Source organism: Schistocerca americana, chromosome 11 (assembly GCF_021461395.2).
Source record: "Schistocerca americana isolate TAMUIC-IGC-003095 chromosome 11, iqSchAmer2.1, whole genome shotgun sequence".
NCBI lineage: Eukaryota > Metazoa > Arthropoda > Insecta > Orthoptera > Acrididae > Schistocerca > Schistocerca americana.
The window spans coordinates 144,171,448-144,293,343 of NC_060129.1; the positions used below are offsets into that span (position 1 = coordinate 144,171,448).

Below are 121,896 nucleotides of genomic sequence, written 5' to 3' on the forward strand. Positions count from 1 at the left end.
ATTGGTTTTTTGAAAAAAGGAAAAATTACGGACATGGAACTGTAACTTTAGAATTTTTGAAGGGCTTTTTTACGGACTGTATTGACCGGCTTGAATGCGGACAAATTCAGTGCTGCGTGAAATATGCCTGTAATATAATTTACCATTCCGATTAATTACATTTTTGAATTCTACGTCATTCTTGGTTTATTCAGAGTTCTCACCTTAGACGTAAAATTCGTCTTTCTGCCACAGTATTAGTTCATTAGTCGCCATCGGTGTTCTTCTCTTTGTTGACCGTGTGTATCTTCCTGAGTCGGCATCGGTTCACTTCACGAAGACGGTGGAAATCAAGGAATACAATGCTACGTCGCTTTAAATAATTTTCGTAACACTTCGATACTTCTCACTATTTTTTATTCACAACACAATAAGACTTGCTGTGCTCGTCGCACAAACCATAATTACTAACTATATGGCTGCCTTTCCGCACAGTCCAAAAATCACGTCCATCCTCCACAAGGCAACAATCGAAAGTGTCCCTTAGCTCCTTGGAGTATGAAACAAAAGAGAATCCAATGTGAACATTACAAAGATTATAATCTACATGCCTCTCAATTTAATCTTTGGCGCAGCTTTTAAGGTATTGTATGTCTCTGCGTCGGAATGTGTCATTACATTTACTACCCCAGTTACCGCTATTTTTATTGATTTCTGATTCAGAGCACTGCTTGAGTAAATAAAACTGGTCGATCAATAAACTTTCATTTACTGACAATCCTCTTCCCTGTACAAATGTTACTGTGCTTGTCACATTGCTCCACTCAGGTTCTGCGTCCACCAATATCTATTTCTTGATCATTTTTCTAAATAAGTTGTACACGATTCATAAAGCTCTTCTACATCAAAATGAAGTTTTTGAATTTCACTAGTTAATTCAACATTGATGTTCTGCAAGAGAGATGTCACTTTGAGTGGAATAAAACTTTTTTCTTTACGATGTTGTATGATTCTGCTAGTATTTTCCAAAATTGCAACTACTTCTTTAACACTGCTGTCTGCTTTCTCAAGTTTAAGTATTTATCTTGAAACACGCCCAACTGACGATGCAGGAATCACGGACATGCTTCCGTTAACGGATTCTGAGAGAGGGTTGTCAGAAATTTAGGTGCCTTTTCTTCTAAGAGGAAGAATGATTTAAGGGCATCATAGAACTTCAGTGCTCTCTCTACAGAAAGAAAAATTAACCACCTTGTTTTTGTATGTAACAACAATGCAATCTATGCGACTCACAAAACTCCTTTATACGCCCCGTTCGCACTGTGTATGTGGAGAAGTAATAGAAAAGTTTAATTATAGAGGTTTGTGCGTCAACACTAATCACGCCAGCCACTGTCTTGGCAGCACTGTGCAGTATGCGAACAGGGCAGCCAACTCCTAAAAGATTTTCGTTTACTTCAGTTATCAGTCTAGCAAATACATTGTTTGTACCTGCTCGTCGCACTCATCCAAGCATTGTCACTGCGAAATGCAATACACTCGCTCTTATCAATTTTATTTTCTTCTGGTTCAGTATTGTAGTAGTTATTGTAGCGGCTGTTTCATTTGGTAGCGAAACAAATTTAAGCAATTTTGCTTGAATGCCATTCTGAGATGTAAAATATTGAACTATTAATTGAAATATTTTTTCGGCCTTGCGATTACTCGCATCTGTAGCTATTGAATTACAGCGGACCACTGAAAGATCGTCGCATATTTGTTTGACCGTGTCAGGTGCCATAACTGCTCTCAAAAGTGCTGTTGTTTTGGTTCTGCCCGATGTCACACTCCTCGCTGTGACAGAATAGTTAAAAAGATTGCAGCTTAGCCTAGAAGTACAATCTACACATTTCAAAGACATATGATGTGTAACGGTATGATAACACATTATTAATTGCGCTGCTGCTACTCATTGGCTCTGTTTTGATAATTTTCAAATAAAAAAAGTTGTCTTTTTTTAAAGTCCTATCGGAGGACATGTCTAATTTATGCTTTTGGCTGCCTAAATGATCTGTAATATCCGCCCTTCCTCCATGTGGAATGGAAAAATACGACTTAAATATTCCACATTCCACTTCATAGTCATGTCTTTCTCGTTTGACGGAAAGACCATTCCTCTGTATATTTGTGTTGATAGGAAAACTTTCGGAGCTCACTCCACACACACAAAAATATGAACTTAGCCTCCGACAGAGAACCGCGTACCTGTAACGCCTCAACTGAAGAGAATCGCAAGATAAGAGTTAATAACAGAAAGAAGCGTTACGCGCAATAAACGCCCCTGATAGACACTGGCAGGTGCAACAATGAAACAAAAATCATTATTTTGCCTAAAAGTGACAGTTAAAATACAAATAGACGCTTCCATTTGGGAAGAAATAGACTGTTGTTGTTTTTGTTGTGGTCTTCAGTCCTGAGACCGGTTTGATGCAGCTCTCCATGCTACTCTATCCTGTGCAAACTTCTTCATCTCCCAGTACCTACTGCAGCCTACATACTTCTGAATCTGCTTAGTGTGTTCATCTCTTGGTCACCCTCTACGATTTTTACACTCCACGCTGCCATCCAATGCTAAATTTGTGATCCCTTGATGCCTCAGAACATGTCCTACCAACCGATCCCTTCTTCTAGTCAAGTTGTGCCACAAACTCCTCTTCTCCCCAATTCTATTCCTCATTAGTTATGTGTTCAACCCATCTAATCTTCAGCATTCTTCTGTAGCACCACATTTTGAAAGCTTCTATTCTCTTCTTGTCTAAACTATTTATCGTCCATGTTTCACTTCCATACATGGCTACACTCCATACAAATGCTTTCAGAAACGACTTCCTGACACTTAAATCAATACTCGATGTTAACAAATTTCTCTTCTTCAGAAACGCTTTCCTTGCCATTGCCAGTATACATTTTATATCCTCTCTACTTCGACCATCATCAGTTATTTTGCTCCCCAAATAGCAAAACTCCTTTACTACTTTAAGAGTCTCATTCCCATTTAATTCGACTACTTTCCATTATCCTCGTTTTGCTTTTGTTGATGTTCATCTTATACCCTCCTTTGAAGACACTGTCCATTGCATTCAGCTGTATGAGAGTATTTCTGTAGCATCACAAAACCGGGCTGAACTGGCGTCCCGAAAGCAATTTTCGGGACGCTCATTTTTTAAATCCGAAACTGGGACTGTCCCGGAAAACCGGGACGTCTGGCAATCGTCTTCCTTATCAAAGATTGAAGACTGACAGTATTAATGTTAATTAAACTTAAATTTGTGTAAGCAGCGATTATAGTTTTCGGAATGCATTTCCACTCTGCAGTGGAATTTGAGCTGAGCTAACACGCTCAACGTATCTGTCTTGCAAGCTAAGCCCTTAATCAAATCATCATTGGAATCATATTTCTCATCAGTTTATTGGTGCGTAATTCCTCAGCATTAGATAACAGAGCAATTGAAACCACGTGCAGTTCATCAAGTGCCGCGGAAACAGCTGTGCGCCGTTACAAGTGAGATCGCGACCAGATTGTTGCGCCAGGCGCTCTCGAACATTCTCAACATTTTAAGGATCTGAATAAAAATTCAACACGAGGACAAGAATGTACACCATCTTTATCGGGACCAACTGACTAACGTCGTGCTGCCAGACAAGGTGTCGACGTCTGCGATGCTGCTTCCAAGCTTATTTCACATGTTCTCGTTTATTGCCGTGAAAATTAAATTACAAAGGGAGGGAGATTGTTCATCTTTCCCTGAGTGAACGTGATGTATAGCTCCTGTGTTAAATGGCGCAGCATGAGACGCTCTGGCCGCGTGGCGGCCCGTTGCACGCTAGAGGTGGCACAAAAATAACGTAACTGATAGAAATAACCGGTTACTGAGAAGTAGCGGTTACTGCGATAACCGTTCCTCTGATTCTGGCAGTTATTTCAATAACTCTCTAGTGTCAACAGTGCCTCGCGCCATCTGTTGACCGAAGATCGTACTGCGCACTTGGAAGGCGTTCTATAGGCCATGGGAATAACTGTGAGACTGCGCGCCATCTGTTGATAAGAACTGTGTACTATTTCGTGGGCCTTCGTTACTTTTAGCACAAACAATTAAATAAAGTTTGTCCGAGCGGTGGATGATAGGAGCTGCAGTACAGACATTAACAAGTACAGTCGATCCCTTGAGCCACCGCCTTATGTGTTAATTTAGCTTGGACGGATAGTACAAGGAGAGTTACCATAAGGAATTCGAGCGACTATAGAAATAAGTGTCAGTCATCGGTATTCCTGACACAGTGACTCCAGTCTGGACCCCGGTGATATTACCAGAAAGGACAGCAACTGGTGCGAACAAGTATTTTCATACTTCTTCGGAAATAGCCGCTCGCCATCGCGAATGATGTCAGAAAGTATAACATAATACATTTGAATATAATAATTATTATCCTCATCATTTGTCAGGAGATTGTCAAAATATCTGAATATATTACAGTAACTGCTAATATTTACGGAATTGATAAACTTCCAGAACAAAACACAGTTACGCACTTTTAATAAATTTATCGTTCACAGAATACCCGATCATGACTGTTGCGACCAAGTGCAGCTGGTCTATCAGTCTCTGTTAAGATATTCATCTAAAGAGTAAAAGGAGGGGTCAATGGAAGCGTCAGATTCCACTCGTCTGCTTTGACGTAAAGATGTTGTGGTGTGTGAATGTCAATACGGCACGGTGCTTACGAGTTGTTTTTGTGTGTGTGTGTGTGGGGGGGGGGTTTGCCGATCTAGTATACAGTGCCGGAATTTGCTGGTGGTAATTATTTTATTTTTTAGTTGTGATGTTTTGTGTATTTATGGAGTATTGGATGTGTTTTAATTTATGTAGGGATGTTTGATTTGTGGATTTTTGGGGTTGTGGTTTTGGTTTTATTTTTCGCAGTTGTAGGTAGTTGGCTTTTTGGCATCAGTAGTTGCGGTGCACCACCAGAAATGACCGATTCCCATTTTCATAGTTGTAGGTGTTGATGTTTTGGTATCGCCATCTGAGGTTGACTTACGTACATCAAGGAAAATGTCTGATTCCAATTTTCGTACTTTTAGTTGTGGGTACTGGTGTTTTGGTATATGGTTGACCTATACTGTTCAAGGGAAGTGTCCGATTCCTGCAGATTTTGTTGGTGTAGCGGAATGCTTTTCTATATTTATGTCTCCTACATCTTTGTCACTGTAGCCGGCCGGAGTGACCGAGCGGGTCTAGGCACTACAGTCTGGAACCGCGCTGCTGCAACGGTCACAGGTTCGAATCCTGCCTTGGGCATGGATGTGTGTGATGTCCTTAGGTTAGTTAGGTTTAAGTAGTTCTAAGTTCTAGGGGACTGATGACCTCAGACGTTAAGTCCCATACTGCTCAGAGCTATTTGATCCATTTTTTTCTCACTGTAAATACAGACTTGTTTAGGCGCTTCATCAATTCTGTGGTATGCCCTTCCCAACCGAATTTATTATCGAGTTGTAGTCCCAGAAATGTAACACTGTCAACCTTTTCGATCTGCATGTCTTCATATGTTGTAAACATGCGGTAGCTGGAGAAATCGAGCAATTTCCAAATCTCACATAAAACTTGGATTAGCGTACTCACACTTTCCCCAATAGGACTATCTTGTACAGGACAGGAGTAAACAAATCCGTCACATTACGTATATTTTCTGTTGTATTACAAGGCTGTACACGTATTCTATTAAGTGAGCAGCACAGGAAATTAAGCTTCGAATTTAACCTACAGTATTCAGTTTACACATTACTTCATACTTAAAAACGCACGTTGTTAACATTTTACTTAAACAGTGCTGTGGCGAAGTTCCGCTTACTTTCTGTTGCAGCTGCGAAGATATTTCTAATAGCGACCGATAACCTACATACGTATGATATGAAACACTAATAATCGTTCTAACGCCGGCCGGAGTGGCCGAGCGGTTCTAGGCGCTACAGTCTGGAACCGCGCGACCGTACGGTCGCAGGTTCGAATCCTGCCTCGGGCATGGATGTTTGTGATGTCCTTAGGTTAGTTAGGTTTAAGTAGTTCTAAGTTCTAGGGGACTAATGACCACAGCAGTTAAGTCCCATAGTGCTCAGAGCTATTTGAGCCAATCGTTCTAACATCAAACTAAAATGTACCCAGAGTTAATTAGGTAAACACGATTCATACGACATTCCTGCCATTTCACACTACTCGCAGTTATACTGATGACTAAACTGATGGATTCCAACTATGTCGTTATTTAACTGTAGCCCCGTCGGAGCATTCAGTATTCGCTAGCGAAAAATAACTTGACAGTTATTAATAACCATTAAAAATAACGGTTAACAAAGAATAACTGGAACTGTGATAACGGTTAGTCCAGAATAACCGTTTGGCCCACCTCTACAATATTCGCTAGCGAAAAATAACTTGACAGTTATTAATAACCGTTAAAAATAACGGTTATCAAAGAATTACTGGAACTGTGATAACGGTTACTCCAGAATAACCGTTTGGCCCACCTCTATTGCACGCGAACGCTACGTGCCGAATCTGCCCTTTATCGCGCACGCTGTGAGCCGAGCTGGCAACGCCGCCTCATGACGTCAGGGCTACGGGCTCGGTGGGGCGGGGGGTTACGGGCTCGGCGGGGCGGGGGGGGAGGGGGCAGCGTGGCTGCGTGCGTCAGCTGTTTGTGTGGCGCGGAGAAGCTGGGCTGTCGACAGCGCTAAACCTAGCCGCGTACTAGCTTCCCGTGGGATACTACACGAAGGTAAGACGAACGGCTGGCCCGCACTGCAATTTCGAGCGCTGCGAATATTGCCGCGTTGTTCTGGACCCATCTGTGAAGTTCGCTGCTCCGTAGATGTGCCGCAGTCGCTTTCTGCGGACCTCTCGTACGACCTTCGACTATAGATACTAGTAGACTGGCCTTGCTGTGCAGAATCAATGGGGCTGGTGTGGCGCCAACATAAACCACGTGACTGTTGGCAAAACGTGGCGGGATTTCAAATCAGCGGTCTGCCATCCTATGTTTGTATCGTATTTTCCCCACATTTCTCAATTGACTGCCAAACGCTTTGTGATGTAACAAAATAAAAGTGATGTTGTTATTCAATTGAAACGTTGGAGTTTGAGATTTCGCTTACTGTTTTATCAATCACAATTGGCGTAAGAATGATGGGTTGACCATTGTCATAAAATATTGCGTTATGAGATGTGAATAGTTTTTTACTTGCAGTTTCGCGTGGCTTGAGGCAGTCACAACTAGCGTGCTATTGATTAAGAAATTGCATTATCGTCTTTCTAATTACTTCATGATCGTAGATACGATCCTACCCGGTTGTGAAGTTATTGTTATGACAAAACAATTTCCTAAGGGACCAGAAAGTTCTTAAGGGCGCAAAACAACTGTAACATCACACAAAAGGGAAATTCAATATTAAAGCAGATGCAAGAAGACAATAAAACAGTTTTCTTTTTATCAATGTGACACGCACATTGGACTGCTGATCTTGGTGCCTGTAATATTAGCATAATGAATAATTAAAATGAAAATAATACTGAGGAGATGATAGGAATGAGCACTGCTAAATGATTCAGTATTCCCAGGACAAATATTTATTATAACTAAAACATATATCGTACCTTAAGCTTAGTACTACAATGACGATAGATTTTTATGTCCGTTTCATGTCCATTGAGCGCTCTTTTATTTAGATAGCCATTGTCCTCTTTGGTTGCTCGTGCGTCATCACGTTAAGTTATAACGGTTATTTTTTTTACACTTCACTCAAACTTAGACGTAACACGTTTTTATACATTTAGTAAAAGTTAGATCAGACTGCCACAAATCTGCGTCCGTCTTACTTAAGAAAAACAGTACAAGTGTTTTGCGCTCAAGGCTTCATTTGTTCTCCAGCGAACAAAATAGTGAAGGATCGCATATCTATCCGTATTTTTCTGTTTATATTGCCGCCCAAAGAGAACGAATTACAGTATTTAGGAAATTCCACCGTCACTATGCGACGCCTTGTTATACATTAATCATTCTTTATAAACAAGTATTTGCCTTCTGGCTGAAAGTATTAACTATTTGCTGTTTTAATGAAGCCAAAAATAGCGAATATCACAGCTTCCAACAAAAATTACTTTTTTGTTTGCGAAAAATTATGCCAGAACCACATTTGACCTGGATTTGTTCATGTACTTGAGAACAGTCCGACAGTAATTACGGAAATACGGAGTTCATTACTTTGTTGAAGAATGGAAATCTAACGAATACATCGAACGCCACTCTGGTGGGCAGCGGGACGAAATTACTATAAACTATCAATTAAAGTAAAGTGTCGTTAAAATTCTTTTAAACAGTAAGAGTGGGCTCGTGTCAAAACTCTAAACATTGGATTCGCCACGTTTTGAGCTCTAGTCACTTATAAAAGGAAATGGGATATGGGAATAATGTCAACTATATGTGCCAAAATTGTCGACTTTAGGAGCAGGTCCATTTTAGAGTATCAGTTTTAGGTGCACTTCAAAGGTTCAGTTCCCACTATTTTTACAAAAGTTTGAACTATCAGTTTAAAAAAATGATATTTTAGATGCAAGGTGAGACTTTGAAGCCGGCCGGTGTGGCCAAGCGGTTAAAGGCGCTTCAGTCTGGAACTGCGTGACCGCTACGGTTGCAGGTTCGAATCCTGCCTCGGGCATGGATGTGTGTGATGTCCTTAGGTTAGTTAGGTTTAAGTAGTTCTAAGTTCTAGGGGACTGATGACCTTAGATGTTAAGTCCCATAGTGCTCAGAGCCATTTGAACAATTTTTTTTTTTTTTTTGAGACTTTGAAGTTTCAGAAAATAATTTTGGAGTCTACATTTATTTAATAGAATTAGAAGGTAGAAAAAAATGGCACTTAACGTAACGTGCTACAGTTCTATTCTAATACAATATTTTACTAACTCGCAGTTATCACACACATTCTAACAACATTCAGACTTACAGGCATTGGAAGCACAGATTTCAGAAGACGAGGCATCATCTAACGAACGCCTTCTAGTGTGTGATTTACGGAGCTTAGGCCTCTTCGATTTCATATGCTCTGGAAAATAAAAAAGTGTCGGGATAGCATCACTACTTAAGCCAATTCCCTCCAGTCTTAGCACTATGAAAACATCAGGTTTAAAAATGACAGACACTGTAAATATAAATTATAAATATACATTGTAAATAATAACTAACCTGAATGAGATTTTCACTCTGCAGCGGAGTGTGCGCTGATATGAAACTTCCTGGCAGATTAAAACTGTGTGCCCGACCGAGGCTCGAACTCGGGACCTTTGCCTTTGCCTTTCGCGAAAGGCAAAGGTCCCGAGTTCGAGTCTCGGTCGGGCACACAGTTTTAATCTGCCAGGAAGTTTCAATAACTAACCTATCAAAACACTTCTCCTCGAAGTGCTTCAAGCAAAGGCGCGTATGTGCAGATGGCTTAAAGTTTTTCCGTTTCAGGGCCTTATTACGGCCAGAGGTGGTTGTTCTGGGTACTGATTTCTCGGGATCTATGCACCCAAATTGCGTGAAAATGTAATCACATGTCAGTTCTAGTATAATATATTTGTCCAATGAATACCCGTTTATCATCTGCATTTCTTCTTGGTGTAGCAATATTAATGGCCAATAGTGTAGATAAATGTTCAAGCTGTAAACTGGTGTAAACCATTGTAGAAATAAACAGGTCTATGAACTTATAAAAAAAATAGGAGACCTTACTTTTGGAATTAGCCTCGTAATAGTGCCTTCATGCATTATCTCATGCACTCTCCTTAAAAATTAGGTTTTGCGACTATCTTTTCTATCCATCAAAAATCTCCGTCCGTCATTAGCTTTTCGATATCTAAATCCAAGTTTTCTTGAAGTTTTATACAAAGAAATAATACCTCCTGCATAGTCTATTGTAGGTTTTGAAACAGCTTTTAAGTTTTTTAAATATTGAGTATTCACAATAACTAACAAATTTTTGAACTGAGTGACGGATTACGTCTTTCTGGGCATCGTCTAACGCTTGACAGGTTTTTGGCGTGTAATGTTTTTTTTTTCCTTGTTTTGGAGAGAAAAAGCTTGGCCGTAGGGCATCTTTATTTTCGATTACACTTTTATTAGCTTCGTCAGAGATGCGTTGCACTGTTCTTACCGAGAATTGATTCTGCCGTTGATTTTTGCGCCTATCTCAAAAAAATCACACACCTTTTCCTGACAGTTTTCTTGCGCTTTTAGAAAATTATACACTTTATACAGAGTGTCCTTAGAGTGTAACCTAACACCACTCATAATCGACATCACGCACAATTCGAACGTCAACGCACAGATTCACTCCCGCACTTATGCCGTTGAGTCGCCGGGCCAGCGTGAAAAAGAGTATGATATACCGGGTGACTGAAAGTCGGTATTGGGATTTTAAGGATTGTGGTATTTATTACATTCACCTAACAATTGTAATTAATGTATAAAGAGCAACTCAGTTTTGCTTAACCCTGAACTTGAAAAATTGCTCAAATGTAACAAGTATAAAATATGTAGTTATCAGACCACGTAAAACTTTTAATCATGTAAGTCCACATTAGCTGTCGAAAATTAAGTAAATAATCATCTTATTCGTATTACAAGTAAATTATTCTGTAAATGAACGCGAAACATCATGGATATGTGCAGTCTTCAAATGTCTGATAACATTGTTACAACATTCTCGAAAATAAATGAAAAATTATAGAAAATGAAAACGGAAACAGTGACCAAATGAACTGAAAATATTAAATCACAATACTTTCGCGTAATCTAAGCATATCTTTCTATGATACTGCAGGTAAATTGGTTGACGCGTTTTGGTGCATTTGTACGCCGTTTTTCTTTTCTTGGACCCGGGACACTTAATACACCTTTTCATCTTCTCCATTCCATCACGTGGTATGCTCTTAATATTTCTGCATGAAATAAGTTCCAGAAATATTTGAGATTTAGAACGCCTTTGTCCCAAAATTCGAATCGTGGCTTTTAGTCCTGGCATTATCCTTATCAGAATGTCTATGCTGCGGTGGATTTCTTACTGTAACAGCCTCAGAACAACCCCACTTGAAATCATTTTTTCCATAAAAGTAGTGAGTTTGCTCTGAGGAATTGTCTGTAGTACAGATCACACCAGGCCTTTCTCTCAACAGCTTATTTTCTTCACCAGTATTACTCTCTGTTTCATGGCGATCATCAGCTACCACAAAACCAGGATCAGCATCAGAACTATATAAGGTATCGCAATCGTTCCCGTTTACCTCTTCGCCTATATCATATAGCAGCTCTTAGACCCATGCATCAAAATTTAGACCAGCTGCAGACAGCTTACTCCTCTTAGAAAAAAGCCATTCCATGCGATAGCCGAAAAATAAGAAATTCACTCTTACAGTAAAATTCTATAAAATAAAAAATCCGAGAAAGGAGCCGTGAACAAAACGTGCAGTAATTAGAAACGCGTGGTCTGTTTGTCCCCTGCGCAGAGAACAGTACATGGGTCCTGAATCCCATATCTTGAGGCTGTAAGAAATTCTTAGCGAGGAACTGATATGTTAGAAACAAAAAAAAAAAAAAAAAAAAAAAAATGGTTCAAATGGCTCTGAGCACTATGGGACTCAACATCTTAGGTCATAAGTCCCCTAGAACTTAGATCTACTTAAACCTAACTAACCTAAGGACATCACACACACCCATGCCCGAGGCAGGATTCGAACCTGCGACCGGAGCAGTCCCGCGGTATGTTAGAAACAATTAAATTTCCAATTAGTGTGTTTATACGGGATGCCACTCGGATTTTACTAGCAGAACATGAAAAACTGCACTATTAGATTCCACTTCAGAGTCACAAATAATTTCCATTCTTCAACAAAGTAATGAACTCCGTATTTCCGTAATTACTGTCGGACTGTTCTCAAGTACATGTCCAAATAATCACACATTGCTAATAAAGGCTTAACTGACACCGACAACGGCAGACAAGACGACTCTTCCCCGACACCGCGGAACCAGATCTGATCCTACAGCCGAACCACTTCACCGGCCCTCCAAGTTAGTCGCGATCCGAAGATCACCGACTTGCATCGTCTGCCTTTTCGTTTAGCAGTTGTTTATTTTTATGCTGGTTATTAATACCTGTGAAATAATGGAGTGATAGCACGCTATTGAGAGATGCTTTAACGTGAAATGTAAGCAAATATGCTGTTTAGTTTGGTTAATATTAACCCTAGGTCACCCAAGCCTTTTTTTCTAACTTGGATGCATAAGGGGGAGGGGGGGGGGGGAGGGGTTCGGCGAGCCCACAGGTATTAAATAAATTTACTGACGAAAAATTACAACTTTCAAAATGGTTTATGTATTTTAACTAAGGCATCGGTTTAACCATGTTGTGAATTGTTATAAATATTGGATTGAGTGAATAAAAAATTGACATGTTACAATACGAAATACAGATGTGTTCATATACAATAGACTACTCTTGAGTCCTCAACTTCAAGGCAAGAGACACACTTCACAATTTTTTCTGAATGTGTGTTACACACATGTTTATGACACTGTCCACAATTCTGTTTTGGTTTACTTAGATTGTTGTACTTCTGCTTCTTTGTTTCAGCTTTTCTTACACAAATATGGCACTGACCTTTCCCTGCAGGAGGCTGACGTGCTTTTGTTGTCACTGCTTTGATTTTCTTTTGTAGAACAGTCTCCATTGATTGAACAATTTGGTTAGATAACCTTCTTGCATTGGCACTTCTTTCTTCTACTTGCAATTTCACTAGTTGGTTGGTTGGTTTTGAGGAAGGAGACCAGACAGCGTGGTCATCGGTCTCATCGGATTAGGGAAGGATGGGGAAGGAAGTCGGCCGTGCCCTTTCAGAGGAACCATCCCGGCATTTGCCTGGAGTGATTTAGGGAAATCACGGAAAACCTAAATCAAGATGGCCGGACGCGGGATTGAACCGTCGTCCTCCCGAATGCGAGTCCAGTGTCTAACTACTGCGCCACCTCGCTCGAATTTCACTAGTTCCATCCCAGCTTGTAGAAGATAAAGTTTCTGTTTGTTGTGTTTCTTTTCATTCCATCTTCGATGTTGCTGGATGAATATGGTGGTTTCATTGATAGCATAAATGTCGATGAGAGAGTAAAATAGAGGCCATCTCTAAGTTCCCCTCTTGCATGTGTACATACGCGCCATTTGATCAATGGTGTCAATTCCACCTTTAGTGGAATTATAATATGCATTTATCTCGGTTTTATTCTTCACTCCTCCAACAGTGCCTTTATCTTGGTGCATTGTTGACAACATCAGTAAGTTTTTACTTCGTTTTGCTTTTGCTGTGTAGGACACCAAAGTTACTGGAGGCCTACGTGTTGGGAGGTGCACTAACTCACTGCAAGTTTACAAGATAAATAAAAGCTGACTGACATCAACAATCACTTCCTCTGAAAGTACCGAGCGAGGTGGCGCAGTGGTTAGCATACTGGACTCGCATTCGGGAGGACGACGGTTCAATCCCGTCTCCAGCCATCCTGATTTAGGTTTTCCGTGATTTCCCTAAATCGTTTCAGGCAAATGCCGGGATGGTTCCTTTGAAAGGGCACGGCCGACTTCCTTCCCCGTCCTTCCCTCAGCCGAGCTTGCGCTCCGTCTCTAATGACCTCGCTGTCGACGGGACGTTAAACAACACTAACCAACCCTAAACCTCCTCTGAAAGTAAAGCGATTTTTGTAAATATCAAGAATACCAACCAACAAGAAACTAAATTGCATTGTTGTAGAAATGAGAAATACGAAATCCTACTAAGGGAAATTTTCTATAACATGGAAGCCTAGGTGTGGGGGGGGGGGGGGGGGGGAGGGTTGTTGGACCCTCTAGCGTTAAAAGGGTTTTTTTTTTTTTTTGCTTTTCACATTTAACCAAATATAACATTGATGATGATAATTTATGGCAATGTTTGCCGACAAGATAAGGAATGCAACCTTTAACACTAGATTGCGTACTCACGGCAGTTCTCCTTGGCCGTTTTTTGGTACAACTTGGAAAGAAAGAAAAATTAATGAATGATCGCCGATGCGTCGGTTCTCGATTGTGTTCAGGAGACGTACAGATTGATTGCGCGAAAATAGTTTTTCAAATGACCTCTTAACCTGGATTGCTTTCACGCAATCAGACTCTTCAATGAAATTACCTAAGGGACCTATTTGAATAATAATAAAAAAATTGGAAAGGAATGCAAAACAGTGAAATGTTGTAAAAAAAAGTTGTCAGATCGGAAATTGAACACATTAATGGTCTCCCAAATACAATCGAGACACCGCGATAAAGAGCGAACCTGTAACAAAGTTCATTTAAACATAAACATTATTTGTGGTTAATTTAAAGAAAAGAATAAGCATAGATTTTCTGTACAGTGAAGCATCAATATATTCTCAAAGAACAAAGGCGTTAAACTATAAACATTAACAAATTTACAATGAATACAGAACTTACATTTTTATGTTTTTCTCATACATGGAGCAGTCCAACAATCGCTGCTTTTCTATGTGTGATATTTTGTAAAAATTAAATGTCCTGGCGTGCGCGTAAGTATTTTTTATCGTCACGAGGATTACAAAAGCGGTTTTTTTTTTCTTGGTGATAACGTGGTTTTTCACACTAAATGAAATATAACTTGTAGCGGTGCTACACAACACGTCTTAACAAGTTGACGACCAGACATCAAAGGTAATGAAGTACATGTTAACATATCGGCGACCAGAAGTACAACCAACTATAAAGACTCTATAGAATTTTCCTAACAAATGATAAATTGTTCTTTCTTCTGTTTCGCAGCTTCTTGCTATCAAGCGCTGCGGCAATGATTTTAAATATCTGCGCCCAGCGACTCATAGTGTTTAAAAGTACCTTTTAAACGCTGGCCGCGCGTCTTGGTATAGGCGCACGTTATAAACAGATTTCGTTTCTTTACTCTCGCGTTGTCATGCTTAGTATCATTACAAACTACAGCTCGATGGCTGTCCTTTTCTCATATGCAAAATGTGTGAAATCCAATAATATGACATTGCTTCCCGCGTGAGGAGCGATGACTCCGTCAGGATCATCGCGACTCACGCGTAGTCGTGATATTATTGCAATCGTGAAACAAGTTAGTATTACTTGCAAAAATTCTTTACAATAGATTTTACACACTACATCAGGCAAAGTGGTTAACGTACAGAGTATCAGGTAAGTATATTCGTACGACTGAAATTGATAGTAATTTGTCCATAGGGTAACTACATGACAATTGAACTGTGCTCTTTGTAGTGTATTGCACAAGGGTAACAAATGTTCATTTCTATGTAAAAGATAATTAAATTAAGACAAAGATACACATACATAGATACATTATATATGGCATAATAAATATTAAAAAATAACAAAGAAATAAATTACTTGACTTCGCAGGAAGTCTGGGTGCTGTGTGCACTCGTGGAAAAAATTTGTTACAAAAAAATTGACATTCTTGTTTTACAATGACATATTACAGGAATATTTTTGTCGTTGTTTCGTCGAAGATTTCTTGCAGTAAATACGTAGCACTTTACTTATTTGTGGCTTTCATGACCTGCAAAAAAAATGTTTCACTACACTTGGGTAGGTATGAGCTGCACTGGGAGTGGTAGAACTTCGAGTATAAATGATAGCACTGTACTTGAGTGGGGAAATTGATTACACTTTCATAGCGGAGGAAAAGTAGGGCATCGCTTTCACTATGGAAGTTGGAGTAGTTGTCGGGGTGTGATGTTGCGTTGGAAATTCGTCGTGGGTCAGGAGCTGGAAGACTGGTTCTGCAACATGTTGAGCCGTATGGTGACGGTCTCTATTTCACTTGACACATGTCCGTGCTTCCATTTATGTTTTCGTACATGAAAAATACAGAAAAAAAATCTGTATTAGAATGTGCTTACTTACTAATAACTTACAAGGGGAGGCCGCCAATTGTGAAATTCAGATTCGATTCATACTGCGCATAATAAAAGCTCATGGCCAGAAGTGTAATGTGGCATATAAACTATTAATGAATTGCTTATGCATGTTGCTGAAGGCGGATCGCTCTCCAATTGTACCGCCTCCATTTTTCCGTTTTTTTAACAGGGTGTACCAAAGCTCTCCCGTCCGCACTCATTTTCGACGATGTTATACATCTACATCTACTCCGCAAGCCACCCAACGGTGTGTGGCGGAGGGTACTTTACGTTGCGCTAGGGACCGCATCTACCTTCTTTCGAAGTTAGCAGGCAACTACGCTGTTATGCGGCGGCTCGTTTCGGCCCATTCAACATCTGTCCTTCAAGTGTAACGAGCGAGTAACGGAGTTTATATTTCATACTTGCCGCAGCAAATTTGTGTTCGTGGGGTCTCTATTGTAATTCGAACGTTTGACTTACGCTATACGTATTCGTTTCGGAATACCGTTTCTACGTCTTCCGTTAACTATACGTGGTTAACATTATGAAGACAATTAATAACATTTATGAAATACAACTTTGTTTGCGGAAAACATAATGATGTTCGAAGTCGCCAGTTTTTCCAAGACAAACGACTTTCAAGAACTTATTATATGCATAATTGTTGCAACTGACTGCCGGGAAATATATATATATATATATATATATATATATATATATATATATATGAATTACAAAAGACAAACATTAAAAAAAAGGGTTGCATGGCGCGAGATTCGATCCGGCAACTTTAGGATTACGAGCCCGAGCGCTTACCGCTGCGCCACGACGGTGTAGAAAACTATTAATCGTAGAGAGTATTTCACCGCAACGGTTTCTTTTAACTGTCGATTTTCTCGACAACGGCTGAGAAGTGCGTCTTGGTGCTTTGCCACATTACACCTCTGGCCATGAGCTTTTATTATGCGCAGTATGAATTGAATCTGAATTTCACAATTGGCGGCCTCCCGTTGTTAGTCTAAAAGAAAATTGGATTAGGTAAGGATAACAATTGTTTATGTACATAAGGTCTCATTCTCTTAGGAATGCTTAGTTCTCATATTTATCTATTTTTCTGGTTTTATTTGGTTCGACACGTTTTCGTCATTACTCGGCCTGGTCAGTAAATTCGGTAGCAATTGTCAAAATCGAGCTTAAGACTCTTCCGATTAGTGTCTTTATAATTTCACAAGGTACATGAGTGCTTAATTCATTGCTTTATCATATTTTATTTTGAATGCATTTGAAACACATTTGGCATCCGCGCTCGTTGTGCAAAGAACAATTTATTGTTGAGCGCTCAGCGTACACAGTGTTACGTCCGTTGGTCACAATCACGTGATAATAACTTGACAGTTCCACAACGCTAGCAGCAGTATTCTGCGAGAAGCAGAGCGTTTGGTGTCTACTAGTCGTGGTGTGAGTTTTTACACAGTTTTTCATCGACTCTGGATTACGGAAGCAGCCAGATGCGGCGACTCCCGCAGCTGTTTCGAAGAATGTGTCCGTGGAAAGGCGTACAGTACCGTTTGTGGTAAGTACAACAGTTATTCACTTTCACTCTTCGGCTTTCTACATCGTGGTTTCGTGGTACAAGTACTTATAACATTACTTCACACGCGGTATTTCACACGTGTCCTTGGAGTTATCACCTTTTCAGTTCACACGTTATTATTAATTCGTGTTCACATTTATTTTATCGTCATGTTAAGGTTTACACGTACCACTTTTATACGTGTCCATTAATTACTTGTCTACGGTCGGTTCACACGCAGCAGCATATACGTGTCCATTTATTACTGACTGCATTATTACTACAAAGTACAGTTAACATTTAGTATACATATCATGTCTAAAAATTATTTACAAAAAAATATTTAGTCTCTGTGACTACAAGGCCTGACGAAAAGCGTGTCTCTTGTTCGTAGTTTGTGCGTCCAAGGCACTTTAGGTTTACACTTTGTTCGAAATCTTGTTATTCTTTTCTTTTTACAATAGTTACTCTTTTCTCAAGTTCAGCTCTTTTATTTTCTCTCTATTACGTCGTTAGTTTGAAGACATAGTCAATGTGGCTTCGTTTACGTGATGAACAGTTCGTGTTCAAACTACTATTAGGGAAATTGGTAAGCTTATTGTTCCCTGTCGTGCAATTGCACGTAACAAATCTTAATTGAACTCGCAATTTGCGGAGAATAAGCATAGCCCGTCGACAACCAATGTGTCACGACTATCCATTCGTATAGCCTGTATGTATCAATCGTGCAACCAGTTCGTAAAATTCATTTCTCTACTGGATAAGGTAGGATGGTAAGGATACTGGTTAGAGGAAAACACAAAAGACTTTTATGGAGTGAAGAGATTTGAAGACACAGCGTTAGTGACGTATGATATGATGGGCTTAACATAAATTATTATCACCTTAGTTTTTCATGAGAAACAGTATAATTAAATCGATACAGTAGTTTCAATGTCGTCTGATCCAGCTCTCTAAAGAATTTTCTATGCATATCTAAAATTACTTAAACCATGCATTAGCAGTGAACTGTGTCTGTTAACTATCTTCTGTTCCATGTATCGTAAAATTGGTTTTCTAAAAAAAAAATCATCGTATCTCGAGGACCTGAAATAGATATTTCTAGTACTAAATTAGTTTATTTATAAATGATCTTTGTAAGTATTTCAGCTGCACTGTGCCGTAAAATTGTTATGAGCGTATACGGTTTTCTCCGTATTATAATAAAATAATTGACTTGCGCACTTCTTTCCTGCTACCTGGATCGTTATTGACTTACTTGATTCTTATATACTAAGCTGCTGCCTTTTGTCTGCTGCGTTTCATAGGTGGTCTCATAAAATTTGTTGTCACACACTCCTTATGCATAACGTAACATTTACCTCATTAGAGTAGGCGACCTTAATAAATATTTTTTTTTATACCTACGAGCAATCATTCTGGTCTGAATGATCATTTTAATTTATTTCATTCAAGAGGAGAGAGCTTTGCTATACTTAAAACTAGTGGTAGCAGGTGGCACTTAGCACGTCCCTACTATAATATTTATTTGTCAGCTCTTTCGGCTGTGGCCGTTCATGGCTCAATTAACTTAAAACTAACTTACATCTAAGGCAAATCTTGCTCTCCTACAATAAATGTGTTTTACTTCAGGTGCTCGTATAAATTACTTATCTTGTTGTGGCAGGTCGACAGGATGTTAGTCCTGTGCATTGCTCTTACATACGTTGGTACTTCACACATAGTATGACAACTTATAGTGTGTGTATATTTTATTTTAGCAGCTTAACTTAACAGATATTTTCAATGGTTGACTCGGTATTTCTTCATGTCTGCGTGATGAAACAACCCTTTTATTCGTCCAGATACAGGGTCAGCTAATAGATTGCAACCAATGTGCGGCTTTCTTAAGGTAATATATGGTCCTTCATACTAGTGCTGCCACTTGCGATTCTTATGATGAATCAAAGATGGTTTGAAGTGGGTCTTTAATAGCACTCGTTCATTTATACGATACGATAAGACTTTGCTAATGTGTTTGTCATTCGCCTTTTTTCTTAGGTTGGCATGAGTGGTTAAAGATATGAGAGCTTATTGGTTCCGCAGCTTCACCGTGGAGGCCTAAAGAAGCTGCTAATGGTTTTCCGACTGGGATGGAGCTGAAATGTCAGTTATTTTTACTTCACTAGTATTTTGCGACATACCAGGTCGAAAATTTGCGTTCGTATCCCATACGACTTGTGCATCTCTTGATTGCGTGTTATTTGACATCGCGTTTGGTGCTTGGTTCGCCTGTGTGTAGAAAATGGTCGGATTTCCTTGGCTATTATGACCGGCGGGGTCAGGAAAAGCATGCGACGAATTGTCTTGACTATTGTTCCTGAACTGTTGGTTGGGTTGGTGAGAAAATGTCGCATTTTTCGGCTGTGCAAAATTCCTTTGGTGAGAGGGAGTGAAGTGACTCGGCTGACTGTACTGTTGTGGTCTGTTATAATTGTTCCATTTCTTTCCCTTGTGACGATTTCCATTATTCGTCTTGTTGTTCTGGTACTGGTAATTACCGTTGTGATTTATCGGTGAATTACCGTATTGTTGCTGTGTGTTTTGATAAATCGGATTGTATCTATTCTGGTGTGGATATTTGTTATATTGTTTTCCATTACGGCGGTTGAAACTGTTATGATTGCCGTAAGGCTGAGCATTTGGTTGTCCCGTGTTATGTTGGTACGACATTCCATTGACCCAATTTGTTATGTGCTGCTGCGGAGCGGGCGGCCCGTTATTATAATTATTCCGCGCACTCGCACGCGCATCCTCATAGATCATATCCAAATTGTCAAGAACAGAAAGAAAGGCTTCTAGGTCTTCTTCACTCACATTAACTAGTTTCTCTCTTATTGACACAGGAAGTTTTGACTTTAAGATCATGATTACATCTTTGGTTGAAATGGGCGTGTCCCAATACTGAATTTTACGTAGATATTTTTCAAAATAACGTCTCAAACCACCTCCTTTGGTGTTGAAAGGTTCGGCGTTGTAAACCTCCTTTCGGAGTCTTTGTTGTATACCTGAACTCCAGAATTTATTCAAAAAACGCTTTTCAAAATCTGCATAGGTGTGACATTTGTCTATTATTTCTGTACCCCAAATTGATCCTTCACCGCGTACATAGCCTAAGATGAACTGTATCCGCTGCCTGTCGTTCCATGATTCCGGAAAAGCACCTGTGAATGATTTTAGAAATACTATGGGTTGTATATTTCGTTTTTCAGGTATAAAAGGCTGAAAAACTCTGTGTTTTAGCACACTCTCGTCTCGCATTAGTTCAACGAGAGTTATTTGATCGGCATGACTACGTGACGTAGAAGTTTCGTCACGCGTATTATTTACTGTTGGTGAGAATTGTACCTGACTCGCGGGATATTGACGATTATCGTGTTCTGGCGGTAGCGAGTACTCACTTTGATTGTCACCTTGCAATTCCGTAACTTGTCGTCTCAGTTGATCTATATCATTGCTTAGCTGACTTTTCCATTCCGGAAGATCGTGGCTAAATGCTCGTCTGATTTCACCTAATTCACTGGTTAAAGTGTCACCAGAAGTACCGGGAGCGGTTAAGATTTCTGCTGTAGCAGATTTAACCGTACCCTTTAGTTCAGCGTGTACCTTGCTGACACTGTACCGTTCTTTAGATTGCATCCACTCTTCAAATTCCCTATTAAGTGTATTTCTTATACCGGTGTTGACATCTGCGATCTTTTTGTCAATATTGACATCGGATATTTGCTGAGCAAGGTCTTCAACTCGCTCGCCAACGTGGTTGACACCTTCTGTCAGTTGGCGTACTGTCTTTGAAACATCACTGTAATGTTTCAAAGAGTCACTCGCAGTTGATTTACACACATCTATTTGGGCCTGCATATCTATGAACTTGCTACCAATATTGGTCTCGGCGGATTCCACCATCGAAAGAACACTATCAATTTTTGCATGTACGCTTGCGTTCAGCTCGCTTGCGTAAGCAGTGGTAATGGCTTTAATTTTTTCCTTCATGGTGTCATTCGAATTTCTGATTTGTGCTTGGATGTCCTCTATCCTTGATTCTAAACTGTTGAACCTGCTGTCACTTTGATTTGCTAACTGACTGATTTGCGTTCCAAGATTGTCACTTTGGTTTGTAAGCTGTGCCATGTTTGCTTCAAAACTGGTTTTCATATCAGCAAACAATTTTAGTATATCTGACAGCGAGCATTCACGTGACTGCGATGCGGTCTGTGGCGCCGACAGCTCACGTGTCGCTTCGTCGTCTGTTGTTCCCTCACTACGAGATTCAGGTTTGTCTACACCCGCGCGCGGTCTAAGTTGCCTTGGTTGCTCATCAGCCATTGTAAATTTAAAGTAGTTACACTGCACGAGCTAGAAAAGATAATTTTTTTAATTATGATTTTCACTTGTCAGGTGCGCCAAGGATTTCGCGTCCTGATTTCTCAGATATTGCTTGCGCGTTATAAACAATTGAAACTCTGACACACGAAAATGCCAATATGGCAACGGGAGTGATAAAATAAATGAAAAACACTTATAGAGCACTGAAACTGGCACAGATAACGGCCATTGTGATTCACTAAAATGCACAACAATGGAAATTCTGGCTAACTATTTCTAACTGTTGTAAGCGAAATGATGTGATAGAGGCGGATCTAATAGCAAAAGGAAACAGAAACTTGGAAATTAAATTGCTTGAAGAAAAGGAAAAAAGCGTAGAGAGTGAATGTCACGAGCCGACAGAATGCTCGGTACGCAAAGCGTCAAACGTAATGAAAAATCGTACTCACATTAGTTGTCTTGCGCACTGCTATTTATTGCTGTTGTGGATTCTTACTGCGATTTTCTGCATATGCGTCTTTTTTTTTATCACTGGTTTTGGCTTCCAATTTTCTCCAGATGGTAGCATGAAAATAAAAAGAACAAATTAGTTTTTTAGTTAGGTCCCTGTTCGGGCGCCACATCTAACGTTAAAAGGTTTTTTTTTTTTGCTTTTCACATTTAACCAAATATAACATTGATGATGATAATTTATGGCAATGTTTGCCGACAAGATAAGGAATGCAACCTTTAACACGAGATTGCGTACTCACGGCAGTTCTCCTTGGCCGTTTTTTGGTACGACTTGGAAAGAAAGAAAAATTAATGAATGATCGCCGATGCGTCGGTTCTCGATTGTGTTCAGGAGACAAAATAGTTTTTCAAATGACCTCTTAACCCGGATTGCTTTCACGCAATCAGACTCTTCAATGAAATTACCTAAGGGACCTATTTGAATAATAATAAAAAATTGGAAAGGAATGCAAAACAGTGAAATGTTGTAAAAAAAGTTGTCAGATCGGAAATTGAACACATTAATGGTCTCCCAAATACAATCGAGACACCGCAATAAAGAGCGAACCTGTAACAAAGTTCATTTAAAGATAAACATTGTTTGTGGTTAATTCAAAGAAAAGAATAAGCGTAGATTCTCTGTACAGTGAAGCATCAATATATTCTCAAAGAACAAAGGCGTTAAACTATAAACATTAACAAATTTACAATGAATACGAAACTTACATTTTTATGTTTATCTCATACATGGAGCAGTCCAACAATCGCTGCTTTTGTATGTGTGATACTTTGTAAAAATTAAATGTCCTGGCGTGCGCGTAAGTATTTTTTATCGTCACGAGGATTACAAAAGCGGTTTTTTTTTCTTGGTGATAACGTGGTTTTTCACACAAAATGAAATATAACTTGTAGCGGTGCTACACAACACGTCTTAACAAGTCGACGACCAGACATCAAAGGTAATGAAGTACATGTTAACATACCGGCGACCAGAAGTACAACCAACTATAAAGACTCTATAGAATTTTCCTAACAAATGATAAATTGTTCTTTCTTCTGTTTCGCAGCTTCTTGCTATCAAGCGCTGCGGCAATGATTTTAAATATCTGCGCCCAGCGACTCATAGTGTTTAAAAGTACCTTTTAAACGCTGGCTGCGCGTCTTGGTATAGGCGCACGTTATAAACAGATTTCGTTTCTTTACTCTCGCGTTGTCATGCTTAGTATCATTACGAACTACAGCTCGATGGCTGTCCTTTTCTCATATGCAAAATGTCTGAAATCCAGTAATATCGCCCGCATCTCGTGGTCGTGCGGTAGCGTTCTCGCTTCCCACGCCCGGGTTCCCGGGTTCGATTCCCGGCGGGGTCAGGGATTTTCTCTGCCTCGTGATGGCTGGGTGTTGTGTGATGTCCTTAGGTTAGTTAGGTTTAAGTAGTTCCAAGTTCTCGGGGACTGATGACCTAAGATGTTAAGTCCCATAGTGCTCAGAGCCATTTGACCCATTTTTGAACCAATAATATCACAACCCATAATAAGTTTATTTATTTTTTCTTTCAAAGCAGGAATTTTCTATAAAATATACTGAGACTAACGTTTCATAAAATAGCCAACAAACAATAACTCAAAGGGAATATGTAGAATGAAAGTTACTTGGGCAAATGCAGGGGACATAAAAAAACTATGGGTTCAACGAACGCCCCCCCCCCTCCCCCCTTCGGCGTCCTAGGGTTAATAACTGGAGATTATCATTCAGGCGCGCAAATTCCGAACAAGCAATTGCTGAAAAGGACCAGAATTTAGGCGGTCTTCCTCACGATGCCGAGCAGACCATCTGACATCGGTACCTCTCACCACATTATGTCGTCTTCCTACTGCTGGCTTCTCAACTGCTCTAAGAGAGCTTCTAGCAGCTGAATATGATGGCTGCAAAGCCAGAAATATTACGGCGCAATTCGTCACACGGCACGCATCGATCGAGTTCTTCCCACCCTCAGAGGTGAACATCGCCTGACGTCAACTCGGCCGAAGTTGCAGGACATGCGAAACACTATAACATTCGGCCTGTTTCGGCCAGTCCAGCGGTCTGCTACAACGTCCTTTAACCAGTCGGAAGACACAGGAAACCGTGCATGCCCATGCTCCTCGATATACAGGCAAAACTATTTGTGCTGCCATTTCATTTGATGTATTGTTTATACTGAAGACCCAAAGAAACTTGTACACCTGCCTAATATTGTGTCGGGTCGCCGCAAGCATGCAGGAGTTCCACAACACGACTTGGCTTGAAATCGACTAATGTCTGAAGTAGTGCTCGAGGGAACAGATACCGTGAATCCCGCAGGGCTGGTGTAGTGTAACGACGTAAGTTTTGTATGAATGATTTTCTTTTGACATATGACCATGTGCAGACTTCGTCACCTAGCAGTTACAAAACACTTCAAATTATTTAAATTCTTTTTGAAGTTGCCTCTGAATGGTTCTTGAACGAAACTGTAATTAAAACATCATAACTTGAATCGTATGCGCAGAATTACGTCACTCAGCCCAGTTGGTTTGCGCAAACTTTTTTCAATTTAGATGTCGTTTGCTTCTTCTCAGAAATTATATTAATGCAAGTTATCTGCTTTAATAAATATTAAAACCACATTGAATAAACTTTCAAGACTCAAACTCGCGATGAACGTTGTCAAAAATTAATAATCTTGTCACATAAATCAGTAATACTTCTTCCTTAACATAATTCTTCATAAATAAATTCTCGAAACACGTATTTAAACTTTTGTAGTATACACTAGTTTATTATCTTCATATATACTACATATAGCCGTGAACATGAGCCTTGACAAGATAGGACTGAACATCTACAACATGATTAAACTTTCTATGACGTCATTGTTGTAGAAACATTACAAATTCTTATTTTTTCAGTTTTTAGAAGCACGACGCAACAACTCGGTTTCAGGATCTTCTGTTGCTCTTGGCTGTCGACCCGCGACGTATAGTGGACAGCAATTTTCTCTCTGGTCCCGGCATTGAAGATGCTGTCTCCGTTCGTTGCGCCGCTCTCTCCGTACATGAAACATAAAAATAAATACAAAACTTTAGATAATTCACAAACATTACAAATATTACAAAATACATAAACAAAACACTAAATTAAACTTATATTCACCTGGAAACTGGGCTGACACTGGCGGATGGGTGACGCTTCAATTTCGCGTCCCACTACAGGACTGTCCATAATTCTGTAAGAGTACGAAGGGGTGCAGATCTCTTCTGAACAGCACGTTGCAAGGCAGGCCAGATATGCTCAATAATGTTCATGTCAGGGAGTTTGGTGGCCAGCGGAAGTGTTTAAACTCAGGAGAGTGTTCCTGCAGCCACTCTGTAGCTATTCTGGACGTGTGGGGTGTCGCATTGTTCTGCTGGAACTGCCAAAGTCCGTCGGAATGCTCAGTGGACATGAATGGATGCAGGTGATCAGGCAGGATGCTTAGGTACGTGTCACCTGCCAGAGTCGCATCTAGATGTACCAGGGTACCCATATCACTCCAACTGCAAACACCCCACACCACTACAGAGGCTCCGCTAGCTTGAACAGTTCCCGGCTGGCATGTCCATGGATTCATGACGTTGTCCCCTTACCCGTACGCGTCCATAACCTCGATACAATTTAAAACGCGACTCGACCGACCATGCGACATGTTTCCAGGCATCAAAGGTCCAATGTCGGTGTTGACGGGCCCAGGCGAGGCGTAAAGTTTTGTGTCGTGCAGTCATCAAGGGTACACGAGTGGGTCTTCGGCTCCGACAGCCAATATCGGTGATGTTTCGTTGAATGGTTCGCACGCTAACACTTGTTGATGGCCGAGCATCAAAATCTGAAGCAATTTGCGGAAGAGTTGCACTTCTGTCACGCTGAACGTTTCTCTTCAGTCGTCGTTGGCCCCGTTCTTGCATGATCTTTTTCGGGCCACAGCGACGTCAGTGATTTTGATGTTTTCTCAGATTCGCGGTATTCACAGTACACCCGTCAAATGGTCGTACGGGAAAATCCCAACTATCTTGGAGATGCTGTGTCCAGTCTCTCGTGGGCCGACTATAACAGCACTTTCAAACTCACTTAAATTTTGGTAACTTCCCACTGTAGCAGCAGTGACCGATTTAACAACTGCACCAGACACTTGTCTTATACAGGGTGTTACAAAAAGGTACGGCCAAACTTTCAGGAAACATTCCTCACACACAAATAAAGAGAAGATATTACATGGACATGTGTCCGGAAACGCTTAATTTCCATGTCAGAGCTCATTTTACTTTCGTCAGTATGTATTGTACTTCCTCGATTCACCGCCAGTTGGCCCAATTGAAGGAAGGTAATGTTGACTTCGGTGCTTGTGTTGACATGCGACTCATTGCCGGTGATGTCTTGATTGGGCCCCATGTTCTTCCACCTACGCTCAATGGAGCACGTTATCATGATTTCATACGGGATACTCTACCTGTGCTGCTAGAACATGTGCCTTTACAAGTACGACACAACATGTGGTTCGTGCACGATGGAGCTCCTGCACATTTCAGTCCAAGTGTTCGTACGCTTCTCAACAACAGATTCGGTGACCGATGGATTGGTAGAGGCGGACCAGTTCCGTGGCCTCCACGCTCTCCTGACCTCAACCCTCTCGACTTTCATTTATGGGGGCATTTGAAAGCTCTTGTCTACGCAACCCCGGTACCAAATGTAGAGACTCTTCGTGCTCGTATTGTGGACGGCTGTGATACAATACGCCATTCTCCAGGGCTGCATCAGCGCATCAGGGATTCCGTGCGACGGAGGGTGGATGCATGTATGTATCCTTGCTAACGGAGGACATTTTGAACATTTCCTGTAACAAAGTGTTTGAAGTCACGCTGGTACGTTCTGTTGCTGTGTGTTTCCATTCAATGATTAATGTGATTCGAAGAGAAGTAATAAAACGAACTCCAACATGGAAAGTAAGCGTTTCCGGACACATGTCCACATAACATATTTTCTTTCTTTGTGTGTGAGGAATGTTTCCTGAAAGTTTGGCCGTACCTGTTTGTAACACCCTGTATAGACGTTGCCGACCGCAGCGATATACTCTGTCTGTTTGCATCTCTCTGTATTTGAATACGTTTGCCTATACCAGTTTCTTTGGCGCTTTAGTGTATAATTGCTAGTTAAATGTAATAAACGCTGTAAAGGCTTAAAACTTCGACATTCGTTTGGAAACACCTGGTAGTACTAATTTTCTCCAATCAGCCTTTAATTAGTGAGGATAGTACTCTTCTCTGTCTGAAAGCCAGAACTCATCTTATCTAGCCCGTGGAAGGATTTCTCTACGATCAAATACATTTCCCTGGGAGTGGGAATGGAACACCAGTGCGGAAGCCACAGAAATAATCTCTCGGATGTTCTCTCCCTATGCGATGTCTGGGACAGAGTGGGTCCACACAACGCGAACATCACAACTTGCGCCGTTTGCCTGTCCCTGTCTGACTGATAAGGACCCCTACACACTGTGGCAGTAGGATTGCTCGCACCAACAAGACGGTTTGCAGATAGGCCGTACTTTGCCAGAACCCTTCTAACAAAACTCAAGTTTTCCTTGCGCCTTCCCTAATACTGGTCTTACGTGACCAGAACATTTCACATCATCTCTTAGTTATACCTGTCGATACTTACGAATTGTGATCTTCTAAAAGTGAAGTTGTGATGGTTTACAGCTGTTCTTTTCTTCTTTTTAGAGGCTTTTTCTTACATTTACTCACATTTAAAAAGGGCTACCAGTATTATGAGAAGTAAAAATTTTCCTCACATCTTAGTCGGCCGGAGTGGCCGAGCGGTTCTAGGCGCTACAGTCTGGAACCGCGCGACCGCTGCGGTCGCAGGTTCGAATCCTGCCTCGGGCATGGATGTGTGTGATGTCCTTAAGTTAGTTAGGTTTAAGTAGTTCTAAGTTCTAGGGGACTGATGACCTCAGAAGTTAAGTCCCATAGTGCTCAGAGCCATTTTTCTTCCACATCATACTGATTTTCCTTTTGATCGTCCAATGACGTACTTCTGTAGACGATATGCAATTTTAGTGTTGCTGACATTAACTGATAAATCGTCATTCACTGTAATGTACTGTGTAATTTTCAGTGCGATAGGGTCTGCAGCTCTGATGAATTTTTTGTAAGATTTCATGATGCCTTCATCTGCCATTCTCTTTATTTCATGTACGATTTTACAATTTAGGCGTAAGGCCGCTTTCAGGTATCTGAAACGGAAGCGTTATACATTGGATACATTAGTGACACCTGTGATTTTGATGTAGGAACAAGTCATATCTGTATATATACCTTATAACTTACTTTATGGGTGATTTTTTTTAGTAGTACATTATGCCATGCACGTCGTTCCTCCTATGATTCGATGTTATGCTCATAAAATAAATCAGAGATGTTTTAGACTATTTTAGAAGCACGTTACTTTCGAGCAGTTGTTGCAAAGCTCTTATATATAAGACTCGTGTTTTAACGTACTTAACACTACGAAGGTTACAATTATTTTGCAGAAATTAGTTAACCAACCCGCATATGCTTTTGTTCTCAATTATATTCAATTATCATTCGTCATTGGTGTAAATATCACTGTAACTTCTTTGAAATAACTTATAAATATTTGTTCTTTTATTGTCGGAGCACGTCACTTTAACCAGAGACAAAAACGAAACACACAAAAATAAAGTCCTTGTATGGCCATTATTTCCGATTAAATTCACCAATACAAACTCATGCACTAGTTGCAGAACCACTAACAATCTACAGCGATTATTCAGACACATACCACATAAACCAGAACCGTTTTCACAATCAGGAATCTACAAAGTTAACTATGTAGAGTTCTGGGAACTGGGGTGATGCAAAACTTCTGTTGTTGTGTGTATTTCGAATATAATTCATAAAAGTGAGCAGAGTGTGGGGAATAGACTCCAAAAGCTCTTTTCACAGTGGAGACGTACGATTGCCACCTTAGTCGATAGTCTGCAGCATACTTTATGCTATGGCTTGTGTACATTAGATTCTTATATGTCTGTTCCTGGAGATGTACACACTCACTGACGTAAAATATTTTAATTGTTCCAGGGAAGTCTCGTACTGTGAATGTGTGATCCCCCAGAATTACAGACGGCGAATGAACATTGCCGTGGAACGGCATAGGAATATGTATTGACGTAATGGATAGTTCATACCATTCATCAGTCGATAATATCACTTTAACGTTGCAAAATTAAGGGTTTTCAAGGACGACCACCAGATAGAACTCTCGATGAGAAATCATACCAATGCTGACATGTTTACAGCCTTTGTTGTTTAAACTGTAGTTAACTTTAGACAACATTATTACTACATCATGTGACACCTTCATTTCGTCTGCTGTTGCTGCTACGTGCTGTGACACCTTACCCATTTGTCCGTTGTCTAGCGATTGGGTGAGCTGTTCATTTGAGAGTTGGCAACACTCTCTTAGGATTTGAAGGTTGGCTACAGCGCGCATACACAAGCTCTGGAATCTAAGATATTGTTGTCGCGCTTCGTAGCGCACGGATTAACCAGTGGCAGTTTGGAGGCCCGTGTAGGAGCCCGCCTGCTGTGGTGCGCACGTGACCGCCGGCAGCGACACAGGATTTGGTACCGAGTTGATATTTTTTTATAATTTGCAGCGCTCTTATTAATTTAAAGAAAAGGGTTTGTGTATGTGCGTAGCAGCAGACGGTAATTTTGATAATGGTAGGAGTTGAATTCTTAAGGAAAACCATTGTTAGGTGAACAGATTAAGTATTGATTTTTGTCATTGATTTCTTTTGAAACTGTCAGGGAATTGTTTCACTATGTATTTAATTGAGAAGTATTTCAGACTGTCTCAAGAGTTTGATTAATTTGTAATGCCACTGGAGGCAGATTTACACACGAAGCAATTGCTGAAAGAGCTTATAGCGTTTTATTGATTGAATGAGAAAGAATCGCTTTCAGAATATAGTTTTTGAAAAATGGAATTACGTGTTTGGGTTATAATTTAGCAATTTAAGATTTGAGCAAACCCTTTCTCTTGAATTACATGTAGTTGTGGTAAGAAGCAGCAGCCGCAGCAACAGCAGGAACCGCCATACAGAACATGCATTTCACTCAGCATGAATAATAGGTTCCTTTATGTTTCTGTTAAATAATGGAAAGCAGCAGATCAGGCAGTGGCAGCAGAAAGACCAAGTAAGTTATTTGTTGTGCACAGGGCCAATTAAAAAAAATAATAAAGTTTAGGCGATCTCTGTAATAGTAAAGTTAACGAGAGTACAAGCACGAGATTTTCAGTAGAAAACGCGAGATAAGAAGATAGAGCTCGCGACTTTCACATTATTTGTTATTTATATAATTCTTTGCAACTTTAAAAAGTATATAAGTGGCACAAAAAAAATGGTTCAAATGGCTCTGAGCACTATGGGACTCAACTGCTGAGGTCATTAGTCCCCTACAAAGAACTAGTTAAACCTAACTATCCTAAGGACATCACAAACATCCATGCCCGAGGCAGGATTCGAACCTGCGACCGTAGCGGTCTTGCGGTTCCAGACTGCAGCGCCTTTAACCGCACGGCCACTTCGGCCGGCTATAAGTGGCACACACTGGCCTTTTCTGCCAGTTCATCACAAGAATGAACAAGATGATGATAATTTGTGGCCGGCCCCGGTGGTCTAGCGGTTCTAGGCGCTCAGTCAGGAACCGCGCGACTACTACGGTCGCAGGTTCGAATCCTGCCTCGGGCATGAATGTGTGTGATGTCCTTAGGTTAGTTAGGTTTAAGTAGTTCTAAATTCTAGGGGACTTCTGACCGCAGATGTTTAGTCCCATAGTGCTCAGAGCCATTTTTGATAATTTGTGGAATTACTGTGTCTGTTGTTAACTCTAGAGAGGGCAGTGCGTGTGTACTATAAGTCAGGTTCGCTGATGTGCCTGCTATTAATTTCTGTTTAGTGAGTACACAACTTCGGTGTATTCAAGAAGATGACAACATAACTTAGACATTCGTTATTTTGTTATGTCCGGCCCCGGTAGCTGAGTGATATTCGCTGCTCGGCCGCCGAGCCGGACGGACGTGTGGCGGCAGCGCTGGGAGGGTTGGCGTAAACAGCGGCTGTGTGGCTGTTACGAAGGTCAGTAGAGCGCTTTGTTTACTTTGCATCTTTCAGTGATTTAAAATGACAAAATGAACGAAATTAGCTGTGAAAGAAGAGATACGGTTAGATTCACTTTTGATTGGACCTGTAAAAGACCAAAGGCTTTTGAGATCAAAAGATGGCTTTCAGAAACAGTTAAGATCACAGGAGACGAAATTATTGGCGTTCATCTATCTTTTGTTTCAAATTCTGCCTTTTTGAAATTGATTACCTCTGATTTGTGCTAGTCGATAGTTGACAAGTGTGGTGGCAAATTGAAATTTAATCATGCAGACGGAACCGTTAGTGACGTTCTTGTTTCCCATGCTGGGCTAGGCATTCGAACAGTGAGAGTTTTCGAACTGCCGTTCGAGGTCCCTGCCGGAGCAATCAATGCTGCTCTTCAGCCCTATGGTAGGGTTATATCTAATATTGCAGAAAAATGGCCGGAGCAATACATGTTTCCGGTTTTGAATGGAGTTAGACAGATTAAGACTGAGCTCTTACGGCATATCCCTTCTTACTTGAATATCTGTGGCCATCGCGCTCTCATATTTTATGATGGGCAGCCACGGACTTGTGCGTTATGTAACGCAACAGGGCACGTCAGAAGTGAGTGCAGTAGGAGGCGTGTTCCTCAGTTACTGACTAACGAGGCGGCTGTCCCAGGACAAGTTGTTGGCGCCGGCCGCGGTGGTCTCGCGGTTCTAGGCGCGCAGTCCGCAACCGTGCGACTGCTACGGTCGCAGGTTCGAATCCTGCCACGGGCATGGATGTGTGTGATGTCTTTTTTTTTTTTTTTTTACTTTATTGTTATTTTGACACCTGAACAATCAGGTAGGCTGGCAGCAGCACAATACGCCGCTCTTCAGCCGAAGAGAGTACAAGGAAGTAAACAGACAAGAGACATCACTTAGAAAAACGGCGGGAAAAAACAGTAGACACAAGAACATAAAGGCACAAGAAGCCGTTCACACTCGATGACAATCCACACTACGAACTGTTGACACGACGCACAAACACTGAAGAATACGATGGCACTGGTGAACAATGGAGTGTGACGGTGAGCACTGAACACTAAACATGACGGCACACACGATACACTGATGGCGGTGATCTCCGGCGCGCGAATGTCCACTGAGCGTGTGCGAGTCCGGGGACCTGCCAAGAGGGGAACAGGGGTGAGGTGGGGTAGAGGGGAGGAAAAAAGGATGCCATTGGCTTAGGAGATGGGGGCAGGAGGAGAGGGGCAGGGGAGGGGAGGCCCGGGGGAGGAGGGGGGAGAAAAGGAGGAGGGAGGGAAAAGGAAGAGAAGGGAGGGAGGGTGCCCAGAGGAGTAAGTGCAGGAGGAGGGCGGGAGGATCAAAGTTGGTAGGAGGGGTAGATGGAGGGGAGGAGGGCATCATCAGGGAGAGGGAGCTGGCGGAAGCCACCTTGGGAGAGGGTAAGGAGGGTGGAGAGATGGAGACCGGGTGGGACGTGCGAATACAGGCGCGGCAGCGGCCGGGGGTGGGAGAGGATCGGGGAGACGAGCGGGTGAGGTGAGGGAAGGGGAGGTGTACAGGATCTGTATCCTTTCAAGGAAAAGGAGGAGGTGAGGGAAGGGGATGAGATCATACAGGATCCGCGTGGGGGAGGGGAGACGGATGCGATAGGCGAGGCGGAGAGCATGGCGTTCAAGGATTTGGAGGGATTTATAAAAGGTAGGGGGGGCGGAGATCCAAGCCGGATGGGCATAACAAAGGATAGGGCGGATGAGGGATTTATAGGTGTGGAGGATGGTGGAGGGGTCCAGACCCCACGTACGGCCAGAGAGGAGCTTGAGGAGACTGAGGCGGGAGCGTGCCTTGGCTTGGATTGTCCGGAGGTGGGGAGTCCAGGAGAGGCGACGGTCGAGGGTGACGCCAAGGTACTTAAGAGTGGGAGTGAGGGCGATAGGACGGCCATAGATGGTGAGATAGAAATCAAGGAGGCGGAAGGAAGGGGTGGTTTTGCCTACAATGATCGCCTGGGTTTTGGAGGGATTGACCTTGAGCAACCACTGGTTGCACCAAGTGGTGAACCGGTCAAGATGGGATTGGAGAAGGTGTTGGGAGCGCTGCAGGGTGGGGGCAAGGGCAAGGAACGTGGTGTCATCGGCAAACTGGAGGAGGTGGACGGGGGGTGACGGCGGCGGCATGTCCGCCGTGTACAAAAGGTACAGAAGGGGGGAGAGGACGGAGCCTTGGGGCACACCGGCAGAGGGGAAAAAGGTGTGATGTCCTTAGGTTAGTTAGGTTTAAGTAGTTCTAAGTTCTAGGGGACTGATGACCACAGCAGTTGAGTCCCATAGTGCTCAGGGCCATTTGAACCAAGTTGTTAGCATGCAGGTGACGTACGCTGCCGCGGCAGCTAGCCGGGCCCCCTATCAACAGAATATGGCCGAGCAGGCGGGACCTTCCGACGCGCGCACGGAAACGGGAGGCACCGCGGAGTTCACTAACGAGGACAATCAGAATCTGGCCAGTAATGATGTCACTGAGGACGCACCGCTCTTGCCCTCTGACAAGGGGAGGCCGCCAATTGTGAAATTCAGATTCAATTCATACTGCGCATAATAAAAGCTCATGGCCAGAGGTGTAATGTGGCAAAGCACCAAGATGCACTTCTCAGCCGTTGTCGAGAAAATCGAGTTAAAAGAAACCGTTGCGGTGAAATACTGTCAACGATTAATAATTTCCTACAGCGTCGTGGCGCCGCGGTAAGCGCACGGCTTCGTAATCCGAAGGTCGCCGGATCGAAACTCGCGCCAAGCAACCTTTTTTTTCCTAGTATTTGTTTTTTTGTAATTCAAATGTATACACACACACACACACACACATATTATATATATATATATATATATATATATATATATATATATATATATAATTCCCGGCAATCAGTTGCAACAATTATGCATATAATAAGTTGCTGAAAGTCGTTTGTCGTGGAAAAACTGGCGACTTCGAACATCATTATGTTTTCCGCAAACAAATTTGTATTTCACAAATGTTATTAATTGTCTTCATAATGTTAACCACGTATAGTTAACGGAAGACGTAGAAACGATATTCCGAAACGAATACGTATAGCGTAAGTCAAACGTTCGAATTAGAATAGAGACCCCACGAACACAAATTTGCTGTGGCAGGTATGAAATATAAACTCCGTTACTCGCTCGTTACACTTGAAGGACAGATGTTGAATGGGTCGATACGAGCCGCCGCATAAGAGCGTAGTTGCGTGCTAACTTCCAAAGAAAGTAGATGCAGTCCCTAGCGCAACTTATAACATCGTCGAAAATCAGTGCGTACGTGAGAGCTTTGGTACACCGTGTTAAAAAAACTGAAAAATGGAGGCGGTACAATTGGAGAGCGATCCGCCTTCAACAACATGCATAAACAATTCATTAATAGTTCATATATATATATATATATATATATATATATATATATATATATATATATATATTTGAATTACAAAAAACTAATAATAAAAAAAATTGCATGGTGCGAGATTCGATCCGGCGACCTTCAGATTACGAACCCGAGCACTTACCGCTGCGCCACGACGCTGTAGGCAATTACAAATCGTAGAGAGCATTTCATCGCAACGGTTTCTTTCAACTGTCGATTTTCTCGACAACGGCTGAGAAGTGCATCTTGGTGCTTTGCCACATTACACCTCTGGCCATGAGCTTTTATTATGCGCAGTATGAATTGAGTCTGAATTTCACAATTGGCGGCCTCCCCTTGTGAGTCTGACAACTCTTCCAACGAGCGACAAGCCTCATCGACAATACCTGATGTAGACATGGCAGAGTACGAAGCGGTAGCTACACACGAAAGGGCCAACATCCCAGAGGGCACTACAGTGGATGGACATAAAGAGGAAGTGATACAACAGAAAACTGACAACCACACAGATGACAGGATACCACAGACAGGTTCAGGAAACGTCAAAAGAAAAGGAGGGGCGCAAGAAGACGAACCAGTGACACCACCCGTCTCACGTGTCGTAGAAACAGCAGCAACGGCCGACTCAGAAATTAACGGAGCTCAAAAATCTTCCGCCACGAAGGCGGGACAGGTGACTTCTCCTCGACCTTCCATGGAGTCGCCAGGAAGTTCACCAAAGGTTTCACCGACGATTTCACCGAAATCATCAAAAAATAAAAAGAGGCGAAGAGCACATCAAGCTGCAGAGAATTTGGCCCCTCCTTTAAGAGAGCGGCTGAGGAAGATACGGGAGACCGAAAAGAAGGACGAAGATATACAAAAGGAAGCGGTCGGCGAATCTTCGGATCGGAACAAGGGACACGAACGGGCTGACACGCCACACGGAACATATGAACCCTTGCATGACAATACGACATCAGATATGGACAACGAAACCCGACTTGGACAAGGACATGGACACGACATCACCGAGCCACGATTTAACTGGGCGGGCGAAAAGGAGGATCAGACCGATGCAATGGGGGCGGAAGGGGTTTTTGAGGAAGAATTTTTTTATTGAAAATTGTCACACCGAACGCTAAGAAGAAAGAAAAAAAAGAAAAAAGAAGGAAAACCGTCAATGGAATACAAGTAAAATAAAATAACACTATATATATCTAACCCGAAATTATTGTACGCGGCTCCAATACCGCGTCCTCTGATTACTGTCTCGTAGCGTCTCACAGTGGAACATACATATAACGTGACCACCTTAAACATAAACAAAATTCACAGTCAAGCAAAGGTAACTGCACTGAAGGACTTTCTGTATCACTCAGATACAGATATCGCCTTCCTGCAGGAAGTTAATGTCAAAGAATTGTATGTTTCAGGGTACAAAGAGGTGTTGAATGTGGCTCCAGAAAACGCGTGTGGAACAGCCATCCTTGCTAAAGAAGGGATCGAGATGACAAACGTGTGCCTTTTAGAGACGGGGAGGGGAATTAGCTGCACAATTTTTAACACCACTTTTATAAACCTACACTCCCGGAAATGGAAAAAAGAACACATTGACACCGGTGTGTCAGACCCACCATACTTGCTCCGGACACTGCGAGAGGGCTGTACAAGCAATGATCACACGCACGGCACAGCGGACACACCAGGAACCGCGGTGTTGGCCGTCGAATGGCGCTAGCTGCGCAGCATTTGTGCACCGCCGCCGTCAGTGTCAGCCAGTTTGCCGTGGCATACGGAGCTCCATCGCAGTCTTTAACACTGGTAGCATGCCGCGACAGCGTGGACGTGAACCGTATGTGCAGTTGACGGACTTTGAGCGAGGGCGTATAGTGGGCATGCGGGAGGCCGGGTGGACGTACCGCCGAATTGCTCAACACGTGGGGCGTGAGGTCTCCACAGTACATCGATGTTGTCGCCAGTGGTCGGCGGAAGGTGCACGTGCCCGTCGACCTGGGACCGGACCGCAGCGACGCACGGATGCACGCCAAGACCGTAGGATCCTACGCAGTGCCGTAGGGGACCGCACCGCCACTTCCCAGCAAATTAGGGACACTGTTGCTCCTGGGGTATCGGCGAGGACCATTCGCAACCGTCTTCATGAAGCTGGGCTACGGTCCCGCACACCGTTAGGCCGTCTTCCGCTCACGCCCCAACATCGTGCAGCCCGCCTCCAGTGGTGTCGCGACAGGCGTGAATGGAGGGACGAATGGAGACGTGTCGTCTTCAGCGATGGGAGTCGCTTCTGCCTTGGTTCCAATGATGGTCGTATGCGTGTTTGGCGCCGTGCAGGTGAGCGCCACAATCAGGACTGCATACGACCGAGGCACACAGGGCCAACACCCGGCATCATGGTGTGGGGAGCGATCTCCTACACTGGCCGTACACCACTGGTGATCGTCGAGGGGACACTGAATAGTGCACTGTACATCCAAACCGTCATCGAACCCATCGTTCTACCATTCCTAGACCGGCAAGGGAACTTGCTGTTCCAACAGGACAATGCACGTCCGCATGTATCCCGTGCCACCCAACGTGCTCTAGAAGGTGTAAGTCAACTACCCTGGCCAGCAAGATCTCCGGATCTGTCCCCCATTGAGTATGTTTGGGACTGGATGAAGCGTTGTCTCACGCGGTCTGCACGTCCAGCACGAACGCTGGTCCAACTGAGGCGCCAGGTGGAAATGGCATGGCAAGCCATTCCACAGGACTACATCCAGCATCTCTACGATCGTCTCCATGGGAGAATAGCAGCCTGCATTGCTGCGAAAGGTGGATATACACTGTACTAGTACCGACATTGTGCATCCTCTGTTGCCTGTGTCTATGTGCCTGTGGTTCTGTCAGTGTGATCATGTGATGTATGTGACCCCAGGAATGTGTCAATATAGTTTCCCCTTCCTGGGACAATGAATTCATGGTGTTCTTATTTCAATTTCCAGTAGTGTATACGCACCTTCAGGCAACAATGCGAGACGAGAGGGGGCAGCTTTTTTTAAAAGTGACATTTTATTTCTACTCCAAGAAAACCCTGCAGAAATTGTGATTGGTGGAGATTTTAATTGCGTTTTAGATAAAAAGGATCAGCGACCAAATTTTAACTTCTCCCAAGAACTGCAGGCGTTGGTCACCAACAGGAAGTGGTTTGACGCGTGGGAAATAAAATATCCGACGCTGGTTCGCTTCACATATATCAATGGTGCTACACAGAGCAGAATCGACAGAATATATGTCACCCCCAGTTTAGCCACCAAAGTCAGTAGTATCGGGGTGATACCAGCCGCCTTCTGTGACCACCTCGGAGTGAGGTGCAGCATCAAATTAACCAGGCAAGAGACATATTGGGGTCGCCCACTATGGAAATTAAATATCAATACCCTCTCTGAAAACGCTCTAGCTTTAAAGATGCAAGAAACTTGGCAGTCTGTTTTAAGGATGCGTACTAAATATACAGGGCTATTACAAATGATTGAAGCGATTTCATAAATTCACTGTAGCTCCATTCATTGACATATGGTCACGACACACTACAGATACGTAGAAAAACTCATAAAGTTTTGTTCGGCTGAAGCCGCACTTCAGGTTTCTGCCGCCAGAGCGCTCGAGAGCGCAGTGAGAAAAATGGCGACAGGAGCTGAGAAAGCGCATGTCGTGCTTGAAATGCACTCACATCAGTCAGTCATAACAGTGCAACGACACTTCAGGACGAAGTTCAACAAAGATCCACCAACTGCTAACTCCATTCGGCAATGGTATGCGCAGTTTAAAGCTTCTGGATGCCTCTGTAAGGGGGAATCATCGGGTCGGCCTGCAGTGAGCGAAGAAACGGTTGAACGCGTGCGGGCAAGTTTCACGCGTAGCCCGCGGAAAATTGGCTCATGCCAGACCTGGAGACCGACAGCGCCGACTTCATCTTTCAACAGGATGGTGCTCCACCGCACTTCCATCATGATGTTCGGCATTTCTTAAACAGGAGATTGGAAAACCGATGGATCGGTCGTGGTGGAGATCATGATCAGCAATTCATGTCATGGCCTCCACGCTCTCCCGACTTAACCCCATGCGATTTCTTTCTGTGGGGTTATGCGAAAGATTCAGTGTTTAAACCTCCTCTACCGAGAAACGTGCCAGAACTGCGAGCTCGCATCAACGATGCTTTCGAACTCATTGATGGGGACATGCTGCGCCGAGTGTGGGAGGAACTTGATGTCTGCCGAATCACTAAAGGGGCACATATCGAACGTTTGTGAATGCCTAAAAAAACTTTTTGAGTGTTTGTATGTGTGTGCAAAGCATTGTGAAAATATCTCAAATAATGAAGTTATTGTAGAGCTGTGAAATCGCTTCAATCATTTGTAATAACCATGTAGAACAACTATTGAATGGTGGACTATGGCCGCTAAGAAAAAGATAAGAGCATCACTGATATCTTACGCCAAAGAAAGGGCAATGTGGTCAAGACACACAATGGAGTTTTACTACTCTTGCTTAAGAGACCTTTACGACCAACCTATGTCTCAAGACGTCTTTATCAATATTAAAAACGTTAAAGCCAAAATGATAAGTATCAAGAGGGTACATTTGGGGGGATTACAAATCAAATCACACACTAGAACGACGATGGAGGCAGAAAACACCTCCATCTACCACTTGATACAACACACAAAAAACAGAAGAAGAAATTTTATTGCCAGCCTCAGAACGGAAGATAACAGTGTCCTGACAGAACAAAGGGATATCTTAACTGAAGCACATAGATTTTTTCAGCAATTATATTCTGGAAATGCTACTGACGACAACTCAGTACAAGAGTTTTTACAGAACTCCGGAATAGAGGCAGTTGTTACAGAGGTGGAGAACAGAGGTTTAACGTTAGAAATTACGAATGACGAGGTTTTTGATATACTCAAATCTTCACCTTCACGTAAGTCTCCAGTCCCAGACGGCCTGCCTGTGGAGTTTTATAGGACCTTTTGGCACCTAGTAGGTTCCCAATTCACGGAAGTAGTTAATGACGTCTTGAGGGGAGAGGAAATTCCTGCTGCTTTCAAGGAAAGTGTAACTGTACTACTTCCAAAGGGAAGGAGTACGGACACGAAAGATATTACTAAAATGAGGCCGATCAGTCTAATGAACTCAGATTACAAGGTAGTTGCACGTGTAATTAAAGAACGAATGGGACCGATTTTAGAAAAAGTTATTGGACGCCGTCAGACGTGTCTCCCTCGACGTACCATTTTTAAGACTGTATGTGAATATCGAGACATTATTTCTATTTTCTCATCATCGTCAGCGAATGGAGGCATTGACTTCATTGATTTTGCTAAAGCGTTTGACAGAGTCAACTACGGATATCTGTTCAGAACCTTGAACCACATAGGTTTCAATGATGGCAACTTAGCGGTTTTAATGAACATCGTCAGAGGCATACGAACCAAAATCTCGATCAATGGACAATATACTAATGAAGTATTGATATCTAGTGGAGTTCCTCAGGGAAGTCCCCTGTCCATGTTGTTTTATGTGGTTTCTCTGGAACCCCTTTTGCGGCTTTTGAACACAACCTTAGAAGGCATAACAATAGCTGGATTGAAGACGGTTACAAATGCATACGCTGACGATGTGGGAGTTCTAGTAAGGAGCGATGATGACTGTGCCCAGCTAACGGACAAGTTATTGCTTTATACCAGGACAACTGGTGCGAGGATAAATGAAACGAAAAGTTTGTTTTTAAATTTACAGGGTCTTGACAATATGCAGCTACCGTGGGCAAACAAGGTGGAGCGTCACACTGCTTTGGGCATACCTTTTTACAGTTGCCCATTAAGAACAACGGCTGCAAATTGGAAACAGGCGTTAGGAATAATCAGAGGCAGCTTAATACTGCATGAAACGAGAGACTTAAATATCAAGCAAAGAATTAAACTAATAAACTGTGCAGTTCTTTCGAAAGCTGCATATGTCGCTCAGATTTTACCTATACCTCCAGACATAGCGAAATCTATAATGAGCACAATCTGTCGATACGTAAGGAAAGGCCATATTTTTAGAGTAGCAGTAGGAACGACTACATCGAGACCCGAAAACGGAGGCCTAGGGCTGACAGACCTTCGAAGGAAACACACTGCCCTCTTCATTAAAAGAACGCTGGAACTTATAGAGACACAGCGGAACAGTATAACTGCCGCTCTATTTGACCTTCTCAAACCCGGAAGCATGCAGCCGCCAGTAGATGTTCACAACATAAATTACAACCTAAAGCATATTAAGGACTTTTATGTAGAATCAAGCTACTTGACATGCATTTTAACAGACAAAAATAAGAGGACAAGTAAATATATAGTAGAGAAGTCACAATCACGCGAAAACCAAAATAAAATGGAGCTGAAGTATCCCAACAAAAACTGGTAAAAAATATGGACTAATATAAATAACAAAACACTGACTACGGAAGTGCAAGCGTCTTGGGACAGAGTTGTCAACAATATCATTAGTACCAATGAAAAACTGTATTCAATAGGAATACAAGCAACCAATGTGTGCCAAAAATGTCACAATTCGGACTCCTTAAAGCTACGCTTCATCTGTAATGGATACAAGAATATTTGGAATGACATTGTATTGCAAGTCGCTTTTCTCAAACGGACCGATGGAAGAGAAATCACACTAAACGATATACTCTTTCCAGAAGAAATTTCCTTTCCACCACAAAAAAACAATGTCATTTTGTGGCTATTCGGAAATTTTGTCAGTTATGTCGTTAACAACAAAGGCAATGACAATCTACAAGAATATCGAGAATATATGAAAGACGAATACTTCAAAATATACCGGAACAAAGACCATAAAAAGAAACTCGGGAATATGATGCAAATTTTGTTTCAGAAACAAGGCATCGGTTAATACCTAAATAATATGAAATGGACCGAACAAGATAGACTGCCAAAGTAGGGGATTGCTGTTGAGGGTGAAGTACGGTGGGGGAATTCGTGTGCCCCGGGACCAATACGGTAGCCGTGAAGGCCTCAACAGAACCCCGAAAAACCATGTTTTCCCAAGAAGTAACAGGAGTCATGCCACAGCACAAGAATAGTAGGGAAAAACTATTCTCATGCAAAAGACGTGCATCACTGAAGAAGTTTAATTTCCTATCTTACTTTTTACTTTTGCTTCTCTTTCACGTTTGTTAAAATTCTAATGGAAGAATATTTTGCGTTCCGTTAATGCGGTCAATAGTATTATAGAAAGAGTTATTTTCACCGTAATCAATTCGGATTACAATTTACAATTTTCTAACATTGTCTTCAAGATGCAATTCAGAATAAAAAAAATAAATAAATAAATAAATTAAAAAAAAGTGGTCAGCGTGACGGAATGTCAATCGTAAGGTCCCGGGTTCGATTCCCGGCTGGGTCGGAGATTTTCTCCGCTCAGGGACTGGGTGTTGTGTTGTCCTAATCATCATCATTTCATCCCCATCGACGCGCAGGTCGCCGTAGTGGCGTCAAATCGAAAGACCTGCACCAGGCGAACGGTCTACCCGACGGGAGGCCCTGGTCACACGACATTTCATTTTTTCATTTTGTTATAACGATTCAGCTGGAAGATTATGGGTTCCAAGAGAATGACGAGCGATCTAAAACCACCATGTTCGAGTGTCTGAAATCACGAAATACACTCCTGGAAATGGAAAAATGAACACATTGACACCGGTGTGTCAGACCCACCATACTTGCTCCGGACACTGCGAGAGGGCTGTACAAGCAACGATCACACGCACGGCACAGCGGACACACCAGGAACTGCGGTGTTGGCCGTCAAATGGCGCTAGCTGCTCAGCATTTGTGCACCGCCGCCGTCAGTGTCAGCCAGTTTGCCGTGGCATACGGAGCTCCATCGCAGTCTTTAACACTGGTAGCATGCCGCGACAGCGTGGACGTGAACCGTATGTGCAGTTGACGGACTTTGAGCGAGGGCGTATAGTGGGCATGCGGGAGGCCGGGTGGACGTACTGCCGAATTGCTCAACACGTGGGGCGTGAGGTCTCCACAGTACATCGATGTTGTCGCCAGTGGTCGGCGGAAGGTGCACGTGCCCGTCGACCTGGGACCGGACCGCAGCGACGCACGGATGCACGCCAAGACCGTAGGATCCTACGCAGTGCCGTAGGGGACCGCACCGCCACTTCCCAGCAAATTAGGGACACTGTTGCTCCTGGGGTATCGGCGAGGACCATTCGCAACCGTCTCCATGAAGCTGGGCTACGGTCCCGCACACCGTTAGGCCGTCTTCCGCTCACGCCCCAACATCGTGCAGCCCGCCTCCAGTGGTGTCGCGACAGGCGTGAATGGAGGGACGAATGGAGACGTGTCGTCTTCAGCGATGAGAGTCGCTTCTGCCTTGGTGCCAATGATGGTCGTATGCGTGTTTGGCGCCGTGCAGGTGAGCGCCACAATCAGGACTGCATACGACCGAGGCACACAGGGCCAACACCCGGCATCATGGTGTGGGGAGCGATCTCCTACACTGGCCGTACACCACTGGTGATCGTCGAGGGGACACTGAATAGTGCACGGTACATCCAAACCGTCATCGAACCCATCGTTCTACCATTCCTAGACCGGCAAGGGAACTTGCTGTTCCAACAGGACAATGCACGTCCGCATGTATCCCGTGCCACCCAACGTGCTCTAGAAGGTGTAACTCAACTACCCTGGCCAGCAAGATCTCCGGATCTGACCCCCATTGAGCATGTTTGGGACTGGATGAAGCGTCGTCTCACGCGGTCTGCACGTCCAGCACGAACGCTGGTCCAACTGAGGCGCCAGGTGGAAATGGCATGGCAAGCCGTTCCACAGGACTACATCCAGCATCTCTACGATCGTCTCCATGGGAGAATAGCAGCCTGCATTGCTGCGAAAGGTGGATATACACTGTACCAGTGCCGACATTGTGCATGCTCTGTTGCCTGTGTCTATGTGCCTGTGGTTCTGTCAGTGTGATCATGTGATGTATCTGACCCCAGGAACGTGTCAATAAAGTTTCCCCTTCCTGGGACAATGAATTCACGGTGTTCTTATTTCAATTTCCAGGAGTGTATTTCTAAGTGCTAATAGGAAAGACGCACCAGTTTAAATGCACTTGTTTCCCACACAGCTTATACTTCAGCTATGTGACACTCCTCATAGATTTAACTTACTGCCGCAAGTGTTTCACAACGATTAACATCTTTTTCTGTATCAGCTTGGGCATTACGATGTGAATGCCCGATGCCAGACTGATGGGCCTCCACCGTGTGTTGCTTGTAAAATGAAAAACAATAAGTAGTTCCTTCTTCCTCAGTGTGGGTAGACGTTTACCAGGTCAGAGCCCGTTGTCCCTAGGTCGACCAGTATGATCTTCATGAGTCTGTTATAGTGTATGTTGTTTATCGCAGAGCGACTGTGTCAATGGGCACGTCGTTATCTGACACTCGTTCAATGCTCTTCCACTCAGTCGCGATACTTACAAGTACAGGGAGGCAATACCTAACAACTCTAGCGGCGGCAGTGCCTGCAGTGGCGACTTGGAGTCTACATCTACATCTCTATCTACATGGATAATCTGCGAATCACATTTAAGGGCCTGACAAAGGGTTCATCCAACCACCTTCACAGTTGTTGTTGTTGTGGTCTTCAGCCCTGAGACTGGTTTGATGCAGCTCTCCATGCTACTCTATCCTGTGCAAACTTCTTCATCTCCCAGTACCTACTGCAACCTACATCCTTCTGTATCTGCTTAGTGTATTCATCTCTTGGTCGCCCTCAACGATTTTTACCCTCCACACTGCCCTCCAATAGCAAGTTGGTGATCCTTTGATGCCTCAGAACATGTCCTACCAACCGATCCCTTCTTCTTGTCAAGTAGTGCCACACACTCCGCTTCTCCCCAATTCTATTCAATACCTCCTCATTAGTTATGTGATCTACCCATCTAATCCTCAGCATTCTTCTGTAGCACCACATTTCAAAAGCTTCTATTCTCTTCTTGTCCAAACTATTTATCGTCCATGTTTCACTTCCATACATGGCTACACTCCATACAAATACTTTCAGAAATGACTTCCTGACACTTAAATCTATACTCGATGTTAACAAATGTCTCTTCTTCAGAAGCGCTTTCCTTGCCATTGCCAGTCTGCATTTTATATCCTCTCTACTTCGACCATCATCAGTTATTTGGCTCCCCAAATAGCAAAACTCCGTTACTACTTCAAGTGTCTCGTTTCCTAATCTAATTCCCTCAGCATCACCCGACTTAATTCGACTACATTCCATTATCCTCGTTTTGCTTTTGTTGATGTTCATCTTATATCCTCCTATCAAGACGTTGTCCATTCCGTTCAACTGCTCTTCCAAGTCCTTTGCTGTCTGACAGAATTACAATGTCATCGGCGAACCTTAAAGTTTTTATTTCTTCTCCATGGATTTTAATAACTACTCTGAATTTTTCTTTTGTTTCCTTCACTGCTTGCTCAATGTACAGATTGAATAACATTGTGGAGAGACTACAGCCCTGTTTCACTCCCTTCCCAACCACTGCTTCCCTTTCATATCCCTCGACTCTTATAACTGCCATCTGCTTTCTGTACAAATTGTAAATAGCCTTTCGCTCCCTGTATTTTACCCCTGCCACCTTGAAAATTTGAAAGAGATCCTATTCCCAGACCATGGACGTCGCCCGCCTGACTCCCGCCCTCGGGCGGGTTTACCGGTTGGGCTGCGCCTTGCGTCTCTTACCCGTGATTTTCGGCTTCCTTCTTTGTCCTGTCTTCCTCGCTCCCTCCCCTCCACCCCTCCTTGGTTAGTTCCTCGGCCTCGAATTCGGATGGATCTCCGCCGCGGTCCGAAAGATTCCATCCCCCCGGTGGTGTTCCGTTCCTTTTTCCGCCAAATTTTATGGGAGTTTCGGGATGCTGTTGTTTTTTACACTGATGGCTCTAAATCTGCTGATCATGTTGGGTATGCCTTCACGTCCTTTGTTGGAACGGATAATCATCTACTGCCACCCTCATGTGGGGTGTTTACTGCGGAATTGATGGCAATTTCCCGGGCCCTTACCTTTATTAAACAATCCCAACACAACCGCGTTTTGTTATGTACGGACTCGTTGAGTGGCCTTGTTGCTATTGACCGGTGTTTTTCGCGCCATCCCTTGGTCTCTGCCATCCATGACCATCTCGCTGATCTTCACCGTGCTGCTTGTTCCATTGATTTCCTATGGGTCCCGGGCCATGTGGGTATCCCGGGTAATGAGCTCGCTGATCGTTTGGCTGGGGGAGCAGTTACTTACCCCCCGTTTTCTGTAACCCCTCCTGCAGCGGATTTACGGCTTCACATCAAATCCCACTTTGCACAGTCATGGGCCAATTCTTGGGAGGCTACTCCACTGTCTAATAAACTTCGTGCCATTAAGGTGAATCCAGGCCCATGGCGTTCTTCCTTTAGCCTCTCCCGCAAGGACTCGACCACACTGTGTCGTCTCCGCATTGGCCATACCAGGCTGACCCATGGTTTCCTTTTGCGTGATGAGCCACCCCCGCTATGTGGTTGTGGAGCCTTCCAGTCAGTGGCCCACATTTTGGTTGAATGCCCCCTTCTTTTGGCTCTGCGTGCTAAGTACAGACTCCCCCACACTTTACCTTTGATGTTGGCTGACGATTCCCGGATGGTCTCTCTGGTTCTAGGTTTCCTCCGGGAGAGTGGTTTTTATTCTCAGTTTTAAAGTTTTTAATCTCCCTCTGGTGTTGGGGCAGGGCGGTGAGTGTTTGGGTGTCTCCCACTGTAGGCAGTGTTCAGAGATTCCCGATTCACCTCCCTGACCGGAATCCTCTTTTCTTTCCCTTTTACTCTGTTTTTACCCCTTCTTTTTCAGGCTTGGTTAGTTTTTCTATTCCCATCCGTACTTTCTGCATTATAGCAGTTGTACCTTTTAAGTCACAGGTGGTCTTGCCTATGCTGCTTCAGCATAGTGTTGGGTCCGTTCTCTTGCCAACTTCCTTCATTTGTTTTTACTAATGACAACGTGACTGCCCTTTTACGTTTCCCCTTTTTCCGTTTTATTTTTCTGACTATACTGAGATGTCCCGTTAGCAGAATGGAGTCTATTTGAAACAAGGGACTGATGACCTTGCTGTTTGGTCCCTTTAACCTCAAACAACCAACCAACCAACCAAAATTTGAAAGAGCGTATTCCAGTCAACATTGTCAAAAGCTTTCTCTAAGTCTACAACTGCTAGAAACGTAGGTTTGCCTTTCCTTAATCTAGCTTCTAAGATATGTCATAATGTCAGTATTGCCTCACGTGTCCCAACATTTCTACGGAATCCAAACTGATCTTCCCCGAGGTCAGCTTCTACTAGTTTTTCCATTCGTCTGTAAAAAATCCGCGTTCAATTATTCCAATCCCGAACAGCTCGCGGAAAAATCCGTACGAGCTCTGATATCTCTTTTATTTTATTACGATGATCGTTTCTCACTATCTAGGTCGGCGTCAACAAAATATTTCCCCATTCGCAGGAGAAAGTTGGTGATTGATATTTCGTGAGAAGATTCCGCCGCAACGAAAAACGTCTCTATTTTAATGATGTCCATCCGAAATCCTGTATCATTTCAGTGACATTCCCTTCCCTATTTGTGCTGTCCTTCTTTGAACTTTCTCGATGTACTCCGTCAGTCCTATCCGGTAAGGATCCCCCACATTTTCTGTGTGTTCCTTCCACTGATCGTAATTGTAATTGGTAGCTATGTATTTAGCTGAATTTACGGCCTTTAGATTTGACTGATTTACCTTGTAGCCGAGGTCGGCGGCAGCTCCCGCGATTTTTATGGCACACGACTGGTTAATGTCATGAGCTTGAATATAAGTACCACAATTACCTTTCTGATTCCCCTGCGTGATGTTGATTATTTCCAGGTGGTTCCCTGGGGTAGAGGAAGTGGGCTCACCAAGGATTCCGGGTGTTTGAAATCAGTAACCGTGAGATAAGATAAAACTGATGATGATCGAAGTAGATAGGATATGAAATGTAGACTGGCAATGTTAAGAAGTCTTTTCTGAAAGTATTTGTATGGAGTGTAGCCGTGTATGGAAGTGAAACATGGACGATAAATAGTTTGGGCAAAAAGAGAATAGAAGCTTTCGAAATGTGGTGCTACAGAAGAATGCTGAAGATTAGATGGGGAGATCACGTAACTAATGAGGTATTGAATAGAATTGGGGAGAAGAAGAGTTTGTGGCACAACTTGACAAGAAGAAGGGACCGGTTGGTAGGACATGTTCTGAGGCATCAAGGGATCACAAATTTAGCATTGGAGGGCAGCGTGGACGGTAAAAATCGTAGAGGGAGACCAAGAGATGAATACACTAAGCAGATTCAGAAGGATGTAGGTTGCAGTAAGTACTGGGAGATGAAGAAGCTTGCACTGGATAGAGTAGCATTGAGAGCTGCATCAAACCAGTCTCAGGACCGCAGACAACAACAACAACAACAACAACGAGATAAGATATAAGAACATAGGCTTCCGCTGCCGGTGTCATCGTGATTAAAATTCTTCTGGCTATTATGCCGCGTTATTGCTAAAAACTAACAACAATAATAAACTAAAACCGACGTTTCGGCCGAATTGCAACGGCCTTCCTAAGGGCACGCGCCTATTGCAATTTGGCTGTAAAGTCCGTTTTAGTTTATTATTGTCGTTAGTTTTTAGCAATGATGCGGCATAATACCCAGAATAATTTTAATCACTGTGAGACAATCCAATATTGTCGATAGTAATTTAAAAAGCTATCAATGTAATGATTAACTATCGATTGTTTTGGGCAGGTATTTCAAATGAAAAATAACTTTTAACAATTTTTATTGCTTAAAATACAACACTACAAGATATGTAAATTTTGTTTTGTAAAAAGTACGGTGTTCAAATTCTTGTCCTCTAGCCTGTTGTTTAAGATACAGTATTAAAGGATGCACGTAAGGTGTTTAAATTCTTCTCCTTTAGTCTGTTGCGTTTTTAAGAAATTATTTATCTCGCCTTGGAGAAAACCCTCTCTGCAGGAACTGAAGACGCTGGCACAACAAAAATTTACTGGCCATGCCACGCAACATACTACTAGATTTTTTTACAGTATTCTCATACAGAAGCATGCTTGTCTGTCACAAGTTTTTCAAAATACTGCTGTAGGTCAATTATGGAATCACCGACTGGTGTAACGACATCGACGTTACGCTGTTGTTACTTGGGCAAAAAATGTAGGTCATCCGATTTCAAACTGTTAGACCTAGCAGTAGACGTAATAACACTGCTCATGGATGTTGTTTCAGGTATTACTCGTATAGTTGATGCGATGACAGCATTATACTCTTCCTAACGTACTTGTGCAGCGTTCTCTGCCTCTTAAAATGTCCTGAAACACGTTTTTTAAAACCTAGGATCTAATAATGTCACAAAAATATTAACAGTCAATGTGTTAAATGGTTTCACTCTCTCATTGCTTGATGTAATCAAAGAATCCAGAACACTTGGTCTTTATTAGTTGTTAAGGTCCTTACCTTCGCAGCTATACTTCGTATAAGAGGTATAACTACAGGAGCAGTGATGTATGACTCCCCTGAGAGTGTTGTCGTTGCGACTTCAAAAGGTTCATGAAGATCTAAAATCCCTTGTATAGCTAAGGCCGGTATTACACTATCAAATTTCTTTGTCAAATATCTTTGTCCAATATGTTTGTCAAAGATATTTGATGGTGTAGTAGGGAACTTTGTCAAATTTCGTCCAATATTTGATCAAATCTAAGGCCCCGCTGTAGATTTGATCGAAGAAGTCGCTTGTCTTCTGTTCACTGCAATGTGACATGTTACCACATGGAGCGCTAGCATCACTGAATTCTGTCGTCTGTAGTGTTTTATAAACATTGCGGGTAAATACAATTGGTGTGTGCCGACAACTACAAAACTAATAGAGATGTATGAAGGTGATGAGGCGCTTTACAACGTGAGGCACGCTGAATACAAAAATAGATCACGAAGATTGGAGACCTGACCTAACCTAACCCTTTTTTGTAGCAAGGAATCGGAGTGTTACAGTGAGCCTGTCTTCTGTAGATATAGCAGTTCTTAAGTGAGTATTGTGCTTTGTGATATGAGGAAACACTTCCTGAGCACATACTGAAATGTATGCTCATCCATTCGTAAGTAATTGATGTACGACTTGACGTCCTCCACTATAAGGTCACGTAACAAGTTTTGTTGAATGCTTTTATCGTGTCGTCGTAAAACCCACGGCTTCACCCAGTTATGTTTCCTCCCCCCCCCCCCCCCCCCGCTTCTCTTCCGCATATGCACACAGTGCAATTGTGGTACATGCAACTTCTGCGGTTAATAACAAGTTGTTGTTGTCAGCCATCTTCAACTTTGACGAAAAATATGATGACAGTGTAATACCCCTTCTAGCGCTACGTCAAAGGTTTTTGTTAAATATATTTGACGGAATATTTGATCACATCTTTGATCAAATCTTTGACAAAGAAATTTGATAGTGTAATACCGGCCTAAGTAATTTTCTGCTGCGAGGGTAGGCCTTGCGTTTGAACTTTCATTGATGGCAATCTCAAACTCACTTTCCACTTCCAAAATTGTTTTGAGCGCATGGCATGAGCTGTTCCATCGAGTCGGCACCTCTTGTATCAGTCTCAGTTCTTTTTCTTTTTTGCTGTTTTTTTTTTAACATTGCTCAGTTTTTCACTGGGTAGTGTAGAGTTATGAAAGAAAGTCACAGTAACCTTTGTTTTGAATAACTTTTTGGAAAACGTTCTGCTTTGAAACTGTTTTGATGCAGTGGTCAAAACAGGGTGAATCTCGAATCCTTAAGCTTTTTCGTGACTGCAGCGTTGTCTGTAACCGCTACCACTGTCTTATTAGGTATATTATATTCTAGCAAGATTTGATTGATAAGCTGAATGAAGCTCTGAAGATCTAAATGAAGCTTGTGTGGAATATGGGATGCAAATAAACACAGCAAAAACAAAGAGTATGGTCATCAGTACAAGACGCAAACTGTCCAATATTAAAATAGGACAATCTACCATTACCCAAGTAAGTGCATTTAAATATCTTGGAAGGACAATAACTGAAGACTTAAGATGTCACCAGGAGGTGAAATCTCGAATTGCCATAGCAACAAGTGACAAATTAGATAAAGGTCTACGGGAAAGGCTTGGCAAATGTTTTGTCTGGAGTGTGGCACTATATGGGGCAGAAACGTAGACGCTGAGACGAGAGGATGAAAAACGGTTAGAAGCATTTGAGATATGGATGTGGAGGAGAATGGAGAGAATAAGCTGGATGGAAAGAGTGAGTAATGAAAGAGTATTGGAAAGGATTGGTGAGAGAAGATGTCTGCTGAAGGCTGTAAGAGAAAGGAAAAAGAACTGGTTGGGACATACATTAAGAAGGGAGTGCTTGCTAGTAGATGCTTTGGAAGGATTGGTTTGTGGGAGAAGACTGAGAGGAAGGAGACACAAGGTGATAGACGACATAAAGGGAAGAGGAAATTATGTAGGCCCGAAGAGGATGGCAGAAGACCGGACAGCCTGGAGAACTACCATGTGAACACCTGCCTTTAGGCAGAACACTGATGATGATGATGATGATTGATAATCTGAAAAAATGTAATGTTAAAGCAACCTGCCAGTATGTCCGAAATTTTGTATGATATTGTCAAAAAATTTCTTTATATCGTCTTGTTATCTGAAAAATTGCTTTCCTATATAAAAAAATAATTCTCTTAAAAATTGGGGCAATATATTAATTGTTGATGTTACGTTGAGCTTCAGCGTCTCAGAAGCACGAGGAAAGCAGGAACAGGAAGAGGAAGCAGAAGAAGAGGGAGGTCACAGTAAGGAAAAGGGATGCGAGAGGTGAAGTGTTTACTAGTCTGCCACGCAATACCGCTACCTTAGGTGGGTATGCGTGCTGATGAACTGCAGCAGATACGGTATAAACTGATCATGGGAATAAGAAGATTGAAACTGCTTTGAAGAGATCAAGGGCTGCTTCTTCACTCATTATGTTTTTTTTTTATCAGTTGAATTGACACTCGGTGCTAAAGAAAAGGGGCATGGCAGTACTGCGGCGCTACATCGCTGAGATCGGCAGCACTTGTTCAAATCGAGTAAAACTGAAGTGATATCAGGTGTTCCCCAGGGAAGCGTCCTGGTTGTTCGCAGATGATTCTGTAATTTACCGTCTAGTAAGGTCATCCGAAGACCAGTATCAGTTGCAAAGCGATTTAGAAAAGTTTGCTGTATGGTGTGGCAGATGGAAGTTGACGCTAAATAACGAAAAGTGTGAGGTGATCCACGTGAGTTCCAAAAGAAATCCGTTGGAATTCGATTACTCGATAAATAGTACAATTCTCAAGGCTGTCAATTCAACTAAGTACCTGGGTGTTAAAATTACGAACAACTTCAGTTGGAAAGACCACATAGATAATATTGTGGGGATGGCGAGCCAAAGGTTGCGTTTCATTGGCAGGACACTTAGAAGATGCAACAAGTCCACCAAAGAGACAGCTTACACTACACTCGTTCGTCCTCTGTTAGAATATTGCTGCGCGGTGTGGGATCCTTACCAGGTGGGATTGACGGAGGACATCGAAAGGGTGCAAAAAAGGGCAGCTCGTTTTGTATTATCACGTAGTAGGGGAGAGAGTGTGGCAGATATGATACGCGAATTGGGATGGAAGTCATTACAGCAAAGACGTTTTTGTCGCGGCGAGATCTATTTACGAAATTTCAGTCAGCAACTTTCTCTTCCGAATGCGAAAATATTTTGTTGAGCCCAACCTACATAGGTAGGAATGATCATCAAAATAAAATAAGAGAAATCAGAGCTCGAACAGAAAGGTTTAGGTGTTCGTTCTTCCCGCGCGCTGTTCGGGAGTGGAATGGTAGAGAGATAATGTGATTGTGGTTCGACGAACCCTCTGCCAAGCATTTAAATGTGAATTGCAGAGTAGTCATGTAGATGTAGAAATGGTTCAAATGGCTCTGAGCACTATGGGACTTAACATCTGTGGTCATCAGTCCCCTTGAACTTAGATCTACTTAAACCTAACTAACCTAAGGACATCACACACACCCATGTCCGAGGCAGGATTCGAACCTGCAACGGTAGCGGTCACGCGGTTCCAGACTGAAGCGCCTAGAACCGCACGGCCACACCGGCCGGCGCAGCACTTGTGATCTTGGTTCAATCGACATAAAGTGCGTACCTTGCGCAAATTTTGTTGGGTGTATAAAGAGCAGAATACGGTATTAATGAAGGATAGGGGAAGGTGCGGCGAGGGACAAGAGTGGTGGCACCTTCACGCATCATACCGATTCCTATAATGTACCCGCGCCGCTCAAAGTTTGCATTTGACAGAACTTGGTAGACGGCGTTTTGTCGGCTTCAATACAGCGGCTTTGCAACAGCTTCCATTACACAGTAACTGAGAGTTTTCCATTACCACTGGAAAGATGCGATTCAGTTAGTAGGGCCTATATTTACAAATTGCTATGGTTAGTCTTTTTTGGCAAATATATGCGTTAATACTGACGCTGTTTTATAAGCACCGAAAGTTTTAATTCTGTTCCGATTCGCTAATATAATGGAACCATTTCCGTATAAACCACCACAGAAGCCGTTGTTTATGCACTCGGAAGACAGCAAGACAGTAATTGTAACGCCGCTGCCAGCTGACTTTGCTATGCTGTACTAAATTTGGTTCAGACGGTGTCGGGGTTCGGGTTCGTTTCTCACTTGTTCGTCAACTATCGCACAAACTCTCAAGTGAAAACTATGGGCGCGGAAGTAACAATTTTTTTGAGAAAGCGCATTATAGACACATCTATGTTCAAATGTGCCTCATGGTGCCAATTGAGGAGCTACTCGACCGAATAGTAGCGGCTCTGGTCAAAGAAAACCATCACAACGACCGGGAGAGCGGTGTGCTGACCACACGCCCCTCCTATCCGCATCCTCATCTGAGGATGACACGGCGGTCGGATGGTCTCGATGGGCCACATGTGGCCTGAAGACAGATCGCTTTATGTCAAAATGTGTTGCTTATTTGTAGTAATGCATAAGAAAATATATTAAACCTGTTGTAACGCAATTATTCAATGATTTGTTAAGGTTGGCAGTGTCTGGAAACAGAACACAAATGACACAACGGCTTCAGAATTAGGTCGGCAAGAGGGGTGAGGGAGAGAGGGGTCGGGGAAGTGACGGGTGAAACTGCCAAGAAATAACTTAAAAGTTACGCCCATTTGACTTACACCGACATGTACCGAACACAAGAATGAAACGACTCACCATGGCATTGACGAATTAAAGAAAGAAAAATGAAAAAAAAATGTTAATTACATTTGCATAGATTCTGCGTAGTCATGACCTGCAGTTTTTGTCACTTCTAATATGGATGAAACTGATTTATCGTCTATAATAAAGTGGCAAGTCAAGGACAGTATGCCTTCATTCGCGTTGCACATGTCGGTTGTAACACTAAAAGAATTTACGTTTCGTAATGGCTTTCCTACAGCTTTGAGATCAGTAAACTTTTAAGTGTGCTTTTATCTGGCAGCTCATATCTGCTGTCTAAGGCTTAAACAATTTTTTGCAAAAACTTACATTGTATGATCAATTTTTTGCTAACCTTGATGGTCGAAAGTTCTGTACGGTAGCATATCGATAGCAACCATTTTTGCATAAAGGGAATCAAGTTTTTTTTTCCTTTTTTTTTTGAACTGGCATCGTAGAACTTATTTCTGTTAAAATAATTTTTTATAGATCTTCTCGATTCTTTTGCGTTGTACCTCATGCACTTGATCTAGCCCACAAGTTGATCCCTCGCCTTTCTATTACTAATTCGTCGATAGTAGTTATTCACGATGCTTTCTTTTTAGTGATCTCTTAAATTCAGTTCCCTGATCATGTTTATAATCTTTAATGCAGATGGTACACTTTACAAACTGGCTATTATCCCAACTTTCTTGAAAAAATTCCACACGGATGATTGATTTTTACTGTTCATTCTCGGCGGGGTCAGGGATGTTCTCTGCCTCGTGATGACTATGTGTTGTGTGCTGTCCTTAGGTTAGTCAGGTTTAAGTAGTTCTAAGTTCTAGGGGACTGATGACCATAGATGTTAAGTCCCATAGTGCTCAGAGCCATTTGAACCATTTTTTACGGTTCATTTTGAAAACACTAATAAAAAAACTCCATTTACGTACCTCTTATGTAAGCAAAATAATCTTGGAAGCGCGAATTTCCTCAGCCAACAGAGACCATCGGTGGCGCGCGAGAAGTTTTGATCTTTTCATACCGGCACCATTCGGCACTCTTGTTCGCTACTGTGCTGTTGGGTACCCCACTGCTCCCAAAGACGGCGATTCAACAGTTGTGGCACTATAGTTGCGTGATGAAGAATAACCCTGTTGCTGCGTGGCGTTTAAATAAAGAAATGAATGACGAAGACGCCATTGTTGGCACATTGAGGTCACCTCGTACGATACGCCGTAGAGCCAGAATTCCTCCTCGTGACACTCGAAAAGTTATTAATCAGGTTGCAGAATGACGTAAACTCGAAAAAATGGGAGAAATGATAATGGTGAGCTTATTGACCCGCTGCACAACTCTCGGACAACGGGTTTCAGCATTAACGGGCAAGAGCCTGACCCTTTCTGCGTCTGCGATTCCAAATGGCATCATTAAGTATTCCTGGCTTTTTTTAGCTTCCCAATGCTTCAATGATACCGTTAGCAATCGCTTCACGTAGTTACAAGTTTGGCAGACAGATCAAAGTGGCGTTTGCTTTCGTGACTCGCCGTCTGTTTGAAGTGCAGAACAGAGAAGTGTCGTGAGTTGTGCCACTGCATCTGTGAGTGAACAATAACTCCTGTGTTTAGTTTTATTCTATATACAATGAAGTTCTTGGTTATGGAAGCAACTTTACGTAGTTCCTCAAGGGGAAGGGAAGTAAGTACGGTAAGTTTACAATACAGTTATGTATGCAATTTTTTTAGTAATTACACTACTGGCCATTAAAATTGCTACACCAAGAAGAAATGCAGATGATAAACGGGTATTCATTGGACAAATATATTATGCTAGAACTGACATGTGATCATATTTACACGCAATTTGGGTGCATAGGTCCTGAGAAATCGGTACCCTGAACAACCACCTCTGGCCGTAATAACGGCATTGATACGCCTGGGCATTGAGTCAAACACAGCTTGGATGGCGTGTACAGGTACAGCTGCCCACGCAGCTTCAACACGATACCACAGTTCATCAAGAGTAGTGACTGGTGTGTTGTGATGAGCCAGTTGCTCGGCCACCATTGACCGGACGTTTTCAATTGGTGACAGATCTGGAGAAAGTGCTGGCCAGGGCAGCAGTCGAACATTTTCTGTATCCAGAAAGGCCCCTACAGGACCTGCAACATACGGTCGTGCGTTATCTTGCTGAAATGTAGGATTTTGCAGGGACCTAATGAGGGTAGAGCTTCGTTTCGAAATACATCTTAAATATAACGTCCACTGTTCAAAGTGCCGTCAATGCGAACTAGAGGTGACCGAGACGTGTAACCAATGGCACCCCATACCATCACACCGGGTGATACGCCAGTATGGCGATGACGAATACACGCTTCCAATGTGCATCCACTGCGCTGTAGCCAAACACGCATGTGACCATCATGATGCTGTAAAGAGAACCTGGATTCATCCGAAAAAATGACGTTTTGCCATTCGTGCACCCAGGTTCGGCGTCGAGTACACCATCGCAGGCGCTCCTGTCTGTGATCCAGCGTCAAGAGTAGCCGCAGCCATGGTCTCCGAGCTGATAGTCCGTGCTGCTGCAAACGTCGTCGAACTGTTCGTGCATATGGTTGTTGTCTTGCAAACGTCCCCATCTGTTGACTCAGGAATCGAGACGTGGCTGCACGAACCGTTACAGCCATGCAGATAAGGTGCCTGTCATCTCGACTGCTAGTGATACGAGGCCGTTGGGATCCAGCACGCCGTTCGTGTTACCCTCCTGAACCTACCGATTCCATATTCTGCTAACAGTCATTGAAATGTTATAAAGAGTTAAGAATTACAGAAGGAAATTGCCGAATCGCAAGTAGGCCCCGTGGTCTGAGGGCTCTGTACAAACTTACCTATGCACATAGACAGATGAGATGAAGTGTAACATTCTCACGAAGTGTACATTCCTGTAATTATGCCACTGTACTGTTTGTACATGCCATCTGCCTTGCGGCAGTGGTAACGCCAGTTCCTGTCAGATCACCGAAGTAAAGCGCTGTCGGGCATTTGGGTGGGTGACCATTCGGTCCACCGAGCATTGTTGGGAAGCAGGCAAACTGAGGAGCTACTTGATTGAGAAGTAGCGGCTCTGGTCTCATAAACTGAAATACAGCTGGGGGAGAGCAGTGTGCTGACCACATTCCCCTCCATATCCGCATCCAGTGATGCCTGTGGGCTGAGGATGACACGGCGGCCGGTCGGTACCGTTGGGTCTTCGTGGTCTGTTCGGGCGGAGTTTAGTTTAGTTTACGGCACATTTATATGGATTATGTTCAGATAGGTTCTTAAGACAGTTTTATGTCTTCTACATTTGATTGTGTCATAATTGGTGAAAACGATTTTTAATCGGTTGATCTGACTTACATTTTACTGGAGACATATGAGTCTCAACTTTGTCTTCAATAAAGATAGAAACTGAAGAAATGAATCCACTGATGTACCGTTTTTCTCCTGTAAAGGTGGTTTTTGTAACTGATACCGCTACAGGGTAAATATACAATTATACACCTGATGATGCACATATGCTTTTCCTTCACAGTGCATAGTGAGCTACTAGGAAAAACTGTAGCCGGCCGCGGTGGTCTAGCGGTTCTGGCGCTGCAGTCCGGAACCGCGGGACTGCTACGGTCGCAGGTTCGAATCCTGCCTCGGGCATGGGTGTGTGTGATGTCCTTAGGTTAGTTAGGTTTAAGTAGTTCTAAGTTCTAGGGGACTTATGACCTAAGATGTTGAGTCCCATAGTGCTCAGAGACATTTGAACCATTTGAATTTTTGACAAACTGTAAACATTGACTTCGGAATAATATTGCCTACACTAATACATTTTTTCGTTTGGTTGGCGCCTGTATTCTAAACTCCTCAAACTCAGTCTATCATATGCATTTGTAATTTAACATGAAAATCAATGTTTGAAAGGAAACATATCACCACGACAGGCTTTTCAAGAAATACTATTACTGAGACATAGCTTTAGCTGTCTTACACAAAAGTAAATTTTAAAAGTGCTCTTGTATTATAGGATACTTGTTCAGAGTCATGACCATCTTCTTCATTCGCTGAGGCTTCACACACTGTCACATGGTATTTGTCCATCTAGTTGTCAATATGTAAATATTGAAAGGTGGCTACACTGAGTCACAGCGCCAGAGATTGCGCCAAAGATTATTATTCCGCCTCCTCCACTGGGGCAGTAGAAGTTCAGAGGTTACCGTGGGCAGTGCTTGTTGAGAGGATGTCGAGAGCAGTACTTGTTGAGAGCATGCCGTGTACACTTGTTGTTCTGTTGGGTGAGACAGCAGATGCTGTTCGGTTGGTGTAATGCTTAGATGGAAGATGCTGCAATGATCACAGTGTATTTTTCGTCAATATATATAGAGGTAAAAAAAAAATCACATTTCCTAAATGACAATTCCTCTTGGTCACAGGTTCAGTCAACAAAGCATCTGGCTCGTATTCATGTATTAGACTTGTAATTCTGGTTTCCATGTGCAATTATAGTATTTCTGGTTTTTCAATTGGTTCATTGTAAATGGTGTTTAAAATATCGCGTCGTATTGAGGAAGAACCGTGCCGGATACATGTACGTTGAATCACACTACCACACACAGAACAGTTACACTTGTGCTTTGTTGTTTCGTAGCTTTTATAGTTGCAGGGGACTTAATTAATCAATTGTGTTAACGGAAATTTCCTTTAATTCTTTTTGTTATTTTATGCAGTCAGATTGCGTACTAATACTAGTCAGGGCCAACCAGTTACGAGACTTCGTAACCGGTCACACAGCTACTAAAAATATTTGCATTTTATTTAATTAAGCCCCCATGCACCTGGCGACCGCTGCTTCAGATCTTCCCTTGGAATTCTTTTGACAGTAAAAATAGCAGACAGTAGTATTGTTGTAGTAATTTGTAGTTTAGTAATTGTAGGCTATACTGCATGGGTAGATTTGGTAATTGAACATTTGTAGTTGTCTTGTCATTCTTCTAATGGTATTTTTGCAGAATTTAATTTTTGATATCTCGTATACGGGTTTGACAATTTTGTGCAATTGTGAAGGTTTTAATTGTTTGTTAATCGTGTTTTCGGGAAGCATTTCGTGTGAATGGTATTGTTGGTGATAAAATGTTATATTGTGTGTAATTTTCGTATAGTGACGAGTTTTGTATGTTTTGTAAATGATTACTTGATCGATGAAAAAGGCAAAAATGATGGATAGTCAAACTGAAGAAATTCTTAACATGGCGAACTCGCCATAATGAAGTAGAAAAAATTTAATAAGCCAGGAAAATAGTCCGGAACCAGTTCAAAATGTTTCACAATCGGAAAATTTTCAGAATATGAGATGAACGATAGAAGATTCTGAAATAGTATCGAACACAGATAGCTTTACGGCTATGCGGAAGGAAGTTAGTTTTACGGAAAATGTTAGGAGCGAAAAGAATTTCGAACCAGTTAATATGGAGCAGTTGATGAGTGCAATATTAAATTTGGGATCACAAATAGGTACAATTAAAACTGGTATGAGAACAATGGAAACACAGTTATGATCTGAATTAAAAACAGAGATGGGAACATTGGCAACACGGTTAGACTTACAAAATGGCTCAAGCGGCTCTGAGCACTATGGGACTCAACTGCTGAGGTCATTAGTCCCCTAGAACTTAGAACTAGTTAAACCTAACTAACCTGAGGACATCACACACATCCATGCCCGAGGCAGGATTTGAACCTGCGACCGTAGCGGTCTTGCGGTTCCAGACTGCAGGGTTATACTTACAAATAGGAACAATTAAAACTGATATGGGAACAATGGAAACACGCTTAGACTCACGAATAGGGACATGTTTCAAAAACATGAAAGGTGAACTAAAGAAAGAAATTAGAGAAGTACAACCGATTTAGAATGCTACAATAACAGATTAATTTCAAAAGAAATTAGACAAAAGGAACAGGATAGAGAACAGGAAGAAAAAGATCGCGTGATAGTACAAAAATTTTCAGAGTTAAATTTACAACGTGCACGCGATAAGGAAGAAATATTTGAAAGAAATGAGGAATCCGTACGAAATGACAGAATAAATAACCTAACACAACAATACGAACAGTTAACTACTAAATGTGTCAATACTGAAACCCGAGTCGCGACACTTACGGAAGACGTAAATAAACAGAAAGAACAAATAGGTGACTTATCGGAAAGAATTGAGGAGATTTCAGATAAATTGACAAGTCTTAGTTTCAATGGGGACAGAGATTCAGATGATACAGTTCCAGTGCCATTTGCAGAAAAAGATGAGTACCAGAATATAAATAAACATGTTGAAAATCAGGGGAAATTTAATAAACGCGTTAAAAGGGAATTTGAGGCGTTACGAAAGCAAGTTAAACAAATTGAAAGCGAAATCGTAGGATAAGACAGTAGAAGAAATTTAGAATCACAGATAGCAACGGGTTTTGAAGAAAATAATTTATTTCATTTACGAGATGCAACAAGACAGCGCCAGGCTAGCGAACTTGACAATAATCGACATTCGGACTGGGACAGACGTGGTAGGTCTTTGTCGCCACGAGGCGAAAACTTTGACTATAAACACTTTTTAACTGTTGGGAAATTTAAGATCTTTCGCAATTCTAATAATGACATACATCCATGTTCATGGTTAGATCAATTTATGTACGCACTTCCACCAAATTGGCCACTAAGTCACAAACTGGAATTTATGTGTGGCTATTTAGGTCCTCAGGGGATTCGCTACACTAAGTGAATATGTGCCGTAGCGTGCACGGGGCCCCGAGCTGTAGTGGTGCTATTGCCCTTTTAGTTTTCTGCACTGCTGCCTACTCTTTTACTATTCTTTGTATCTATCAAAACAACTCTTCAACTATCAATCTATCTAAAAAGGGAGTCAGTAAAGAATAACCGGATATGACTATTTTACCCAAAAGTGACAGTTCTCAGAATATTGATGAAAAAAGAACCGGCGACGCGCATGCGCTCTCATATTAGAGATTGTAATGATTTAAATGATTTTATCATGCATTTCTATCGGCATATTGGTCCGAAAACACGCAAGACAGAGTCAAGCATAGTCTTATTATGCAGCGTAATTTTAAACAGTCTGAGTTCCGCACGCCGGCAGAATACTTTGAAGACATGATTCGAAAGAATCAGTTCCTTTCCAACCCTTATAGCCCGACTGAATTAATTCGCATTTGTTTAACTAAGATGCCACAATCGATAAGACACATAGCTTTAGCCGGAAGATGTAAAGACGACATTGAAACTTTTAAGACTTTGCTACAAGAACTTGAGTATGACAACGACGACGGAACTTCTTGTAATTTTTTCAGTAACGGTAATCGCAATAGAATTTCAGAGAAAAGGGATAATGATCGGAACGGACGTTATAGCGGTAATTTTGAAAATGACAGCCGTAACAGACAGGACAATAGATACCAGCCTTATGACAAAGGAAAGAGTAGCGATTAGACAGTATTATTTAGTTCGCAGTGACATTCTTTTTAAACTAAAATCGGTTGACAACTCTGTTTGGTTAGTTTGCATTCCTGATGAGTGGATTAATAAATTGATTTGGTATACACATTTCAGTTATGGGCACTTTGGTCCCAGAAAATGCTTTCATAAATTACGAGAAAATTGCTACTTCAGTAATATGGAAAAACGTATTCGATTTGTTCTTGCCAAATGCGAATTATGTCAAAAGGCTAAACCGCCAACTATTTCTCTCCAGAGCACCGTTGTTTCCTATCATTCCAGCGAAATTAAAAGAGATGGCTGCAGTCGATTTCTTCGGTCCAGTGGTTCGTTCTACTAATGGTTTTGCGTACATTTTGGTAGCAGTGGAATTGACATCAAAATGTGTGTTTTACACCTTTTCATCAAACATTTTCTTAAAGATGTGGGTCACGTTCATAAAGTTATATCAGATAATGGATCACAGTTTCGCTCTAAAATTTGCCTTCGTACTCTACGGCGTTGTAAGATTAAACCAATTTTCATTTCACTTTTTCACCCTCAATCTAACGCTTCAGAGAGATGGATGAAGGAAATCAATAAATTGTGTCGTCTTTATTGTCATCAGAATCACAGAACGTGGGATCAGTATCTTCATGTTTTTCAAAACATTCTGAATGAACTCCCTAATGATTCAACTTCTTCTCCTTTTCCGCCTGCACGGAAACTGCGGCATTCTGAAGTTGTCAACCTGGCTCTACAAAATATTGCATCTGCGGTTGCTAGAAGAGAGAAATCAGCTAAACGCCCTGGTCGTTTAAAAACTTTGTCAGTTGGTCAAAAGGTGTTAATTAAGTCTCATCGTTTGTTCACAAAGAAAAGGCTTGTGTCGCAAATTTTTTCTGCTTTATAACGGTCCATATAGAGTTCACAAAATTATTCATGATAACACTGTCGAAGTAGAAACTCTTAAATGACGGCGCTCTAAGGGAATACATCATATATCGAGCGTTAAAATTTTTGTAGAATGACATACTTTTGAGAAACCAACAGTTACACGTAAACACGCAGAGAATACAAGGATACCGCACCGTGTTCCGGTGGCGGCACATACTCAAAGCGACAGTCAAGTCTGCGCGTCGCACAAGGCAGTCGTTGACCGCGAACAATTACTTCTTACGTCACGCGTACCTACAGCTGATCGAGCGCTCAGTGCGAATGCACTGACAGCCGTAAACAAATACACAGTCTAATTTCTCCGAATAAATTCAGTATAAAGCTATAGTGACCTGATAAATTATGTTATTAACGTTCAGTTTTTTTCAGGATACGGTTGTATAAAATATTTAAGAACTTCAGGTAAATTCTGTGTGTGTCCGACGTTAAGAGGACTTGCTATCGAGAAAATTTCAGGAAGAATGTAATTTCGAAGAAGAAAGTAATAAACTAAAAAGGGTAACATATTTCTACTTAGATATGTATTTTATACGTAATTTGCTGCCCGTGATTACGTGATTTATACTTTGTGTTAACTGATTTTGACAATGATTGATTAATGAACAGGGTTGTTACTTACATATATTATGCATCGCTTGGCTGCTCTGCTTTTTCACTGATGTCATATTTTTTTATTAAGTGCCTGCTGTGCTTATTTATTTAAATTACAATTGTCACCTGATTAGTTGTGCTGATATGGTTATTTATATAAGCCATACTTTGTGATTTATCTGCTTGCGCCTTCATGTTTACTTATTGAGATTACATATTAACATTTATTTGCTTATGCTGATATGATGATAATGACCTGTTTATTATGTAAAATATATACTTGCTGCTTTGCGTATGGATTGCATGTTTACACATTTATGTTTTGTTGTCGTAACTACTCTTTAATTTGGTGTATAGAAATACTAATATACTGTGTACGAAGATGGAGTTTAGGTCACACTATGGTATTAATTATAGATTGTTCGCTTGGCAGAGCCTCGTTGTAGGGATTGTGCTACATCCACTTGTTGACATTCTGTTCTCTACTGGTATATTTTCTCGCTATTGCATGTTTTGCTTACGCTCAGTGCTTTATATTTTAAGATAAGAAAATGAACTGCTATAATTCTATGAACGACATTGGTACAAGAAACTTCATTGAAGTCACATGAGCTGGAGGTTTAATGGAAGCTGTATAAATTTATGCTAATAGGAAGGAAGCTAACGACATGAAATACCAACACTAGGTTTAGACCACTGACAGTTATTACACTGCATTCTTCGTGAACAATTGATATAGCAAGTGACACTTGACACAAAAAAAATACTCCACATGTTTGCTTCTGTTTTGCCATGATTCTTGAAGTGATGTACACACTGTGAAATATTACGATTTATTCATTCAAAGTCTTATGTGATCATTCACACTCCGTACTCGTACCTACTAACTGAAAGTTATTCAAACTAAAGGCTGTCAGAGGTGATGTATGCATTTCTTTTATTTAATGATGGACAAGGTAACCAAAATGTATTTTATAATTCATAATGAGTAGAAGATTTGGATCAGGTGGGTTACACAGAGGTAGTGTGTGGATATTGTGTCTTCGTATTGTATGGGATGATGAATTGAAGTTTGCACTAGGATTTTATCTGTACTTGTTCTAGGAGACTGACTAGAGGAAAGAGTTGTTACGGAAGTGAAATGATATTGGTGATAAGCTTTATATGTATCGATGTATTGAAGAGGTATTATTGAGATATTGAGATTGTGTGATGTTGATGATTATTGGAGTTTTGGTGGACAAGAGGCAAGGCAAATGATATTGGTGATAAGGTTTATATGTATCGACGTATTGAAGAGGTATTATTGAGGTACTGAGATTACGAGATGCTGATGATTATTGGAGTTTCAGTGGATAAGAGATAAAGTAAGTGAGGAGCATATTTCTTTTTGTTGGTTTATATGGAACAAGGAGGATGAAGATGGCGGACTAGAACACTCAAGTGGGAGGAAGACTGTCTACACACACACTGTGTTAAATTAATAAGCAGTATTTATTTTTTTTAGGAGAGAGAAAGTATTTGCATATCTTGGCACATTGACAGTTGTTCAGCAACCGTACATTTTGATTTGGCTTGGCAAACATTGGTCTTGACATGATGACTATGACGTTGACTAACTATTATTGACTGTTGTACACTGCTGCCACTACTACTTGATACACATGTTGAACATCAAACTTTGACAGAATTGCATTTACACAGTTAACACCATTGAATTACAAAGGTGAGTGAGTGTGTTTTGTGTGTTTTCCTTTCCTAATCCCAAATAATTGGTACTCACCTACCTCCTAAATATTATTTTACTTGTTTGTTGTGGCTTGCACTGACACCCTTAAATATTATAGGTTTACTGATATTTGTGTATTTGTAATAGTTAATATCACAATTATCTGATATCATTTGTGTGTTTATTATAATTTGTATCTTTAGTGTAAGAGCATTGATAATAATTTTGTAAAAGCGGTTGTGTGTGCATTCAAACTGTTGTTCATGCTTACACCCATTATCATTGATGGATGCCACTTGGAAATGTTTAATTTCTGCTGATGAACTCTGATGAACTGTTTAATTATTGATAGTGAATATTATGGACTGTTACCTGCACTTGTTCAACATTGATGGGTGCCACTTGGAAATCTTTAATTTCTGCTGATGAACTCTGATGAACTGTTTAATTATTGATTGTGAATATTATGGACTGTTACCTGTACTTGCTCGCCTTTGCTGGCTGCCACTGATGGAACTGCTTCTACTGAAATTATGTCACTTGTTGGTGTCTGCACCTGCTCAACATTGCTGGGTGCCCCTGATGGAACTGCTTCTACTGAAATGATGTCACTTGTTGTTGTCTGTACCTGTTCAACATTACTGGGTGCCACTGATGGAACTGCTGCTACTGAGATAATGTCACTTGTTGGTGTCTGCGCCTGCTCACCATTGCTGGGTGCCACTATTGGAGCTGTTTAAATACTGCTGATGAAATGTTGTGGGACTGCTATTTGCACCTGTTCACCATTGGTGGGTGCTACTGTTGGAACTGTCAACTACTCTTAGGAGTGCTACTTGTTTATTGAACTGTTGAAAAGATTTTATGTGAATATTTGTATAAACTAATTTTTTGTGTATTTACTGTTTATGAAATGTTATGAGACTCTTATCTGCACCTATTCGTCATTGCTGGTGCCATTGAGTGAATTATTTAACCATTGTAACAAATGATACTTGTGTAAACTATCACGTAAAATCGCAGGTATGCAAGTATTTGTACTCCTTTCTGTATTTTATATATTAGGTTATTGAGGGGTCAGTGCAAAGCCAAAATTTATTTAGTTATGTGAAATTTACTTATTAATATCATCTTTTATTTTGTCTGTATTTTTTGGACGAATTTGGTGGTATTTTAACCACCAATGCTGGCAAAAATACCATCAAATTATAGGCTGTGGAGGAGGGGCATATGAAAGGTGGCTACACTGAGCCACAGCGCCAGAGATTGCGCCAATTATTACGCCGCCTCCACTGGGCAGTAGTAGTTCAGAGGTTGCCGTGGGCAGTACTCGTTGAGAGGATGTCGAGAGCAGTTCTAGTTCAGAGGATGTCGTGTGCAGTTGTTGTTCTGTTGGGCGAGAGAGTAGATGCTGTTCGGTTGATGTAATGTTTGAATGGAAGATGTTGCAATGATCACAGTGTATTTTTCGTCAATGTACACTCCTGGAAATTGAAATAAGAACACCGTGAATTCATTGTCCCAGGAAGGGGAAACTTTATTGACACATCCCTGGGGTCAGATACATCACATGATCACACTGACAGAACCACAGGCACATAGACACAGGCAACAGAGCATGCATAATGTCGGCACTAGTACAGTGTATATCCACCTTTCGCAGCAATGCAGGCTGCTATTCTCCCATGGAGACGATCGTAGAGATGCTGGATGTAGTCCTGTGGAATGGCTTGCCATGCCATTTCCACCTGGCGCCTCAGGTGGACCAGCGTTCGTGCTGGACGTGCAGACCGCGTGAGACGACGCTTCATCCAGTCCCAAACATGCTCAATGGGGGACAGATCCGGAGATCTTGCTGGCCAGGGTAGTTGACTTACACCTTCTAGAGCACGTTGGATGGCACGGGATACATGCGGACGTGCATTGTCCTGTTGGAACAGCAAGTTCCCTTGCCGGTCTAGGAATGGTAGAACGATGGGTTCGATGACGGTTTGGATGTACCGTGCACTATTCAGTGTCCCCTCGACGATCACCAGTGGTGTACGGCCAGTGTAGGAGATCGCTCCCCACACCATGATGCCGGGTGTTGGCCCTGTGTGCCTCGGTCGTATGCAGTCCTGATTGTGGCGCTCACCTGCACGGCGCCAAACACGCATACGACCGTCATTGACACCAAGGCAGAAGCGACTCTGATCGCTGAAGACGACACGTCTCCATTCGTCCCTCCATTCACGCCTGTCGCGATACCACTGGAGGCGGGCTGCACAATGTTGGGGCGTGAGCGGAAGACGGCCTAACGGTGTGCGGGACTGTAGCCCAGCTTCATGGAGACGGTTGCGAATGGTCCTCGCCGATACCCCAGGAGCAACAGTGTCCCTAATTTGCTGGGAAGTGGCGGTGCGGTCCCCTACGGCAGTGCGTAGGATCCTACGGTCTTGGCGTGCATCCGTGCGTCGCTGCGGTCCGGTCCCAGGTCGACGGGCACGTGCACCTTCCGCCGACCACTGGGGACAACATCGATGTACTGTGGAGACCTCACGCCCCACGTGTTGAGCAATTCGGCGGTACGTCCACCCGGCCTCCCGCATGCCCACTATACGCCCTCGCTCAAAGTCCGTCAACTGCACATACGGTTCGCGTCCACGCTGTCGCAGCATGCTACCAGTGTTAAAGACTGCGATGGAGCTCCGTATGCCACGGCAAACTGGCTGACACTGACGGCGGCGGTGCACAAATGCTGCGCAGCTAGCGCCATTCGACGGCCAACACCGCGGTTCCTGGTGTGTCCGCTGTGCCGTGCGTGTGATCATTGCTTGTACAACCCTCTCGCAGTGTCTGGAGCAAGTATGGTGGGTCTGACACACCGGTGTCAATGTGTTCTTTTTTCCATTTCCAGGAGTGTATATGGAGGTAAAAAAAATATTTCACATTTCCTAAATGACAATGCCTCTTGGTCACAGGTTCAGTCAACAAAGCATCTAGTTCATGTTCATGTATTAGACTTGTAATTCTGGTTTCTATGTTGAATTATAGTATTTCTGGTTTTTCAATTTGTTCATTGTAAATGGTGTTTAAAATATCGCGTCGTATTGAGGAAGAACCATGCCAGATACATGTACGTTGAATCAAACTACCACACACAGAACAGTTACACTTGTGCTTTGTTGTTTTGTAGCTTTTGTAGTTGCTGGGGACTTAATTAATCAACTGTGTTAACGGAAATTTCCTTTCATTCTTTATTGTTATTTTATGCAGTCAGATACTAATACTAGTCAGGGCCAACCAGTTACGAGACTTTGCAACCGGTCACACAGCTACTAAAATTACTGCATAATAATTAAGCCCCCATGCACTATATCATACAACTTCTCATTGTCATGTCCTGTATGTGCACACACACACACACACACACACACATCAGTGGACTTCATTCAGCTTCCAGGCATTAGGTTCCACATTTCCTTACAGGTGAGTTACAGCCAACTGACCGTTGACTTATATACGCCTTTTTGTTGTTTCTTTTATAAATATGAGCCTCCATACCCCAGGAGCTACAGCATTAGATATCAGGTAAATACACTGTCTGACAAATGAAGTAAGCACACAGAAGGACAGGAGGAATTGAAATGAATTTCATAGGTTGGGACGGTACGTGAAGTTATTTTGGTGAGTAAAACTCGAGTCAGATTTACAAATAACTTGTTAGTATGAGCCAACCTACCTGGATGATGTTACAACCGCCCTCGCAGGGATAAATGCACTGATTCTTGTGGGAAGGGTGTCCTCTCCCGAGGCAAGTTTGTCCACAAGATCCTAAGTGGTCTTTAATATCCTGGATAATGGCACTGGAACAGAGTTAGTGTGTGTGCTGATCAAACATATGTGCCTTTGGGGACAGACCTGAGGATCTTATTGGGCAAGGTATTAGCTCAACATAATATAAACAGTTCATTAGGGATACATGCTGTATGCAGACAAGCTTTGACCTGTTGAACATGACAGTATGATGCTTTCACATCACAGGAAACTTGAGTATGTAGGGTGTCCATTGCATGCTATTGCGCCTTCATCGTTCCTTCAACTACTTCCAGGACCTGAAGTGGTATGGGATAGCTTCCCATCCCATGACACCTGGAGTAACACCATGCCTATAAAATACATTAGAAGAATGGAACCTACCTCCATGTCGCCTCCATACTTGTCAACAATGATCACCTTGCACAGTGCAGAACCAGAATGCATTGTTGGACACAGTGTGAAGTCATTCATCAGCAGTCCATAGTTCCTGGTCACAGCACCACTCCAAACACAGTTATTTGTGTTGTGGTTTTCATGGGAGTCTACACACAGGGTAATTCCCTAGTATGGCTGCTGCTAGCATCAACCCAATGGTTCAGTATGGCACAGAATCTTGCTGGACTTTATACCTTGTTCTCTGACTGCAGGCCCAGATGCAAATAGGTTATGATGTGGTCAGTGCAGAATGCAGCGATCCCCCCTTGTGTTGGTCAGACGTGGTTGACCAGAATTTTGATGACAAGTATACCTACCAAATGGAGACCCACAATGAGGACTCTTTGAAACCTCACTAGCAATTATAAGTCTGTCTCACTAGAGTGTGCAGCATCTGCATGTTTCAGTGATTTGACACTGAGCATGCTGCTTATCTGCCCTACCAAGCCTGGTAACAACACTGAACATGAGCAACACTAATGCACTCTGGTGACAATTCTACCTCTGACAGCAACCTGAAACACAAATTGTTTACATGTCTGCTGATGGTGCATATGTGTATAAAGATGGTGACATCCAAACATGTCTTCTAGGCACTTCCGTTTGTCAAGTACATTAGTGTATGGTTACACTGAATTTTATTGCCGTACAAACTCTGATAGAATGCCAGGTTTTAACACATTTACAGTACTTCTCTTTACTGCTCTCCCTCAGACACTTTGTCAACATTGCAATTTGACGAAGCTTGCAGTTGGTCTATTGCGCGAGAGTTCTTGTTTGCCCATGAATATCAACTTTTATTTATAGGGAAATATTGAAATTTCTGTGACAATATTTTTAAGGGGAGTTAAATTTCCCAATGGTTTAGCTCCTTGCTATCACGAATTGTCATCTTTCTGTATTGCTGCCGTTCTGAATTACGTTCTCTGCTGAATTCAAAACCTTCCATCGTCCTCTTGGTCGATGTCTTTTATAGCCCAGTCCATGAATCTCAGCTGCAAATGGTGTGAACACTGTCGGTTGATCATATGTTGCAATGAGATCATTTAAAAATCTGAGACAGCCTGATTAGTGCCCTTCTAATTTCTGTGTTATTATTATTGTAGTGACGTATTTGAAGTGTCCTGTCAAATAACCCTGTCAGTCCAGCAACGTTGGGGCCCTTGTGTATATCTTTAGTTTGTGCCTCATTTTGAACAGTTTGTCACCAGACATGCAAACCTACATCTATGGGGAATGTAGAAGAAGTTTCGTAGAAACTTGTTTAATTTACAGGAAAGTCATTCGTGTTAACTGACACGCTATCCGTGTTGTGACTGTGTGTTCTGTTATCTTTACACTACTTGCAGCAAGCATGCAGTTGGTCCACGTGTGGACACACTCACCCACGCAGTGTCTCTCTGCGCAGACTTCCAGCCACTATGGCGGGGAGGCCCACCCCTGGCACTCACAGTCATCCCCACAGCTACCACGGCCGGACTCCTGTTGTTGCAGCACCACCGACGACTCCATGTCACACTACTCCACCTGATGAAGCTGCCATCGCTCGCATGCGGTGAGTTGTCACTACACATGCACAATTTATGCACTCGTGGTACCACTTGGGGGCATCAACGAAGTAAAAAACCGAATTCCCATTTTTTTAGCTTTTGGATAAAGCAGAAGGAAAAGAGTTTCATTTTTGTACCTTTTTGGTTATGATACGGCGAAATCTGACCTTCAAACATAGCTGCTTTGGGTACTAGTAGTAACTGGATAATTCACCTGGCCACCTTTCAACGCCTGTTCAAGGATAGTTGGGTATTAGGATTTTCCAAGGGCTTACTCCTCTAGGGAGCTTCCGTATGCCTAATAGACCCACTATCCTTCAACTGGAGATGGAGGAGAAGGAAATAGTAAGGACAGAGTTAGGGTAGGAGAAAGGGACCAATAAGCTATTGTGGGTCACACTTTGTCTGGCTCTCCCCTTTCGCAACTGCAGCTTGAGTGATCCTTGTAGTAGCTGAGTTACTGCTGGCATAGCCTTCTGGATCCAGAGCATGCAAACTTCCTCACATATATATAGTGCTATGTTAAGACAGTATTCATTGAGGAGAAAAAAAGAAAGTTACACACAGCCAGCTCGATGATTTGAGTCTCTTATCGAGCACTTTATCATTAACAAAAAATTGAAATGCGAGGTAAGAGGCACAAGAATGTACAGAAAATATAACATAGGTTCTGGTGACTTTTTTGTGATACCTAAAACAGTTATGTACTCCAAATGAGGCATGAACAAAAAACTGACAGACGAAGAGATGAAGTAAGTAATCTAGGAAGTATCGGGTGATCAAAATGACAGTATAAATTTGAAAACTTAATAAACCACGGAATAATGTAGATAGAGAGGTAAAAATTGACACACGTGCTTGGAATGACATGGAGTTTTATTAGAACAAAAAAAAAAAAAAAACAAAGTTCACAAAATGACGTGTGAAAGATCTCTTGTGCGCGTCGTTTGGTGATGATCGTGTGCTCAGCCTCCACTTTCGTCATGCTTGGCCTCCCAGGTCCCCAGACCTCAGTCCGTGCGATTATTGGCTCTGGGGTTATCTGAAGTTGCAAGTGTATCGTCATCGACCGACATCTCTAGGGATGCTGAAAGACAACATCCGACGCCAATGTCTCACCATAACTCCGGACATGCTTTACAGTGCTGTTCACAATATTATTCCTCGACTACAGCTATTGTTGAGGAATGATAGTCATATTGAGCTTTTCTGTAAGGAACATCATCTTTGCTTTGTCTTACTTTGTTATGCTAATTATTGCTATTCTGATCAGATGAAGCGCCATCTGTCGGACATTTTTTTAACTTTTGTATTTTTTTGGTTCTAATAAAACCCCATGTCATTCCAAGCATGTGTGTCAATTTGTACCTCTCTATCTACATTATTCCGTGATTTATTCAGTTTTCAAATTTATACTGACTTTTTGATCACGCGGTGTATATACTAAATGAACATGGCACCGAGGTCAGTATTAGATGAGCGTTAATCGAAAAATATAGCTGAAAGAACGAGTGGAAAAAATAGAAAAGGAACGGAAAAATATAGAAACTGCAGTTAAGAAAGCAGCTGATGAAGCCTTAGAGAAAAGAGAGAGAAGGAAGGGTAAAATCTGGACACCAGAATTAGATGAAGTTGTAAAGAAAAACATAAGAGCTTATCGTAAGTATCTCACTGAAGCAATACAGGGACATCATAAAGTCTCTGAACAAAAGAAGAATGCAGCAAATTGAGCAGTGAAATGTATCTTGGGATAGGTTAAAGCATAGTACAAGAATGTGTTCATAGAAGGTAAATTATAACTTATAAGCAATGAAGATGTTCAGTCGAACGAAAAACGAAGTTGCTGATTTAAACAACATCCAAAAAGCACAGTGGGTAGGACATTAGAAAGACTGGTGGAATGTACAAACACGTTGCACAGATTTTTGGAGCAAATGGCTACTACATGATGATGATACATAAAACTATGGCACCAAAGGAGAAGGGCAATAGGGAAATGCAGAACGAAGCACGGAAAACCGTCGTGCTACCATACGTACAAGGGGTCACTGAACGTCCGGGCATAATTCTCCATCGGGCAGGTATTAATCTGATTTTTCGTAGCAACAAGAAAATAAAAGACGTTCTGGTCTCGACGAAGGATACAATTGATAAGTTACATGCCGCCGGAGTTCATGAAATCGGGTGCAAATGTGGACTGGTGTATGTAGGCGACGCCGGGCATCCAATAAGCATAAGGTTATCAGAACACGAGAGAGAAGCCCTCAACTGTAAAAAGAAAAGCTTATGGTGTGGATGGCATAGATCCTGAACTGTTAAAACATGGAGACACTCCTCTACATAAGAGACTAATACATTTATTTAATATGCGATACAGAAATGGAGCTATTTCAGGAGGATGGTCACAAGCAACAATTGCGAGAACTAAAGAGCAATCGGATTACTGGACACCACATACTAAGTTTCTGCAAGTGTAGTAAACAAAAGGCTGAAGGTTACAGCTGAGAGTTTTTAGCCAAAGAACCATTTTGGAGGGTCAGTTTGACAACAGATGCAGTGTTTATAACTAAACAAATAATCGAAAAATGGAGGAAATAGTATAGGCAAATTAGTTTATCATTTATTGTGTACATTTCGAAGAGTCTATTCAAACACGACTGCAATTTTAGATATAAATGGTTTTCTTACACAGCCTATAAATGCAAGAAAAGGAGTTTGGCTAGAATGCAGCATTTTTCACCCACACTTTTTAACATTCATTTTGATGATGCAGACTGGGAATGGAAGAAGATATTAATGGGAGATTTAATACTAACTCAAATTCCCAGTTGAACTGACTTTTATTTGCGGACAATGCCATGTTACTGCTGGAGAATTAAGATGAGTTACAAAGGGAAATACATTCATTAATTAAGATTTGCGAAGAGCACTATTTGACGATTTCAGGAAAGTGACGCAATTAATGGCTTTTAAGGGAAAACACCTTGTAGAGACAAAAATTGTGACTGACAGTGTAACAGTTCCAGCATTTTAACTATTTAGGCTACGATGTCACATCTGAGTGTGACAAAGTTATAGAGAAGAAATCAAATCAACAATAAAGACATGTCCAAAGAATAAAACGAAATAAGAAAAACTATTGAAGTTATATAAGAAAATCCTAAGAAAAGTGAGGTCTCTAAGGTCAGAAAGGGATGCAGAAGAGCTGACTGATTTCGATTCTCAATAAAGTACAAGAAAGTTGGCAAACAGGAACGAATATTCAAAAGAATAGGTGGAAAAAGATTACCTCTCTGTGTAAGAAGATTTAACCAACTTGGGAGAACAACTTAAGGAAGATAGAGGAAGTAATAACAGGCAAAACAAAAAAAAAAAAAAACAGGCCTAATGCTTGAAGTGAAGATGAGGTGAGATATGGAGAAATTCTGAGTGAGTGAGCATAAGAGATGTACATCTTTCTCAGGAGTGACAGTGGAATTATGTTTAGTTCAGAATCACTCCAATGTAATTATCTGGGAAAGTGCCATATGAAGCATATCCTTTCCTAAAGATTCTTTATATATCGGTGTGTTTACGACAATTTGTGCTTTCAATGATGATTTCGTATATGATATACCAGTCCTGAAGGTAATGGATGTTCAAGCATGGTGTTGACCCACTGTCATACAACAAAACGTAGGTGTTATGTGAATGAGTATTTGGTAGCTGTGGATATAGTATGTAGAGGTTCTCAGAAAGATACGTTGAAGGAGGAGTAAGCAGAAGTAGCAGTAGGAGAGATAAAAAAAACAGATATTAAGCACACAAGTGAGGAGATGGCTTGTTTCTAGTGTGTTTAATGAAATTTGAATTTTCTTTAAATGATTTTCTGGGCACTTAAATAAACTCATGCTCATAAGTTAAGGATAAACGCAGAATGTGGTGCCACACAACGTGGCACTATACAAAACTGGCACCAAGAGGATAGGCATATAGGGAACACACACGACACAGATCCGTAAGTCCACAGTATTGGTGTTAAGTTGAGAAAACCGTCCCGAAACACATGTGCTACACCATTGTTTCCTGCGCATGTACCCAAACACCATATGGGATATGATCACCATGCACACTTACACAGGCCGCACAGTGGGTTCACATACTCTGGATCAGGCGTCGAGCAGCTGCTGGGGTATCGCCCCCCATTTTTGCACCAGTGCCTGTTGGAGCTTCTGAAGTGTTGTAGGAGTTTGAAGACGTGCAGTGATACGTCGACCAAGAACATCCCAGACGTGCTCGATGGCGTTTATGTCTGGAGAACAGACAGACCACTCCATTCGCCTGGTATCTTCTGTTTCAAGGTACTCCTCCACGATGGCAGCTCTGTGGGGCTGTGTGTTATCATCCATCAGGAGGAAGATGGGAACCACTGCACCCCTGAAAAGGTGGACATACTGGTGCAAAATGACGTCCCAATACACCTGACCTGTTACAGTCCCTCTGTCAAAGTCATACCGGGGTTCATGTGCACCTATCATAATCCCACCCCACACCATCAAACAACGACCTCCATACACGTCCCTTTCAAGGACATTAAGGGGTTGATATCTGGTTCCTGGTTCACACCAAATGAAAACCCAGCGAGAATCAGTGTTCAGACTATACCTGGACTGGTCCGTAACATAACCTGGGACCACTGTTCCAATGACTGTGTACTGTGTTCTTGACACCAGGCTTTATGGGCTCTCCTGTGACCAGGGGTCAGTGGAATGCACCTTGCAAGTCTCTGAGCAAATAAACCGTGTCTGTTCAGTCGTCTGTAGGCTGTGTGCCTGGAGACAACTGTTCCGGTAGCTGCGGTAAGGTTCTGAGCGAGGCTACCTGCAGTACTCTGTGGCCGTCTGTGGGCACTGATGGTGAGATATCGGTCTTCTTGTGGTGTTGTACACTGTGGGCGTCCCGTACTGTAGCGCCTGGACACGTTTCCTGTCTGCTGGAATCGTTGCCATAATCTTCACTCTTCGTGGAGCACGGAGGGCCTGTATTTCGATCTGCTGTGTTTGACCAGCTTCTAGTCGCCCTAGTATTCTACCCAACGTCATCAATATGTGTTCTTTGAGCCATTTTCAATACACAGTCTCCATTAGCATGTCTGAAAACGTTTTGTGCCCACTTACTCGCGGCACCATACTCTGGCATGCACCAACACACCTCTGCATATGTGGACTGCTGCCTGCGCCACTGTGCGTCGACCACAGATCAAATGTACCACCTGGTCATACCCTGAAGTGATTTAAACCCACAAACCGCCAACCAGAGCGTTGTTTTACCATGTCTCGGCATTATCATTAATTTATGAGCCTGAGTGTCTATAGAGACTACTGAAAATTTGTGCCACACTATGACTTGAACCTGAGCTTCCTGCTTACTGCAAGCAGTTGTCTGGATCATTAGGCCATCTGAGCAAACCTTCAGTCCTGTCTCAAACTGCACCTTCCTTCTAGTTACCGCCCCATTTCTCTTACAAGCTGTGTCTGTAAGGTGATGGAGCGCATGGTTAATGCTCGGTTAGTCGAGATTCTTGAATCTCGACGGCTACTTACTAATGTCCAATGCGGCTTTCGTCGCCGCCGCTCCGCTGTTGACCACCTTGTGACCTTGTCGACATTCATCATGAACAACTTTTTGCGAAGGCGCCAAACGGTAGCCGTGTTCTTCGACTTGGAGAAGGCTTATGACACCTGTTGGAGAGGAGGTATCCTCCGCACTATGCACAGGTGGGGCCTACGCGGTCGCCTGCCCCTTTTTATTGATTCCTTTTTAACGGATCGAAAGTTTAGGGTATGTGTGGGCTCCGTATTGTCCGACGTCTTCCTCCAGGAGAACGAAGTGCCTCAGGGCTCCGTCTTGAGCGTAGCCCTTTTTGCCATCGCGATCAATCCAATTATGGATTGTATTCCACCTAATGTCTCAGGCTCTCTCTTTGTCGATGACTTCGCGATCTACTGCAGTGCCCAGAGAACATGCCTCCTGGAGCGCTGCCTTCAGCGTTGTCTAGACAGCCTCTACTCATGGAGCGTGGCAAATGGCTTCCGGTTCTCTGAAGAGAAGACGGTTTGTATCAACTTTTGGCGCTATAAAGCGTTCCTTCCGCCATCCTTACATCTCGGTCCCGTTGTTCTCCCATTCGTGGACACAACTAAGTTACTAGGGCTCACGTTGGACAGGAAACTGTGTTGGTCTCCACATGTCTCTTATTTGGCGGCCCGTTGGACACGTTCCCTTAATGTCCTCAGAGTTCTTAGCGGTTCATCTTGGGGAGCGGATCGCACTGTCCTGCTTCGCTTGTATCGGTCCATAGTCCGATCGAAGCTGGATTATGGGAGCTTCGTCTACTCGTCCGCTCGGCCGTCCCTCTTACGCCGGCTCAACTCCATCCACCATCGGGGGATACGTCTTGCGACCGGAGCCTTCTACACTAGTCCTGTCGAGAGTCTTTATGCTGAAGCTGCCGAGTTACCGTTGACCTACCGGCGCGACGTACTGCTGTGTCGGTATGCCTGCCGGTTGTCGTCTATGCCCGACCACCCCTCTTACAAGTCCTTCTTCGCCGATTCTCTCGACCGTCAGTACGGGTTGTATGTGTCTGCCCTGCTGCCCCCCGGAGTCCGCTTCCGTCGCCTGCTTCGACAAATGGATTTTGCCCCCCCTACCACCTTCAGAGGGTGAGAGCCCGACACCACCTTGGCTCCAGGCTCCGGTTCATTTTTATCTCGACCTCAGCTCACTCCCGAAGGAGGGTACTCCGGCTGCAATGTATTGCTCACGGTTTGTCGAACTTCGTGCTCGACTTGCCGGTCACACCTTTATTTACACCGATGACTCCAAAACTGACGATGGTGTCGGCTGTGCCTTTGTCGTCGAGGCCGCCACATTTAAATACCGGCTCCTCGACCAATGTTCCAGCTTTACGGCCGAGCTTTTTGCTCTCCATCAGGCCGTTCAGTATGCCCGCCGCCACCGCCATTCATCATATGTACTCTGCTCTGACTCACTCAGTGCTCTTCAGAGCCTTGGAGCTCCCTATCCGGTCCATCCCTTGATTCAACGGATACAGCAGTCCCTCCATTCTTTCGCTGATAACGGTGGTTCTGTCAGCTTTCTGTGGGTTCCCGGACATGTAGGAGTGCCTGGGAATGAGGCTGCGGATGCTGCGGCCAAGGCTGCAGTCCTCCTGCCTCGGCCAGCCTCCCATTGTGTCCCGTCATCTGACGTTCGTGGGGATGTATGTAAGAGGCTTGTGTCGTTGTGGTGGGATGCTTGGTCATCCCTCCAAGGAAACAAGCTCCGGGCAGTAAAACCGCTACCAACTGCTTGGATAACATCCTCCCGACCATCTCGGCGCGAGGAGGTCCTTCTGACCAGGTTGCGGATTGGGCATTGCCGGTTTAGCCACCGCTACCTGCTCTCCGGTGACCCAGCCCTGCAGTGCCCTTGTGGTCAGGCATTAACAGTGCGCCATGTTTTATTGTCGTGTCCCCGTTTTAGTCAATTTCGTGTTGTCCTGTCCCTGCCATCTACTTTACCGGATGTTTTAGCTGATGACGCTCGAGCAGCTGCTCGTATTCTGCGTTTTATAACTTTAACTGGCTTGTCCAAAGACATTTAATCTTTTTACTTATTTTGTCTGCATCTTTGTCAGGTCCTTCTGGTGTCCCCTCCATCCCCTTGAGTTTTACCAGATTCCATGTGCTCTAACAACAGTGACTGGGCGCTAATGACCTCAGCAGTTGAGCGCCCTTAAACCCAACCAAAAAAAAAAAAAAAATGTCTCAAACTGATATACTGACCTTTTATTTTGAAACACTAGTGTCAGATTTTCTCGCACGAGATATATGGGAATAGCAGCTATGGAGCTATGGGGGGAGGGTGGATGGGGTGGGAGGATGGATTCGATGGAGGACCGTGGCTTCTCTTACTACAAAATCTTGCATCGAAGAACCTTTAGTGGTAGTGTTTGGAAATCATGAGTGAGAACATCATCCATAATTGTAACCTGTTCGCTTATCCCTTTTATATTTTAGTGAACTAGACTTGTTACCATTCTTTGTGTCAAAACAAACAAAACACATTGCTCTGCTATGAGAGAAAATGATTGGGGTCCAAAACTTAAACAACAACAGAAGAAATGTAAACTATATCTGTCAGGAAGTGGTATTCTGAAAGGGGTGCGTGGATCTTGTAAATAGCAGATCTACGTGTGTGACGGAGTCTTCAGAATCAAATTGCACTTTGCCCAAGTGTCAAACTTAATTGATCTTAACATTAGGGCAGCTACCTGCATATTGGGCACCAGCATATGCATTCTGAGAACGAATGTGGTCTGAAAATAACACTCTGACGAAGTTTTTTTTTAATGTATTGTCTTTTGGAAATTGACCTTACAGCCAGCTAATGACAGGAAATGCAGTATTACAATTGGTTTTGACAATTCACTGTAGACATTATTTAAATCGTCCCCTGGTGTGATGCAACACAGAATTAACAAAGGACTTAATTCGACATAAAACAAGATTTACGATCAGTGTATTTAAAAATGAGTGAACAAAACTAATATGGAACACTGGTAGTATATTACAAAAAAATCTAAATACCAAGACATAGAGACTTTGAGGTGAAAGCACCTCTGCCAGTAAAATATACAGGCAGCCATAGATGTTGCGATCGCGCATTGCGTCTCAGCAAATCTCAATGAGTCAACTGACACTGTCCACAAGCTTCTGACTCACCTGACGCAAACATTCCACAATTCATTTTTATAAGCAAATTATTTTAACAATATCGATGAAGATCTCATCTCTCCATTAATGCCGGCCGGAGTGGCCGAGCGGTTCTAGGAGCTACAGTCTGGAACCGCGCGACCGCTACGGTCGCAGGTTCGAATCCTGCCTTGGGCATGGATGTGTGTGATGTCCTTAGGTTAGTTAGATTTAAGTAGTTCTAAGTTCTATGGGACTGATGACCTCAGAAGTTAAGTCCCATAGTGCTCAGAGCCATTTTTCTTCATTATTGATAACGTTTTTACTGATTCTGGCTCAGCATCTCGAAAGAAGCACTTGTGAATAGAGATGCATTAGCCTCGTAGCAAGTCTGTAAGGAACTTAGTCACCACATCATTGACGTCAGTGTTCCCAGCAAAATACTCATATCTGTGTGAGAAACGCAACATGTCTGTGGCGCGCTTATTTAAATGTCTAGCTTGGGTGAGTACCATCACAGTCCCACCTTCTGGAAAACCGTGCCAAATTCTGTAAAACTGGAGCATTAGATCGTCAACACTCCGAGGAGGTTGGTGGGCTCTGCCCATGATACCTCAAACGTTCTCAGTTTGGGAGAGATCTGGCGATCGTGGTAGCCAACGTTACGTTTGGCAAGCACGAAAACAAGCGGTAGAATCTCTCGCCATGTGCAGGTGGGCATTACCTTGTTGAAATGTTAGCCCAGGATGGCTCGCCATGAAGGGCAGCAAAACAGGGTGTAAAATATTGTGTACATGCCACTGTCCTGCAAAGGTGGTGCGAGTGAAAACCGAAGGGGTCCAGTTATGAAAAGGAATGGTATCCCAGACCATCACTCCTGGTTGTCTGACTGTATTGGGGATTACATTCGGGCTGCTACACCACTGCTGTCTGGGGCGTCTCAAAACTTTTCTGGTCATCGGGGCTCAGTTCTAAGCAGGACGTATCACTGAAGACAATTCTACTACAGTGCATGAGATTCAACATTTTTTCTGGATTTTTATTTACCATTTTTTTTATTTTTCCGGAATTTTATATGTTTTAAACATTTTTTACGTCTTTTTCCGTATTTTTCATAGTCTTTGCGTAAATTTACAAGTATATACCTTACCTGGTGTCGGTCACTTTTTCTTTCAACTGTGATACTGGTTCCCCGCCTGGCTAGAGCATTCACAAACTGTTTCTTAAAAAAAAAAAAAAAAAAAAAAAAAAAAAAAAAAAAAAAAAAAAAAAAAGGTCATCTAACACACGATTTAACTGTGCAGCCCCACGCTTATATATGCTACAACAAACATGGATTGATAACTTTAACCATAGCTTAAATACAGCTGGCTGCCTGTCGATTCTTATAATATTTCAATCCATGACCACACAACAACGATGGCACACATTTATATACTTTCTTGTAAACTAATACCGCAGAATACGGTCGGACTAGGTCTGTCAAAGTTTCACAGGTACTCCAAAGGTTTTAGTTTGGAATAATTATCGAAAAACTGGCCAGGCAATAATGCCAGATAGTGAATTATAAATCTATGCTCTCTGTGTGTATAATTCTACTTATTTAATTTGCATATCGGTTATACAAACAGCAATACTGGCAGTTATATTGGTGGAATTCTGTGTTCCCTGAGGGATGATTCTCTTTTCATCATTGGCAAAATATATTTCAAAATCAGTATGGAAGTCGTTAAACATTACACTTCTTAATGTTTGGAGGCAGTGGATGACAGGCTGTTCATCTACGTGGCAACAGATTCATCAGTCCAGTTACTGGAGTCGAAAACTTATAGAACCAATACTGGGTACAACGCTTAGTATTTGGGGTTACGTACTGCCGAAACAGCACCGCCTTCCCAAAGGCAGCAGAAAAAGTCTAGTGAGACTAATTGTCCTTAGGACAGTTGCAATGAATCTTTTCTTCTCAGAAGTTTTTTACTTCAGTTGTACTGTTCGATTCAACAAATTACGACATGACTTTAGTGAATTTTTATACTTAAATTACGTATCTCACATCTAAAGATAGTTCTAAATATACAGGATGTCCATAAAGTCCCTTTACAACTTCAAAATTTTATTACAACAGTAGCTGTTGAAATATTTTAACAATATTTCTTTTATTGTAAGTAGTGTTCATAAAAGTGTTTTTGACAGTGTTTAACAGGCCTCCATATGGGCGCCTTTAGTTGCAGAAGCACATCAAGACCGTACTCGATTTCTTGCCATGTTCGCTGTAGCATCAATGGTGGCAATGGCATTACGAATCCTTTGCTTCAAGTCAGCAATGTCCCATATCTGCGTTTCATACCCCCATAAAAAAAAGTCCAGTGAAGTGATATCTGGCGAACGCGGTGCCCAAGGAATTGACCCATCCCTCCCAATCCATCTGTCTGGAAATATTTCATTGAGGAACCAACGAACATGCAGTCCCCAATGTGGTGGAAAATGATAGTTGGTTGTAAGTCAAACAATTGCGGTGCTACATGTTCCGTCAGAAGGTCGAGCTAAACATCTGCAGTAATTGTTCACTCGTTGAAGAAAAATGGACCGATTATTCGGTTGCACATGATTCCACACCACACATTCACTTTTGGACTATCCCAGTGAAGCTCCCTAGTCACATGGGGGTGTTCAGATCCCCAGATTCTCACACTGTGCCTGTTTAATGTCCAAGAAACATGAAAAGTTGCCTCGTTACTGAAACAAACTCACTTGAGGAATGTTTCATCCTCCGAAATGCGTTCCAGCATGTTGAATGCAAACTCTGTCTGTTTTGACTTGTCATTTGGCACAAGTGTCTGCAACAGTTGCACTTTGTAACCGTACAACCGTAAGATCCTGTGGAGGACCTTATGCACAGCTTGACGTGGTAGTTGCAACTTTCTGGCAGCAGTAGGTGAACGAATGAAGACGTTTAAAACGCGATCGATGTTTTCGTCGCAGGTTCTTGGCCGCCTGCTCCTCCCTTTATCCAACACTGTCCCTGTCTCCATAAATTTTTTGTGCCATGCACGGATTGAAGGGCGCGATGGTGGATCTCTTCCATACTTCGTTCTGAAGTTTCGTTGAGTCTCACCATCCGAGTTTGTCTCAATAAACCAGGACACACATTGTGCCTTCTGTTGAGCAGTTGCCATTTTATAGAGGTTCAGTTCCTTCCATCAACACAGTATCTGAAACACAAAACTTTAGTATATATAAAAACTTCAGTAAACGCTGATTACGTTAATAGAAATTTTGTTAAAATATTTTAACAACTGCCATGTAATAAAATTTTGAAGTTGTAAAGTGTCTTTATGGACACCCTGTATTTGATCACAAAACACATTTTTTTCTGACAACGTTATTATATTTTTCATATCAATCCATTTAGTAACATTGATCTTGAACCATGGATTGTACGTCGTCTTCAACCCAGCTATTCTGTTTTGAATTCACGTAACACATGCATGTTGATCGAACCTATCACTAACATAGCATTACGTGACCATGAGAAAATGATTGAATAAACAATGAAAGGATGACATTCTGCAAGTTGGGGTCTGGAATGTCAGAAGCTTGAAAGTGATGGGGAAGCTTGAAAATCGGAAAAGCAAACGCTCAGTCTAGATACAGTGGGGGTCAGTGCACTGAAATGGAAAGAAGAAAAGGATTTCTGGTGAGATGAGTATAGGATAACAACGGCAGAAAATGGTATAACCGCCGTAGGATTCGTTATGAACAGAAGGTAGGGCTGAGAGTGTGTTGCAGTGAAGAGTTCAGTGATAGGGTTGTTCTTATCAGAATGGACAGAAAACCAACACTAATTCCATCAGAATTTCTAAAATTATTGGGGGAAGTGGCAACCATAGTTCAGGTACACACACTGCAATCGCTAGCTGAAGATGAATAGTAGAGGAAGTATATGAAGATGCTGAAAGGGTAATACAGTACGTAAAGGAAGATGCAAATCTGATAGTCATGGGGACTGGGTGCAGTTGTAGAGGAAGAAGTGGAAGAAAAGTTCGCAGAAGAGTATGGGATTGGGACAAGGAGAAAGACTAATTGAGTTCTGTAATAAATTTCAGCTAGTAACAACGAATACTCAATTCAAAAATCACAAGAGGAGGAAGTATACGTGGAAAAGGCCGTGTGATACGGGAAGTTTAGATTACATCATGATCAGACAGAGATTCCGAAATGAGATACTGGATTGTAAGGTGTACCCAGGAGCGAATATAGATTCAAACCACAATGTAGTAGTGATGAAGAGTATGCTGAAGTTTATGGGATTAGTCACGAAGAACCAATATACAATGAAGTGGGATAGGGAAGTACTAAGGAATGGCAAGATACGCTTGAAATTCTCTAAGGCTATAGATACGGCAATAAGGAGTAGCTCAAATGGCAGTACAGTTGAAGAGGAGTGTATATCTCTAAAAACGACAACCACAGAAATTGGAAAGAAAAACACAGGTACAAAGAAGATAACTGTGAAGAAACCATGGGTAACAGAAGAAATACTTAAGCTGATTGATGAAAGGAGGAAACACAAAAATATTCAGGGAAACTCAGGAATACAGAAATAGAAGCCGCTGAGGAATGAAATAATTAGGAAGTGCAGAGAAGCTAAGACAAAATAAGTGCACAAAAAATGTGGAGACAACGAAAAACAAATGATTGTCGGAAGGACTGACTCAGTATATAGGAAAGTCAAAACAACCTTTGGTGAAATGAAAAGCAAGGGTGTTAACATTAAGAGCGGGAAGGGAATTCCACTGCTAAAGGCATAGGAGAGAGCAGTTAGGTGGAAAGAGTAGACTGAAGGCCTCTACGTTGGGGAAGATTGGACTGATGTGATAGAAGAAGAAACAGGAGTCGATTTAGAAGGGATAGGGGATCCAGTATTAGAATCAGAATTTAATAGAGATTTGAAAGACTTAGGGTCAGATAACGCAGGAGCTATAGATCACATTCCATCATAATTTCTAAACTCTTTGGGGGAAGTGGCATCAAAAAAATGGTTCAGATGGCTCTGAGCACTATGGGACTTAACATCTGAGGTCATCAGTCCCCTAGAACTTAGAACTACTTAAACCTAAAGACCTAAGGACATCACACACATCCAAGCCCGAGGCAGGATTCGAACCTGCGACTGTAGCGGTCACGCGGTTCCAGACTGAAGCGCCTAGAACCGCACGACCACACCGGCCCGCGAAGTGGCATCAAAACGACTATTCACGTTGGTGTGTAGAATGTGGCGACGTAACATCTGACTTTCGGAAAAACATCCACACAATTCTGAAGACTGCAAGGGCTGACAAGTGCGAGAATTTTCGCACAATCAGCTTAATTACCCATCCATTCTAGCTGCTGACAATAATACACAGAAGAATTCAAGCTGCTGACAATAATACACAGAAGAATATAAAAGAAAATTGAGGATGTGTTAGATGAAGATAAGTTTGGCTTCAGGAAAGGTAAAGGCACCAGAGAGGCAATTGTGATGTTGCGGTTGATAATGGAAGTAAGACTAAAGAAAAATCAAGACACGTTCATAGGATTTGTCGACCTGGAAAAAGCGTTGAGAAATGTAAAGTGGTACATGATGTTCCAATTTTTTGTAAAAATAGGGGTACGCTATAGGGAGAGACGGGTAATATACATTCTGTACAATAGTCAAGTGGAAATAATAAGAGTGGACGACTAAAGCCCGGTCCACACGCAACGATCTGTCTGCGCAGACATCGGCGCAGATGTCTGTACATGCAAAAGATCGCTGCAAATGTGGTGTGTTCACACTACACAAACCCCAATCTACTACTCGCCCGCCATCTGTCGGTGGAGAAAAGAAATATCAGTGGCTAGCGACTACGCTCCCCGTAAACGTCAAAAATTTAATTCGGTTCTTTTGATATATAGAAATGGAGGAAGTTCTGTTGTGGTCTGTGTTCGCAACTTGCGTTGCAAAAAACATTCAGACCAACCGCAGGAAACAGAGAAAGCAGTCAAAATGGTGTAGACAGTGGCTGGTAAAGCGAAAGCAGTTTTCTCACGTAAATTTACTGCGAGATTTGCAGGGCGAACCTTAAGAAAGCCAAGCAGATCAAAATACCATAACGTTGGCTGGTATACTTGATCTACTCCTACACCAGATCTTCTAGGTTTCTGTACTTTGGATAACTCTTTTCGGTAAACAGTTCGCAAAGAATTTTTTATTTTTTTATTACTATTTCTCTCTTTGCCGAGGGGTCAACTACCCGCAGTTTTTCAATTGGAGCATTGTATGGTACTGTCATTTTGTCTCGGTCACTATATTCTTTACTTTTAATCTTCCAGAAACATGGGTGGTTTCTATATATTTCAATGAATTCACTAACAAACTCTCGAGAACACTGACGAGTATCAGCCATTTTAATGCCCTGTGCGCACAAATACAAACACCAGACTGAGCAAACAGCTGTTTCGCGCCAGATTTGCGGCGATCTCCTGTCCACACGCTCCAACTTGTCTGCGCAGATGTGGTTTGAACCCACAGATTTGAGAGGTTTCGCTCAAACCTCCAACTCCAACTTCCAGGTTTGCACACACCTCAGGTTGGTGCAAATCTTCTGTCCACACGCAACGATCTGTCTGCGCAGATGTGATGTGCGCAGACATTTGCGCAGACAGATCGTTGTGTGTGGACGGGCCTTAAGAACTAAGTGCTCGGATTAAGTAGGCCGTAGGGTGTAAGACTGGGATGTAGTCTTTCGCCCCTACTGTTCAATCTCTACACTGAAGAAGCAATGATGGAAGTAATGAAAGGTTCAGGAGTGGAATTAAAAGGTGAAAGGATATCAATGATACGATTTGCTGATGACATTGCTATCCTGATCGAAAGTGAAGAAGAATTACATGATCTGCAGAATGGAATGAACAGTCTAATGAGCACAGGTAATGGACTGAGACTATATCGAAGAAATTAATGAGAAGTAGCAGAAATTAGAACAACGAGAAATGTAACATCAGGATTGATTGTCGCAATGTAGATGGAGTTAAGGAATTCTGCTATGTAGGCACCAAAATAACCAATGACGGGCAGAGCAAGGATGACATAAAAAGGAGACTAGCACTGGCAAAAAGGGCATTCCTGGCCAAGAGAAGTCTACTAGCATCAAATATCGGCCTTAATTTGAGGAAGAAATTTCTGAGAATGTACGTTTGGAGCACCGCATTGTATGGTAGTGAAACATGGACTGTGGGAAAACTGGAGAAAAGAATCGAAGCATTTGAGATGTGGTGCTACAGACTAACGCAAAAAATTAAGTAGACTGATAGGGTAAGGAATGAGGAGGTTCTGGGCAGAGTCGGAGAGGAGGAATATGTGGGCGAGTGCTACTCTAAGATGAAGAGGTCGATACAGGAGAGAAATTGGAGGCGGGCCGCGTCAAACTAGTCAGAAGACTGAGGACTCGAAAAAAGAATCCTGTAGCGAATGAGCTAGTGTTGCCCGAAAGATGGGACTGTGGTGATGCTCCCCTGGCTCGACATTTAACTAAATGCGCCTCAGACACGTTGCGTGCCTCGGACAGATAGGAGCACTTGCTGGAGTCTTTTACTGAGAACGTTGACGCCAGCGGTGTTGTGGATAGTTCCATGTAGATTCGAAACAAGGCTAATTCATCTGTATTTACGTGTGCGTCTTTTGGGATGCTGATGGACAATCAGTAAATCTCTTATCAGCAATGAGCGATGAGAACTTGGTCAATGTTGTTAAAATAATGAGCAGTGGTATTTGCTCATAGCAATGTACTATGGAATTTCTGCATTGTTGTTGTTGTTGTTGTTGTGGTCCTCAGTCTGGTTTGATGCAGCTCTCCATGCTACCCTATCCTGTGCAAGCTTCTTCATCTCCCAGTACTTACTGCAACCCACATCCTTCTGAATGTGCTTAGTGTATTCATCTCTTGGTGTCCCTCTACGATTTTTACCCTCCACACTGCCCTCCAATGCTAAATTTGTGATTCCTTGATGCCTCAGAACATGTCCTACTAACCGGTCCCTTCTTTTTGTCAAGTTGTGCCACAAATTCCTCTTCTTCCCAATTCTATTCAATACTTCATCATTAGTTATGGGATCTACCCATCTAATCGTCAACATTCTTCTGTAGCACCACATTTTGAAAGCTTCTATTCCCTTTTAGTCCAAACTATTTATCGTCCATGTTTCACTTCCATACATGGCTACACTCCATACAAATACTTTCAGAAACGACTTCCATACACTTAAATCTATACTCTGTGTTAACAAATTTCTCTTATTCAGAAACGCTTTCCTTGCCATTGCCAGTCCACATTTTATATCTTCTCTACTTCGACCATCATCAGTTATTTTGCTCCCCAAATAGCAAAACTCCTTTACTACTTCAAGTGCCTCATTTCCTAATCTAATTCCCTCAGCTTCACCCGACTTAATTCGTCTACATTCCATTAGCCTCGTTTTGCTTTTGTTGGTGTTAATCTTATATCCTCCTTTCAAGACAGTGTCCATTCCGTTCAACTGCTCTTCCAAGTCTTTTGCTGTCTCTCACAGAATTTCAATGTCATCGGCGAACCTCAAAGTATTTATTTCTTCTCCATGGATTTTAATAGCTACTCCGAATTTTTCTTTTGTTTCCTTTACTGCTTGCTCAATATACAGATTGAATAACATTGGGGAGAGGCTACAACCCTGTCTCACTCCCTTCCCAACCACTGCTTCCCTTTCATGTCCCTCGACTCTTATAACTGCCATCTGGTTTCTGTACAAATTGTAAATAGCCTTTCGCTCCCTGTATTTTACCCCTGCCACCTTCAGAATTTGAAAGAGGGTATTCCAGTCAACATTGTCAAAAGCTTTCTCTAAGTCTACAAATGCTAGAAACGTAGGTTTGCCTTTCCTTGAACTTTCTTCTAAGATAAGTCCTAAGGTCAGTATTGCCTCTCGTGATCCAATATTTCTACGGAATCCAAACTGATCTTCCCTGAGGTCGGCTTCTACTAGTTTTTCCATTCGTCTGTAAAGAATACGCGTTAGTATTTTGCAGCTGTGACTTATTAATTTTCACATCTGTCAACACCTGCTTTCTTTGGGATTGGAATTATTATATTCTTCTTGAAGTCTGAGGGTATTTCGCCTGTTTCATACATTTTGCTCACCAGATGGTAGAGTTTTGTCAGGACTGGCTCTCCCAAGGCCGTCAGTAGTTCCAATGGAATGTTGTCTACTCTGGGGGCCTTATTTCGACTCAGGTCTTTCAGTGCTCTGTCAAAGTCTTCATGCAGTATTGCATCTCCCATTTAATCTTCATCTACAGTCTCTTCCGTTTCCTTAATATTGTCCTCAAGTACATTGCCCTTGTATAGACCCTCTATATGCTCCTTCCACCTTTCTGCTTTCCCTTCTTTGCTTAGAACTGGGTTTCCATCTGAGCTCTTGATGTTCATACAAGTGGTTCTCTTATCTCCAAAGGTCTCTTTAATTTTCCTTTAGGCAGTATCTATCTTACCCCTAGTGAGATAAGCCTCTACAGCCTTACATTTGTCCTCTAGCCATCCCTGCTTAGCCATTTTGCACTTCCTGTCGATCTCATTTTTGATCGTTTGTATTCTTTTTTGCCTGCTTCATTTACTGCATTTTTATATTTTCTCCTTTCATCATTTAAATTCAATATTTCTTCTGTTACCCAAGAATTTCTACTAGCCCTCGTCTTTTTACCTACTTGATCCTGTGCTGCCTTCACTACTTCATCCCTCAAAGCTACCCATTCTTCTTCTACTGTATTTCTTTCCCCCATTCCTGTCAATTTTTCTCTAATGCTCTCCCTGAAACTCTCTACAACCTCTGGTTTTTTCAGTTTATCCAGGTCCCATCTCCTTAAATTCCCACCTTTTTGCAGTTTCTTCAGTTTTAATCTACAGGTCATAACCAATAGATTGTGGTCAGAGTCCACATCTGCCCCTGGAAATGTCTTACAATTTAAAACCTGGTTCCTAAATCTCTGTCTTACCATTATATAATCTATCTGATACCTTTTAGTATCTCCATGGTTCTTCCATGTATACAGCCTTCTATCATGATTCTTAAACCAAGTGTTAGCTATGATTAAGTTGTGCTCTGTGCAAAATTCTACCAGGCGGCTTCCTCTTTCATTTCTTAGCCCCAATCCATATTCACCTACTACGTTTCCTTCTCTCCCTTTTCCTACACTCGAATTCCAGTCACCCATGACTATTAAATTTTCGTCTCCCTTCACTATCTGAATAATTTCTTTTATTTCATCATACATTTCTTCAATTTCTTCGTCATCTGCAGAGCTAGTTGGCATATAAACTTGTACTACTGTAGTAGGTGTGGGCTTCGTATTTATCTTGGCCACAATAATGCGTTCACTATGCTGTTTGTAGTAGCTTACCCGCATTCCTATTTTCCTATTCATTATTAAACCCACTCCTGCATTACCCCTATTTGATTTTGTATTTATAACCCTGTATTTACCTGACCAGATGTCTTGTTCCTCCTGCCACCGAACTTCACTAATTCCCACTATATCTAACTTTAACCTATCGACTTCCCTTTTTAAATTTTCTAACCTGCCTGCCCTATTAAGGGATCTGACATTCCACGCTCCGATCCGTAGAACGCCACTTTTCTTTCTCTTGATAACGACATCCTCTTGAGTAGTCCCCGCCCGGAGATCCGAATGGGGGACTATTTTACCTCCGGAATATTTTACCCAAGAGGACGCCATCATCATTTAATCATACAGTAAAGCTGCATGCCCTCGGGAAAAATTACGGCCGTAGTTTCCCCTTGCTTTCAGCCGTTCGCAGTATCAGCACAGCAAGGCCGTTTTGGTTATTGTTACAATGCCAGATCAGTCAATCATCCAGACTGTTGCCCTTGCAACTACTGAAAAGGCTGCTGCCCCTCTTCAGGAACCACACGTTTGTCTGGCCTCTCAACAGATACCCCTCCATTGTGGTTGCACCTACGGTACGGCTGATAGATATTGGAGGACTAAAACTCATGGTCTTTTTTGCAGAATATTCCGTGACACCACTTTTTGTGCAGTAGGACAATGGCTTCATTTTGAATCATACACACACCGGTAATGTACTCTTTGTATGTAACAAGAATTTATTTGTTTTGCAGTTAACGTCTCTAGAAGGGAGTATTTGTTGTTAAATAATGTACTAAGGCAATTGCTTATGATATAGATGGAAATCAGTAAATTAGCAGTACAAGATCACAGACACTTTGTGCATCTGGAACAACACAAATATATTAACAACCTAACAATTATTCTGCAAAGAACAGGATTCAAATGGAGTGCAGCAGTGCATGATTGATAGAGCATTCAGATATTTTTGGGGACAGGTTCCATTGTGATTGGCTGAGAGAATTATGCCATGATGTTGAGAACAGTGGGACGCAACTTGTGTAAATGGAATAACCATAAATTCTTTTACAACCAATAACCACATCGTAAATCTCTCACTACAGCCGACAGACCTAAAATAACGAAACTAGAGTAACTGTTATAACAATAAAATTATTTATAACAAATACTCACACACTAATCCTGTCACTGCCGACTAAGGACCTCAATTTACGAAACATAGGTAACTGGAATATTAATATAAATATTTATAACAAATACTTACAACCTGATCGTTGTTCCATTACAGCCTTCATCAGTCCTTGAATGAAAGCACACACCCAGAATGGATTCTTAATATTGAAAGGAAGGAGAGGATGGGATACACGATTCCTATTTGTCTACAAGTTTCCTGCATTTTTAAGCCCTCCTATTTGTCTAGAGAGAAATGGGGTTAGTGGAGGGAGAGGTGGAAGGGAAGTGGGCAGGGGTTCCCTGGGGGGAAGGGAATGGGGGCGATCTTGCTCACTTACCTCAGATGTAACCTGACGACACCTTGTAAGTTGTTACCAGATGCTGGAATGACCCCCCCCCCCCTTCTTATTATACCAGTTCCTGGAATTCAACGTCACTTATCTAAAGCCTGTGCTGCATATCTACCGACAATATACTTCTACTTTTCACCAAACAAGAAATATGCAAGATGATCAAATCATCTTCAGAAATGGAGAATAAGGAATTAATGAAATGTCTTTCAAATTTTTTGAACATTTATTGGCTATGATTGGGAGAGACTCCACAAATGTATACAATGAACTTTAAGGAGGATCATTATTTCCTATCGAGGGTCTAGTAGCATTCATCTCAAAGAACTATGAATGTCACTGCAAGGCTATAGATTGATGTTACTTAATGCTGCCTACAAATTTTAGCATTCCTGGTCAAAAGCAGACAAAAGCCACTACTAAATAAGGATCTAGGCTAATACCAATAAAGTTTAAATGAAGTTATGAGGATGCTAGACCAGTTGACAGAATATACAGGTACATATTATATCTGACCCACAGATCAGAATGAGCCATATTGCTTGTGTGCTTTGACAACATGTATGACTAACTTAACTTCAAAAAGATGACTAACATGATGTTTAACAGTAGAAAAGATAAGACCTCCACAGTCAACATTACAGAATAACTTAAGACATTATTGTTGTTAAAAAGGCCATTCGATAAGAATGGCTGTGGCCTGCAACGTTACATGCAGCTGACATGGAACCTGTCTCGAATTAGTAGAATATTTTTCAACTTGAAGACGATATGTCAGGAGGATGCGCATAAAATCAGTTTGCTGATCAACAAGAAGGGAGATATGCAGGAAAACAAACAAATTTTGACAATATGTGTCCAACTAACAGGACTGAAAAGTGATTATAAAAATCCCCAAGTCATGGAATTAGGCATGTCTATTAATAACCTAAATAGTTGCTGTTTTCATTTGTTTGGGAGACATCATTTTAGTTAACTGTGAGCATAAATGTATGGCAATCCTTGCAACGATAATGGGCTGTGAAACAAGAAATTCTACTAAATTAAAAATGGTAATCTTCATGAACACATATGCTATCGATATAATAAATAATTAGCAGGATTCTTCCACTGCCTGACACATTTGCTAACAGAACAGTATTATACCACTTAGTATGACATGGCAATATCTTCAAGAGTGTCTTTATTATCAGAATGTAACAGCAAATGGGAGTACTGCTGGGAATCACTGACGTTGGACTTGAAGCAATGGTTCTGGCATCATAGAAGAGGAACCCCCTCAGTTCTACATCCAAATGTCTTTTTATGGCACTGGAGTATCCTAGCAAAGTCATCCCGATCAACATTGGCGAGATGACACACCAACCAGAATATATTCGATAATAGTACATGTATACCAGTTATTAACAAGAAATACTACAGAAATATCCCATGCTGCCCTCCCAAATCAAAGCCAGCTGATAGGATGTAATTAATGATGTGATCAATATCAGAGAAGTAATGTAGATGACTTCTTCAGGTCCATGTCTGCACCACATATAATGACATTAGTAGACAGAAGGATGCATGGAATTGGATGATGATAAAAGATCGCTTGAGATAACATAAAACTGATGCATATTCTTCATCCACATTAGACTGATCTCCTGACACTGAATCACAATTTTAATGAAAAGGAATATTGAAGACTCTTAGACTTCAGGAGTAAAGAACTCCTCTAATTTTCTGTTAAATTGACGGATTAAAAAGAAAGGTTTAAGATAAGTGCTCATGCTGAACAGGAAATCACGCCTTAGTGATGGCATGACAAAAATTTTGAACTGGCATCACAGGTTTATTACATTGCATGTTGGCCATAACTGAGAGGTCTGCACTGAAATTCCCTTTTATGTCTTCTTCATTGATTCAGTCAGGACTGACTCATTCATTTCTTTACAGTGCATTTCACTTACATTATTGCTTGTGTATGGCACATACAGATCCTTCTGAAGATAATACAATAATATTTCCAGATTACCTTCTTTTTGCAGCCAGCTATCATCAGATGAAACATTTTTCTTCAGAAAAATTCAGATTTTTCTTCAGAAAAAAGAGAGGAAAAAAATTTCTAAACGAAAATATTATTTCCAGAATCATAAAGTTATAAAACTTGAAGAGTAATAATTTTTTTGTTTAGATAGTGTCCATAACATTGTAACTAAATCATTAGCTTTATCCATCTCCTGCAATCTCTTCTTCAGAATTTGTACATACAGTACTCCAAATATGACAAAGCAACCAGTAATTGTAGAAACTGATTGCTGGCAACCCTGTGGCAGTTTGGACTGATTTATTGCTGTTACTGAAGTTAATAAGCGTGCAGTTTTTGAACAGAATTGTAGAGAAAGTGGTGAGATAAAGTGAGTGGTAAACTTTCTGGAACAGCACCTTGTAGGCCTTGAGACTGCCTCCACATTCATACATGCAGTTATTTGTTGCCCAGTTCATAACTCATTCGTTCTACTCACTGACACTAATGAGAGGAACGCCCCTCACCAAACTGTTTCATAGGCTGTTTTCTCGCCACAGCTCATCAGAGTGTAGTGGGAAGCTGTCCTCATTTCACACCTCAGGCACATCCCCATAGGCTGGCGTTAACTGCCAGTCCAAGTAACCACACATCCAAAGCAGAACCACCTGCCACTGTAGATGACGTAGATGGCTGCTACCACAATGGATGTAAAGTACATAATTCCCCTTCTCTTAACTACCAATTACCCAGTTGCACTGAAATTCCCTCATGAATCTTCCAGCATACAGAATGTAGACTTCCACTAACACAGCCTTCCAGAATATGTAATGAACTGGAGCAAGTGGGTTCTTGCATTGGAAGTGAAAATGAGATGACTAGTTGCCAATTGAAATGCTGGTTCAACGACATGTACTGTAATGATGGGAGCACATGGTAGAGAGTCTCTGATCCACCAGGTTGGGATTGTCATTACAACAGGGCAGGTGATAGGCACAGATACAGATGTTTGTACATGAACCACTTTGGTCGCTCCATACTGAAGTTGCTGAATCGACAGTTCATGGTTTGATTCAAATTGGCTCTGAGCACTATGCGACTTAACTTCTGAGGTCATCAGTCCATGGTTTGATCCACACTTGTAGGATCAGTACATGACCTTGACATCTGTCATAGCTCTGTGTATCTTAAAAGGAAGTATTACCAGTGTTAGTATTCCATATCACTCTGCGCGTGTGTGTGATCTGGGATATCCTCCAGATGTATGCAGGATTCGCCTGGTCATGCCTAGGAAATCACTGTGGTGGTCAAAACTGCTTCCAGGTCGTTGCCACTGTATACTCCTATAAAATTCACGTAGTGTATCTCGCCATTAGAGGGGAAATATATGAATCATTTCATATAATTGTTAGAACACTAAGATCTGCTTGTTTGTACAAACTCATTTCCAGTTGAAAACAGCTAGATCAACATCTGCATGTGCATATGGTATTTAAAGAAAAAGATACTGGGTGCATGGTTGATTTACACTGGATTTTTCAGCTGTAACATTTCCTTCGACAGAATGAGAAATGAATTTATTTTTAATTACCTTTGATTTATAAATAATTTGTTGTATTTTACTTGTCTCCGCATGTAACACATATTTTTTGGAAACAGAATATAGGTATGGTTTGTTGTGTTTATTTTAATGAGGTTCTCACATACCAATGACACAGTGTTGTTTCTCAGTACTTACATCAATAATGTGAGGCATACAGTGTGTTCAAGAAGCCAAGGCTGGTTTACAGGAAGAGATGTCTGATGGTAATGTACACAAGTGCATGAAATATTAATTTACTATCCAAGCCTACAGATTGTGCTGCTGCATTCAGACACATGGAAGGCACAAGAATCTAGTTAAGAAGTGTGCAAATGACTGAACATGGTTGAGTATGTGAGCCTGTATGTAAGTGTGCATGTCTGCTTTTAGTTGATGGCTGATTATGTGTGGACATGTATTAATTTGCATGCACCATCACACACTGTGTGTGTGTGTGTGAGAGAGAGAGAGAGAGAGACAGAGACAGAGAGAGAGAGAGAGAGAGAGAGAGAGAGAGAGAGGGGGGGGGGGAGAGAAAGGGAGGGAGAGAGAGGAGGTGGGGAGAATGGATTTAGTATTATTTTTGTATCTGAAATATTTCGAGTGACAAATATTGTGGAAAACCAGTAATTTTTTCTATTTGGCGACAGTGTGTCAGAAAATTTACGAATAACTGAACTGAAATTCCCTGCTACCATGTCAAGATGTTTCTTTGAAATACCTAACAATGTGATTAGTTTCATGTTTTCCCATTTCGTCAGAAGGTAAGATGTGGCCAGAGGGATAATGGTAGCTATATTAAGCATATGTTTCAGAGGTCAAGGATTGGATAACAATAGCATCTGCCAGTCAAAGGAACTCACTGTCTGGAATGAACTGTGACAAAACATCACAAGTCAATTAGTTGTGAAATGGACTGTAGGAATTTTTAATGGAAAGTGAGTGATGACCTTAATTGGGGGATACTGTTATAAAACCATTCCTTACACACTGCCTTTTGGACTACTATGTATGATGGGAGGGAGATTTCTAATTGGTCAGTGGGCAGGTGCATGATCAGAATGCTCACAGTTTCCCATCTGTGATACCTTCTTTAATCTGGTATGTGTGTATGTGTGTGTGAGGGATGTGTGTTAAAATACAGGAATCTCAATATTTTGTGCAGGAGCCTTTCTAGCAAGGAGAGAGTCAGGAGGCTGTCGCAGGCAGTAACAGAGGGAGCTGTGGAAGATGTGCGGGTGTTGCTGGCGGCAGATCCACAAATGGGGGAGAGCGACAAACACAGAGAGATGGCCCTGCGCAGGGCAGCAGGCAAGGGACATGTGGAGATGGTCAGATGCCTGCTTGAAAGTGGGGTGGATGTGCATGCCAGGTCCAATAAGCACACCACACCTATGCACAGGGCTGCATTCAATGACCACGCAGCTGTGGTGCGGCTACTGGCATCATACGCTGCAGACCCCAATGCCATGAGTAAAACAGGGAGGACGCCACTGCACTGCACTGCACAAAAGGGCTGCACTGAGGCAGCTGTTGCACTGCTTGAGGTGGGAGCTCACAGGTCTGCCAGAGATCATGAGGGGTACACCCCCTTTGACATAGCCAGGGAGTGCAACAATGAGCAGATCATACACATTCTATCAAGAAGGTAACACTATTATGAGGATATGTGGAGTAAAACAAAGCTCAACTACATGACTTTGTTACCTTTTCAATAAAAAGCAGTTACTTGTATTTTTATTCGTTCGTATCTGTCATTGTGTAACACGTATGACTTCTTCAGTTACACTTTTATTGGTACGACAATAACAGATATAAAGTAACATATGTAACGTCTCTTTTGAGGAAACAGTCTCAAAAACATTTTTGAATAACCTTTAAAAACTCAGTGATTGAAAATACTCCTATAATTATCAAAAAACGTCGGGTCATTACCTGAAACTTTAATTTATTCTGCTGTATAGAATGCTCAAGCAAGTTAATGCAGGGATGTGACCCCTTCAACAACTGCTGATACTTTGACATTGCGAAATATTGGTGGTTGTAAGGCATTATCCAGTTGCAAGTCTGTAAGATATTTTAACCAGTCCTCTACATTATTTGATTACTCAAAAGTATTTGGCAGGAGCTTGTATGGTGCTACATTATACTAGTGCAAAACTGCAGCATTCCAAAATTTCTGCCATGTCAGCTGTATGGTTAGAATGCTTATTTAGAACTGATTGATCTCAGAATGAATTTACTTCTGTGTCTTCTGTACAGATGGTGCAGTGTGAATTTGTTAGCGCTGTAGCCAATATTCATACTTTCCACATTTCTCACTATCTTCAATGCATTTTCTCCAGCCTGGTGTCATCTCGACAGAGTGCCTGTAAGGACCACCACACAACCCACTGCACAGCAACTCTGTTCAGCACGTGCCGCTGCCAACTGCGCTCTCATTGTCTCAGAGGCCAGCCTTCTTAACTATGGCTCAAACAAACTGTACAGCTCATGGAGTAATGTTAAGAATGTATGCATACAGTTGGATCACAAAACTAAATACGTCACACAAGATGTGAATGCTACACCATTCGAAAAGAATAGAAACCAGTGGTCCAAATAATATTTTACGAAATTACTATGGAGACAGACACAACATCACAGTTTTGCTTAATTATTTAAGAAAGCACAACGACCAACAGCCTTAATTTCCAAAGAGGATTTTGCAACTGACTGCCAAGTAGTAACAACAGCCTACCTCATGAGTAGTGACATAACAGCAATGTAGCAGCAGCCTGTTAAGAACTCAGAAACTTGAGCTGCAGAATTCAGAGATAGTCAGGGGGACTTCTATGGGATGGGTTTAGTGTAAAACAGTTGAAGAAATGACCAGTAACAGCAATACACTCATAAGTTAAATCTCCATCCTTGTAATATTGTCGTATATGCTCTTCTTCATCAGACTGCTGCTGGCCAAACAATTGTTGTAGCACTTGAGGCAAGAGAGAGACCTTCAACTATGAATACAACAAGAGAACAACACAATTCACACAAAATGGGACACAGATGAAGTAACGAAAATCACAAAAGTACATGACAAAAAGTGCTTTAATTTGGCCCATAAAGCAAGTGAGTAAATTTAATTGACAGTGTAAGTCTAACACATGTATTTCTGTTACCTTAATTAATGGAAATTAATATATGTTTATTGATGGGAATTGTACAGTTTCTCTGGTTTTCACTAAATGATACAGAATTTTTGTGTATGTTAAGATGTTCTGTAATGATGAAAGCATTCACAACTGCTGAAAATCAGCCTCTCATATTACAGTATCTCTATAAATCTATACCACTAATGTTCTTCATGTTGTAAGTCAAGAGCTACAATTTCAAAAACTAATGAGAAGTTTTCATTTAAAAGACATTTCAGTTATATTGTGTGTATGACTCAGATTTTTATGAGCAATGTACCACAGATAGGTTACTAGAACAACATTGGCTGCTTCATGACCTCAGCTGTTTCACATCCTAAGGCCCTAACAAACAAATCAAAACAAAACCAAATAAACTAAGCAGATATATATTGGGCAATATATATTCGATATAATCATTGAATCAGTGTTTCAAACAGAAAGACATCATTCATGCCAGATAGCATAGATTTCAAGTACATTGATTATGTGAAATCCAAGTCTCAATTTTATTACACGTTACTTAAAATATATCATTTAGTGCAGTCAGATGGATACAGTATTTTTCATTTTCATAGCAATGTTTATTGATGAAGGTATGATTTCATGGGATGTTAAATGTAATTTGTTACTGAATTAAGCTTTTATTGGTAGGGAGAGTCATTGACAAAGTAAAAGCAACTTCAGGTATAGCCCATTGAGTTGTTTTGATGTGCTGTTATATTTTATGTTAATAAACTAGCAGAGAATAACGGTAATTTCAGAGTTTTTATAGATGACACAGTTGTCCATAATGAAGTGTTATCAGATGAAAACTGTATAAATACTATGATCTTAATAAGATTCAAAATTGGTGCAGAGATTGGCACTTGCTTTAAATATTCAGAAATATAGTGCTGTGCACTTTACAGAACATTAAAACTTAGTGTCCTATGATTCCTACGTTAATGAGTCACACATGGAATCAGTCAACTTTTACAAACACCTGTGTGTAACAGTTTTTAGGGATGTGAAAGGGATTGTTGACATAGGCTCTGACAGGATACTAAGAAAGTATTTACAACACACCTATTTTGTGTATTATTTTAATATTGCTCTTTGTTACACCCATGGCAAATAGAACTATGAGAAAATTTCAGATGTATAGAAAGAAGGGTGGCTCAAATGAGCACAGGTTTGTTTGATTCACAAGAGAGCATCACAGACATCCTGAGAAATTTGGACTGGCTGGCGCCTGAAGACAGAAACCAACTGTCCTGTAAAAGCACACTTAAAAGCGTTGGATACTATTACTAGAGAAATCTAGGAATAGACTGCAAACCTCTATGTATCGAACTGTGAAGATAATAGTAGCATGTACAGAGGCAATACCTCTTATGTGATACTGCGGAAAGAACCCTCAGCCATTTACTTGAGTGGTTTACAGAATATTGATACAAAAAATAGGAAATGCAAAGTGTACACCATATGAACATTGATTAATTCGTTTCACAACTGGGTCAGCGAAAAATATTGTTTGCATTGCATCGATATGTGGCATAATAGCCATCTCTTTTATTCTCAAGGTCCCTGTGCAGGTAAACAAAGAAGGCAACAAAAGCATTGGAAATGTTACCTGCAATACCCGTTTTTTATAACTATGCAACAGAGTTTTGTGGACAGCTTGACCATTTGAGCTCGCTGATGGTGTCAGTAGCACTCTCATCTACAGGGTGATAATGATGAGTCCCATACTTCTTTACAGAGACCCTCGCCGCCTTACTAGGCAAGGTCCTGGTGGAGGTGGTTTGCCATTGCCTTCCTCCGACCGTAATGGGGATGAATGATGATGATGAAGACGACACAACAACACCCAGTCATCTCGAGGCAGGAAAAATGCCTGACCCCGCCGGGAATCGAACCTGGGACCCTGTGCTCGGGTAGCGAGAATGCTACCGCCTTACTGTAAAGCTCAGTGACTGTTTGACATTGCAGTGATGTAAGTATTGAAAAGATTGGGACAGTGCACTAGCATAGGTTGCAGTGGCCTGGTGTATGTGAATTGCTGAACAGATGTGCTGCACTTTCAAATAATCCTATGAACTAGTGTATGTCCCAGGTCATGAGGATGCTGAAGAACTAAGTAAGGGAAAACCTGACACCGACTTGCTTCCAAGGAGGGGTTTTGAATTGCACAGGGTGTGGTGAAATGTACAAGGAGCCTATCACAGAAGACTGGATCAAGTGTAATATTTGCTAGCAGTGGTGGCATTAAGGATGCACATGTCATGAAGGACATAGTGAAATTTCTTGTGATTTATGTTAGTGAGTACTCTTTAACAACATGTCATGTAATCTTATATGACACAGCTAGAAGTATGTATGAACAGAGTGTTTACTTTGTTGACATTTAAGGTTTGTGCTAAAAGTTTCACATTTGTAACTGAAATATGTTGTTCCCAAATAACCCACCAGTAATTTGGTACAGGAAAAAATTTATTTTAACCTTTTCGTCTCCTAAATATGAGCGGTTAAATACTAAGTGTGTACATTTCCCTTATTTGCTTTTGATTTATAATGTAAGTCATTTGGGTACTTCTGAGCACAGCCCATATAGAGGTACAATGTAATTGAGGTCTTTAAATTCTGTGAGTGGTCAGTGCGATGGAACAGTATGCTGAGGTGCCTGGGTTCGATTCCCAGATAGGTCGGAGATTTCCTATTCCTAGGGACTGGATGTTGTGTTGTCTTCATCATAATTATCTGATCCCCATCGACGTGCAAGTCTACGAAGCGGTGTCAACTAGAAAGACTTGCACCAGGCGACCCTTCTACCCGAGAGGAAACCCTAGCCACTCCACATTTTATTCTGGAGAAGTGGAGTGGGTGGTGGGATACCATGAGCCCTTTCACGTATATAATGGAATTCGGCAATTTTCTAGTACTAAATTCTGATATATTGGAAACAGGAGGCATGAGGTATAAGGCAGAACTGGTCTACATCCATCATCTTAAATGTAATGATTGACTGGAGTAAGGAGGGAGATGGGAGAGGAAATTCGTGACAAGTGTATGTCAGGAATAACATTATTTTGACACCGTTTTTACATATGATTTTAATACCATGCACTGATTGGTTGAGGTTTTAAATTTACCACTAAAACAATGGGATATTCCCCTTCCCCTTCTCATCTCCCCCACCCCCCGCCCCGCCAGGGGTTCACGGCACTCTTGTGTGTTCATGGATGACGCTGTTGTGGCCCTTCCTTTCTTCCTGGGCTGCATGCCCTTCCCTATGCCCCTCCCTGTCCTCATTCCTTCCCCTCTGCCCCCTCCTCCTCCTTTCTTGGTGTCCTTGTTTATGTCGGCCCAGCTATCCTCCTTGTTCTGCTGTCCCTTTCGATTTTGTTCCTCTTCTTCTTGTTTCATCCTTCTTTTTCGGCGTTTTGGTCTCCTTAGGGTTTGACCTGCCCTTCAAAATTTTGACTCCATAGCGTAAACCAACTGGAGAACAACACCTTATGTAGTATTTTGGGTATGTGGCCTGACTGTCTCTTCCATCTTTTACTCAATTCTGTTGTCCTTCTCATGCTATATAACCGGCACAGTAGCCAGTTTATGTGGTGTGGTTGTTATTTACTCCTTTGGTAGACCCCCTGACAACACAGTGATCATGCTTCTAATACCTGAGCTGCTACCTTCCTATGTATGCCCAGGAGTGGTTGCTTGTCATTCTGGAACATCAGGCCGGATGCTGTGCTTATGAAACATATTAAGCTCCAAAAAGCTGGCTATTCATCTATGGCTATCTCTTAAATGTTGGTTCTTATGACCCTGTCGCCTTCACTCCCTGGCCACTCTCTGGGAGAAGGGTTGTGCTCACTGGTTGGTTTGGCGTGAGACCAGGACTAGTGGGGACACTTTTACCACCGACAAACCATTAGTTTTCGTAGAAACTATCAAAGAAAAGTTTGGCAAAGTGGATTCTGCCTAAGACGTAGTTTGGTTCAATATTGATCAAAACCTTTTGTGCCAACCACTCTGTGGCCCTTCTGCCTGAGACAATCTTGACAACCTCCCGGTGTAAATTACTGTTCACCAGTCTTTGAATATGGTTCAGGGTGTCATTTTTCTTATGCACCTCATCCTTGAACTGATGAGGAACTCTGGCCCACTCTGGAACAGCCAGGCGTTCAGTTTGTTTGGTGTGTTCAAAAAGACTGTACGCACAATCACATCAATACCAGTGCATGTAATCTGGCATTTGAAGTGTACATCCTACTAGAGAATGTACAGGTTATGGTTTACAGTGTGAAATGAAGCCATACATCCTGCCACCCATGAGGTGTTTTCACTGTCCGCATTTTGGGCTCAAACCATCCCATTGTGTAGAGGACCCTTTTTGCAATGTGGATGCGCACTCCATAAGGTTTGTTCCTGTGTTCCGCCACCCTTGTGCATTAACTGTCATGACTATTACCCTCCATGTTCGCAGGATTGTCCAGTTCATAAGAAGGAAAATAAGATGCGTGAGCACAAGTCCATTGATTGTTTATCCTAACTGATGGCCATCAGAAATATGACCATCTTCACCCTGTGTCTATGGCATCTATCAAATTTGGTCTCTGTTAATTCCTTTCCCCTTCCTCCCTCCTTTTCGCCACAGTACCACCCTTTCTCCTTTTCTCTTCCCCTGTGGTTGCCTTTCCATACCCTTTGGGAGCTGCCCCCATACCTTCTTAATCCATGGTCCATTTTAGTGTCGCTTATGGCAATTTCTCAGCCATTGATCTTTTGCTCACTTCCATTCTCCTGTCAGTAATTCACTCCACATGATAACCTATGTACTAGCGACCACTCTCTTAATTCTTTCGTTTTATTCTCACCCCCTGATGGCTAGATTACACCAGAGTAATTTCCATCGCCCTGACTGGTTTCTATATACCTCCCAGGACGTGTTTACCCTCTCTTCATCAAGTAGTATCGTATTATCGATGAAGTTGTCTGTGATGTATCTGGTAAGATTATTAGCGCCACCATTTTCGCCAGTCCCCCACTAGACAGGCCAATTTCGCCGCCAGCCAGTCCCATGATGGAACACAGACATTGCCATCTTCATCTGTGATCGCCATCGAGCCTTTCAGCATCTTGAGTAGCACCTGTCCCTTGCCATTCTTATTACTATCAAATGCCTTCATGTCGAAACCTGTTACTTAATCAAACAGAGCAGTCAGGTGTTTTGGGCATGCTTTGTCTTCTTCCTAGGTTCTTCTCTCTCTTTGGCACATGTGTAGACCATGCTCCACACCCTCCAAGGTTGCAAATGGCTATCTTCCATGATGGGTCTTGACCTCCTAGGTGGCCTTTGTATGGATCCAACAGTTCTCATGGAACAACTTGTATCTCATTTTGCGATGGTTTTAGCGTCATCCTCCTATCCAGCCATCTTTGTGCTCCAGAAACAGTGGGTCGATGCTTCCCACTTGTGATTTATCCCTTGTCAGGCAAAATCCTACACTGAACCTTATACTGAATTGGGGTCCTTTTTGCTGTCTCCTCTTTCTACAAAACAGCCGCTGGCCCCAATTCCATCCACAACCAAGTGCTTCAAAACGTCAGTCCTCCACAACAACAATATCTCCTCTGGGTGTCTAACGAAAGACCAATAGGGACCTGTCACACCTCAGTCATTATTGGCCGATCAATCTGATCAATGTCCCTGTAAGTTAAACAGATTGTGGCTCATAAGCTCTGTTGGTTCCTCACATCTCTGGGCGTTTCGTCTCCTTATCAGTGTGGCGTTTGGAAGGGACAGTCTCCAGTTGCCTATCTGCTTTCGTTGGAAACCACAGGGGAGACCTTTTGTAAGCTGCCACCATCTTGTCACAGTTTTCTCCAATCTTCCCAAGGCCTGCGACACAGCTGGGCACCATCACAACTTTGTTACACTCCATGAGTGGGGACTTCAGGCTCCCTTCCAATTTTTATTCACCAGTTCGTGTTTCACCCTTCATTCCAAGTTCGGGTTGGCACAGTTCTCAGCTCTCTGCAGAACCAGGAGTACAGTTTTCCACAGGGTTCTATATTAAATGTCCTTTTTCTCATAGCTATTAATGGGCTTCTGGACTTTGTCACACAATTTACCCTGCTCTCTATATGGATGATTTCTGTAACTGGGCTAGTTCCTACTCGGTGGCATCTGGTGATCGACAGCTTCAAGGTGTTGTCCAATACACTTCCACATGGTTTTCAATACTTCTCCCTCCCGCTTAAATCGTTGGCAGTGCATTTCAGTCACTATACTATGGCCCATCCCAATCCAGAGCTCTATGTTGATGCCCAGTGCCTATCTGTTGTTCCCAGTTCCATTTTATAGATCTTCTGTTTGACAACAAGCTTATTTTGATTGCCACATATTCATCTTCTGAAGATTAGCTGTTTCCTTAATCTCTATGTCCTTAGATTCCTTGCCCACACCTCTTGGGTGCAGATTGCTCTACTATTCTATACCTTTATTAGGCCTTAGCTCTCTCCTACGTGGACTATGGTTGTCAAGTTTATGATTCAGCTGCCCTTTCCTCTTTGACGTGGTCTACCGTCATTATATCCATTTGGCCACAAATGCCTTTTACATTAGACCTGTCGATAGTCTTCTGGTTGATGCTGGACTGCTGCTCCTTCCAGTTTGGCAGTTCTACCTCCTGGTTTCCTTTGACACCACTTTCTATTCCTTCCCTGCTCAACCCTCCTACTCTTTTCACAGCTTCGAGTTTTTGCCTGCCTGCTGCCCGCCCTGAGATGGGTTTACCATTTGGGCTCTGCTTTGCTTCTCTTCACTGCAATTGCTACTTCTCTCTTTGACCTGTTCCTCACGTTCTTTTCCAAGCACCCTATCCCCTTGATTAGTTCCTCAGTCCAGGATTCGAGTGGATCTCTCCTAGAATCCAAAGGAATTCGTCACTCTCATGGTGCACTGTTGTTTGCTCTGTCTGCTTTCGTGGAAGATTTGGGATACTATTGTTTTTTATACCAATGGCTCTAATCTTCTGAATATGTGGGATATACCCTCACATCTTCTGTTGAAGTGGAACACTGTCTCTTGTCTGCCCTGTTTGGGGTGTTTAAAGTGGAACTCATGGCCATTTACCAGGCCTTTTGCCTTATCAGACAGTCCTCCTTCACCTGATTTTGTTATATATGTACTAAATGAGCGGTCTTCAGGCTATTGAACATGCTGTTCGTGGAACCCTTGGTCTCCGCCATCCATGACCTTCTTGTCAATCTTGACCATACTGCTTATTCGGTTGATTTCCTTTGGATTCCCAGCAGTGTGGGTATCCTGGGTAAAGAGCTTGCCAATTGTTGGGCTGGGGGGGGGGGGGGGGCAGCCACCTACCCCTTATTCTCTGTCACCCCGCCAGGGACAGACATGCAATTTTATGTGAAATCCACTTTCACTGAGTCATGGACTGGCTATATGCAGGCCACCCCCATCTAATCAACTATGTGCAATTAAGAGGACTCGTGTCATGTGGCATTCTTCCTTTTGCCTCTCCCAGCAGGAATCTGCCATCCTTTTCCATCTTTTTATTGGTCATACAAAGTCCGCCCATGACTTTTTACTCATTAATGTCCACCCTTACTCCCATCCTAATGATCCATGTTTTGCTGGTCTGTCCACGTCTTTTGGCCCTTCACAATAAATATTTTCTCCAAGTCTCCTTGTCATGGTGTGAGCGAATGACACTCACATATCTGTCTCAGTTTTCTTCATGAGAGTGGTTTGTCCTCCCAGATTCAAATATCTGAATTTCCTGTCAGAAGACCTCATTTAACACTGGGGTTGGTTTAGGAGGCTTTCAGCCTTGTCTCCCTGACAGTCAGGCATCCCCATCCCCTCCTTTTCCCTACCTTTTATCTGGTCTTTTGTGCTATTTTATTCCCCATTTTCTTGTGTCTTCTTTCTCTTGTGTTTCCTGTATTCGATCGCAGTCATCGTACGTGTGGGGACTGAGATGGTTTGGCAGAGTGCCAGTACCTCTTTGTGTGTAGTGCCACCAGAGTGGCCCCTGCTCTCCAACATACGGATTCCAGTAATGATGTACTCCCACACAACAATGTTCTGAGAGAAGTTGGTACACAAGGAAATGAAGAGCAAACAAATCTAGTAAAATCTTGACACATAGTTGAGGCATAGTGTCCTCCAATTTGGTAGGTGTACATTCGTTACAGCAATTATGCAATGTTAAATCTTAGTTCGTTAGAACTCATAGAGTTCATATGACAGCAACTACTTTCAATCAATATAGCGTTACTGTCAAGAATAAGTTTTTTGCTCTTATGATTATATGAATCTAGACTGCCACAATGCTGCTATGCTGTGAGGCATATGATGCTCTGTGCCACGTGCGTCTTCAGACTACAATGCCAGAATAATTTTGGATCTGCTTGCAGCAAGTAACATGATATTCTCCAAGACACAAAATGATGTACGTCTGCTGTTGTGACTGAGAGGTCATCAGTGACAATATAGTCGGCATTGTACCACTTACTGAGATGGCGTAGCGCCTGTTTGATGCTGGCTTGACCTCTTCCAACACCCAACATCTCTCTGATCTGTCATCCCCACTCCTAAGGACTGAAGTGGCGTTAGACAATCCACTTTACAAATATCAATGATTCCTATAATATAATGGTCCTGCTTGATTACTCCTGTGGAGACACTCTCAGAATGCTATGTGAAATAATTTTCCCTACCTCTTAACTCTGACAATTTTTGATGGACTATTTTTTCTTTGTGTCCAGCTCTGCCTTTGATTCTTGTACTTGCCCTGCAAACTATACCTCCTTTTTATTTTTGCCCTTGCTAGTATTCTTACTTCAGCCCTCCAAACTTCCCCACACTGCACTTGAAAATCCAATGTGGTGACTTGTGGTTTTGTTCGTGGCTTCTCCATATTGGAAGATGATGTCTTCTTGTGGTTGTAGTCAGATACTGTCAATTTTGATTATTACACTCCATGAAAATTTAAATATCTTGTTATACCAAGTTTGGATCGTGATGCGGTTTTCGCCATCTCATATTAATATAATTTCACGTCCAACAACATAAGATTTCACCGACAGCCTTACCTCAATTAGTATCACAATCTGCAAACTTACGAACAGTGAGATGACACAATACTGCCATGTTTCAATCTGCATCGTATAACAAACTGCGCCTTAAACAGTTCTTCATTTCCGATCAAGAGCTGAACTATACATAAAGCAATAATTGACATGTCAGCTCCTACTATCTTTCCTGTACACTTCAGTATTACACCGCACAAGTCTGGTCTAAGATACCTACATAAAGGACTCTGTTCAGCAAGTGTCTTTGGTGCCTGTGGTGTGCCTTGTGTCTTTCTTTCAGCAGTACAATGACGACAACAATGCACCATCCAGCTCCACCATGTGCTGTTGTAGATCGACTCTGGCATGTCGGAATATCTAAATGATGTGGAATATCGTAGCTTAAGCCTATGCTAAAGCTAACTTCCACACAAGTCTGATTCGCACCCCCACCCCCCAATGTCAATGTCAAAACTGCCATACTGACTGAGTGAATAATACTCCCAACCACACCACTGACTGCACTGAGGTGGGTTGAAATTCTTTACACTAAGCGTGCCTTGATTGGCTGTGGATACCTATGATCTCATATCTATGAAATATTTGTGCATTTTTCCTCCTATAACGCCAGTTAAATGATGGTCTCCCACTGCTTCCACATGGTGTTGTTACATGCTAACTTTCACTGGGAATACCGCACAGCGCCTGCAATCTTTCATCTTTTGTTTAATTTTTGGGTTTGAGATCCACCTTTTGACGCCTTGTATTTAAGTACCACAGCGCCAGCAATCCAGTTCAGAGTGTCCAAACTGATTACACATTTTATATTGTTATTTCCTACAGTAACGATGACTGTGTCCTAGCTGACCACATCTGTAACATACATCTCAGTGTTAAAAACCACTTTCCTTTCCTTGGGCTTTGTCACTGCATCAACCGCTGCTAACGCTGTTGTGGGTGATACAGCCTCATTTACTGTTTAAGGAAACTCTATACATACTTTACACGTCATCCCAGTAGAGAAACCTCGCAAAAACGCATCTAGTGCTCTGTGCTCTGCCTCTCACAAAATAATCTTATTGGTGCTGTTGTCCTCTGTCAGTTCAAACGTATTTATTTTTTTATCTTCGTCGTGTGGTCCAGAAAACTCACCACAGATTCTCCTTGCCTCTGAATTATGCCATTAAGTAGTTCATGATAGAATCTAGGTGTGTTCTTTCTTCTATACACATCAAAAAAAGTTTAGCATCACCTTGGTTCCGAGAGTTCCGGAACCTGTACAGAAAATTGGAATAGAGATCAACATAAACATCATTTCTGTCCTTTTTATTGCTCAGGTAAACCACATATTACATGTTGTACCAACATGCAGCGAGACCTTCAGAGGTGGTGGTCCAGATTCCTGTACACACCAGTGCCTCTAATACCCAGAATCACGTCCTCTTGCATTGATGCATGCCTGTATTCGTCGTGGCATACTAGCCACAAGTTCATCAAGGCACTGTTCGTCCCAGTTCTTCCACTCCTCGCAGCGATTCGGCGTAGGTCCCTCAGAGTGGTCGGTGGGTCACATAATCCATAAACAGCCCTTTTCAATCTATCGCAGGCATGTTCGGTAGGATTCATGTCTGGTGAACTTGCTGACCACTCTAGTCAAGCGATGTCGTTATCCTGAAGGAAGTCATTCACGGTGGGAGCGCGAATTGTAGTCCATGAAGACGAATGCACTGCCAATATGCTGCCAAAACGGTTACACTATCGATTAGAGGACGACATTCATGTATCGTACAGCCGTTACAGTGCCTTCCATGACCAACAGCGGCGCACATCGGCCCCACATAATGCCACCCCAAAACAGCAGGGAACCTCCACCTTGCTACACTCACTGGACAGTGTAAGGCGTTCAGCCTGATTGGGTTGCCTCCAAACACATCTCCAACTATTGTCTGTTTGAAGGCATATAAGACACTCATCGCTGATACCAATCCTGAGTGGTCCATTCGGCTTGTTGTTGGGCCCATCTGTACTGCGCTGCATGGTGTTCTGGTTGCGAAGATGGACCTCGCCATGGGCGTCAGGAGTGAAGTTGCGCATCATGAGGCTTATTGCGCACAGTTTGAGTAGTAACACGACGTGCTGTGGCTATATGAATAGCATTATTCAACATGGTGACGTTGATGTCAAGGTTCTTCCGAGCCATAATTCGTAGGCAGCGACCATCCATTGCAATAGTAGCCCTTGGGTGGCCTGAGCGAGGCATGTCATCGAACGTTCCTGTATCTCTGTATCTCCTCCATGTCTGAATAACATCGATTTTGTTCACTCCGAGACGCCTGGACACTTCCCTTGTTGAGAGCCCTTCCTGGCACATAGTAACAATGCAGACGCGATCGAACCACGTTATTGGCCATCTAGGCACGGATGAACCACAGGCAATGAGAGCTGCATACCTCCTTCATCGTGGAATGACTGGAACTGATCGGCTGTCAGACTCCCTCCATCTAATAGGTGTTGCTCATGCATGGATGTTTACATCTTTGGGCAGGTTTAGTGACTTCTCTGAAAAGTCAAAGGGACTCTGTCTGTGATACAATATCCACAGCGAATGTTGCTGTCAAGTGTGTATATAATCTTTCCTGCAAATTCTGCAAATATTGAGCATTTCCAAACTTTTCATTCAGAATATTTAAGTAAGCATCGCCTTCCAATTTCAGTCTCAACATCCTCAACAATTAGTCGTGTTTCCAGTTTCCTAATTTTGCAGCCATGTGTAAACTGTAAAAAATAACCAAAATATCCTTCCCAGATTTACTTGACAATGCAGCCACTAATGAAGCAGTCTACAACAGATGGGGATAGAGTAGATGTGGACTGTTCCCTTCTTTCATCCATATGTAAATCTTCGTTGTCAGTCTGCATTTGAGGTAACTGATTCAGTAAGTGCTGAATTGTTTTCAGAGCTGATGCTTCTTCACTTAATGCCGTTTTGCCCATCTAATACTAAGTGAAGTGTAAAACACACCCAGAAAAGAAAAAATGGAAAGACAGAAGGTTAATGAACAGGCCCATACACAATAAAAGTGAAAGTTGGCACTCACTTGCACATTTTCGTAGTATGCCATTGCTGTACGACTACTATAATCGTCACTATTCTACATATCCAATATATGTTCTGATGCACTTATAAAGGTGTAGATTTGATGTGATTGAGTTGTTCTCTGGTGGAGGTGGTAGCTTCATATGGAAGATGTAAGCAGTCAGTGCTGAGAAACAATTTATTGGCTTGTAGGATGGACAAGCATACACAGTTTCTGCAGGAGGCAGAGGTTGATACTGACGCCAGGATGGCAGGCAAGAAAGCACCAGTGTCAGCACTGTTGTCAGTGCAGCAATGGCAGTGACCTCACTAAGTGTGCATCTTTTTGCCCTTACAGAATCAGAAGGAACACTTCTGCTCTAGTAAATGTGGTCGGTATGGGCTGGCGCGGGGCTCCAGGATTGGGTCTGGGACTGGTGACCGAGAGACGGAAGCAGACACTGATGGACCCCAGTGGCTAGGAGCTACGAGGACGTTAGCTCGAATGTCGGCCCATCCAGGCTGTGGCTGACCCCAGCAGGAGCTCCCAATGACGTGGCCTCATGGCGGAATCCAGCATGCAGCAGACACCAATTACAAGACGAGCTGGATCCAGATCCCAGCTTTTACGGAACAAGGTCTTATTTGCAGATTAGGTCAAGTGTACGACCAACCAAGTGCCATCGAAAGGTCTCAAAACGCCAGTTGTCGACACAGTAAAGGGTGGACCCACTGACATGGTGTAAGTGGTGAGCTTGTGGGTGTTGTCACACATTTGGATTTCGGCATTGGGCCTAGTCTTGTCGCAGTGGAGCTGCATTTGGAAGGCTTTCTGAACGCCTTCGGGCAATTTTTCATTTGTCTTGGAATGTGGAGCCACATGGTACTAAATTGTTCCTCATAGTGAGTTATTGGCATTGTAAGGTCCAGAATTCCTGGTGCACGTTTAAATGGGGGCTGGAGATGTAGTAGAACCATACCCAACTCTGGGCGAAAGTGTTCATTAAGAAACTCATGTACCATAATAGCGAAGATTCCTGAAGCTCCGTCATACTGTAACCATGCATGTTCTATGATCTCCTTGTCTTTTAGCTGAAGTATGAACAATATTCTCAATTAGGTCAATTAAAAAATTCCGTTCACTTGTTGTTGTTGTTGTGGTCTTCAGTCCTGAGACTGGTTTGGTGCAGCTCTCCATGCTACTCTATCCTGTGCAAGCTTCTGCATCTCCCAGTACCTACTGCAGCCTACATCCTTCTGAATCTGCTTAGTGTATTCATCTCTTGGTCTCCCTCTACGATTTTTACCCTCCACCCTGCCCTCCAGTACTAAATTGGTGATCCCTTGATGCCTCAGAACATGTCCTACCAACCGATCCCTTCTTCTAGTCAAGTTGTGCCACAAACTCCTCTTCTCCACAATTCTATTCAATACCTCCTCATTAGTTATGTGATCTACCCATCTAATCTTCAGCATTCTTCTGTAGCACCACATTTCGAAAGCTTCTATTCTCTTCTTGTCTAAACTATTTATCGTCCATGTTTCACTTCCATACATGGCTACACTCCATACAAATACTTTCAGAAACGGCTTCCTGATACTTAAATTCACTTACCATTCCATAAAAATGGCTTGAACAGCCGTCATGATGACATAAGATGTAGCAGTTTTCTTCCCAACTCTTGCACATATTGGTGATTTTCTTTAGATTAGAAAACGGTGTACCTTCAGTGCAAACTGCGATAATGGTACATTTATTAGAAAACTAGCGACCTACTCCAGCTTCGCACAGCTGAGTACTGAGTGTCTATGGCTGGAGAACTGGCAATTTGTACACACAGACTTTCAACATGAATAAATCTTTCTGTTACTAAAAACTATATTGAAATACAAATGGTAGCTCCTAGATTACCCTTTGCATGTGGTCGGGGCTTTTATTTAAAATTTGTATGGGTGACACTCTTGAGCAAGAGATGGAGAAATTCTGCCAACAGAGCACAGCACTCGTTACTCCATGTCTTTGTCAGATAAAAGAGTCACAAATAGCCGAGATCCTTTAATTTTCAAACTTTTCTAGTGCGATCGCGTGTTGCTCACTACAGTGCTTCAAGTCCAACTGCTCATTCATGAACATCTTTGATTGGAGACTGCACAGCTGATTGAAGGACGACGGCACACATTTCCTCTTGCGCATTCTCAAGTCCAGTACGTGGCCTGTCGCAGACCCTGGCTGCGAACTCAGGACATTTCTCTGTCACACAGGGACGCTCTCATTCTCTCTGTCATTTTTTGTCCTGTCTACGGACGTTTATGCAACCACACACATCGCTAATAGCTCGTTTACATTGTAAGTGTGTTGCCATGGAGTCACTACTCAAACGGTGCAATACTAAAATTAAGCAATACAATACTGAAAACAATGCTTTTTGTCAGATTCAGTGCAGATATATCAATAAAACCTATTTCTTACTAAGTTATGCGAAATAAAGATGGATATGGGGTATTCTCAGATACGCTTCAGATGAAATAGACCTGGGCACTATTAATTCAACAAATCGCTGACACGTCTTTCTGAAAATTAACATTTGTTTTGACATTATACCTTACATCATTCTGTCTAATTACTACTGGCTATTCATTGGTTGTCCCTTATTCTAACCGCTAATCACCGATGATTTAATTAAATGACTCCCTGACTTGTTGTCCAGAGGACTACCATTATTCTTTGAACACCACTTACTTCCTGTGATTGTTTTGCAGATGAAGAGTAGCAGCCGGGAGACTGAAGCAAAGCTACACTCTAAGTCGACACTAGCTGCATGCGGCTGTTGGCAAATGTCGTGACTACCCAATGTGCCCACTGGAAACTATCAAGCAGCACGAGCAGTGCCCCATGCAGCTGCTGGACGATATGGTGCAGAGGTAGTGCCACATAGCCGTAAATAGCCATCTAGCCCACATGCAGATGGCAAACATCAGCCTGTGCCTCGTGGTCTGAATGGCAGTCAACTCGTTCAGCATTTGTCAGGATGTTCCTTTAAGTATGATAAAATCCATGCATGATGCTCGTTGCTATTTCGATAGGCCTCATGACTAATCACTGTCCTTCCAGAAGATGGGTATAATACAGAGCCTGTGTTGTGAGATCATGTATTGTATGGCAGGTGCACCTGAGTTATCTACGTTGGTACTGATTGATACTGCCCTCACACTTCTCAGCTGTTTGTGGCTAAATTCATTCTGCTACCAAATGTATACATTCATTCGACATCTCTAGTTTCCTAACGATCTACTGCCTTCTGAATCCTATCCTCAGGTGCTCTATGCGCTAGTACCTTGGAGTATAGTATGTGCAGGAAGTATTGCTTTGGAAGAAATGTGCAGATATTACCTGATCCACAGTTGGATAATATTCCTTGTGGGAAATTCACTGTCGATAGCCTTTGGTGTGGTATGTCTGCCGCTGATGGGATTCTACATAATAAGAAATCATTCATTAGGCCGTTTTCATAATAAAGACATTCCATCACTTTTCATGCAATAAGCGTTAACAATCATTTACAAGACATACGGACAATGTCAGTCTGCTTTATATATTCATATATACTGTGTACAACCTATCACATGATACCTAATTGTGTTTGTAGATCACGGCAAAGTATGTGGATGAGTGCTTGTAAGGTGCGAAATTATAGCCACCCACACTAATAACAGTTACACTCAAGATCATTACTTGAACCAGTGCTGAAATGTTAATGCAGGAAGTGGAGGACTAAAGATGTACCTGTGGGGCCTCTGTTTTGACTGGCATGTAAAAACCACAAATAAAGATAAATGATACCAGAATAACACTGTTCATATCCCTCTGCTTATATTTGTTTTCCTTAGTAGCACTAATATTCGAATTATTTTTCTAATATGAGAATAATATGGTGGGGACCCATAAACTGGTATAGCATCACTCAACAAACACTATGATTATTTCAGCAGTAAAATTTAATTTAAACGAAGTCACTTCTTAACTTCACTTGGGATAGTTTATATTTTATTTGTCAAGACTAATTATTAAAAACTGAGCTCAATTAACATAAAAAAATCATTCACGATAGTAATCAAGTTTAAATTATGTTTCAAACGAGTTCAACTTATTTGCCTTTTTGATAACCTGTGAAGCAGGTATTTTAGACGGCAACATATGCACAATCTGACACAGTATTTTGCATAACGATACTTTGCACTAATCTGAGAGAACTTCAGCAAAATTCCAACTAACTTCAATTTTGTAGTTTTAACTTTAACTTTTGCTCGTTCTTGCATTTTTGAAGAACATAAATAATCAATAATAGTTCATTTGAAACAGGATGCTCGGTTTTAGTAACACTTACGAGGGGATCTTGCATAGGTTCATGATCAGGAGAGAAAATACGATCCCAAACACAGACTTATAGCATTTGGATTATTATTAAAATCACACACAAATTGACTGGTCCAAGCTCTGATACATATCAGTATGCATGAAGCTGGTGGAGCAGTGGCGAAGTTTTGGTAGCAAGAGATGTGGCAGCTAACTGTACCCACAGCTCTTGATGTTTGAATGTTCTATAAAATTTCTTCTTTCCAATGATTATTCTACATATTAGAGCCATTCATTATTGCAGAGAGTACCAAGCAACAGCCAAATCCACATCTGAGGCAAAATTCCAGGCAAAGCTGCCTCCAATTTCCTCCCTTGGCACTATCAATTTGTACTGTGGAACGGATGACTGCTTACTGTTCAACCCAAGGTGCTGCCCAATTCGACCACCAAAACCACAGTTTACATTGCGACATGCAATGTGTATTGGAAGCTGGTTCATGCTTAGGGCACTTATACTATAAATTGTAAAAAATGTATTGAAGTCCCTCCACAGTTAAAGGTACCACCACAACAAAACAGAAAATGAAGAAGGATGTGGTGATACCCTCATGTCCTTGCTATGCTTTAAGAAACAAACACTCCCACGTCCTGAGATCCATGGACATAAAGAGATACACGTAGTGGTAAGAATGTCACCATAGGATAATAAAGACAAGGATAATTTACTTATTTGTTTGTAATTATAAAATGCATTAGCAGAAAAGAACTGAAAGTCACACAAACAAAGCTAGAACGAATCAACAAATGCACTCACTCCCTCAATTTAAATCCGGTGATCTGCTTTAGTTTCGGAAACCCGCAATACAAAAGGAACAAACTAAAAAGTTCACTCCTCACTATGAGGGCTCCTTTTCTCTATTGCACATCACCTAACCAGCGAATACCAAAATTCAGTCACTGGATCGTACTACAACAGCACACTTTGTTTGGGAAAAGCCATTTGACAGACCAGCTGCGCCCCCACCAGCAGCACCACCTGCTCGTATCTCTAAAGTTGCTCCAACGGGTAAAGGTATCACCACAACAAAACATAAAAACAAAAAAGATAGGGTGATACCATCACATACTCACTGTGCTTTAAAAAACAAGCACCCCTATGCCCTGAGTTCCATGGACTAAATGAAACATGCATAGTGGTAAGAATGTCGCCATAGGATAAGGGAGACAAGTATCATATACTGATTTGTCTGTAATTATGAAATGCATTAGCAGGGCAGAACAGAAAAGTCACACAATAACAGCTATAATGCAGCAACAAAGGCGCTACGCTCCCTCAATATGAACCTGGTGAACTGGTATTGGTCTGAAATCCTGTAGTAAAAAAATGGATGCACTTAGAATTTCACTCCTCAGTATGAAGGACCCTTCCCTCTACTGGGCATTACCTTCCCGGTGAATACCAAAATTCAGTTACCGGATAGTACTACAATAGTACACTTTGGTCGGCTAAAGCCTTCTCATGGATCAGCTGTGCCCCCTCATGCAGCACCACCTGCTCCTACCTCTAAAGTTGCACTGACAAGTAAAGGTACCACCACAAAAAAAAAAAAAAAAAAAAACAGAAAATGATGAAAGATATGGTGATATCGTCACTTAGCCGCTATTTTTTAAGGAATAAGCTCTATGCCTCGAGGTCTATGGACTAAATGATACGTGCATAGTGGTAAGAATGTCATCATAGGATAAAGAAGATAGGGGTCATTTACTTACATGTTTGTATTTAAAAAATACATTAGCAGGAAAGAACTGAAAAGCCACACAAGAACAACTACAACACAGCAACAAAGGCACTACACTCCCTCAATATAAACCTGGTATTGCTCTGAAATCCCATAGAAAAAAAGGACGAACTAAATAGTTCACTCCTTGGTATTCTATTCCGCATCACCTCCCTCTGAATGCCGAAATTCAGTTACCGGATAGTACTACAATAGTACACTTTGATCAGCTAAACCTGTTTCACAGACTGGTTGAGCTCGCTGAGTCAGCGCCGCCTGCTCCTGCCTCTAAAGTTGCTCTGATGGATAAAGGTGTCACCACAACAAAACAGAAAAAGAAGAAAGATATGGTGCTATCATTACATCCTTGCTATGGTTTAGGAAACAAGCTCATCTTCACCCTGAGATCCATGGACTAAATGAGACATGTATAGTGATAAGAACATTACCATAGGATAAGGAAGATAAGGATCATTTACTTACTTGTATTTGTTTGTAATTTTAAAATGCATTAGCAGGAAAGAACTGAAAAGCCACACAAACACAGCTAGAGCACAGCAACAAGGGTCCTACACTCCCACAATAAAAACGCCATAATCTGGTATTGCTCCAAAATCCCATAGTAAAAAAGGGACGAACAAAAAAGTTCACTGCCATGTATGAAGTCCCCTTCCATCTATTGTGCACAGCCTTCCTGGTGAATGCTGAAATTCGGTTACCGAATCATACAATTGTACGCTTTGATTGGCTAAAGATGTATCATGGACCAGCTGGGCCCCCTCAAGCTGAGAAACCTGCTCCTACCTCTAAAGTTGATCTGACCGATAAAGATATCACCACAACAAGACAGAAAAAGAAGAATGATAGGGTAATACCATCCTGTCCTTGATATGGTTTATGAAACAAGCACAGATTCGCCCTGGGATCTATGGACAAATTGAGATGGACGTAGTAATAAGAATGTCACCATTGGATAAGGAAGATAAGAATCATTTACTTATTTGTTTGTAATTATAAAATGCATTAGCAGGAAAGAACTGAAAAGCCACACAAAAACAGCTAGAATGCAGCATCAAAGGCACTACACTCCCTCAACATAAACCCAGTAATATGGTATTGCTCTGAATACCTGTAGTAAAGATGCGACAAACCAAGAAGTTCACTCCTCGGTGTTATGACCCCTTCCGTCTACCATGCATTGACTCCCTGATAAATGCCAAAATCAAGTTACCGGATCATACTACAATAGTAAACTTCAATCAGCTAAAGCCATATCATCAACGTGGTGCGACCACTCAGGCAGCACCACCTGCATTTACTTCTGAAGATGCTCCATCGGATAAAGGTATCACCACAACAAAATAGAAAAATAAGATTGATAGGGTGATACCATCAAGTCCCCGCAAAAGTTTAAGAAACAAGCTCACCATTGCCCAGAGGTACATGGACTAAATGAGACATGCAAAGTGATAAAAATGTCACCATAGGATAAGGAAGATAAGTTTCTTTTATTTTGTAACCTCCCAACAGTTTACTTCCATAAGCTCGGAATAATAAAATGTGACTAACCTCTCAATAAAATTGTGACTCATATATAACCTTGCAACACTTAACTGACCATGAATCTAAACTGGTAAATCTGGACGTCAGCAATGCTGTGTCATGGCACTGAGAAAATCATTCTGAATAGACTGAAAATTCTCACCTCAATGAAGTTGCCGGATAACGCGTATATATCTGCTCCTATAAGAAATTTTTCTGCCACAGCCCAGTGCAATGTTAGCCACTAGATTTGTCATGTATAAAATGAAACAACTGATTTTTCTTTATGATAATCGGGATGACCATGGATAGGAGAAATTAGTAAAATCTTTAAATTCAGATGAATGATTGCCAAAAGTGAATTTTATAAGAAAGATTATTATTAAAAGATTTTTTAAAAACATTTACATGGGACTTGATATAACAATAGTACAAAATCAGTTGTTACAAATTACATATGCACGCAGCTGCTTTTACCCTATACTACATCGTTCATGTACAGCCATTGTTCTCCATGTCTGACCCAACCGTCTGACTGCGAGCTACTACCCCTACTGCTGCCGGAGCTACAACTACTACTGCTGCCAGCACTGCTCTCTGGTCTGCGATTCTATTGTAGCATACAAATCGCAGGCAGTGTGTGAGCAATCCATTGAAATTATATCTGCTTGATTGCGCTAGCAATAAATTCCTTAGTCATGGACCTCTTACATAACCCTCCACTGGGGGGGGGGGGGGGGGAGGATAAAAATTTGTGCAAGGATGGTGAGTCAGTTGGACTTGCCATAAGCAACAAATTTCTCTATAACCTATTTAGTTTATTAAGTCTGCTGTCACAGAGTATATATATATATATTAAAAACAAAGATACTGTGACTTATCAAATGGAAAAGTGCTGGGAGATAGACACAATAAAAAATCACACAAACACACACACAAAATTTCAAGCTTTTGCAACCCACGGTTGCTTCATCAGGAAAGAGGGAAGGAGAGGGAAAGACGAAACGATGTGGGTTTTAAGGGAGAGGGTAAGGAGTCATTCCAATACCGGGAGTGGAAAGACTTATCTTAGGGGAGAAAAGAGACAGGTATACACTCGCGCGCACACACACAAACACACACATATAAAGACACAGGCAGACATATGTAAGGGCAAAGAGTTTGGGCAGAGATGTCAGTCGAGGCGGAGGTACAGAGGCAAAGATGTTGTTGAGTGACAAGTGATGTACGAGGAGTGGCAATTTGAAATTAGCGGAGGTTGAGGCCTGGTGGGTAATGGGAAGAGAGGATATATTGAAGGGCAAGTTCCCATCTCCGGAGTTCTGATAGGTTGGTGTCAGTGGGAAGAATCCAGGTCACCCGTACGGTGTAACACTGTGCCAAGATGTGTTGGCAGTGCACCAAGACATGTTTAGCCACAGGGTAATCCTCATTACCAACAAACACTGTCTGCCTGTGTCCGTTCATGCAAATGGACAGTTTGTTGCTGGTCATTCCCACGTAGAAGGCTTCACAGTGTAGGCAGGTCAGTTGGTAAATCACGTGGGTGCTTTCACACGTGGCTCTGCCTTTGATCGTGTACACCTTCTGGGTTACAGGGCTGGAGTAAGTGGTGGTGGGAGGGTGCATGGGACAGGTTTTACACCGGGAGTGGTTACAAGGGTAGGAGCGAGAGGGTAGGGAAACTGGTTTGGGGATTTCATAGGGATGAACCAGGAGGTTATGAAGGTTAAGTGGTCGGCGGAAAGGCACTCTTGGTGGAGTGGGGAGGATTTCATGAAGGATGGATCTCATTTCATGGCAGGATTTGAGGAAGTTGTATCCCTGCTGGAGAGCCACATTCAGAGTCTGATCGAGTCCCGGAAAGTATCCTGTCACAAGTGGGGCACTTTTGGGGTTCTTCTGTGGGAGGTTCTGGGTTTGAGGGGATGAGGAAGTGGCTCTGGTTATTTGCTTCTGTACAAAGTCGGGAGGGTAGTTGCGGGATGCAAAAGCTGTTTTCTGGTTGTTGCTTGTTGTTGGGTTTGATGTGGACTGATGTGTGAAGCTGGCCATTGGACAGATGGAGGTCAATGTCGAGGAAAGTGGCATGGCATTTGGAGTAGGTCCAGGTGAATCTGATGGAACCAAAGGAGTTGAGGTTGGAGAGGAAATTCTGGAGTTCTTCTTCACTGTGAGTCCAGATCATGAAGATGTCATCAATAAATCTGTACCAAACTTTGGGTTGGCAGGCTTGGGTGACCCAGAAGACTTCCTCTAAGCGACCCTTAAATGTCATAATGACAGCTGCCACCCATTCCATATCAAACGGTCCCTTCCCTACAGCTTAGGTTTTCGTGGCAAACGAATCTGCTCCAGTCCTGAATCCCTGAACCATTACACCAACAACCTGAACACAGCTTTCGCATCTTGCAACTACACTTCCGACCTGGTACAGAAGCAAATATCCAGAGCCACTTCCTCATCCCCTCAAACCCAGAACCTCCCACAGAAGAACCCCAAAAGTGCCCCACTTGTGACAGGATACTTTCTGGGACTGGATCAAACTCTGAATGTGGCTCTCCAGCAGGGATACAACTTCCTCAAATTCTGCCCTGAAATGAGATCCATCCTTCATGAAATCCTCCCCACTCCACAAAGTGTGTCTTTCTGGCGTCCACCTAACCTTCATAACCTCCTGGTTCATCCCTATGAAATCCCCAAACCACCTTCCCTACCCTCTGGCTCCTACCCTTGTAACCGCCCCCGGTGTAAAATCAGTCCCATGCACCCTCCCACCACCACCTACTCCAGCCCTGTAACCCGGAAGGTGTACACGATCAAAGGCAGAGCCACGTGTGAAAGCACCCATGTGATTTACCAACTGACCTGCCTACACTGTGAAACCTTCTATGTGGGAATGACCAGCAACAAACTGTCCATTTGCATGAACGGACATAGGCAGACAGTGTTTGTTGGTAATGAGGATCACCCTGTTGCTAAACATGCCTTGGAGCACGGCCAGCACGTCTTGGCACAGTGTTACACCGTACGGGTGACCTGGATTCTTCCCACTGACACCAACCTATCAGAACTCCGGAGATGGGAACTTGCCCTTCAATATATCCTCTCTTCCCATTACCCACCAGGCCTCAACCTCCGCTAATTTCAAATTGCCGCCCCTCGTAAATCACTTGTCACTCAACAACATCTTTGCACTTCCACCTCGACTGACATCTCTGCCCAAACTCTTTGCCCTTACATATGTCTGCCTGTGTCTGTATATGTGCGGATGGATATGCGTGCGCGCGCGCGCGAGTGTATACCTGTCCCTTTTCCCCCCTAAGGTAAGTCTTTCCACTCCCGGGATTGGAATGACTCCTTACCCTCTCCCTTAAAACCCACATCCTTTCGTCTTTCTCTCTCCTTCCCTCTTTCCTGATAAAGCAACCGTGGGTTGCGAAAGCTTGAAATTTTGTGTGTGTGTTTTTTTATTGTGTCTATCTCCCAGCGCTTTCCCATTTGGTAAGTCAC

The 121,896-nt window shown here is 42.2% G+C and overlaps 1 protein-coding gene across 4 annotated transcripts; it reads left to right on the forward strand.

The window, feature by feature from the left end:
* The first annotated feature begins 6,683 nt into the window (after positions 1-6,683).
* On the forward strand, positions 6,684-113,765 carry LOC124554143 (26S proteasome non-ATPase regulatory subunit 10-like). Of its 4 annotated transcripts, XR_006968260.1 has the most exons (6): positions 6,686-6,792; positions 31,570-31,667; positions 70,934-71,080; positions 96,533-97,015; positions 97,713-98,478; positions 113,467-113,765. XR_006968260.1 is itself a non-coding variant. In XM_047128207.1 (5 exons), the coding sequence occupies exons 3-5, from the start codon at positions 70,947-70,949 to the stop codon at positions 97,831-97,833; spliced, it is 738 nt and encodes a 245-aa protein (XP_046984163.1). In that variant the 5' UTR covers positions 6,686-6,792; positions 31,570-31,667; positions 70,934-70,946; the 3' UTR covers positions 97,834-99,298. The 4 variants fall into 4 exon arrangements, 2 of the variants coding, with proteins under 2 accessions (XP_046984164.1, XP_046984163.1); XM_047128207.1 differs by lacking the exon at positions 113,467-113,765 and having other exon boundaries at positions 97,713-99,298; XM_047128208.1 differs by lacking the exons at positions 31,570-31,667; positions 113,467-113,765 and having other exon boundaries at positions 6,684-6,792; positions 97,713-99,298.
* The last annotated feature ends 8,131 nt before the right edge of the window (positions 113,766-121,896 follow it).

Excerpts from the sequence above, each read along its gene's own strand:
- LOC124554143 (XM_047128208.1), top strand. The coding sequence starts at position 70,947 with ATGGCGGGGAGGCCCACCCCTGGCACTCACAGTCATCCCCACAGCTAC. Across the intron at positions 71,081-96,532 it reads GCTGCCATCGCTCGCATGCG|GAGCCTTTCTAGCAAGGAGA; the intron begins GTGAGTTGTCAC and ends TATTTTGTGCAG. Across the intron at positions 97,016-97,712 it reads ATACACATTCTATCAAGAAG|CCTGGTGTCATCTCGACAGA; the intron begins GTAACACTATTA and ends CATTTTCTCCAG.